Consider the following 144179-nt stretch of genomic DNA (forward strand, 5'->3'; position numbering starts at 1 on the left):
ATATGAAAATCAACCATGGCCAACCATTGTCCAATGTCGCATTGTGCCAAAGGTTGTCTCAATGTGAAAATCAATCATGGTCAACCATAGTCCAACATCGCATTGTGACAAAGATTGTATCAATATGAAAATCAATCATGGTCAACCATAGTCCAACGTTGTATTGTGACAAAGATTGTCTCAATATGAAAATAAATCATGGTCAATGATGGTCTAATGTCGCATTGTGACAGAGATTGTCTCAATATGAAAATCAATCATGATCAAGCATGGTCCAACATCGCATTGTGACAAATATTGTCTCAACATTACAATCAATCATGGTCAACCATGGTTGATAACCATGGTCACATTGTAACACAGATTGTCTCTTGGTCCAATGTCACATTATAACAACCATGGTCATCTATGGTCGACCATGGCCTAATGTTGCATTGTGACAAATATTCTCTCAATATGAAAATCGACCACGATCAACCATGCCGAACCATTGCACAATGTCGCATTGTGACAAAGATTGTTTCAATATCAAAATCATTTGTGGTCAACCATGGTCAACCATGTTTGTCTTAGGGTTTCTAATATTTATCTTAGGGTTTATATACCTTGGGTTTATAATATTTATCCCTTGGGTTTAATATTATTCCCTTGAGTTTTTAATATTAATCTCTCGTGTTTATTGTTCGCTTGGGTTTATAATATTTATCTTAGGGTTTATATACCTTGGGTTTATAATATTAATCCCTTGGGTTTAATATTATTCCCTTGGGTTTATAATACCTTAGTGTTTTAGAATTAATCTCTTGCATTTATATTATCAATCTCTTTGGTTTATCAATCGAAGCATTCATATCCCTTGGGTTTATCAATCCCTTGGTACAACATCACATTATGACAACTATGGCCATCCATGCTCAACCATGGTCTAATTTTGCATTGTGAGAAAGATTGTCTCAATATGAAATCAACCGTGGTAAACCATGTTTATTATAAAGTTTATAATATTCATTATTTATTATTAATATTTTTAGTAACAATATTATTGCTAGCATTATTATTTAACTAATAATAATAATTAAATAATAATGCTAACAATAATATTGCTTGTATTATTTAATTATTTAATATTTTAAATCATTTAATTTAATTGTTAATTAATTATTAATAATTATATATTAATAACTCATTATTATTAATAATTATTTAATTATTACTACTAATTAATTAATTATTTATTGTAAATGAGAGAGTCTTTGGGATTAATCACATTATTAGGATTTGGTCAAAGTTTAGAACCAAATAATGTGGTTCATCCTCAGGACAAAGGTGAAAAAATCCATAGATCGTAATGAATAAATAGCAAGGATGCATTAGAGTCCAGAATTAGCCATTAAAAAATAACCATTAGAAATTAGTTATTTAAGTAATAAATTCACACACACACATAAATGAATTAAAGACTAGTTGTTGTAAATTAGTTGACAATTGTTTAAATATATATATATATATATATATATATATATATAATAACTAAATAAGAAATTATTTATTAATAATAATAAATTATTATATATGATTTTTTTTTTCTAAGGTTAATCTATTAATATGATACAAAAAGGGTAGTTACAGTGAATCTTGGCCACAAAGGAACCCGGCCTCAATCAGCACACATCCATGATAGTTGTCTATGACTGCCCCAACAGAGGGGAAACCAGTCCAAAGATATGTCCAAAATATATCCAAAAATTAACCCACACAGGGGTGGCAAATTTAAACAGATCATTACCAAGACCAACAGTTTATCCTGACTAGACCAGTAGACCAACAGTTTATCCTGAGGACACATAGGACTGTAGAAAACTAAACCAAGAGCAAGACAGAAATCCACCTGGCAGGCATGACACATGGCGCTTAGTCTTCCAGAGCGGGCTCCTCCACAATTAGACACGCCCAGTCATCCGAGTTGTCCGACTCGCCACGTCCCAGTGCCTGATGGCCTTCCTCCATGTAGCAAGCCTCAACATGCGGGACTGACGTGTCACCCAAACGGCTGTTCGAGGCTTGAGTGTAACTATGAACGCCCATCTCAACATGCTGACTGCCAGCAATGGCTTTACCATGCCTTCTATTCCGACCTTCATTAGCTTCCTGCTCGTCATTGTTGCCCCTATTCCTGTTGCTCGGTACAGCTCTTTTCGCCACCTCCGTAGAATTATCCAGGGGAGCATGCTGCTCGGTCTATTCTGTAATGGTGATTGAGACTATAGCTACTATAACTAGGCAGTTCAAAGAGCTGCGAAACCAAAACTAGGTGGTGTGAGGAGAAGGGTGTGGAGGCAGGGGAAAGGTAGCAGAGCGAACAACAGCAGCTTCACAGCTTGAGCTAAGGAGGCCTGCTCTACCTCTGCCACTTCTTGTATCTAGGTACCAGCCTTCAAAACTGTGGTGGTGGGGATTTTTTCCAGAGGAGGCAAGCAAAGCAGAGTCAGAGCTAGGAAAAGCTGGGGAACGAGAACTTCCACTATGCGAGCCACCACATCAACTGTGCATATGATGGCAGACCATGCTGGCTATGGGAACAGGGAGAAAGTCCGCAGGAACATAAGAGGAATTGACGGGAGAGCTAAGCAACAAAATTACAGAGGGCTGGAGGTTGTGAGCTGAATTGCATAAGTTGGTATGGGAATGGTGGAAGCCATTACCTGAATCAATGCAGCGCACAAGCCAACATCTGCGGCTAGTGCTGGTGCGTTCCGTCGGCTCTCCCCGTTGCAGAGGGCATGCACAGTGAATCAGGGGTAGAATAATAGGAAATTTCTCTGGCTCCATGATTAAGTGGGTAATGGATCTGCTTCGACTAGTGCATGCATTAAATGGCTCCTGTGAGGTGCCATGAATGCCATTCATGGTGGCATTGGAAAGGTTGCAGAGGGCCAAGTGGCCGCCCCGCCCTCTGCCGCTCCGTCTAATCAACTTAACTTCCATAGTTAACACCTGCATCGAGGATATTATATATGAATTATTGATTTTAATAACTAGTTTCTTTTTATAAAATGACCAGAGTCAAATCAAAAACATATAATAATACAAACATATTAAGATCAAACAAACTAACCCTATTTATATTTCGTAATAAATAAATAAATCAATAAATAGAATAATAAAAATAGAATTATTTACTAATAATATTAAATTATTAAATGTGAATTATTGATTACAATAACCATTTTTATTTATAAAATGACCATAGTCAAATCAAAAACACATTAATAATAAAGCTAACCCTATTTCTATTTCATAAATAAATAAATAAATACTTAAATAGAATAAAAATATAATATTTACTAATAGATTATTATGAAATTATTGATTATCTAAAACAAAAGGGGGGAAATCAAGATGGAAGAGATGGAATCCAACTGTTACTCAATTTCCACCCATCATCTCTATTGAGATTGATAGCATGTTTCTCAATCTCAATAGACTCTCTTAACTTCCTATGGTGGAAATGATCAACCCTGGCAATGACCTTCACATCCTTAATGCAAGCATGGTGCTTATATTTCTCTACATGCTCTGCAAGAGCTGATGATTGAGATCGCTTGTGCCTAATGTATGCATCATGATCTTGGATTCTCTGTTTAATAGAGCGGACGGTCTCCCTAATGTAGGGAACCCCACAAGAACATGGGATCGAGTAGACTCCTTTCATGTCCTTGGGGTCAATACGGTCATTAATAGATCTAAGAGAATTTATAATGGTTTCAATTGGTTTGAAAGTAGGGGAGGCATTATTCTTCTTCATGATATGTGCAAACCTATCAGTGCTACCCTGGATAAATGGGAGTTGTACCTTGGAGATTGGGCCATCACTAGGAGGCTTAACCCTCGACTCTTTATGGGCTCTTTAGAAGGCATTGAGACCATGAGATCTATTGTAGCCATTCTTTTCAAAAACTTTAAGAAGATGAGATTTTTCCTCTTCTAGGTACATCTCATATGAAATTCTTAATGCAATGGTGGCTAGAGTACTAAGAACCCTAAACATTTGAGCCGAAAAATTATGAGAATTGGAATGAAGATATTATTTTGTGTGATTTTTCTTGCAAAAGACTTGGTGAAAAACAAAACCATCATTCATTCTATAGAGAAGGATGTGTAAGAAATGAGGACACCCATTCTTCTCAACCTCCATTATGAATATTATGGAGTCTGACTGAGAATTAAGATGGTTTAGAAAAAATCCAATTTTTCGTGACCATGATGCCAAATAACACAAGTATCATCAACAAAACTCTTCCATTTCCTAGGGAAAAATTGAGCCAAGGCTAAGGGCTTAGTCTCAAAATACTCCACAAATAAGTTAGCAACTATATGTGAAGAAGAGAACCCATCGCTACCCCACAGGTTTGTTCAAAGAACTCACCTTGGAAACTGCAAAAAGTTGAGGAGAGGCAGAGACCAACTAATTTGGTATTGTCATTATCAGTGAACCGATTAATGACATCAGTGGCCTCTTGAATAGGAATTTTGGTATAAAGGGAAACAACATCAAAAATCACTAAAAAATCCCCTGGATCCAATCTAATATCCCTCCATTATTTAACAAAGGAAGCACAGTCCTTAATAGGGGAATCAGTGTGACCAAAAATATGTTTGAGCCTTTGAGCTAAGAATTTAGTGAGAAGATACGAAAGCCCGCCTATTGTGTTAAAAATGGATCTGAGGAGGACCCCAAACTTATGAATCTTGGGAACGCCATAAATACTGGGGGTAAGTGGATTTCTTCCAGTAAGCTTTTTACAAAGAGGTTTAAGGGAATTAATCTAATTAATGGTGGTCATTATTTCTTTATTAACTTTTTTAATCAGATTCTTATGAAGCTTGATGTAACTACGACTATTATAAATATGGTCTAACATTTTGTTAACATAGTATAATTTATCAAGAATGATGATAGAACTGCCTTTGTCAGCCTTAAGGATGACAATGTCGGGGTCATCCTTTAATGCTTGAAGGGCAAGAAATTCATCTTTTCTAATGTTTCTTTTGGGAGGCTTAGCCTTCATGAGAACAATGGCACAGTCTTACCTAATAACTTCCTTAACAATATCAGGAAGGTCTCTAATACCAAATTCAATGTTATAGATGATGTCATTAATGAGAATCTTATTAGGGCAAGGGAAAAATTAAGCTCTCTATTCAAGATGTTAAAAACCGAAGGACTAAATCTTTTAATAGATATATTAATAACATTCCTAATAAGAGGAGAAATATTATTATTATTATTAAACATGTTATTATTAAAAAAATTAATATTATTATTTTTCTATTCAAATAATTGAGGGTCCTACCATCTAAATATTTAAAAACCAACTTATTATTAGTTAAAATTTTATGTGTATGATCTTGTACTCAGTTTTTAGAAGACTTAAGATTATTATTATTGAGCTTTAAGTTAATAAATGAAGGGTGGGTAGATGAAATCGAACATCAGGGATAGGGAAGGTCGTGAACAATGATCGATGAAGGTAAGCAGGAGGAAGGGTCATCGCAGAGAGAGGTATTTAAATGGACAATTGCCAAGAGAGTTTGAAACTGGACATCAGGGAGAAGGATTGTCAGGAAGGTTAAGAGAGCAAGGCGAACAAGAGGGAGGGTCATCGTAGGCAATGGAAGTCAAAGTGAAGTCGTCGCTGCAATGGGAACCAGATGACAAATAAAATGGACAACGACAAGTTTCATAAGGAGACAGGAGGAGAGGATACCGATTACGCAGAGAGAATTCTAGAACACAGGGATGAAGTTTCAATGGAACTACCCGGCTCAGTAATGAAAACACGTGCGGGATGGGAACAAAGATAAGGGTGGGCAACTGGCTGGGAGACATAATTAAATACTAATTATTATTTATTAGTTTTAAATTATTTATTATTTATTATTTAAATTATTCTTATTATTATTATTTAATTATTAATTATAATAATAAATTATTAATTATAATAAAAAGTATATTTTTATTGTAATATTGTTTTTTTATTATATATTTATCAATGGTTTGTGTGGTAGATACAAATGAAGCCTTTAACATATATTAACCACATTTAATTAACTAAATCTGGTTGTGCTAGTTTAGTAATGACATATGGTGATAAGAAAATCATATCATGGATGTTTGATGAATTTTTCTTTCATCATATTTTGATGAAAAATTTAATGTTTCAACCATATTGAGATATTTGATGATTAGAGAACCCTTCTATGCTATATTTTAAATTATGGTAGAAGGTGAAAAGGAGTTACAGTGTGGCCATCATTTTCTTGTCGAAAATGATGGTCCTTGGATATCAACTATGTATGTTATATATACCATTTGTAGCATCCAATCAATCACACGACCATTGATGATGAACCATTTATAGATTATCATTATTTAAATGGCAGATTTTTAAAATATGTTTAAATTTAAAGAATAGAAATGAGATTAAATCAACTTAGATCTCTCTCAAATTGGATCTATCATGAGTTGAGAGATATCAAATACCTCGAAGTGAACCTTCTAAACATAGATCCATCTTAAGCATGGATCTAACATAATGATCTAATATAATAATCGGGTGAATCAATCTCAATCTTAATAAACAATAATAAATTCACCATCCTTATACAAAAATACTTTATTTTATTTAATGAAAATCCAATTTGTATTGTATTATACAAAATGATATTATTTTAAGTTTTCAAAAGGCAACTAAAAAGACATAAATATATAAAACACTTAAAATAGTATATTCTTAGATGAACCATTAAAAAAAAGGCAAATGCATAAGACATTTACACTCGGATAGATATAAGAACCACATAATAATTAACACGAACCAATTCATTATCTCAATTAAAATAATATTTATTTCCTCATTTCACATTTTAAACAAAGCTAGATCTGTTGAGATATTAATCTAACTGTATACAAGGTGTCATAGTCAGTTTGTGAATCTCTTGAGTTTAGTTGAGTTTTAATTCAATCTCACTGAAGTCATTTATTATTGATGTCTCCAATGTAATTCTATTTAACTAGTTTTGAATATTGAGAAGAGTAGTTTGCTCCATTCTAGTTTCGATTTCATTCTCTGTTTATTTCCACTTCTACATTATTTTTCATGGTATGAGAGGATTATCCTTCATTGTTAGAGAGATGGAAACTGCCTCTTTTTTTATCTGATTGTTTCTTTGTGCATTCATGTCATAACGTCCAAATTTCTTGCAGTACTAAAATTGTACATTATATTTGCTCCATGTTTTGCTTCGTTGTGTTTGGTTTTGTCATGTTATTCAACTGCTCTGTTGCATAATTTTGTTTCGATCTTCCTCTGACTCGGCCTCTGCCTGGCTTGCTACTGCCTCTATATCCTCCTCCTCTGCCAAGAGAGAGTTGTTCTTTGAAAGCTTGTTTGATGAAATCTTCTATCAGGTTAAGTATTTTTTCATGAGCTAGAAGTGATCTAGCGAGTTGTTCTACTAAGAAAGTTGAAAAATATTTGGATTCTAGAATAGTTGTTACAACCATGCCATATTTCTTGGGTAGGCTTAGATGGAATTTTTCAACAATCTTCAGATCTATCATGGTTTCACCAATGAATTTGATCTAATTTACTATGCCCATGACTCTAGCCATAAATTGATCCACATTCTTTGTGTCAGTCATCTTCAAGGTTTTGAACTAAGCTCTCAATGTCTTCAATTTAACATCCTTGCCTATATCGTTACCTTGATACACAACTTTCATAATATCCCAAGTTTCTTTTGTTTTAAAACATCATAAGAAAGCCTCGTTTCTCTTTGAAAATTAGATTGACCTTTCCAACTTCAACAAAGAAATAATAAAGCATGAATAACGAAGTCCTTTCAACTTTGAATTTGACTTTTCAAAGGAAAGGAAATGGATCGTTTGTCTCGTACCTTTGTATTAATTGACTATAATGCACTATGTGTTGTTAGGAGGGTGCGTGAGATCAAAATTCATATAAGTGATGATGAGTAATGTGAGCTCTTAGAGTCCATTCAAGTCATAGTAGCACTTTTTGGACTAACGTGACTCTAACGACTTATATGTTGCATTGGTAACGTTGTATACCAAAGCTGATGAAGGTAAAATTCTCATTGTATGCCTTTATGTTGATGATCTTCTTTATACAGAAAATAATGATGTTAGAAGACTTCAAAACATCAACACAAACATAGTTTGATATGACTGATCTAGGGATCATGAAATACTTCTTAGGAATTGAAATTCAACAATTTGCTAATGGCATTTCTGCTGGTCAAAAAAAATATGTCATTGACATCTTCCAAAAGCTCAGAATGACCAATTGAAAACAAACCGATACACCAATTGCTCAAGGCACTAAGCTAAACATACAAGACGTAGCACCACCAGTTGATTCCCCATTGTATAAAAGTCTAGTGGGTAATCTATTATATCTCACTATACCTAGACCTAATATCGTGTTTGCAACTTGTTTTGTCTCCAAATTTATGAAATCACCCAATATTTCTCAGTGTAAGGTTGCAAAAATGATCTTAATATATATTGAATGTACCCTAGACTATGGTTTTCTCTAAACAAATTCTGAACATAACTCACTTTGAGGTTATACAGTCAACGGTTATGCAGGCAGTTTAGATGATCATAAAATCATCTCTGAGTATGTTTTTCATCTTGGAACCAATCTCATTTCATGGGAATCAAGGAAACAACCAATTGTTTCAATATCTTCAGCAGAGGAAAAATATGTAGCTTCCACTTCAGCAACTTGTCAATCAATGTAGCTCATAAGACTATTAGAAGATCTTTCAAATGTTCAGAAGGAGCCAACTCTGATTTACTGTGATAACAGTTCTCCAATTTCCTTATAAAAAAATTATGTCTTTCACAAAAAAGCAAACACATTAACACATGTTTTCATCTCATCTGTGAGCTTTGCAATGATGGAGACATATTATTTGCCTTTTGTGGTTCTAGAGATCAACTTGCATATATTTTCACAAAAGATTTGGGAAGAAACATATTTGAATTTCAAAGAGATAATTTGCATTGTAAGTGCCACTACTTGTAACATTTGAGATCATGAGGGGGTGTTGAGATATTAGTGTCACTATTTTCTAGGTGCCATGATATTTAATTCCATTGTCTATTAGGTGTCATAATCAGTTTTGATTATCTTGAGTTTATTTGAGTTCTAGTTCAATCTCACTGTATTCATTTAGTATTGACGTCTCCAATGTAATTCTGTTTAACTGATTTTAAATATTGAGAAGAGTTGCTCGCTCCATTCTAGTTTTCGAGTTCATTCTTTGCCTATTTCCACCTTTACAATCTTTTACAATATCTGTGCACGATCTAACATGAGCCGAGAGGGATCAAAGATCTTTATGTGCAAACGTTTTTTACAGTGCAAAAAAAAAAGTTTAATTTTTAGTTGTTTAAATTGTATTTTTGAATGATATTGAGATTACATAACTTAAGCTTGTATGTCCAAAAAATATTTGTTGGATTTTGACAAAAAAAAACATGTACCTAAAAAAGGATTATTATATACAACATCAAAATATTTTCTTTTAACATTTTTTTGCTCTATATAGATATATATGAAGTTTCAAATAACATGGGCAAGTACTATGGGTTGCCCAAACATCTAACTCAAAAACCGCCAATGACAAATGTATATATATATATATATGTATGTATGTATGTATGTATGTATGTATGTATATATATATATATCTATATATATATATATATATATATATATATATATATATATATATATGAATGTTGTATGTAATAAATATCCAATGTGAGTAATGTTTCTTATAGCCGACATTACTTTTTCATGTAGAGAATATTTTATTTTTATTTTAGGAGGGATGTGTGTCAACCCCAAATTGAGCACGGACATACTTACACATCGTGTTCACACTGGGTTGCAGAAAATTCCATCCTAACCATAGATCTACCAAGAGATAAGAATGATCAAATCTCTTTATATGCAAATCGATGTAGAAAGATCCATCTTAACCACAAATCTACTAAAAGCCGAGAATGATCAAATCTCATTATATGCAAATTGATGTAGAACGATCCATCGTGACCACGAACCTACGAAGAGTCAAGAAGGATCAAATCTCATTATATGCAAATCTATTTTTAGAATGCAAAACTTGAAAAATAATTACACCTGAGGAGATTTAATCCCTTTTAGTGCTTGATAAATCAATGATTAAGGTAGATCTATAGTAGTTCTTTTTGTCTATCTCTATAAACCATGTGAAATTTTTAATTGTTTAAATTGTACTTTTGAATAATTTATTATTATTTTATATTAAAAATTGAATGAGTTACACATTTTCCTCTTACTAAATTATTTTACCTTTAATTACTTTTTCTTGGGGCATTGAAATATTTTACTAAGCTAAACATTAACACACATATATACACATATCATATATCTATATATATATATATATATATATATATATATATTATTTGTTTAATGTTATAAAAAATTATATTATTCAACTTAAATATCCAAATATGAAGTAATGCCAATGTGATTAATGTCTTATTATGTTTTTAATTAAAGCCAACCAAATATGTATAATCATTTATCTTTTTATTATAAATAATAATGATTTTTCTTCTAAAGTAATTTTTAAAAGACATATGTCAAAATCAAATTGAGCAAACACAAAATTACATATCCCCTCAGCCTAAATTGTAAAATAAATCACTTGACTCAATAATTAAATTATTAACAATACAATATTCTTACACTATTTTTATTTTTATTATAATTTTAAAATTTAAAAAATAAAACTGAGATCAAATAATTCACTTCTTTTATTTATTAAATTTCACTCCAAATTATAAAATAATACTTCTAAAATCTAATAAAATACGTTGACTATATAATAATAATAATATCCATTTTTAAAGTCACAACCAAGCCAGACAATAAATTTTATTGGAATATCATATTTCCATTACAATTTTAAAAAAATATTTAAAATTTTAAAAAACACTTCTAAAATCTAATAGAATACATTAACTACATAAACATAAATTTCATTGTAATATAATATTTCCATTATAATTTTTAAAAATATTTTAAAATTTTTTAAAACATAAGCAAAATCCATGGTTTAATCTAACTCTAGACCATCCAATTTCAAAATATTCCGAAAATCAAATCTCACCCCTGTACACCAAATTTCAAAATATTTGAAAATAGATAAGGATGCCCACAGATTTCTAGACAAGGATACCCGCAGATTTCTGGTAATTCCAAAACTGCGGACGTCATCAAACACGTATGTAGGTTTTATATATTCAAATGATTATCTTAGAATCGTTTGTCCATCACTTCAGCAATAAAATATGATGTACCAGCTGTTTCACCAGGCTGGGAACCGAAAGCCATCTCTGCCGGAATCTCTTACGTACGGTAACAATGTTGGCTGTATTATTATTATACCTACAAAAAGGCAGATATATTGTAATAGAACATTTTGATTTTTAAACTATTAATTCTTTATTAAATTATATTTACAAAGTACGTCCAGAAAATCCTTTTTAATTATTCTTAAAAACATGATGTATTAATGTATTATATGCTGACTTTATATGTTATTCTTATCAGTGTAAAAATCAATCCCATCGATGGACGGTCAATTGATGACTTGAAGTTGATGTGTTAATCTATGATATGCTGACTTTATATGTTATTCTTATCCGTGTAAATATCAATTCCATAGAGACTTGAAGTTGAAGTTTATATGGATTGTGTGTTGGTTAATTTCATTATATTTGATTAGGTAGGATTATAATAATTGATCTGTTGGTTGATTATTATTGGTTTAATATTAAATCATTCAAATTATAATATCGAAATATTTATTTTTCAATATTATTAATTTATTTTTTAAATATTTAATAACATTATAATTTTGAAAATCTTATTATAGACTTTGTGCCATATAAATAACTAATCTCGATTTTTTTATTAATTCTAGCTACTAAGTGATATCGAGGGTTGTTATCATTCATTAAGTGTTTTTAGAATTAAATAATTGAGTTATCAATATCAAAGTTACATAAGAATTTTATAGTTTATATTTAGGATGTGTATCAATTATAGTGTTTAAGTGGTATTGAGTTTGGTTATGCTTAATTGATTTATGGTTTCTTTTTTTTAAATTGAATAATTGAGATATGAATATTAAAATTATATTTTGTAGTATTTTATATTATTGTTATTTTGTTGTATTTGTTATTGATAGAAAAAACTATGTAGTTTGCTAAAAAGGTTTTAAGTAGTTTCTATATGAAGATTTTAGGGTGAAATGGTTTATTATTTCTTTACTGGATCACACTAAATTTCATGTAGAAGGTAATTTATCATGCACCTCTAGTTCTTACATTCACTTTAATTTGAATTTTGATCCATGTAAATTATCTTTGTCTTTTGGGACTTTCCCATCCATGTCCTTTTTATTTCTTTATTTGTGTGAGTTTATTTGTTTACAATATTTGTTTGTCTATCTCACTAGGTTTAAACTAGCTATCACTCTTCTTTGGTTTGTTGGTAAGTCTATCTTCGCTTCTTTGGGTGGTCGACGAGTCTATCATCTATCTTTTGTTAGGAAATGAACCATTATAAATTCTATGCTTGTTCATTGTCCTTGTTGGGTTTTAGGCCATGTTCATTATACAATGAGGTTGAGTCATTTTGTTCAATGGGAATTTTACTAGTTTTGGTTCATTTTGGTGTTCAATGGATGGAGATGTTATTTGTGCTTCATACAAGTGGATTCCCACAACCAATCCAAATTCATGGTTTCAAATGATTATGAAAATGTCTCCCTATTGATGATCTCTTGAATATATGTATAAATCAATTCAAATAGGCTCAAATAGACACCATGTGCAAATGTTATGGCCTTTAAAAGTTGAAGGAAAAATAGGGAAAGGGATTGAAATATGAAACACCCAAAGGTTGACACATTGCACTCTCTAAGTTGACAAGTGGCATGGGAATAATATGGTACATGGCATGGAAATAGGCTATCACATGGCATAACAAGACATTGACATATAGATCAATAAAATTTTAACACATGGTACAATTGGACCAATTAAAGCTTGCCACATGACTTTTTAAAATAACTACATAACACTTATCTCTTGGATAGTAAAATTGATTAACAAATTTAATTATTTATGTTAACCTAATTACATAGCAATTAAATTATATAATCTCAAAACATTTGATATAAATCCCAACAATATTATAACAACAAGAACTGAACATATAGCCAAGTGATATATAACCAAAATACTTACCCCTACACCCAGATGTAAACATGTGAAACTTATTTTTGGAAAATAACCCAACAAAATCATGTAAGGGCAAGAGAAAAACATGTGAACATGTGATATATAACTAAAATACTTACCACTACACCGATATGTCAACATCTGAAACTTTAGTTTCGGAAAATAATCCGACAAAATCGTGTAAGGGCAAGAGTTAAACACACAATGTTTCCTACATAAACCATCCACTTTACCATTCCATAATTTGCATTGGTGATAAATGTTTCCTAGAATTATCTATAATCTTAATTTTGCAATAGTTTTTTCAAGAAAAGAAGGCCGTATAACTTAATTTTGCAATAGTTTTTTCAAAAAAAGAAAGCCGTATAACATTTTTATTTGTGGGAAGAAATTATAGGAAGTTTCCAAGATTGATTTTATCTTCTTGGAAGAATTATAAAGATGAAGTTTTGTAGGTTGAGGATCATTTGTGAAGTAAGAAGTAAAATTTGATGTATTCTTATTATTCTAATGGATTGGTTTCACATTTGAAGTGGACCTGGATATGTTGTTCATTAAGGTTGAACTCTATTTTCAAGTGGATGTTATTTTTCTTTTTATTAGGTATAGTATTACTATATTTTAATTTTTTATTAAATTATATTAATTTTACTCAGTTAAAAAATAAGGAAATTTATGTTTAGCATATAAAGATAATATTAATTTGAGATCAATTTTGGTATTAAAATACGTTTGATGGAATATTTGAATTTTTTTGAATGTTAATAAGGTTTAAGGTCGTGGAGAATGATCGCTTGAATTGTTTAATCTTGAAATTGATATAAGATTAGACTTTTCATAATGAGTAATTGAATTGGAAAGGGAAGCAAGTTTTACTGAGTGTAACCAGGCATTTTGGAAATATTTACCTAAAATAAAATCCATGATAGAAGAGTTGTACAAAGAGTAGAGAAAAAAAAGTAAAAGGCCTGTGACAAGTTAATGATGAATGAGTTCATGGTGACCCTCTTTCAATTTCTCTTCCTCCTCTTCCTTATTCTTCTCCACCTCCATTTGCATCTCAAAAAGGGAAATGAGGGAAGTATTATTCTAAATTACCTTTGTTAAAATTAGATGTGATATTTAATTTTCCCATTTATAACAGAAAATTGATATAAAGAAACTACTTAATGGGATCAAGCAAATTGAATTCTATTGTAGGGTTCAAAGAATTATGACGAAGTAGCTAAGGTTCAACTAACTATAATCCAACTTGGAGGCACATCATTGATATATTTGGATAGTAAGGTTCAAGAAGATCTTTGTATGAAAGGTAAAATGACATCTTGGTATGACTTCACAACTACAATAAAAAAAAATTCTATCCATAAGATATATGCAACAAGAATGAATGAAATTGTAAAATCTAAGGCAAGGTAGGGAACAAAATGTTCAGTACTAGAGGGTATCAACATTGAGCATTCCTATTTATATGCAAGAAACCCTTTTGAAGTATATTGGCAGGTTGCATAGTCAATTTAAACATACTATTCTTATGTTTAACCCATGGGGGCTTCATTCGGGGAGAAATACTATATGGTGTGCATTCATATTGAGGGATATATATTGAGGAAAAAATAGCATTATGTATAAATCATATAATAGGGGGTAAAATGTTTTTATATTTTGTGTATAAAAAATGGAGCTCAAAGTTAATTAAACAAAAATAAAGGGGCATAAGTTTTTTTTATTGAAAAATGGATACATACAATGTCTAGTGAAAGTAGGTATTTTTTAAATTGGGAAGGTGTATTGGGTTCATATTGGTAGGGGGTTAAATAACGTGATTTTGAGAAGTATTTTCCAATATGTAGTCAAATTAAGGGTATTGCTTAGTATTCCATGAACACATGTGCTATGTCATAGGCTCATTGAGTGAAACCCCTGTGGTTTTACCCAATTAATCTTGATGAAGTTTTTGTCCAATCTACTCACATTGAGTCAACGAGGAGGAGTGCCAATGAGAACTTCTTAAAAAAACTTGTTCAACTAGTTGAAAGCAAGAACAAAGGAAAGGCTAAGATGGAAAGAAAAGTTATAGTGAAGAAAGAAAATGGGAAGACTACATGTTCCAGGATGGGTATTTGAAAATCCTAAGTTATAGGTGTTTAAACAAAAAAATCATATTTTCAATTATGTCTAATTTCATTGATGGATTAGAGTTAAATTTCATATTGTTTGATATTTGTGGGATTGTTTTGAGAAGGCCTTATTTTTATGATAGGAAAACTATCTTCTACAAAGAGGAGAACAAGTATCATTTTATAAAATATGGAATTGCAATCATGATTTTAAAAGCTAAGGATGATGATAAATCTAGTGCTTTCAAAGGATGTGATATATTAAACAGTAATATGAATTAGCTAAGATTGTTTCTAACAATGACCAAGTATCAGGAACCTAAAGGATTGCCTCCCAATATATAGTCACAACATGAGATCCAATTGCAACAAGATGTTCATTTCCTAAAATTGGTGTATATGTGTCTCTAGCGATTGTGAATGAAGAAATAAAGAATTCAGTCCAATAGTTTCTTAAGAAAAGACTAATCTGACAAAGTACTTTTCCATGTGGATCTCCCATTATATCACTACCAGAGAAAGATGGTACATTCAGAATGTGTGTGTATTTTAAGCATTGAACAAGAGCACAGTGAAGAATCATTACCCTCCTCCTAATATTGATGGTTTTTTATATTATTTGAAGAGTACCATCTATTTCACCAACTTAGACTTAAGAAGTGGCTATCACCAAATTAGAATTTCTGAGGTTCTTATTTAGAATTTTTTTTTTAAAACAAAACACGGTCTATTTAAAAGGATAGTCATGCTCTTTTGGCTTTGTAATGCTCCTGATAATTTCATGTGAGTTATGAATGATGTATTTAGACCATTCATAGATGATTGTTTAATAGTATACTTAGATGATACACTTATTTTCTATCAAGACTAGAAATATCATGTAATGCATGTTATTAAAGTCTTATCTGTTTTGAAAAAGGATAAAATGTATCTAAAGATATAAAAAAGTGAGTTTTCGAAAATGTATTTTTTTATTTAGGATATGTCGTAGGGGACAATGAATAAAAAAATTAATCACTCTAAAGTTGAAGCCATCACAAAATGGCCTAAGCTGAATAATGTAATAGAAGTTAGGAGCTTCCAAGGAGCGATTTAGTATTCGAGGAAGTTTATTTCTAACTTTTAATTTATTGGATATCTATTGCATTCTTTGAGAAGTACTAAATAGTTTTCCAAGTGGGAGGAAAACAATATAAAACTACACAGACTTTAAAAGAGAAGATCAGTACAATCCTAGTTATACCATTGTCAGATTTACAAAAATCATTTGAGAATAAAACTTATGCAACTGATTATGCCATAGGAGTAGTGTTAATACAATAAAGGAAAACAATTTGTTACCATTATGATATCTTCACTTGTGCAACTAGGAACTTTCCCACCTATGACAAATAATTGTATAATTTAGTTCAGACTTTGAAGAAGTGTCAACACTATTTAATGGGAATAGAGATAATTGTTCATATGGATCATCAATCTTTGTAGTATCCTCAATCATATTCCAAGCTACAATAGTCGACATTTCTAGTGGATGTGTTTCCTATAACTATTCGATTTTGTGATTAGGTAAACGAAATGTATACAAAGAAAAGTTGTTGATATGTTTTCAAGAGCTTCTACTAGTGCATCCATTAGTTTACAACATAGTTGTTTAACTCATGAAATTTATATTAAACATTATGCTAGAGGTGATGATTTCAAATGTAACATCCCTTGATGCAGTGCCAACTCATTAAATCCTTATGCTGAGACCAAATTCCATGCCAATTACCCTTGGAAACTTGTCAACAAAAACATGCCCCCTTACTTTGGGAACGATGACATGTTGCCATACATGTATAAATTCGTGCTAGTACGTAATGCATATTCATAGGCATATTTTAACATGGATTTTCTTCTTAATTATAGTTCAAAATAAGATTCATAAGGAATTTCATCAGAAAGTAAACATAATAGGTAAATTCTTATCTTTTAATTATATTGTAATGGTCATAGACCTTCAACATTCCACTCAGCCATAGACCATGTTGTACAGGTTCATTCAATAGTGGTTAACACCCAAGATGGAGCTTGACTCAATGGGAATTATCTCACCCACATCCTTGTACATGACCAATAACAACAACCATCCAAGGTACCAAACTAAATACACACCAACCAACAAGCCCACATCCTCTGTCAGCACCTATATTAGCTGGCCAATAATGTGTTATATTCTTGTGACTTCCCGGTATTCCACTACCCTCATGGATATTTCAGGTACCCTTCCAAGTCCCTCACACAACCAAGGTGCTAAAATAGACAACCCACAAGTAGAGGCTCCCATTCCCCATCAGGTGCACCAAAGTGTTTCACATCGTCCTATACACATATAGTCCCTCGAGTTGTGCCACCACCTTCCAAAGAATCTTTCTCAGTTGCATAAGAGTGTCCTAGATCCATACATCTTCTAGGAGTTCCACTTCCCTCACGTGTCTTCTAGACACCCTTACAGGATTTCATTTCCACAATGATCTCCATGCTTTCATGACTATCTACTAGAATCTCTAAACAATAATCATCTTTACAATTCCAGAATCCCCCCTTTCATAGTGCCAAGATACCTATTTTATATGCATGTGTTTCTTATGCCACTTGGCACTTTCCCAAGCCACTTAGTGGAGCTTGGTTATTTCACATGTGCACTTATAATGATTATTTGAATAGTATGTGGCTCTTCTTACTCTTGCATGGAGTCTTATCCCCCCATATGCATTTCATCTTTTTGGTTATATTTTTATTAATATACATGTATTGTCATAAGTACATTACCAAGCTCTCTAGCCTTAAAATATAAAACATGTTCACATGGGCATACCAACCCCAAAATACAAAATACTCCTGCACACAGGAATAATGGCCTCCATAACATGTTTACAGACATGCACCTGAGCACAATGACCCTCTAAAAATGTGTGGATCTAGGTGGATATTGGCGGCCACCTTCCTATTCTACTTTTACCCCCACTACTATTTCTTTCAGTTTCCTTAATTATAGAACAATTTACTATTTTTGTCATTTTTTCTAGTCCTAAACTTCTAGAACCGTTATGAGGCCCTAAACGATGTTTCTTTTGGAAAATTGGCAAACATAAGGCGAAAAGTATGGGATTGCGGTATAAATTTGTTGTCCTCGAATAAATGTTTCTAATGAGGTATCTTATAGATCAAACAAAGATCATATGCAAAAGTTACGACCGTGGGAAGTTAATGTACCAACTACCCTGGAAAGTTAATGTACCAACTAACCCCAATGAGGCCCACAGACTTTTGGGCCTTCATCTACTATGGTTAAGTTTTTGGATGTGTAGGGTTTTCCATTAATTATCAATAATAAAAGGGCCTCCAAGACTCATTGTAACATAGTTCAGAAGGCATGTATCTGCAACATCTCTTCTCATATAAAGATACCATCGCCCAAGCTAGTTTATTTCCATTTTGTATGTAAATAGTTTTAGTATTTTTTATTAACGAATTAAAGTTAATTTTTCATTGTAGTTATGTATTCATGTTTAAATCCTTATTTCATTTCATTCCTACATAAATATGGATCAGTGCTATCAGAGCGGCCTTTGCTTTCTCTGTTTTACTATGCATGTCCCCAATAAGGTCAGGGTATGAGTTAGAACATCAACTTGTTGAACCCTTGCAAGATCGGCCTTACCGACCCCAACAACCTCGCATGGTAGAATTAAAGAAAGAAAAGGGAGTAGAAGATCCCTTCAGAATATTGTTCGAAGAAGCCCGCAAGCTAAAAAGGAATGAGATGATGGATAACTTTCTAGAGATCTTTCAACTGGTATCTATGGGAAAATCATCTTTAATTAGCAGCCACCTTGGAGGCATCGGTCCCTTTAAGGTACAAGTTAACTTTGGAATTCTTGTGTTTGAAGGTGAGATAGATGCAAATGTCATAGATAAATTGTTAAATCTGTTGGAAGGATATTTTTTAGTTCATGATTTTTAAAATAATAAAAATATCACTTTTTCTCTCCTTAAAGTTGCCCCCCATGTTAAGGGCTAGTTGGAAACCTATTGTGAGCAGTGGGATGAGAATGAACCCTTACTATTTTCAGCTGCACCCACTTGGAATTCTTTCTAAGATGCCATCAAGGAAAATATTACCCTATCAAAAGCTATAAATATAAGTACATAAAATTTACGACACTGTGATAGGGAAGGGACCAAGACATGTCAAAGTTCACAAATATTTTTCATACCCTTTGCATGAAATTGGGTATCAAGGATTATGACTGGGATTTGGTACTCAAGTACCACAAATATCTATACAAATACATCCAAGATGATATGGAGTTCTTTTAAATCTCCTTTCTCAGCGCCGGATACCAATAGGCTACCAAGATTGAGCAAAAATTTAAACTAAAGAAGTGAGACTTTGGATATGTGAATGGAAATAAAGGAAAAGGCACCAACAAACCATAGAAAAAGGACAAATCTAAGGTGGGGTGGCCTAGGACAACCCATCGAAGTTGCAAGAAAAGAATAACACCACGAAGATGAATAAGGACATAAGGGAGTGGTGTGAGTTCCACAGGAGCCCCACTCACAACATAAATGAGTTTTGCACCAAGAAGTAACTCATGGCTAAGATGAAGACTTCAAAGGAAGATGCTTGTTCTATTTAAGAGTCAGAAATTGAAAAAGGTAATGAAAAAGGGAAGTAGATTATTGGTGTTGAGCCCAGCGCCACCATTTCAACCTTTAAGGTTGAGAAGATTGTTCCAGAAGATCCACAGGATGGGGAGTGTCTCTTCCACTCATAGATGTGGGTGAAGGCATCTCCATTGTAGCTCATTGTCAATAGTGGGAGCAAAAATAACCTCATCTTAACATAGGTCATTATCAGCATAGATCGTTAAGTGTTTGGACATACCAACCACATCACACCTAGAGCCATACACCATAAGGTGGCTCCAACAAGGATCAAATCTTTACGTCAGCTAGTAGTGTCACCTTACCTACAACATCAAGAATTTCACGGATGAGGTATTGTGTGATTTTTCTCCTCTTGAATTTTGTGATGTGTTATTAGGCCAACCATACTTGTGGAAGCATTAGGTTTTGTATGAGTCCAAGCCTTGCACTGTCATTATTAATTTGGGAAATAATTTATACCGGATATCATAGGCAACCCTATCTTTCACCATCTCTTTGATCTCTGCTAAGAAATGCAGTAAGAGCATCTCCCAGACTACGAATTTTTTTTCTTTCTAATTCACTCTCAAAGTAAGGGGAAGATCATGGTCACATCCATGGCCCCCAAGAATGATTCCCCCACACAACATAAGCAAGTGCATAATGTTATGGAAGAATATAGGGACATCTTCTCCTCACACACAAGGGTACCTTTGGACTATCAGGTCAATTATTTAATCCATTTGAATCATAGAGAACCTCTACCTAATGGGTTGATATACCATCGCTCCATATTGGAAAATCAAGAAATCACTAGATCCAAGAGTTGCTGCAAAAAGGGAAAATGTGACCAAGTTCCTCACCTTGTGGGAGACCAATTGTACTTGTACAAAAGAAGGATGGGACCTAAAGGTTTTTCATTGATTATCAAGAACTAAAAAAAATCACTATCAAGAACACGTGTCCTATCTCATAGATTGATGACCTTCGTGAACAGATCAAGGGGTTCAAGTATTTCAGCAATATCAATTTTAACTTTAGCTAACACTACGTTCCAATAGAACACACAAATGTATGAAAGACTTCCTTCAAATCCAAGGAGGGCCTTTTTGAGTAGTTGGTCATGCCTTTCAGGTTGACGAATTCCCCTACAAGTTTTATACAGTTGATGGATGGCATCTTGCGGCCCTTCACAAAATCGTTCATGGTTTTATATTTGGATGACATCCTAATATTTAACAAGAGTTTGGAAGAGCACTTTCAACACATTCGGCTGGTCCTCCAAACCCTACAACAGCACAAAATATGTGCTAACTTGGAGAAATGCAGCTTTGGCATGTTCGAGGTTCAATATTTAAGTTGCATCATTGATGAACAAGGCATGCATATGGATCGATCTAATATCCAAGTAATTCGTGATTGGCCAGCCCTGACCACTCTAATAGAGCTTTGTAGCTTTTTGGGGCTTGCTAAGTTTTATTAGAGGTTTGTATTGGGATTATTTCATATGACTTGGCCTTTGAATTAGGTCACCATGGGTAGAGAGAAAGAAAATTTTTCTTGGTCTGTATCCCAACAAAAGGTGTTTATTGAGCTAAAGCACTGCCTCTACTTTACACATGTACTCACATTTCCAGACCTACAAAAACCATTTGAAATTGAGACAGATGCCTTCGACTATGTTACTGGTGTAGTCCTCACCTAGAAAGGGCATTCAATGTCCTATCATAAAGAGACACTTTCTGATACAATTTGGAAATACCCCACCTATGATAAAGAGTTGTATTTCATAATACAGATATGTCAGCAATGTAAACACTACAATTTGGGGAAGGAGACGTCATCCACATATATCGCTGAGCTCTTCAATGTATACAGGCACAAGGTAATTTGTTAAACGATTAACATCATAAGTGGTCTATATATCTACAAAAATTCCACTTGAACATTAAATACAACAAGGGAGGCACCAATCATGTTTCAGATTGCCTTAGTCGGTCCCTAGTTGCATCACTAAGTAGTTTTCTATTAGGGGATTTTTGAGGTATAAAATGGGCTTCCTAAGGATATTATAAAATAGTAGTGGAAATAATAAAATAATATTATATTACATCATCAAATTTTAGAGGGAAAAAAGAAAAAACTATTTTTTCAACTCGTATTTTCAACATATATCCCTACAGGTTTACTCAAGTTTCAAATGAAAACACTCATTGGATGAAACATTTTATTGCTCATCTAAGGAGTACCCATGTTGCATACTTTTGATGGACCCTCCTACATAAAAAAATGAAAAATACATGAAAAACGTGATTGTAATCACATTTTCTCATGTATTTCTCATTTTTTTGTGTAGTAGGGTCCGTCGAAAGTATGGAACATGGGTAATCTCTTGATGATGAATTAAATTTTACATCCAATTAGTACTCCTACTTGAAATTTTAGTAAAAACTTAGGGAGAGAAGTTGAAAATACGAGTTGAAAAAAGTATTTTTATTATTTATTATTTTTTAATCTTTTTACTTTTTTACTCAAAAATGGTGAATCATCACCCATGGTCGACATCATCATATTGAAACCAATGGTTGTACATTTTTCTTAGGAGGTCCATTTTAGATCTCAAAATTCTCCTAATGTCAACGCTTGTGGCCACAAGGCCTTTGGATGACCACAGATGTACAAAATGACCCATATTTTGCCACCACATACCAAATGCTAGTGGATGGAAAGAAAGTTCTAGGACACATTATTATGTTACCTAGGCCACCTTTGTGCTCATTCAAGTAAGCATGCCAAGATGATTGGGGAGGTGCACTATAGTCAAGTGGTAGGAAACTTTGGTGTGGAGAAAATTGTTGTTGTACTATAAAATTATTTCTATTGGCAAAAAATCCAACAGGATCTTGGAAAATATATCAGATCTTGCACTACCTATGCCACTTCCATGCCAACCTTTAAGAATCAAGGATTGTAGACCCCTCTTCCTACTCCCAACCAACCTTGGGAATCCATCTCCATCGACTATCTATCAGGCATCCCTTCTACCAAGCTTCATAATGACTGTGTATTTGTGGCCATGGATAGATCTTCTAGGATGGTTATATTGGTGGACTGCAAGAAGATTATCACAGCAAAGGACAATACCAAACTATTATTTGAAAGAGTATGGGCACATTTTAGGATCCTGCAAACCATTATATCATATCAAGATAGCAGGTTCCTGAGCACATTTTGGTCAAGCCTCTCGACATTATTGGACACCAAGCTCACTAAGTTGACCGCATCCCATCCCCATACTGATGGTTAGACATAAGTCATCAATAGGATGATAGTGTGCATACTACGCATGTACAACTCTAAGCATCCACAAACTTGGGACGAGAGCATTCCTTATCTACAACATAGTTATAACAGAGATCTACATAGCTTGACTGGATGTAGTCCATTTCAAGCGGGTCTAGGATTTCAACCATTGTGTCTAATGGATGTTTTCATGCCTCACATAACTACACAGACAGAATACACACATGCGTAATCTAAGCTTGATAAATCAACTAGGTTTATTGAATACATTCAGCACATTATCTGTTATGAAACCAGCTCACAAAAAGATAGAAATGATAGATCAACACCTTAGAAATAAGCCTCTTTGAGGGGGCAACCTCCTTTACATTACACAAATGAAAAATTCTTAGATGATACAAATGGCAAGACCTCCTTTCTATATAGACGAGTTTAAGGGATCATAATATAATCAGAGTCAACATAACAATAATAATGTAAGGGAATAATAATAACAATAGTGGGCTTCTATGGGGCACAATAATAACAATATGGGGACTACATGGGCACAACAATATAATGAGGGAGTTATACTAATAACAATAAGGGGTTACACTAATAGTATAGGACCTAACATGCCCCTCTCCTTCAAAAATTCTTGCCCCATGTCGAATCTGCAGTAGGTAAGTTCTTCCACTTGATGAGATACTCTAAAATTGATCAATTTCATAGTTGTCAGGTTCTTGTTTCTATGACTGCTCCAGGCTCTAATATTATTTTCCCTTCCTCATCAAGTTCTGGCAATATTGTTTGAACTCGGATCTTTTGCAACTTTTGAATGAGTGGTCACACTTCTTCATCCTTCTTCCATTCATCCCTTGCTTCGTTTATCCAATCTGGTTGGATAATAGAGATAGCACGAAAAAATTCTTCCACATCCTCATCCTTCCTTGAGAGTGCATATGCAACAACATTTTGCTTCCCTTTTTGTAGATGATTTCAAAGTCATAACCCAACATATTTTTTACCCATTTTTTATGTTCTTCTAAAGATAATATTTGTTCTAAAATGTATTTACGACTATCATGATCCATTTTTACCTTGAAGCGTCTTCCCGTTAGGTAAGGTCACCATTTCTTAAGTGCATGTAGTATTGCCAACATTTCCTTCTCATAAATAGCTTGCTTGAGATGTAGCCCTAAAATGCCCAATCAACTATGTCAAAACGTCTTTCACTACAATGTCAATTTTCCTGTTGTTTCATTCGATTCTGCACCAAAGTGGCCTTATCCTTTAAAAGTTGGAGAACTTGTTGTTGATGCTCGATGTGATCTTTTACCTTTTGAATCTTTTTCTTCTTTATATGTTCTTCTATATTGAGAGTTTGAGGAGTTGTGATTTCTTCCAATGCATTACAAGATATGATCAGATTCATTTCTTGATGCTCGATGTGATATTTCATTTCTTGAACATTTTTCTTCTTGATATGTCCTTCTATCTTGATAGTTTAAGAAGTGGTAATTCCGGCCAATGCATTACAAGATATGGTTGGATTCATTTCTTCTTTCTCGATGTGATCTTTCACTTCTTCAAACTTTTTCTTCTTGATATGTCCTTCTATCTTGAGAGTTTGAGGAGTGGTAATTCTTGCCAATGATTTACAAGATATGGTCGGATTCATTTCTTATTTCTCTGGGGTTTTTCCTGGTGTATATTCTCATATTTTGATGTTTCTTGATCCTTTTCTTCCTCCTCTTCACAATCAATGTAAAATAATTTCTTCTCAGCACACTTATGACCTTTAATTTATTTGTTATCACAATTGTAACAAAGCCCTTTTTCTCTTTTCTCTTCCAATTGTTGTGGTGTCAACCTTGTAGGTTGTGGAAGGCTAAGAGAAACAACACCTCCATATTTATAGTTGTGAGGGGTAGACTTCCTTGTTTCCATAATTTTTCTTTCCACATTTCTTTCCAACTTGAATTCCCTCTCCAATGAATCAAGTTCCCAAAGACGAACCTCATGTTGAATGTTATCCTTTAAAGTCCTTATGGAGACATCAACCCTCTACTTCTTTGGAATATCATTTTCACTTATATTCAAATTTTGAAAGCCCTCAATGTGCTCTGCCATTGAACAATTTTGTTTTAGATTTATCAATTGGCTAAATAAGGTGTTTCTCTTTGTATCCTCATAATGTGCTATCATTTCCTCCATGAAAATTGACCACGTAACAAGTGGTTTATGAGAACAAAGCCCTTTATACAATAAAAATTGATCTGGTTCAAAATGTTTAGATGCAATACATACCTTTTGTAATAGTGGTACACCATGTAGATCAAAATATTTCTCCATCTTTAGTATACAATTTATCGGATTCTTGTCATCAAACTTCCTCATCTCACTTTTTCTTCATTTTAGGAGCTCGATCTTGAAATGACTGTAACTCTGTAATTTCAGATCTTTAAGCTCTAAAATTATGACCTACAATAGCCCTCTTCATCCTCTTTCCAATGCCACCAGTCTGATCGAAATTTGATTCTCCAAGAAAGAGTTATGCACAATCTCCCAAGATGACCTGATTATATAACTTTTCAAAAGAGCAAAGTTGTATGAAATGTCACGTGTCATAGTTTTGACCTTTGGATCTGAAAAATATACACAGAAAACTACAGTGTGTCCTCTTTCTATAACTTTTTATGAAATTTCATTCTGATGCTCAGCGAAAAAGTTATGATGATTTTCCCAAGGTAACCTATTTAATATGTAATTCGGGAGTTTGCAAAAACCCTAACTTCCTCAGATTATATCTTCGAAAATATAGTGAGACAGGATCTAAAATTCAGAGCTACGGTTCAGACTGATTTCTTCTCAAATTATTATTTTTTTAGCTTCTGAAAATTTGTAGTGAATGAGTTATAGCGCAAATGCTACGATGACCTATTTTAGATGAAATTCTGGAGCTTGCAAAAGCCCTAACTTCCCGAGATCATATATCTGAAAATATACCAAGACAAGATATGAAATTCGGACCCGGCAAGGTTCAGTGAGATTTCTTTTCAAATGGGTTTTTTTTTTTTAGCTTCTGAAATGTCACAGAAAAAAGTTATAGTGAAAATGCCACGATGACCTATTTTGAGCAGCGAAACCCTAGAATCCAAAGCTCTGATACCAAATGTTATGAAACCAGCTCACAAAAAGATAGAAATGATAGATCAACACGTTAGAAATAAGTCTCTTCAAGGGTGCAACCTCCTTTCAATTACACAAATGAACAATTCTTAGATGATACAAATTACAAGAGCTCCTTTCTATATATAGGAGTCTAAGGGGTCAGAATATAATTAGAGCCGACATAAAAATAACAATGTAAGGGCACAATAATAACAATAGTGGGCTTCTATGGGGCACAATAATAACAATATGGGGACTACATGGGCACAACAATATAATAAGGGAGTTATACTAATAACAATAAGGGGTTACACTAATAGTATAGGGACCTAACATTATCTAGTAGGTACATGAAATCTTGGATAAGTCTAATTCTAAGTACAAGTAGCAACATGATCAACAATGATTGCCATATAGGTTTCAGGGGAGTGACAAAGTTCCGTTGCAATTTCAGAAAGAACGCCTTGTTGGAGCTCATTAGAAGCTCCAACCACTATAATACAGGCCTTACACCATCACCAAGGTTGTGGGAGACAATGATTTAAATCTTAGTATTCCCCCATTTCTTGGCTTGCACCTAGTTTTTCATGTGGACTACCTTCGTCCATACTTTCCACCATTGTTGGACAAATCAGACATAGCAGAACAACTAACACCAAAAAGTTTCAACCCATACTGGATGGAACATGCCACAACTGATTCCATAATTGGCACACATGTAGAGAACACTCATGAACATATGATCTAATTGTAACAGGTCATCAAAGTTGACCAACCCCTATACCAATGCAAGTGACTCATTTGGGACCAAGTTTAGCAGAAGTTTCCCCATCTCATGAAGGCACTCAACATAATAGGTACTATTGCTTCCTAATGGGGGAGGACTGATCCAGATGGATATTCGTGGCCACCCACCTATTCCACCTGGACCCACAACATAGTTTCTTTCAGTTTCCTTAATTGTAGTACAATTTACGGCTTTTATAGTTTTTTAGGTCCTAAACTTTTAGAGACATTTTGATGTCCTAAAAGACGTTTTTTTGGAAAACGACCAAACCCATAGCCATTAATAGGGATTTGCACTAAAAAATTGTTATCCTGAGATATATATTTATAACGTGGTATCATACAAATCAAATGAATATTATATGCCAAAGTTATGACCCTAGGATGTTGATGTACCAACTAACGCCAATGGGGCCCACACACGTTTGGTGCTTCATATCCTAGGGTTATGCTTTTTTTATTTTTATCGTTTTCCATTGTTTCTTGGTAATAGAAAGGCCTTAGAGCCTCATTGTAACATAGTTCGAAAGACATTTAGCTGCCACATCTCTTCTTAGAGATAACTACAATTTCTCGGCTAGCTTATTCCCATTCCACATGTAAACAATTTTTTGTATTTTCTATTAATGAATTGAAGTTCCATTTTTTTTGTAGTTGTTTCTTCCTGTTTAAATCTATATTTCATTTCATTCGTACATAAATATGGATCATGTGCTTGGCTCCAAAAGCTATTTAATGTGTCCTGTCTCACCATACTAGTTCTACACAGACATGGAATTTTCATTCCAGGGGTCAAACATGGGTGTTACACTCCCCTCCCTCATATTTAGGATTTTTCTTGGCTCTTATATATACGCACACATATAATAACTTATTGAGAAAGATGAGGGTATTTGTCCATCATCACATCCTTATGCTCCCATGTGGCGTTTTTACAAATGAAATGGATCCATTGTACCTCTACCAAGGTAATGAGTTGATTCCAAAGAACCTTGACATTCTCCCCCAAAACTTGTAGTGGTTGTGCCTAAAGGTCTCCCTTTAGATCTGCTTGAATCATGTTCCAATACCTCGCATGGTTAGCATTAGGAACATACCTTTTAAGAAATGAAACATGAAAAATGAATGTGCATGGATACATGGATGTTTGATTAAAACAAATTGATAAAAGCTATTTATAAAAGAAATTCCATCTATGGAATAAAGGAGTAAAGTCTATGATAATGAAGTTGTGTCACAATACATACTTGTGGGCTTCCTTGTGATAAGCCATGGACATTGTTTGCCTTCACAATGACATATGGTGAGTCAGAGAACATGAACCATTCATTGCTCCTTTGCAATCTTGGTCCATTCTATCCCTCCCACCACAACTCATTTTCAAGGAAAACAATGCCTATGGCTTATCCCAAGGAAGACCACAAGTAAGTATTTTCAAAACCCTTTTTTATCATAGAAAATCCTCCTTTATTCCATGGATGGAAATTATTTTAAAGATACCTTGGAGGAGTGATCACATTGAACCTATACACTTTGCTAATCATGTTTGATATGAATTAGGGGAATTTTGAGGTCTAAACTAGGCCTCCTAAGGAAATTATAAAATAATAGTGGAAATAATAAAATAAGATTAGATTACATCATCAAATTTTAGAGGGAAAAAAATAAAAAACTAAGTTTTTAACTCGTATTTTCAACTTATCTCCCTATGAGTTTACTAAAATTTCGAGCGAAAACACTCGTTGGATGCAAAATTTGATTCCTCATCCAAGGAGTACCCATGTTGCATACTTTCAATGGACCCTACTACATGAAAAATGGTAAACACATAAAAAATGTGATTGCAATCACGTTCTTTCATGTATTTCTCATTTTTCGTGTTGCAGGGTCCATATAAAGTTTGAAGCATGGGTACTCCTTGTATGAGGAATTAAATTTTGCATCCAATTAGTAATCCCGCTCGAAATTTGAGAAAAAACTTAGGGATATAAGTTGAAAATACGAGTTGAAAAAGTAGTTTTATTATTTTATTAATTTTAAATCTTTTTACTTTTTTACCCCAAAAATTGTGAATCATCCCCCATGATTGACATCATCATCTCAAATCTTATTGGTTCTTATAAAGTTTATTTTGGCTGTACATTTTTCTTAGGAGGCCCATTTTAGACCTCAAAACTCCCCTAATGGGTTCTTTCATTCTTATTCTAAAAAAGTGATCAACTTTGACCCTCTTTGTGCCTATCCATTCATGTTATTGATTATGTTCCCTTTTGTACTATAATTGGAGAATTATTGAACCTTTCAATTTTTCTTGTCAAGCCATCTAGAGAATTGATAACTTAAGAATGCTATCAACTAGTGTTTTGGAACATTGAAGGTACAAAACATGAACTTTTATGAAGCTTCCATGGACCAATTTATTCATTTTAAGTTTCAATATATTGTTCATCCCTAATGAACCCAAGGGGATGACATTTTTAGCTATAACACATGGGAAACCTTCAAATTATATTTATATCCTAGGGTTATGCTTTTTTATTTTTATCGTTTTCCATTGTTTCTTGATAATAGAAAGGCCTTCGAGCCTCATTGTAACATAGTTCGAAAGACATTTAGCTGCCACATCTCTTCTTAGAGATAACTACAATTTCTCAGCTAGCTATGGATTTTGACTCTGAACTTGGACTTGAGGTAATTGATTAGCTTGAGGAATTTTATTAGATTGGGGTAGGAATTGTGGTGGAAGATAGGATGGTGAATATTGTTGATATTGAGCATAAGCCCCATAAGGGCTTTGTGATCCTTGATTCCAAGATTGTGAATGTGGTTGAGCCCAAGGATGGTAAGATGGATTCCAATTATTTTGTGAAGACTGAGAAAATTGTTGTGGTCTAAAGCCTTGTGGTTGATTTGGTTGGGAGTTTTTCCATGGTATCTTGGCTATAAAGTAAAGAGGGTATACCTATTCTGGTATTCCTTCATAATTAAATATAGTCTTGAGACCTGATAAAGAAGGACACTCAGTATCATGGTTATCTGCACATATGGCACAAGTTTCTATAGCTTTTGAAACTATGGGACACTCTCTTAGGGAACTTCTTCTGACATGTAGGATAGAAAATGGATAATGCAGCCTTTTTAGATTTTTACTCAATGTGTATTTTAAGCGTGTCTATTTTCTCACTTAGACTCCCTAAAATATTTGTCTTGAAAGTTTCAAGCAAGCTTCCTAATTTTTCCCTATTGACTGTGCGAGCTATAGATTTATTAATTTTTGATAAAAGAGGGTCTCTAGGACTCTTTCCCACTCACGCTTTACCACTTGAGATAAGTACACATAGATCAAAAATATCTTCAAATGGTAACTGAGAAATATCTCCTTTCTTTGTTAAGTTAAGGAGATCAATCCATCCATATTTCATAGCTTTGAGTAGGAGGGATTTTAGAGTTTCCTCATCCAAATTATCCATTTTCTCTCTTTTAATATTATAGATAATTCTCTCTACTAAAACTTCAATATTTTCATCTTCATTTCATGTCATTTCGAAGACTTCATCTTTAATGCTACTAGGCAAACAATAATCTCTATATTTTCCTAAGAAAGCCTCTTTCATTTATGCCCATGTCCTTATAGAATTCATTCCTAAACTCATGAACCATTTTAATGCTAAATCCTTTAAGGTACGAGGGAACAATTTCATTTTTTGAGCATCATGAAGATAATCATATGATCTGCATAATACTTAAACTTCAAAGAGAAATGTCTCTGGGTCTTTATTTCCTTTTCCATGGAAATTAGGAAGAATAGAAGGTGAAATATTTTTCATTGTGAGGATTGTATCTTCATCAAAAATAGGGAATCCAAAAGGATCTTGATTTCCTATACCTCTACCCCCTCCTCTATTCCTATCTCCAACTCCTCTTCGGCCTCTACCTCCTCTGATCCTATTTTTCTCACCATTGACATTGTGTACCTCTCCTTCCCCTTCTTCATCCCTGAAAAATTCCTCGTAACTAATGTAAGGTTCTTCTGATTCTTTTGGTTCCTTTATTAATGGGTGGCCAAAATAAGTTTCTTGTTCCTCTTCTTCACTAGGAATTTCTAATTCTTCTCGTAGAATTTGTTCACCAATGGAGGATAGAAAAACTATTCCTGTAGTTGGGGATGCAGGATTTTCTTCATTTACAGCATCAGTAGATGAAGTAGGTGAAGTTCTGGATTGTATTTCTGATTTTGAGAGTTCAGGAAGTCTTTGTCAACATGTAAATGGAATTTGAGTTTGAGTAGGTCGTGTGGAATTTCGAAGTTGTGGTGAAGTGAGCGGATTTGTTGGAATTAAAATTCTTCCTCGTACTACAAATCTACCTCTAGAGTCTCTATCCCTTCGCATATCATATTTTTCTCTTTTTTTGTAAACTTCTATATTTACTTCCTCAGCAACGACACCAAAATGTTTAGTCAATTAATGTTCTTAAATTTTCAGCATAAATTATCAACCAAGGGAGGTATACTAATGAAGCACAAGTGCTCTATATGTGCTAGAAGTTATTTTATGTCATTAAGATATTTATGTTATCGTTAAGGTCTAAATTTAGAATTAATATGGAGATGGTGTTACTGTCTATATTAGGGTATTGTCCCTAAAATCTGCTAGCTAGTTATTCTAAAATTAATCTCATTTGAATCAAGTTTTCTGGATGGTTGGAGAGTGATCCTAAACTCTACTATGTTAGACTATTTTTTATTTCATCTTGAATTTTATGCTGCAGCCAAAGTAGACTAACTATGAAAGCATGTGCAAAAGAGATCTATTCTATATAATTAGAAATGAATGATGCTTGAATTTAGTTTCCAAGAAAAAGGTTGTCACTCTTTAACTATTGCAACTTCACTCAAACAGGAACTAAATTGATAAGATAGAAAAAATTTAAATTATGAAATGAGATAACTGAATTATACTAGTATAAAGAAAATGAGATGATCAAACTATACTAGGTAGAAATAAAATGAAATAACCTAATTATGTTAGGGAGGAAGAAAATGAAATTGCTGATGCAGATAATAGTTTAATTGCAAATTCCATTAGACTACATCTTAAGACATAAAATAGAACATCCATAATTTAACTCTAAGAAATCAAAGGAAATCTATTTGCAATGGATCAAAGACCTGAACTGGACATAGGGGCCCTCCACAAGACAGTCAAAAATCTTTAATCAATGCAGCATGGAAAGTATGAACCGAAGTCTATTAATCACAAACAATTTTGATATGATGTTCTTCAAAATTTACGTACAACAGTGCACACTAAAACACAGAGTGGCCATTGTTCTTATAACATTTCTTCAAATAATAGCATGAGAATTTTATGCCTACGTATCTTCATTACGATCCCTACTAAACCAAACTATATCACTTAGTCATTGATTTTCTATTTGGAAAAGAAAATCAATAATATTTCATGAAATTTGGACTCTATTCTGTCATATGATATTGCAATTTACTTTGAGGTTGACCGTAATATAGTGCAATTTTCTTGAAGTATTATCTTGAGAGAATAGGAAAGAATCCATGAGGGGATCATTTCCCATTTATCCACATCTTCTTTTGCTGAGCTGGTGTACTCGAACCCTGTCAACAATGGAGGTAGTTGTGGATCTGTGGATTAGCTGCAGAATTAGGTCAATTCCGTAACTGAATGAAAACTTTAATAAAGCAATAAGGTATATAGACAAAATATGAAAAAGAGGACATGTAAGTGCTTAACTTTATATAACCTTATGTTTATTGCATTTATTTAGGTGATAGGAATAAGAAAAAGGAAGATGTATAGGCAAAAAGGGTGTCAAGGTAAAGTGGTCCTTGGATTCTACAGTCATATTGTGAAAAATATTGTCTCTTGGTCCAACATCACATTGTGAAAACTATCGTCATCCATGGTCAACCATGTCCAATGTTTTATTGTGGCAAAGATTATCTCAATATGAAAAGAAACCATGGTCAACCATGGCCAACCATTATCTAATGTCACATTGTGCCAAAGGTTGTCTCAATATGAAAATCAATCATGGTCAACTGTAGTCCAACATTTCATTGTGACACAGATTGTGTCAATATGAAAATCATTCGCGTTCAAGCATGGTCAACCATGTTTATTTTCAGGTTTATAATATTTATCTTAGGGTTTATATACTTTCGATTCATAAGAGACTTTTCTCAATGGAAGTGTTAAATTCCCTTGGGTTTATAAATCCCTTGGTGCAATGTCACAGTATGACAACCATGGTCAACCATACCCCAACGTCGCATTATGAGAAAGATTGTCTCAGTACGAAAATTAACCATGGTCAAACATGTTTATTGTAGCGTTTATGGTCACATTTTAACAAAGATTGTCTCGTGGTCCAACCTCGCATTGTGACAACTGTGGACATCAATGGTCCAACATCATATTGTGAGAAATATTATCTCAATATGAAAATCAACCATGCTCAACCATGGCTAACCGTTGTAAAACATAATTTTGTGACAACCATGGTCATCCATGGCCAACAATGGTCGAATGTCATATTGTGATAAATATTATCTCAATATGAAAATAAACCATGGTAAACCATGGCCAACCATTTTCCAACGTTGCATTGTGCCAAAGGTTGTCTCAATATGAAAATCAATCATAGTCAACCATAGTCCAATGTTGCATTATGACAAAGTTTGTGTCAATATGAAATTGAATCATGATCAACCATAGTCCAAATTCATATTGTGACAAAGATTGCCTCAATATGAAAATCAACCATGATCAAACATGGTCCAACGTTGCATTGTGACAAAGATGGTCTCAAAATTACAATCAACCATGGTCACATTGTGGCAAAGATTGTCTCTTGGTCCAACATCAAATTGTGACAACCATGGTCAACCATGTTTATTTTAAGGTTTCTAATATTTATCTTAGGGTTTATACACCTTGGGTTTTTAATATTTATCCCTTGGGTTTATAATCCTTTGGGTTTTTAATATTAATTTCTAGGGTCTATAATATTTATCTTAGGGTTTATATACCTTGTGTTTATAATACTAATATCTTAGGTTTAATATTATTCCCTTGGGTTTATAATACCTTAAGGTTTTAGAATTAATCCCTTGGGTTTATATTATCAATCCCTTTAGTTTATTAATCGAAGTGTTCATATCCCTTGGGTTTATCAATCCCTTGGTCGAACGTCACATTCTGACAACTATGGTCATCCATGGTTAACCATGGTCCAACACCGCATTGTGAGCAATATTGCCTCAATATGAAAGCCAAGCATGGTCAACCATGTTTATTCTATGGTTTATGGTCACATTGTAACAAATATTGTCTCTTGGTCCAACTTTGCATTGTGAAAACCATAGTCATCCATGGTCAACTATGGTAAACCATGTTTATTTTGAGGTTTATAATATTTATCTTAGGGTTTATATACCTTAGGTTTATAATAGACGTTTCTTAATAAAAGTGTTCATATTCGTTGGGTTTATAAGTCCCTTGGTGCAATGTCACATTGTGACAACTATGGTCAGCCATGGTCAACCATGCTCCAACATCGCATTGCGAGAAAGATTGTCTCAATATGAAAATCAACCATGCTCAGCCATGTTTATTGTATGGTTTATGGTCACATTGTAACAAAGATTGTGTCTTCGTCCAAGGTCACATTATGACAACCATGGTCCAACATTGTATTGTGACAAAGATTCTCTAAATATGAAAATCAACCATGGCCAACCATTGTCCAATGTCACATTGTGCCAAAGGTTGTCTTAATGTGAAAATCAATCATGGTCAACCATAGTCCAACGTTGCATTGTGACAAAGATTGTGTCAATATGAAAATCAATCATGGTCAACCATAGTCCAACGTTGTATTGTGACAAAGATTGTCTCAGTATGAAAATAAATCATGGTCAATGATGTTGCAATGTCGCATTATGACAAAGATTGTCTCAATATGAAAATCAATCATGATCAACCATGGTACAACATCGCATTGTGACAAATATTGTCTCGACATTACAATCAATCATGGTCAACCATGGTTGATAACCATGGTCACATTGTAACACAAATTGTCTCTTGGTCCAATGTCACATTGTAACAACCATGGTCATCTGTGGTCAACCATGGCCTAATGTCACATTGTGACAAAGGTTGTCTCAATATGAAAATCAACCATAGTCAACCATGCTGAACCATAGTACAATGTCACATAGTGACAAAGATTGTGCCAGTATGAAAATGATTTGTGGTCAACCATGGCCAACCATGTTTGTTTTAGGTTTCTAATATTTATCTTAGGGTTTATATACCTTGGGTTTATAATATTTATCCATTGGGTTTATTATTATTCTGTTGAGTTTTTAATATTAATCTCTTGGGTTTATTATTCACTTGGGTTTATTATATTTATCTTAGAGTTTATATACCTTGGGTTTATAATATTAATCCCTTGGGTTTAATATTATTCCCTTGGGTTTATAATACCTTAGTGTTTTAAAATTAATCTCTTGCATTTATATTATCAATCTATTTGCTTTATCAATCGAACTGGTCATATCCCTTGGTTCAACATCACATTATGACCACTATGGTCATCCATGCTCAACCATGGTCTAATTTCGCATTGTGAGAAAGAATATCTCAATATGAAAATCAACCATGGTAAACCATGCTTATTATAAAGTTTATAATATTCATTATTTATTATTAATTCTTTTAGTAACAATATTATTGCTAGCATTATTATTTAATTAATAATAATAATGAAATAATAATGCTAACAATAATATTGCTAGTATTATTTAATTATTTAATATTTTAAATCATTTAATTTAATTGTTAATTAATTATTAATAAATCATTATTATTAATAATTATTTAATTATTATTACTAATTAATTAATTAATTAATTAATTATTGTAAATGAGAGAGTCTTTGGGATTAATGACATTATTAGGATTTGGTCGAAGTTTCAAACCAACTAATGTGGTTCATCCTCACGACAAAGGTGAAAATATCCATAGATAGAAATAAATAAATAGAAAGGATGCATTAGAGTCCAGAATTAGCCGTTAGAAACTAAACGTTAGGAATTAGTTATTTAATTAATAAATTCACACACACACAAACACACACAAATGAATTAAAGACTAGCTGTGGTAAATTAGTCATTAATTGTTTAATTATATATTACTAATATATATATATATATATATATATATATATATATATATATATATATATCTATATATATCTATATATATATATATATATATATATATATATATGAAATTATTTATTAATAACAGTAAATTATTATATATGAATTATTCATTATAATAACTAGTTTCTATTTATAAAATGACTAGAGTCAAATAAAAAACATATAATAATACAAACATATTAAGGTCAAACAAACTTCATAAATAAATAAATAAATACTTAAATAGAATAAAAGTATAATATTTACTAATAGATTATTATGAAATTTTTCATTATCTAAAACAAAAGGGGAGAAATCAAGATGAAAGAGATGGAATCCAAATCTTACTCAAGTTCCACCGACCATCTCTATTGAGATTGATAACATGTTTCTCAATCTCAATAGACTCTCTTAACTTCCTATGGTGGAAATGATCAACCTTGGCAATGACCTTCACATCCTTAATGCAAGCATGGTTCTTATATTTCTCTGCATGCTCTAAAAGAGTTGATGATTAAGATCGATTGTGCCTATTGTATGCAACATGCTCTTGGATTCTCTATTTAATAGAGCTGACGGCCCCCCTATTGTAGGGAACCCCACAAGAACATGGGATTGAGTAGACTCCTTTCATGTCCTTGGGGTCAATACAGTCGTTAACAGATCTAAGAGAATTTATAATGGTTTTAAGTGGTTTGAAAGTAGAGGAGACATTATTCTTCTTCATAATATGGGAAATCCTATCAGTGGTCCCCTCGATAAATGGGAGCTGTACCTTGGAGATTGGGCCATCACGAGGAGACTTAATCCTTGACTCTTTATGGGCTCTTTAGAAGGCCTTGAGACCTTGAAATATGTTGTAGCCATTCTTTTCAAAAGCTTTAAGAAGATGAGATTTTTCCTCTTCTAGGTACATCTCATCTGAAATTCTTAATGCAAAGGTGGCTAGAGTACTAAGAACCTTAAATATTTGAGCCAAAAAATGATGAGAACTGGAATGAAGATATTGTTCTATGTGAGTTTTCTTGCAAAAGACTTGGTGAAAAACAAACCATCATTCATTCTATAGAGAAGGATGTCTAATAAAGGGGGACACCCATTCTTCTCAACCTCCATTATGAATTTGATGGAGTCTGATTGAGAATTAAGATGGTTTAGAAACAAATCCAATTTTTGTGACCGACGCTAAATGACACAGGTATCATCAACAAACCTCTTACATTTCTTAGGGAAAAATTGAGCCAAGGCTAAGGGCTTAGTCTCAAAATAATCCATGAATAAGTTAGCAATTATAGGTGAAGAGAAGAACCCATCACTGCCCCACAGGTTTGTTCAAAGAAATCACCTTGGAAACTGCAGAAAGTGGAGGAGAGGTAGAGGCCAACTAATTCGGTAGTGTCATTGTCAGTGATCTGAATAATGACATCAATAGCCTCTTGAATAGGAATTTTGGTATAAAAGGAAACAATATCAAAACTCACTAAAACATCCCATGGATCCAATCTAATATCCCTCCATTCTTTAACAAAGGAAGCACAGTCCTTAACAAAGGAATCAGTGTGACCAAAAAGATGTTTGAGCCTTTGAGCTAAGAATTTAGTGAGAAGATACGAGTTCCCACCTATTGTGTTAACAATGGGTCTCTGGGGGACCCCAACCTTATGAATCTTGGGATGCCATAAATTCTAGGGGTAAGGGGATTTCTTCCAGTAAGTTTTTTACAGAGAGGTTTAAGGGAATTAATCTAATTAATGGTGGTCATTATTTCTTTATTAACTTTTTTAATCGGATTCTTATGAAGCTTGATGTAACTACGACTATTATAAATATGGTCTAACATTTTGTTAACATAGTCTAATTTATCAAGAGTGACGACAGAACCACCTTTTTCAGCCTTAAGGATGACAATGTTGGGGTCATCCTTTAATGCTTGAAGGGCAAGAAATCCATCTTTTCTAATGTTTCTTTTGGGAGGCTTAGCCTTCATGAGAACAATGGCACAATCTTGCCTAAGAACTTCCTTAACATTATCAAGAAGGTCACTAATACCAAATTCAATGTTACAAATGATGTCATTGATGGGAATCTTATTAAGGGAAAGGGAAAAATTAAGCCCTCTATTCAAGATGTTAGAAATAAAAGGACTAAAATTTTTATTGGATATATCAATAACATTCCTAAAAATAGTAGAATTATTATTATTATTATTATTATTATTATTATTATTATTATTATTATTATTAAACACTTTAATATTATTATTTTTCTATTGAAATAATTGAGGGTCCTATTATCTAAATCTTTGAAAACCAACTTATTATTAGTTAAAATTGTATGTGTATGATCCTTTAATGATTTTTTTAGAAAACCTAAGATTATGATTATTGAGTTTTAAGTTAATAAAGGAAGGAGGGGCAAATGAAATCGAACATCCGAGATAGGGAAGGTCATGAACAATGATCGATGAAGCTAAGCAGGAGGAAGGGTCATCACAGACATAGGTATTTAAATTGACAACATTGCCAAGAGAGTTTGAAACCAGACATCAGGGAGAAGGATTGTTAGGAAGGTTAAGAGAGTAAGGTGAACTAGAGGGAGGGTCATCACATGCAATGGAAGTCAAAGCAATGTTTTCACTGCAATGGGAACTAGATGACGAAGATAAGGGACAACGTCAGGGATCATAAGGAGACGAAGGGGCAGAGGATACCGATGACATAGAGAGAATTCTATAACACAGGGATGAAGTTCCAATGGAACTACCCGCCTCAGTAATGAAAACACATGCAGGATGGGAACAAAGATAAGGGTGGGAAACTGGCTGGGAGACATAATTAAATACTAATTATTATTATTCATTATTTTTAAATTATTTATTATTTAAATTCTTATTATAATTATTTAATTATTAATTATAATAATAAGTATATTTTTATTGTACTATTTTTTTACTATTATTTTAATATTATATATTTATCAATGGTTTGTGTGGTAGATACAAATGAAACCTTCAACACATATCAACTACATTTAATAAATTAAATGTGGTTGTGTTAGTTTAGTAATGACATCTAGTAATAAGAAAATCATATCATAGACCTCTGATGAATTTTTTTTTCATCATATTTTGATGAAAAATTTAATGTTTCAACCATATTGAGATCTTTGATGATTAGAGAACCCTGCTATGCTAAATTTTAAATTATGGTAGAAGGTGAAAAGGAGTTAAAGTATGCCTATCATTTTCTTGTCGAAAATGACAGTCCTTGGATATCAACTATGTATGTTATATATAACATTTGTAGTATCCAATCAATCACACAACCATTGATGATGAAACATTTATAGATTATCATTATTTAAATCAGAGATTTTTAAAATATGTTAAAATTTAAAGAATAGAAATGAGATTAAATCAACTTATATCTCTCTCAAACTAGATCTATCATGAGTCGAGAGAGATCAAATATCTCGAAGTGAACCTTTCTTCAAGTTCTAAATATAGATCCATCTTAAGCATGGATCTAACATAATTATCTAATATAATAATAGGGTGAATCAATATCAATCTTAATAAACAATAATAAATTCATCATCATTATATAAAAATACTTTATTTTATTTAAAGAAAATCCAACCTCTATTGTATTATACAAAATGATATTATTTTAAGTGTTCAAAGGGAAATTAAGAAAACATAAATATATAAAACACTTACAATAGTATATTCTTAGATGATCCATCCAAAAAAGAAGGCAAATGCATAAGACATTTACACTCAGATAGATATAAGAACCACACAATAATTAACAAGAACCAATTCATTATCTCAATTAAAATAATATTTATTTCTTCATTTCACATTTTAAACAAAGCATTGTTGAGATATTATTCTAACTGTCTACTAGGTGTCATAGCCGGTTTTTGATTCTATTGCGTTTAGTTGAGTTTTAATTCAGTCTCATTGACATAATTTAGTATTGATATCTCCAATGTAATTCTATTTAACCGGTTTTGAATATTGAGAAGAGTTGTTTGCTCCATTCTAGTTTTTTATTTCATTCTCTATTCATTTCCACTTCTACATTCTTTGTCATGGTATGAGAGGGTTATCCTTCATTGTTAGAGAGATGGAAACTACCTCTTTTTTGATTTGATTGTTTCTTTTTGCATTCATGTCATAACGTCCAAATTTCTTGCAGTAATAACATTGGACATTATATTTGCTCCATGTTTTGCTTCACTGTGTTTGGTTTTTTCATGGTCTTCAACTGCTCTGTTTCATAATGTTGTTTTGATCTTCCTCTGACTCTACCTCTTCCTCGCTTGCTACTGCCTCTATGTCCTCTTCCTCTGCCAAGAGAGAGTTGTTCTTTGAAATCTTGTTTGATGGGATCTTCTATCAAGTTAAGTCTTTTTTCATGAGCTAGAAGTGATCTAGCCAACTGTTCTACTAAGAAAGTTGTAAAATATTTGGATTCTAGAATATTTGTTACAACCATGCCATATTTCTTAGGTAGGATTCGATGGAATTGATCCACATTCTTTGTGTTAGTCATCTTCAAGGTTTCAAACTAACTCTCAATGTCTTGAATTTAACAGTCTTGACTATATCATTACCTTGATACACAACTTTCAAAATATCCCAAGCTTCTTTTGTTTTAAAACATCATAACAAAGTCTCCTTTCTCTTTGAGAATTAGATTGACCTTTGCAACTTTAACAAGTAAATAATAAAGCATGAATAATGAAGTCCTTTCAACTTTGAATTTGACTTTTCAAAGGAAAGGAAATGGATCGTTTATCTTGTACCTTTGTTTTAACTGACTATAACACACTATGTGTTGTTAGGAGGGTGTGTGAGATCAAAATTCATGTAAGTGATGATGAGTAATGTGAGCCCTTACAGTGCATTCAAGTGTTAGTAGCACTTTTTGGACTAACATGACTCTAATGACTTATATGCTGCATTCGTAACATTGTATACCAAAGATGATGAAGGAAAAATTCTCATTGTATGCCTTTATGTTGATGATATTGTTTATATAGACAATATGACGTTAGAAAAATTCAAAACATCAATGCAAATAGAGTTTGATATGACTGATATAGGGATCACGAAATACTTCTTAAGCATTAAAATTCAGCAATTTGCTAATGGCATTTTTGTTGGTCAACAAAAATATGTCATTGAAATCCTCCAAAAGTTCAGAATGACCAATCATGAACCAACCAATACACCAATTTCTCAAAGCACTAAGTTGAACATACAAGATGTAGCACCACTAGTTAACTCCCCATTGTATAGAAGTCTAGAGGGTAGTCTATTATATCTCACCGCAACTAGACCTAATATCATGTTTGCAACTAGTTTTGTCTCCAAATTTATGTAATCACCCAATATTTCCCAGTGGAAGCTTGCAAAAATGATCTTAATATATATTGAAGGTACCCTATACTATGGTTTTCTCTAAACAGATTCTGAACATAACTCACTTTCACGTTATACAGCCGGTGATTATGCAGGCAGTTTAGATGATCGTAAAATCACCTCAGGGTATGTTTTTCATCTTGGAACCAATCTGATTTCATGGGAATCAAGGAAACAACCAATTGTTTCAATATCTTCAGTAGAGGAAAAATATGTAGCTGCCACTTCAACAACTTGTCAATAAATGTATCTCATAAGACTATTAGAAGATCTTTCAAATGTTTAGAAGGAGCCAACTTTGATTTACTGTGATAATAGTTCTACAATTTCCTTATAAAAAATTATGTCTTTCACAAAAAAGCGAACACATTGACACACATTTTCATTTCATCCGTGAGCTTTTAAATGATGGATACATGTTACTTGCCTTTTGTGGTTCTAGAGATCAACTTGCATATATTTTCACAAAGTCTTTGGGGAAAAATGTATTTGAATTTCAAAGCAAGAATTTGCATTGTAAGTGCCACTACTTGTAACATTTGAGATTATGAGGGGGCGGTGAGATATTAATCCCACTATCTGCTAGGTGTCATGATATTTAATTCCATTGTCTACTAGGTGTCATAGTCAATTTTGATTATCTTGAGTTTAATTGAGTTCTAGTTCAATCTCATTGTAGTCATTTAGTGTTGATGTCTCCAATGTAATTCTATTTAACTGATTTTAAATATTGAGAAGAGTTGCCTGCTTCATTCTAGTTTTCGAGTTCATTCTCTACCTATTTCTGCCTCTACATTCTTTGCCAATATCTGTACATGGATCTAACATGAGCCGAGAGGGACCAAATGTATTTAGGTGCAAACGTTTTTTAGAGTTCAGAAAACAATGTTTAATTTAATTGTATCTTTTAATGATATTGAGATTACATAACTTAAACTTGTAAGTCCAAAAAATATTTGTTGTATTTTGACAAAAAAAACATATACCTAAAAAAGGATTAAGTTGTAAACTACTAAGGCCACTTCACATGTTTTAACCATAAAAAAATGTTTTAGCATTGAGCCATTTTATTAGCGCACACTAAAACAATTTTTCTTGTTATTAATACATTTCAAAGTATACTTCAATAATAATTTATATTAAAATATTTTATTCCTAACCCACATTCGATATTTTATTATATACAACATTAAAATATTTTCTTTTAACATTTTTTTGCTATATATAGATATATAAGAAGTTTCAAATACCATGGGCAAGTACTATGGGTTTTCCAAACATCGAACCCAAAAACCGCCAATGACAAAACTATATATATATATATATATATATATATATATATATATATATATATATATATATATTAAAAATATATCTTTTTTAATGTTGTATATAATAAACATCCAATGTGAGTTATGCATAAAATATTCTAATATGAATTAATATTGACATATACTTAAAAATATATATGTGTGTGTGTGTGTGAGAGTTACGTTTGTTATAGCCGAAATTACTTTTTTATGTAGAGAATATTTTATTTTTATTTTAGGAGGGACGCGTGTCGACGCCAAATTGAGCATAGACATACTTACACATCGTCTTCACACTGGGTTGTAGAAAAATCCATCTTAACCATAGATCTACCAAGAGTCAATAATGATCAAATATCTTTATATGCAAATCGATGTAGAAAGATCCATCTTAACCACAGATCTATGAGGAGCCGAGAATGATCAAATCTCATTATATGCAAATCGATCACACTGGGTTGTAGAAAATTCCATCTTAACCATAGATCTACCAAGAGCTGAGAATGATCAAATCTCTTTATATGCAAATCGATGTAGAAAGATCCATCTTAACCACGGATCTACGAAGAGCCCATAATGATCAAATCTCATTATATGCAAATCGATGTAGAATGATCCATCTTAACCATAGATCTACCAAGAGTTGAGAAAGATCAAATCTCATTATACGCAAATCTATTTTTAGAATGCAAAACTTGAAAAATAGTTACACCTCAAGAGATTTAATCCCTTTTAGTGCTTGATAAATCAATGATTAAGGTAGATCTATAGTTGTTGCTTTTGTCTATCTCTATAAAACATGTGTAATTTTTAATTGTTTAAATTGTATTTTTGAAAAATTTATTATTATTATTATTTTACATTAAAAATTGAATGAGTTACACATTTTCCTCTTACTAAATTATTTTACCCTTAACTACTTTTTCTTGAGGCATTGAAATATTTTACTAAGCTAAACATTAACACACATATATACACACATCATCTATATATATATATATAACACATTCTATCTGATTTGAGTTCATTATATATATATATATATATATATTACATTATTTGTTTAACATTATAAAAAATTATATTATTTAACTTAAATATCTAAATATGAAGTAATGCCAATGTGATTATTAATGCTTTATTATATTTTTAATTAAAGCTAACCAAATATGTATAATTATTTATCTTTTTATTATAACTGATCATGATTTTTCTTTTAAAGTATTTTTTTAAAAGACATATGTCAAAATCAAATTGAGCAAAGACAAAATTACACATCCCCTCATCCTAAATTGTAAAATAAACCACTTAACTCAATAATAAATTATTAACAATAAAATATTCTTACACTATTTTTATTTTTATTATAATTTTAAAAAATATTTTAAAATTTGAAAAATAAATAAATAATTCACTTCTCTTATTTATTAAATTTCACTCCAAATTATAAAATACTTCTTAAATTTAATAAAATACATTGACCATATAAATTTCATTGTAATATCATATTTCCATTATAATTTTAAAAATATTTTAAAATTTTAAAAAACACTTCTAAAATCTAATAAAATGCATTGACTATATAAATTTCATTGTAATATAGTATTTCCATTATAATTTTTAAAAATTTTAAAAAAGAATGAAGCAAAATCCATGGTTTAATCTAACTGTAAACCATCCAATTTCAAAATATTCCGAAAATCAAATCTCACCCCTTTACACAAAATTTCAAAATATTTGAAAATAGATAAGGATGCCCACATATTTCTGAAGATAAGATATCCACAAATTTCTCTGGATACCCGCAGATTTCTGGTAATTCCAAAACTGCGCACGTCATCAAACACGTATGTAGGTTTTATATATTCAAATGATTATCTTAGAATCGTTTGTGCATCACTTCACCAATAAATTATGATATACCAGCTGTTTATCAGCCGAAAGCCATCTCTGCCGGAATCTCTTACGTACCGTAATAATGTTGGCTATATTATTATTATACCTGCAAAAAGGCAGATATATTGTAATAGAACATTTTGATTTTTAAACTATTGATTTTTTATTAAATTAGTTTTACAAAGTACGTCCACAAAATCCTTTTTAATTATTCTTAAAAACATGATGTATTAATGTATTATATGCTGACTTTATATGTTATTCTTATCAGTGCAAAAATCAATCCCATCGATGGACTGTCAAGTTATGATTTGAAGTTGATGTATTAATGTATGATATGCTGACTTTATATGTTATTCTTATCAGTGTAAAAATCAATTCCATAGATGCACCGTCAAGTAATGAGTTGAAGTTGAAGTTTATATGGATTGTGTGTTGGTTAATTTCATTATATTTGATTATGTAAGATTATAATAATTGATTTGTTTGTTGATTGTTATTATTAGTTTAATTGATTTGTTTGTTGATTGTTATTATTAGTTTAATATTAAACTGTTTAAATTATAATGTTTAATTTTGAAAAAGAAATATTTATTTTTTAATATTATTGGAAAAAAGATTTTTTAAATATTTGATTGGACTATAATTTTGAAAATTTTATTATAGACTTGGTGCCATATAAATAACTAATTTCGACTTTTTTATTAATTCCAAGTTACTAAGTGATATTGAGGTAACTTCGATTTTTTTTTATTAATTCTAGTTACTAAGTGATATTGAGGGTTGTTATGGTTGATTAAGTGTTTTTAGAATTAAATATTTGAGTTATCAATATCAAAGTTATATAAGAATTTTATAGTTTATATTGGGATGTGTATCAATTATAGTGTTTAAGTGGTATTGAGTTTGGTTATGCTTAATTGACTCTATGATTTTTTTATAAATTGAATAATTGAGATATGAATATTAAAATTATATTTTGTGGTATTTTATGTAATTTATTTTTTATTATTGATATTTTGTTGTATTTGTTATTGATAGAAAAAACCATGTAGTTTGCTAAAAAAGTTTTAAGTAGTTTCTATATGAAGATTTTAGGGTGAAATGGTTTATTATTTTTTTAGTTGATCACACTAAATTTCTTTTAGAAGGTAATTTAGCAAGCACCTCTAGTTCTTGCATTCACTTTAATTTAAATTTTAATCCATGTAGATTATCTTTGTCTTTTCAGACTTTCCCATCCATGTTCTTTTTATCTCTTTATTTGTGGGGGTTTATTTGTTTACAGTATTTGTTTGTGTATCTCACTAGTTTTAAACTAGCTATCACTCTTCTTTGATTTGTTGGTAAGTCTATCTTCGTTTCTTTGGGTGGTTGGTGATTCTATCATCTGACTTTTGTTAGGAAATGAACCATTCTAAATTCTATGCTTGTTCATTGTCCTTTTTGGGTTTTAGGTCATGCTCATTATCCAATGAGGTTGAGTCATTTTGGTGCTCAATGGATGGAGATGTTATTTGTGCTTCATACAAGTGGATTCTGACAACCAGTCCAAATTGATGGTCTCAAATGCTTATGAAAATGTCTCCCTATTGATGATCTCATGAATATATTTAGAAATCAATTCAAATATGCTCAAATGGACACCATGTGCAAAATTTATGGCCCTTAAAAGTTGAATGGAAAAAAAGGAAAGGGATTGAAATGCGAAACACCCAAAGGTTGACACATTGCACTCTCTAAATTGACAAGAGACATGGGAATAGGATGATACATGGCATGGAAATATGCTATCACATGGCATAACAAGACATTGACATATAGGTCAACAAAATTTTGACACATGGTACAATTGAACCAATTAAAACTTGCCACATGACTTTTTAAAATAACTAGATAACACTTCTCCTACATGATAAAATTGATTATCAAATTTAATTATTTATCTTAACCTAATTACATAAACATTAAATTATATAATCTCAAAACATTTCATATAAAACCCAACAATATTATATCAAGAACTGAACATATAGCCATGTGATATATAACCAAAATACTTACCCCACCCAGATGTAGGGGTGTGAAACTTACTTTTGGAAAATAATCCAACAAAATCATGTAAAGGCAAGAGCCAAACATGTGAACATGTGATATATAACCAAAATACTTACCACTACATCGATATGTCGACATGTGAAACTTTAGTTTTGGAAAATAATCCGACAAAATCATGTAAGGGCAAGAGTTAAACCCACAATGTTTCCTACATAAACCATCCACTTTACCATGACATAATTTTCGTTGGTGATAAATGTTTCCTAGAATTATTTATAATCTTAATTTTGCAATAGGTTTTTCTAGAAAAGAAGGCCGTATAACTTAATTTTGCAATAGTTTTTTCAAGAAAAGAAGACCGTATAACATTTTTGTTTGTGGGAAGAAATTATAGGAAGTTTCCGAGATTGATTTTATCTTCTGGGAAGAATTCTAGAGATGAAATTTTGTAGGTTGAAGATCGTTTGTGAAGTAGGAAGTAAAATTTGATGTATTCTTATTATTATAATGGATTGGTTGCACATTTGAAGTCGACCTAGATATGTTGTTCATTGAGGTTGAACTCTATTTTCAAATGGATGTTATTTTTCTTTTTTACATTGAGGCTGAACTCTATTTTCACATGGATGTTATTTTTCTTTTTTATTAGGTATAGTATTAATTTTTTATTAAATTATATTAATTTTATTTAATTAATAAAATAAGGTTATGTTTAGAATACAAAGATAATTTGAATATTAATTTTACATCAAGTTTGGCACTAAAGTACGTTTAATGGAATATTTGATTTTTTTTAATGTTAACAAAGTTAAGGTCATGGAGAATGATCGTTTGAATTGTTTAATCTTGAGATTGATATAAGATTAGTCTTTTCATAGTGAGTAATTGAATTGGAAATCGAAGAAAGCCTTACTGAGTGTGATCAGGCATTTTGGAAATACTTACCTAAAATGAAATCTATGGTAGAAGAGTTGTACAAAGAGTAGAGAAAGAAGGGAAAAGTCCCAAGACAAGTTAATGATAAAGGAGTTCATGGTGACCCTCTTTAAATTTCTCTTCCTCCTCTTCCTCATTCTTCTCCACCTCCACCCGCGTCTCAAAAAGGAAAATGAGAGAAGGATTATTCTAAATTACCTTTGCTAAAATTGATATAAAGAAACTACATAATGGGATCAAGCAAATTGAATTCTATTGTAGAGTTCAAAGAATTATGATGAAGTAGCTAAGGTTCATCTAACTATAATCTAATTTGGAGGAACATCATTGATATGCTGGGATAGTACGGTTCAAGAAGATCTTTGTATGAAAGGTAAAATGACATCTTGGTATGACTTCACAACTACATTTAAAAAAAAAAATCTATCCATTAAGATATATGCAACAAGAATTAATGAGATGGTAAAATCTAAGGCAAGGTAGGGAACAAAATGTTCAATATTAGAGGGTATTAACATTGAGCATTCCTATTTATATGCAACAAACCCTTTTGAATTATATTGGCGGGTTGCATTGTCAATTTAAACATACTATTCTTATGTTTAACCCACGGGGGCTTCATTGGTGGAGAAATACCGTACAACGTGCATTCATATTGCGGGATATATATTGCAGAAAAAATGACATAATGTATAAAGGATATAATAGGGTGTAAAAGGTTTTTATATTGTGTATAAAAAATGGAGCTCAATGTTAATGAAACAAAAATAAAGCGGTATAAAAATTTTTAATAAAAAAATGATACTTACAATATCTAGTGAAAGTAGGCATTTTTTGAATTGGGAAGGTGTATTGGTTTCATATTGGTAGGGGGTTAAATAAAGTGATTTTGAGAAGCATTTTCCAATATGTAGTCAAATTAAGAGTATTGTTTAGTATGCCACGAACACACATGATATGTCATAGGTTCATTGAGTGAAACCCCCGTGGCTTTACCTAATTAATCTTGATGAAGTTTTTGTCCAATCTACACACATTGAGTCAATAGGGAGGAGTGACAATGAGAACTTCTTAAAGAAATTTGTTCAACTAGTTGAAAACAAGAACAAAGGAAAGACTAATATGGAAAGAAAAGTTGTAGTGAAGAAAGAAAATGTGAAGACTACTTGTTCGAGGATGGGTATGTGAAAATACTAAGTTATAGGTGTTTAAACAAAAGAAATAATATTTTCAATTATGTCTAATTTCATTGATGGATTAGAGATAAATTTCATATCGTTTGATATTTGTGGGATTGTTTTGAGAAGGCCTTATTTTTATGATAGGAAAACTATCTTCTACAAAGAGGAGAACAAGTATCATTTTATAAAATATGGAATTGCAATCATGATTTTAAAAGCTAAGGATGATGATAAATCCAGTGCTTTCGAAGGATGTTATATTAAACATGAATATGAATTAGCTAAGATTGTTTCTAACAATGACCAAGTATCAGGAACCTAAAGGATTGCCTCCCAATATATAGTCACAACATGAGATCCAATTGCAACAAGATGTCCATTTCCTAAAATTGGTGTGTATGTGTTTCTAGTGATTTTGAATGAAGAAATAAAGAAGCAAGTCCAATAGTTTCTTAAGAAAGGAGTAATCTAATGAAGTACTTTTCCATGTGGATCTCCCATTATGTCACTACCAAAGAAAGATGGTACATTCAGAATGTGTGTGTATTTTTAAGCATTGAACAAGAGCACAGTGAATAATAATTACCCTCCTCCTCATATTGATGGATTTTTAGATTATTTGAAGAGTACAATTTATTTCAGCAAGTTAGACATAAGAAGTGGCTATCACCAAATTAGAATCTGTTATGAAACCAGCTCACAAAAAGATAGAAAAGAGAGATCCACGCCTTAGAATTCAGCCTCTTCGAGGGGGCAACCTCCTTTACATTACATAAATGAACAATTCTTGGATGATACAAATGAAAATACCTCCTTTCTATATATAGGAGTCTAAGTGGTCCCAATACAATCAAAGCCTACATAACAATAATATTGTAGGGCACAACAGTAACAATGGTGGGCTTCTATGTGGCATAATAGTAACAATATGGGCACTACATGGGTACATCAATATAATAAATGGGTTATACTAATAACAATAAGGGGTTACACTAGTAGTATAGGGGCCTAACATGCCCCTCTCCTTCAAAAAGCATTGTCCTCAACGCTTGAGTAGTTCTTGATGCTTCTATATAAAATTCTTGTCCTCCCATGTGGAATATTCAGCGGGTAAGTTCTTCCACTTGATGAGATACTCTGAAATTGATCGATTTCATAGCTGTCAGGTTCTTGTTTCTGTGACTGCTCCAGGTTCCAATATGATTTTTCCTTCCTCTTCAATTTCTGGCAATATTGCTTGAATTGGGATCTTTTGCAACTTTTGAATAAGTGGCCATACTTCTTCGTTCTTCTTCCATTCATCCGTTGCTTCGTTTATCCAATTTGGTTGGATAATATAAATAGCACAAAACAATGCTTCCACATCCTCATCCTTGAAGCGTCTTCCCATTCGGTAAGGTCGCCATTTTTTAAGTGCATGTAGTATTGCCAACATTTCCTTCTCATAAATAGCTTGCTTGAGATGTAGCAGTAAAAATACCCAATCACTCACATCAAAACATTTTTCACTACGATGTTGATCTACCTGTTGTTTCATTTGATTTTGCATCGAAGTGGCGTTATCCTTTAAAAGTTGGAGAACTTGCTGTTGATACTCGATATGATCTTTCTCTACTTGAACCTTTTTCTTCTTAATATGTCCTTCTATCTTTTGAGGAGTGGTAATTTCTTCCAGTCCTTTACAAGATATGGTCGGATTCATTTCTTGATGCTCGATATGATCTTTCACTTCTTGAACATTTTTCTTCTTGATGTGTCCTTCTATATTGATAGTTTGAGGAGTGGTAATTTCATCCATTGAATTACAAGATATGGTTGGGTTCATTTCTTCTTTCTCGATGTGATCTTTCACTTCTTGCACCTTTTTCTTCTTGATATGTCCTTCTATCTTGAGAGTTTGAGGAGTGGTAATTCTTGCCAATTCTTTACAAGATATGGTCTGATTCATTTCTTCTTTCTCTGGGGTGGTGTCCTGACGTATATCCTCTTCTTTTGATGTTTCTTGATCCTTTTCTTCCTCCTCTTCATATTCTATGTAAAATAATTTCTTCTCAGCATACCTATGACCTTTAGTGCATTTGCTATCACAATTGTAACGAAGCCCTTTTTCTCTTTTTTCTTCCAATTGTTGTGGTGTAACCCTTGTAGGTTGTGGAAGGCTGGGAGAAACAACACTTCCATCTTTATAGTTGTGAGGGGTATGCTTCCTGGTTTCCATAATTTTGCTTTCCATTATGTCACAAAGCCCTTTTACTCTTTCCAATTGTTGTGGTGTTGCTCTAAAGAAGGTGTTGCTCTTTATATCCTCATAATGTGCTATCATTTCCTCCGTGAAAATTGACCACGTAACAAGCTTTTTACGAGAACAAATCCCTTTGTACCATAAAAATTGATCTGGTTCTAAATATGAAGATGCAATACATACCTTTTGTAACATTTGTACACCATGTATATCAAAATATTGCTCCATCTGAAGTATCCAATTTACCGGATCCTTGCCATCAAACTTCCTCATCTTTGCTTTTTCTTGATTTTAGGAGCTCTACCTTGAAACAACTGTAACTCTGTACTTTCGGATCTTTAAGTTCTGAAATTGTGACCTGTAGTAGCCCTCTGTGTCCTCTTTCCAATGCCACAAGTCTGACCCAAATTGGATTCTCCAAGGAAGAGTTATGCGAAATCTCCCATAGTGACTTGATTATAGACTAGTTCAGTAGAGCGAACTTGTACGGCGTGCCACAAGTCACTGTTTCGACCTTTGGATCTGAAAAACATCCACAAGAAACTACAGTCTGTCCTCTTTCTATACCTTCTTACGAAACTTCAATCCGATCCCCAGAGAGAAAGTTATGACGATTTTCCCCAGGTCACCTGTTTTGAATGTAATTCAGGAGTCTGCAAAAAGGCCAACTTCCTCAGATCATATCTCCGCAAATATCGCGCAAAAATCTCTGAAATTCAGACCCAAGGTTCAGCGTGATTTCTTCTCAAATGGGTTTTTTTTTGCGACTTCTGAAACGTCACAGAAAAAACGCTATAGCGAAAATGCCACGATGACTTGTTTGGAGCAGCGAAACCCTAGAATCCAAAGCTCTGATACCAAATGTTATGAAACCAGCTCACAAAAAGATAGAAAAGAGAGATCCACGCCTTAGAATTCAGCCTCTTCGAGGGGGCAACCTCCTTTACATTACATAAATGAACAATTCTTGGATGATACAAATGAAAATACCTCCTTTCTATATATAGGAGTCTAAGTGGTCCCAATACAATCAAAGCCTACATAACAATAATATTGTAGGGCACAATAGTAACAATGGTGGGCTTCTATGTGGCATAATAGTAACAATATGGGCACTACATGGGTACATCAATATAATAAATGGGTTATACTAATAACAATAAGGGGTTACACTAGTAGTATAGGGGCCTAACAGAATCTCTAATGTTGTATTTAGAAAATTGTTTTTAAAACAAAACACGGTCTATTTAAATGGTTAGTCATGCTCTTTTGGCTTTGTAATGCTCCTGATAATTTCATGTGAGTTATGAATGATGTATTTATACCATTCATAGATGATTGTTTAATACTATACTTAGATGATATACTTATTTTCTATCGAAACTAGAAATATCATGTAATGTATGTTATTAAAGTCTTATATATTTTGAGAAAGGATAAAATGTATCTAAAGATATAAAAAAGTGAGTTTTCTAAAATGTATTAAGTTTATTTAGGATATATCATAGGGGATGATGAATAAAAAAATTGATCATTCTAAAGTTGAAGCCATCAGAAAATGGCCTAAGCCTAATAATGTAATAGAAGTTAGGAGCTTCCTAGGACTGATTCAGTATTCGAGGAAGTTTATTGCTAACTTTCCATTTATTGGATATCTATTGCATTCTTTGAAATGTACTAAATAGTTTTCCAAGGGGGAGGAAAACAATATAAAACAACATAGACTATGAAAGAGAAGATCGATACAATCCTAGTTCTATCATTGTCAGATTTACAAAAATAATTTGAGAACAAAACTTATGCAGTTGATTATGCCATAGGAGTAGTGTTAATATAATAATGGAAAACAATTTGTTACCATTATGATATCTTCACTTGTGCAACTAGGAAGTCTCTCACCTATGACAAATAATTATATAATTTAGTTCAGACTTTGAAGAAGTGCCAACACTATTTCATGGGAATAGTAATAATTGTTCATATGGATCATCAATCTTTGTAGTATCCTCAATTGTAGTCCAAGCTACAATAGTCAACATTTCTAGTGGATGGGTTTCCTATAACTATTCCATTTTGTGATTAGGTAAACGAAATGTATACAAAGAAAATTTGTTGATATGTTTTCAAGAGCTTCTACTAGTGCATCCATTAGTTTACAACATAGTTGTTTAGCTCATTAAATTTATGTTAAACATTATGCTAGAGGTGATGATTTCAAATGTAACATCCCTTGGTATAGTGCCAACTCATTAAAACCTTATCATGAGACCAAATTCCATGCCAGTTACCCTTGGAAACTTGTGAACAGAAATATTCCCCCTTACTTTGGGAACTATGACATGTTTCCATACATGTAGAAATTCATGCTGGTATGTAATGCATATGCATAGGCATATTTTAACATGAATTTTCTTCTTAATTATAGTTCAAAATAAGATTCATAAGGAATTTCATCAGAAAGTAAACATAATATGTAAATACTTATCTTTTAATTTTATTGAAATGGTCACAGGCCTTCAAAATTCCACTTAGCCATAGACCATGTTGTACAGATTCATTAAATAATGGTTAACTCCCAAGATGGATCTTGACCCAATGGGCATTGTCTCACCCATATCCTGGTACATGACTAATAACAACAACCATCCAAGGTACCAAACTCAATACACTTCAACCAACAAGATCACATCCTCTGTTAGCACCTATCTTAGCTAGCCAAGAATGTGTTATATTCTTGTAGCTTCCCAATATTCCACTACCCTCACGGATCTTCTAGGTACCCTTCCAAGTTGCTCACACAACCAAGGTGCTAAACCAGACAACCCACAAGTAGAATCTCCCATTCCCCATCAGGTGCACCAAAGTGTTTCACACCCTCCTCTACACCTATAGTCCCTTGAGTTGTGGCACCACCTTCCAAATAATCTTACTCAGTTGCATAAGAATGTCCCAGATCCCTACATCTTCTAGGAGTTCCACTTCCCTCACGGGTCTTCTAGGCACCCTTACAGGATTTCATTCCCACAATGATATTCATGCTTTCATGATTGTCTACTAGAATCACTAAACAATAATCATCTTTACAATTCCAAAATCGCCTGTTTCATAGTGCCAGGATACCTATTTTACATGCATGTGTTTCTTATGCCACTTGGCACTTTCGCAAGCCACTTAGTGGACCTTGGTTATTTCACATGTGCACTTATAATGATTATTTGAATAGTATGTGTCTCTTCTTACTCTTGCATGGAGTCTTATTCCCCCATACTCATTTCATCTTTTTGGTATGCAACCATTATATTTTTATTAATATACATGTATTGTCATAACTACATTACCAAGACATCTAACCTTAAATATAAAACATGTTCACATGGGCATACCAACCCCAAAATACAAAATGCTCTTGCATAGAGGAACAATGGCCCCCATAACATGCTTACAGACATGCACCTGAGCACAATGACCCTCTAAAGATGTGTGGATCTAGGTGGATATTGGTGGCCACCTTCCTATTCTAGTTGGACCCCCACCACTATTTCTTTCATATTCCTTAATTATAGAACAATTTACTATTTTCGGCATTTTTCAAGTCCTAAACTTCCAGAACCATTTTGAGGCCCTAAACGATGTTTTTTTTGGAAAATTGATGAACATAAAGGTAAAAGTAGGGAATTGCGATACAAATTTGTTGTCCTCGAATAAATATTTCTAATGAGGTATCCTACAAATCAATCAAACATCATATGCAAAAGTTATGACCCTAGGAAGTTGATGTACCAACTAACCCCAATGAGGCCCACATACTTTTGGCGCTTCATCTACTATGGTTAGGCTTTTGGATGTGTAGGGCTTTCATTAATTATCAATAATAAAAGGGCCTCCAAGCCTCATTGTAACATAGTTCAGAAGGCATGTATCCACAACATCTCTTCTCATAGAAAGATACCATCGCCCAAGCTAGTTTATTTCCATTTTGTATGTAAATAGTTTTAATATTTGTTATTAATAAATTGAAGTTAAGTTTTCATTGTAGTTATGTATTCATATTTAAATCATTATTTCATTTCATTCCTAAATAAATATCGATCAGTGGTATCAGAGTGGTCTTCTCTTTCTCTGTTTTTCTATGCATGTCCCTAATAAGGTTAGGATATGAGTTAGAACTTGAACTTGTTGAATCCTTGCAATATCGACCTTACTGACCCCAACGGCCTCGCATGGTAGAATTAAAGAAAGACAAGGGAGTAGAAGATCCCTTTAGAATATTTCTCGAAGTAGCCCAAAAGCGAAAAAGGAATGAGATGATGGATAACTTTCTAGAGATACTTCAACTGGTATCATTGGGAAAATCATCTTTAATTAGCAGCCACCTTGGAGGTGTTGGTCCCTTTAAGGTACAAGTTAACTTTGGAATTCGTGTGTTTGAAGGTGAGATAGATGCAAATGTCATAGATAAATTGTTAAATCTGTTGGAAGGATATTTTTTAGTTCATGATTTTTAAAATAAGAAAAATATCACTTTTTCTCTCCTTAATGTTGCCCCCCATGTTAAGGGCTAGTGGGAAACCTATTGTGAGCAGAGGAACGAGAATGAACCCTTACTATTTTCAGCCGCACCCACGTAGAATTCTTTCTGAGATGCCATCAAGGAAAAATATTACCCTATCGGAAGCTATGAATATAAGTACATAAAACATACCACACTACGACAGGGAAGGGACGAAGATGTGTCAAAGTTCACAAATATTTTTCATACACTTCGCATGAAATTGGGTATCAAGGATTATGAGTGGCATCTTGTACTTAAGTACCACAAATATATATACAAATACATCTAGGATGAGATGGAGTATTGTGCATCTCCTTTCTTGGCATCGCATACTGATATGCTATCAAGATCGAGAAAAAATTTAAACTAAAGAAGTGAGACTTTGGATATATGTGAATTGAAAAAAAGGAAAAGGCACCCCCAAACCGTAGAAAAAAGGACAAAGCTAAGGTGGGGTGACCTAGGACATCCCATCGAAGTTGCAAGAAAATAATAACACCACAAAGATGAATAAGGACATAGGGGAGTGGTGTGATTTCGAAAAGAACCCCACTCACAACATAAGTGATTATTGCACCAAGAAGTAACTCGTGGCTAAGATGAAGACTTCAGAGGAAGATGAATGTTCTAATTTAGAGTCAGAAATTGAAAAGGGTAATGAAAAAGGGAAGTAGATTATTGATGTCAATCCTAGCGCCACCATTTCCACCTTCAAGGTTGAGAAGATTGTTCCAGAAGATCCATAGGATGGGGAGTGTCTCTTCCACTCACAGATGTGGGTGAAGGCATCTCCATTGTAGCTCATTGTTAATAGTGGGAGCCATAATAACCTCATCTCAATAGAGGTCATTATCAGCATAGGTCATTAAGCGTTTGGACTTACCGACCACATCACACCCAGAGCCATACACCATTAGGTGGCTCCACCAAGGACGAGATCTTTACATCAACTAGTAGTGTCACGTTACCTACAACATCAAGACTTTCATGGATGAGGTATTCTGTGATTTTTCTCCTCTTGAAGTTTGTGATGTGTTATTAGGCCAACCATACTTGTGGAAGAATCATGTTTTATATGAGTCCAAGCCTTGCACTGTCATTACTACTTTGGGAAATAATTTATACAAGATATCAGAGGCAACCACATCTTTTGCCATTTCTTTGATCTATGCTCAGAAATGCAGGAAGAGCATCTCCCATATTGGCAAATTTTTTTTCTTTCTAATGCACTCTCAAAGTAAGGGGAAGAGCATGGTCACATTAATGGGCCCCAGGAGTGATTCCCCCACACAACATAATCAAGTGCATAATGTTGTGGAAGAATATAGGGACATCTTCTCCTCACGCATAGGGGTACCTTTGCAATGTTAGGTCAATTATTCAATCCATATGACTCATAGAGCACCTCTACCCAATGGGTTGATATACCATCACTCCATACTAGAAAATGAAGAAATCAAGCACTAGATCTAGGAGTTGCTGCAAAAAGAGAAAATGTGACCAAGTTCCTCAACTTGTGGGAGCCCAATCGTACTTGTACAAAAGAAGGATGGGACCTTGTTAAGTTATGGTATGTTCTATGCTTATAATAGTTTACTTCTTTTTCTTATTATATTCCATAGATTAGCAATCACATATACATAAATTAATGTGTAGATAGAACATTAAACGATCAACAGAAAACAAGCCAAGACAAGAGACACAAGATGTGGCGGCTAGCCAGGGACAAACCCCACAATGTGTGGGGAAACCCTTTGATCAAATCTTTTTTTATCTTCAATAATTCAGCAAAGAGAAGTAGTACAATAAATCTAATTCATATCAGTAGTAGCAAACCCTAGATCAGTAGCATCAGCATTAGTAGCTTCATTATAAAACTAGGGCAGACGATATCTCACAAACCGACCATCCGATTGACTTCATTCCAACAACAAATGTTTCGGCTTCCAGTGGAGGTTCAGATGAACCTACAGCGCAATTCAGATGAGGAGATCTTCTAGGCCACGTAGATCAATCTTTACTTCTGCAGTTGCAGGTTCAGTTTCAGCAATTTCCGGCTTCAAACTAGGGCAGTCAATATCTTGCAAACCGTTTGTGGGATTGACTTCATTCGACCACCAAAAGTTGCAGCTTTCAGAGGAGGTTCAGATGAATCTACATCACAATTCCAAAGAGGAGATCTTCTAGGCCACTCAAGTCAATCTTTACTTCTGCATTTGCAGCTTCAAATTCAGCAGTTTCCGACTTCAAACTAGGGCAGTCAATATCTTGCAAACCGTTCGTCGGATTGACTTCATTCCACCACCAAAAGTTACAGCTTTCAGAGAAGGTTTAGATGAACCTACAACGCAGTTCCAAAGAGGATATCTTCTAGGCCACGCAAGTCAATCTTTACTTCTGCAGTTGCGGCTTCAAATTCAGTAGTTTCCAACTTCAAACTAGGGCAGTGAATATCTTGCAAATCGTTCGTCGGATTGACTTCATTCCACCACCAAAAGTTGTGGCTTTCAGAGGAGGTTCAGATGAACCTACAGTGCAGTTCCAAAGAGGATATCTTCTTGGCCACATAAGTCAATCTTTACTTCTGCAATTGCAGCTTCAAATTCAACAGCTTCCAGCTTCACATGTGTGAGAGAGAGACCCATTTCAGCGCAGTAGAGAAGAGACTCATTTCTGCGTAGTAGAGAGAGAGAGAGATGTGATGAGAAGAGTGAGTCCAAATGAGGAAAAGTCCTGTTATATTTATACACAATGTTGGTGGGTGAACAGATGCGACTGTTGGGCTTATGAGCCTACATGAGTTGTAGTTCGGCTTGATAATAATTCCATAATCAAAATAAATTCATATCTCCATGAATACTTATCGGAATCGGATGATCTTTATATCAATCCTACACCTCTCGATGAGAGGAATCTAATAAAAATATTACCAGCCATGAATAAGATGACCCACATGAATTTTTTTCCCTAGTTTCCAATTTTAACACTCCCTTTCAACCAGGGAGAACTTCATCTGCAATCTATGTATCGGTCGTTACTATTCATCCATCAAATGCACTACCATGTACAGCCTATCCCTTGCCCTACTCTACTCTATTCTGCCTATTCTGCTTTGTCTTGTTCTGCCCTGTACTGATCGATACTATTTTGCTGTGTTCTACTTTGCTCTTGCATTGTTCTATTATGCTCTGCTGTTGTCCGAATTATGAAGAAGAAGAAATGATCGAGGATGTATCATACTGACTCAAAGTCAGTCTCAGAGTATGTACCACTGGTCCCAAACCAGTCTCAACCAACCCGAAGTCAACGTCATAGTGAGTACAACACCACTGGTCCTAGACCAGTATCATCCTCCACTGACTCAAAGTCAGTCTCAGAGTGCATACCACTGGTCCCAGACCAGTCTCAGCCGACCCAAAGTCAGCTTCATAGTAAGTACCACTCCTACCACTGGTCCCAGACTAGTATCACAATCTCAGAGAGTGTACCACTACTCCCCGACCAGTCTCAACCGACCCGAAGTCAGCGTCACAGTATGTACCACTCTCACTGGTCCCAGACCAGTACTGCACTGATACGAGGTCAGTCTCTGAGTATGTACCGTTGGTCCCAGACCAGTCTCAACTGACCCAAAGTCAGTGTCATAGTATGGTACAACTCCTACCACTAGTCCCAGACCAGTATTGCAGTCTCAGAGAGTGTACCACTAGTCACAGACCAGTCTCAACCGTCCCGAAGTCAACATCATAGTATGTACCACTCTCACTGGTCCCAGACCACTACTGCACTGACACAAAGTCAGTCTCGGAGTATGTACCACTGGTCCCAGACCAGTCTCAACCGACCCAAAGTCAGCGTCATAGTATGGTACAACTCCTACCACTGGTCCCAAACTAGTATCATTGATCCTAGATAAATGGAGGTTATCCTAGTGTAGGGAGTGCGGTAGATACAACGATGCGTCCATCGGTACTACTGCGGTCCCTAACTTGATTTCCCTACTCATTGATCAGATTAGAGGTACTTCCCATGAGTCCCAGACTGCATGGGTAGGATGCCTCGACAGGAGAACTAATCAATCCTGTCCTCACAGGAGAACACATCAATCCTACTACAATCCCCGTGGAGAACACATCAATCCAGGCCTCACAGGAGAACTAATCATCCTGTTACACAGGAGAGCGAATCATCCTGTTCCACAAGAGAGCGAATCATCTTGTCCCACAAGAGAGCGAATCATCTTGTTCTAGTGCACACCACCAGGGGAGGGTGAGTCACCTTGTGGTCGTATGTTGCTCCAGTAATAACCACAAGCCCTCAGAGCTCCCAGAGCTCAATGTATGCAACATGCAAGACCCTTGTACAAGGGTTTCTTGCCGACTCTAAGTCGTTTGGGAAAATCACAGATTAGATCTTTCCTCGGGGCTTTGACAAGGTGTATCGACTTGTACATCATCTTAATGCGATGGAACCTCCTTGCTCATTGACTTACCATATCCCAGATGATGTTTATTTGCTGGAGCAATCGACGAATATGAGATTCTTCAATAATCGAATCCCACCTCTGGTTGTTATAGAGAATCACAGTGGTATCCAATGTAAATCCAAACAACGCACTAAAGAGCTTTTACAACCAGACTGCCTCACACAAGGTCATGCTAGCAACAATATATCCTGCTTTGGCAGTGCTCAAAGCCACTGACTTCTGCTTCCTACTCATCTAGGATATCGAAGCAGATCCCAAGGTGAAACAACACCTGGAAGTGCTCTTACGGTCCACCACACTGCCTGCCCAATCAACATCGGTATATCCAAGTAGTCTTACATCTTCGATAGTGTATCTTAATCCATGAGAGATTGTGTCCTGAAGACATCTCAGAAGATTCCTGGCATCAATGTAGTGAGGCTCAACCAAATATGAGCTCACAGTGCTAACTGCAAAGCATATGTTCGAACGGAGGTTCACCAAGAACATTAGTGCAAATCAGTTTTTGAAACTCAGAGGCATTTCCCAAGTCTGGTTCGACATCACTACCATATAACTTCTAAAAGTTAAGATCCTCGAGGTAGTCACAGGCTTGCAGTCTATCATACCAAATCTTTCCAATATCTTTACCACATATTTTCCTTGAGATAGGAAAATTTCCCTTCGCTTCTACCATACTTCAAGTCCTTGGTCCTTTATTTCAAATTCAAAAGCCAACTCCCTCTTACATTTGTGAATGAGAGGGTCTGCACCTGTTAGAAAGAGGTCATCCACATACAACACCAGTATGAGAGGCTTGTCATCTTCAACCTTAAAGTAAAGGATAGGATCGGCTTCACTCGTAGTGAATCCCAGCTTCATCAAGTAGCTATCGATCCTCTCATACCATGCTCGTGGTGCTTGCTTTAGCCCATAGAGAGCCTTCTTCAACCTGCATATATGATATTTTCAATCAAATCCTTCGAGTTGCTCCACGTAGACCTCTTCTTTGATCGAGCCGTGTAAGAACACAGTCTTGACATCCATCTGATGTAGGTTCTGTCCTTGTGAAGCCACAAGGGTTATGATCAAGTGGATGGTCGTATATTTGGAAACAAGTGTAAATATCATAGTCTATACCTTCCTTCTGGGATAAACCACAAGCAACAAAATGAACCTTATACTTTTCCATACTTCCATTTGCTGCATGCTTTATCTTGTAAAGCCATTTTGAAGTAACAATTGTCTTGTCCAGGGTCTGGGAACTACTTCCCAGACATCATTCTCCATAATAGACTCATATTCTATGGTCATAACACCCTTCCATAGTTAATGCTTGACGACATCTAAGAATGATGAAGGCTCATTTTCTATGATTGTGCTCATGATGGTCAGGTATCCCTGATACCTGTTAAGTTTCTTACTTTGACGGAAGGTTCCTCAGGGTGCAGCATGTCCTTCAGCATCATCAAGTATCCCTCTAAGCCATGAAGGCCTCTTCCTAGAAGAGGAAGGCTCATGTGGATGAGAATCAATCAGATCCATGGGTTCTTCTACATCAGGCATTGATTCATCATCCTTTTCTTTTGGTTCCTTGGTGTCGGCTTCTTGAGAGCTCCTCAAAGCCGGAAGATTGTTCACCTTGTGGTAAACTTTTCTTTAGGAGTCTTGGAACCCAATGCTTGATGAGGGCATCGATTTTGTACATATACGGTGGTGATTGTAGTTTCATCCCATAGAAACTCTGGAAGTCTTTGATCATGTAGCATGGCCCGGACAACTTCCATCATCGTGCAGTTCTTCCTTCCCACCACACCATTCTGATCAAGAGTATGTGGTGTAGTAGTCTCCCTCTTAATGCCAACATCAGGTATGCCTGAGTGAACCAACTGTAATATATTGGAGGTCTTGCTTTGGCTTGAGGGGAATGGTCCCCTTTTGAGCTTTCCTTCGGCACATCCTAGACATACACCTTCTTTCTCTACTCAAAATTCAGGCATCCCTATCACCATTTGTCTTACACTGAGTATAGACTTATAATGAAGGGGGGAAAACCTCCAATTCCAAAGTTTGGACTGAAGAGATGTGTCATAAGACATGACACCTAGCGGCCTTCCATCAACTTGATATAATGATTCAACACTAAAGCCAAGAGTAAAGGCATCTTTAACATTATTTTTCCATATACGTACCTTGCCATCACTGAAGGTTACCTTGTAGGCTTTGTCTTCCATTGCTGAGCTGGACACTAGGTTCCTTTTGAGGTCAGGTGCATTTAATAAATCCTAGACTTTCTAGCCTTCTTGAATGGTTGTCCTCTTCCTTGATTCCTAGCTCTCCTATTACGTTCGCTATTGAATATTCCATCCCTTCGATTACCATGAGAGGGATTTTGATCATCATCCCGGTGTGAGTCCTTCCTATTAGGGCACTCCCTTGCATAGTGGCCTACTTTATCGCATATGTAACATCGTCATTTTCTTCCAGCCTTAGGTCCAGCCTTTCCTTTTGATTTAGTCCCAGAATTATTTCTTTTCTTAGCATGAGAAGAGAAGGCAGTAGGAGGACCTTTATGCATGTGCATTTCTTGCTCTTCTTCCCTTGTTTCTTCTTGCATGCATCTAGCCATTAATTCCTCGAAACTAGGGATTACATTATAGTTCAGAAGAGTAGTTTTGAACACCTACCATTCGTATGGTAATCCAATCTATCGTAGATTTCCTTAGAGCTGTACAATTCAAAGATGTAGGCCACTAAGTGCTTTTCGATAGAGTCCCAGATGGTCTTATATTGTTTTGACTTCTCCATTTTTCCATTTGTTCCAGGCAGCAGCAGATGCATTTGATGGAGGCTCAACAATATTGGTTCTCACATGATCCAACACTCCTTGATTCTCAAGGGTTAGATCGATAGACATCTTCCATATGTGATAATCAGCTTTCTCACGGAGCTTGTCTTCGGCAAGAAAGAGTGTTGAGGACCCCATAGTTCTTTTAGGATAGCCTTGCCAATCTTCTCTTCGATGATTGCTCTTGCTCTTGCTCGGGCTTTGCCTTCACCTCAGCTCTGATACCATGTTAAGTTATGGTATGTTCTATGCTTATAACAATTTACTTCTTTTTCTTATTATATTCCACAGATTAACAATTGCATATACATAAACTAAAGTGCAGATAGAACATTAAACGATCGACAGAAAACAAGCCAAGACAAGAGACACAAGATGTGGCGGCTAGCCAGGGACAAACCCCACAATGTGTGGGGAAACACTTTGATCAAATCTTCTTTTATCTTCAATAATTCAGCAGAGAGAAATAGTACAATAAATCTAATTCATATCAGCAGTAGCAAACCCTAGATCAGTAGCGTCAGCATTAGCGGCTTCATTATCAAACTAGGGTAGACGGTATCTCACAAACCGACTGTCGGATTGACTTCATTCCACCACCAAAAGTTTCAGCTTCCAGAGGAGTTTTAGATGAACCTATAGCGTAGTTTAGATGAGGGGATCTTCTAGGCCACGCAGGTCAATTTTTACTTCTGCAGTTGCAGCTTCAGTTTCAGCAGTTTCCAGCTTCAAACTAGGGAAGTCAATATCTTGCAAACCATTTGTCGGATTGACTTCATTCCACCACCAAAAGTTGCAGCTTTCAAAGGAGGTTTAGATGAAACTACAGCGCATTTCCAAAGATTATATCTTCTAGGCCACGCAAGTCAATCTTTACTTCTGCAATTGCAGCTTCAAATTCAGCAATTTCTGACTTCGAACTAGGGCAGTCGATATCTTGCAAACCATTCGTCAGATTGACTTCATTCCACAACCAAAAGTTGTGGCTTTCAGAGGAGGTTCAGATGAACCTATAGCATAGTTCCAAAGAGGAGATATTCTAGGCCATGCAAGTAAATATTTACTTCTGCAGTTGCAACTTCAAATTCAGCAGTTTCTGACTTCAAACTAGGGCAGTCGATATCTTGCAAACCATTTGTCGGATTGAATTCATTCCACCACCAAAAGTTGCAGCTTTCAAAGGAGGTTTAGATGAACCTAAAACACAGTTCCAAAGGGGATATATTCTAAGCCATGCAATTCAATCTTTACTTCTGCAGTTACAGCTTCAAATTCAACAGCTTCCGACTCCACTTGTGAGAGAGAGACCGATTTCAGCGCAGTAGAGAAGAGACTCATTTCTGCGCAGTAGAGAGAGAGAGAGAGAGAGAGAGAGAGAGAGAGAGAGAGAGATGTGATGATAAGAGTGAGTCCAAATGAGGAAAAGTCCTCTTATATTTATACACAACGTTGCTGGGTGAATAGATGCGACTGTTGGGCTTCTGAGCCTACATGAGTTGTAGGTTGGCTTGATAATAATTCCATAATCAAAATAAATTCATATCTCCATGAATACTTATCGGAATCGGATGATATTTATATCAATCCTACACCTCTCGACAAGAGGAATCTAATAAAAATATTGTCAACCATGAATTAGATGACCCACATGAAGTTTTTCCCTGGTTGCCAATTTTAACAGACCTAAAGTTTTTGCATTGATTATCGAGCACTAAACAAAATCACTGACAGGAATAGGTGTCCTATCACACAGATTTATGACCTTCTTGAACAAATCAAGGGTTCGAAGTATTTCAACCATATCGATTTGAACTCTAGCTAACACTATGTTCTAATAGAACATACAGATGTATGAAAGACTTCCGTGAAATCTAAGGAGGACCTTTTTGAGTAGTTGGTCATGCCTTTCAGGTTGACGAATTCCCTTGCAAATCCTATAAATTTGATGGATGGCATCTTGTGGCCCTTCACAAACTCGTTCATGGTTTTATACTTGGACGACATCCTAATATTTAACAAGAGTTGGGAAGAGAACTTTCAACACATTCGGTAGGTCCTCCAATCCCTGCAGCAGCACAAAATATGTGCTAACTTGGAGAATTTCACCTTTGGCATGTTCGAGGTCCAATATCTGTTGAAAATAGCAACAAGAAATGATAAAAATAGAATCCAAAATATTCCATTTTTAATTTTTCCTTGAATCAAAATTGTCAATTAAAATTGAATTTAGTCTCACTAGCTGCTTGCAAATAATTAATTAATTAATTAATTGGAGAAATTCAAGTTAGAAGTGTTTTTCAAGTCATGCAACATTTATCCCTTAAAATAAAGAGATTATCCCTTAATTAAGGAGATAAGATTGAGTTATATTTGAGTTATCAGTCAATTGATGCATGCATGAACTCAATTAGTGTACTCCAGATAACTGAAGATTCCCTCATCATAAACTCATGCATGTCTATTTTGAGAGAGACCTAGTTGAGATTAGTGTCAAGGACAGTTTACTATCAGTTGCATGTGGTTTCCTATAAAGGAAACTCATGCATGTATTCAAGGTAAGGTTCCTTGATGATTGCGCAATTCTGACAAGGTGTGAAATCAGTGTGAGAGATCAGTTTTCCACTTGGTAATAGAAGGATCACCTAGGAGAAACAACACAAGGAAATAGGAGCTTGGAGGGCAGAGAGGAAGGCTTGTGAGAAGTCAAGTTTTCCCGTGAGAATCCAGGAGGATTGTATTGAGAGTTAGCTAGCTGTGAGAGCTAAGGCTTTATATAATTCTAATGTATTTCCACCTTGTATGATAATACATATAGTGGGGCCTTTAGCTGAGGCTTTCCCCTGAGTATTTTTTGTGTTTCATGTGCATTGATTCTTCTTCTTCTCGTTATATGTGTTCAACTCGATCTTTCTCAATCTTCAAGCTTCCACAAATTGATAGTAGAAGTAGTTGATAGTATTTTGCTTTGGTATATTGCATTATCGGGTTAATCTACATTCTAATTTTCTACATAGTCTTAGAGAAAGATTTGTAGAGAATTTGTAGAATTTCTACATGGTATCAAAGCTAGTTGATCTATAGAGAAATTTCTACAATATCTAAGTTACATCATTGATGAACAAGGCGTGCATATGGATCGATCTAATATCCAAGTCATTCATGATTGGCCAGCCCCGACCACTCTAATAGAGCTTTGTAGCTTTTTGGGCCTTGCTAAGTTTTATGAGAGGTTTGTATTGGGATTATTTCATATGACTTGGTCTTTGAGTTAGGTCACCATGGGTAGAGAGAAATACATTTTTTCTTGCTGTGAATCCCAACATAAGGTGTTCATTGAGCTGAAGCACTACCTCTACTTTACACATATACTCACATCTCTAGACCTACAAAAACCATTTGAAATTGAGACAAATATTTCCGACTATGTTATTGGTGTAGTCCTCACTTGGAAAGGGCATCTAGTGTCCTATCATAAAGAGACACTTTTTGATACAATTTTGAAATACCCCAGTTACGATAAAGATATTTATTTTATAATACAGATGTGTCGGCAATGGAAACATTACATTTTAGGGAAGGAGACTGGAGGGGCCCAGTATTGTAGCAATAATGCTACAACTCCTGGAACTCCCTTCTTTAATTTTATCAACCCGGTCGTTCGTAACAAACTTGGAAGCGACGGTGCTGTATGCACAAGTACTAGCTCTTGCCACAACTGTCACTTGGTCAGTTGGCACAAGTCCAGTAGGAGCTTAAGCCAACTTCTATGAGCTCTTAGAAGAAGCTTTTTAATTGATGGATGAAAGCTAACTCGAAAAAAGCTAATCTAATTGCAAAAAGAAACTGAAAGCCAAAAAGAAACGCAAACCCTAGCAAACCCTAATTCTACCAGCTAGTCCTACTAACGCAAAGAAGAGCATGCAAACTACTGAAAGAGATGCCATTACTTCTATGAAGGTAAAATACATGTGTCTAGACTACCTCTATCTGAAGAAAACATCTTTTTGTATTTTTGTTTAAGTTGTTGGAATTATCATGCATGTGCTTCTAATTATTTTTGACTGTGCAGAGGTGGATCAGGGAGGAGAAATGCTTGGGAAAGGTTGGGAAGGTTCAGAGAGGGTCTAAGGGGTCCCTAACACCCTTCCAGAGAGTCTCACAAAGTTTGGCTGCCAAGAAACCGTGTTTATGAGCTTCTACAGGAAGTCTGGAGGGGTTCTACAGGATGTTCAGGATTTCTACAGGATGTTCTGTAATTCTTCTACAGGATGTTTCGAAATGGGATTTTGGAGCATGGATGGAGGGAAAAAGATGGAGGAATGAGTATGGAGGTGAAATAGGGGCGTGAAGAGGTCTAGGACTTGGTGGATGAGGCTAAGGAGCGATTGGATTTGTTCAAGGATGGAGGACGCGATGATGCACAAGAATGTAGGAATTAGGGCAAGGTGGGGAAAGTATGGCAAATGAAGGGTACGAATCATGGAATAAGGGGTGGAGCAGATTATCTGATGGATTATGGGTAGATAGAGAAGGATAATAGGTGCTCTGCAAGTTATTTTTCGAATTTAACAAATGAAGACTTGGAAAATCAAGAACCTAATTACCTTGACCTAATCTGACCTAGATAATAGCAAAAGAAATGGAACAAAAGTTTATTTGCACAAAATCAGATGAACTAACTATGTAACTAAGCAATCATAACCCTAATCATGCAGTCAAAACTGATATCAAGTTTGACAACTAAGAATCCAACACTAATACTTGCATGGTGAAGCAAAACAGCGTTTTTGTGGGCAACAAGGTCACCTTTGTCCCAACTCACGATCCCGCTGAGGGAGAGGTAAGATCAGAGGTGCTTGAGCCCCTTTTTCCAAGGATCCTTTATGTTATTAATCTATCCAAATCAATCTGAACATGAAAATCTACTTTAATCATCAAAAGCAACCTAAATAACACAACAAGTTTTAAATCTAAATAGCAGATTTTACTCTGAGAATGCAGTAAAGCCATATAAAGGTAAACAAAGGAGGTACTGGGCGCTTGAAATGGGCCCAACCCCAAGAGCTACAGCCTCCTAAGAGAGATTTAGAGCTGGTGCAAAGCTGGATTCATCTTTATTGATCAAGAAATGAAGAGATACATCAAAACTGTCCACAAGGAGAACTTGAAAATGAGCTGACAACAAAACTAATCTATTGCCTAAAAATCGAACTACAAAATGACTACAACAAGACTATGAAATGACTAACTACCAGCTAACCAAAATGAGGCCCTAAGCCTTCTTATTTATACAAATTGAGGACCTCAACAGTCCTCCTAAACTTTAGGGACTCGGCTGCCCAAGACTTGTAGTTAACAGCAGTCCTACTTGACTTGCTTGGCTGCCCTTGTGCTAATTGGTTTGGTGTCCTTTGAACTCCGAGCTGATGGTGGATAATTCGAGGTAAGGGCCCATAAATGAAGGGGACACCTTCCTACAACTCCTCTCCCTTGTTCTCCCACGAATTTGGCTGCCAAGTGCTCATTAAGACCTTCAATTTTGTCTCCAAATTGAGCAAAAAGGCTACACAAAGCACACATTAGACTTGTTGGCATAATGACTAACCCAATTCACTCTATTAGCATAAATATAATTAAAAACATGCAATAAACTAATGAGAATGGTGGATTAAGTCGAATTAGGAGGTTGAATGAGCCCAAATAATTATCCATTTTTGGGGCTCATCATCACCCCCCTACTGAAAGTGTTGCTCATCCTCTGAGCAACCAATCTATCTCCTCATCTTTGATGGCCTTGGTGGCCTCCCTGTCATGCCAAGATTCTGAAGTGATGTCCTCTTCTCTGTCATGAAACCATGCTTCTTTGTTCTTCCCACTGCCTGTGCTCCTTTTCCTAGAGAAGTTTCAGCTTTGGTATGATTGTGCAAGTATATTCAATCTGATGGTGGCAATGGTGGTGAAAGGAGATGAAACCCATGGAGGATGGAAGAGAAGAGTGGTTGCATGCCTCCTCAACAGACTTCAAGCTTCAAATCCCTCTCCATACTTGATTCTGGCTTGCCCAAAGGCTTCTACAGGATGTTTCTGGTAAAAATACAATACTTCCTGTAGAAAGTCCTGTAGCTTCCTGTAGAAGGTTGAACCATGACTAAATTGTGTCCGAACCCTGAAAAAAATGAGTGTTCATGGAGGGGATGGATGCGCTTAGGGTGGCCAACACAGGTGCTGCCTCCTTAGCTAAAATCTCGGCCAATTTCTCCTTCTGCTGCCCTTTCTCTAAACTTCCTGTAGAAAGTCCCAAACAACGCAAAGCCTTTGAACTCATTTGATGAAACTTCCTCAAGAGTAATTCCCTTGATGCATCATCTAATTCAACAACTGATCCATCTGCAAGTTGTTGAAAAGCACTCCTTTCAAGCAAATTTTCCATGGCGCCCTTCACTAGCAGACGATTTTGTCCCATTGGTTCCATGACAATAACACCCATGGATTTTCGATCACAATCAAACTCCAATAAAGCCCGCCTCTTTGATCTCTGTATCCACCAATCACAATTGCCCAATTTCATTATGCCACTGTTGAGAATGGCACTTGTATCACCTGCCATTGGGTCTGGAACTCCCATTTTTCAACCAATACCTTCAAGGCTGCCTCAGTGGGAATACCAGTAGCACGGAACTGGTGACCTTGACAAGATATCCCTGCATCATTGCAAACTGCAGCAACTTCTGCCAGAGTTTCTAAATTTTCCCCCATATTATGTGCAAGCCAATCCAATATTTTTCCATCCTCAGGATTATATGTTGTTCCTTCAACAGTAAACTCTCTAAGTGAACCAGCACTGTGCCCTATGGCTATAAACTCACTGACAGACAACTGATTGGTTGTAAGAGTACCTGTCTTATCAAAGCAAATCACTGTGGTGCAACCCAAAGTCTCCACGCTCGGTAACTTATGCACAATAGCATTCTTTTGTGCCATCTTACAAGTGCCAAGAGCCAAACATGTAGTAATTACAGCAGGCAATCCCTTTGGTATAGCAGCAACTGCCAAAGCAACAACAATCTTAAAGTAGTACGTACATTTCTCAAAGGAAAACCTGATATTTTTTTATTTTTTATTTTGGCCACCCATCTATGACTTCCCATGAAAGAAAATATTTGTAGTTCATGATCCAAACAAGAATACAAATGGCACCAATCACTGTTGTCAATCTTTCACCAAATTCATCTAACTTTCTTTTCAAAGGGGTATCATGACATTCCATTGAAGCTTCCTGAATTTGTGCCTGAATTTTACCTATTTCTGTAAACATGCCAGTGCTCACAACAATGCATGTGCAGCAGCCATTGGTAACTGTAGTTCCTGCAAACACCATGCATTCTTTTGACTGCAACTCACAGTCACACAAGGTGGCTGGATATGTTCTTTTGACTACAGGCATGCTCTCTCTGGTCAGGGAGCTCTGCTCCATCCTAAAGGTGGATGTCTTGAGGGACACAATTCTCATGTCTGCAGGAACCTTGTCTCCCACCTTCAGTTCCACTATATCTCCTGGAACAAGTTCTCTGGAGGGAAGATCTACAACATAATGTCCATCTCTCAAGACCTTTGCATGATCAGATTGCATTTCTTTGAGAGCTTCCAAAGCCTTCTCAAAATTATTCTCCTGCCATACTCCAACAATGGCATTGAGGATGAGAATCAGGAGAATGGCCAGGGGCTCTACATAGGCTGTTATGCCCTCCTTAGAAGACACATTATCACGAAAGTAGGCGAGAAGAAATGAAATGCTAGCTGCCAGCAGAAGTATTTTAACAACTGTATCATCAAATTGCTCCACTACCAACTTCCACAAAGGTGTACCATTTTTCTTCTGGAGCTCATTCCATCCATATGTTTGACGGCGTTTTTCCACTTCATGAGAATTTAAACCATTCTCTAAGCTCACATCATATTCTTCTAAGCATTCTTCAACAGTTTTAGACCAAGTAGGGAATATCTTGTCCTCCATGGACTATGAAATAGATGATCAGATTTTGAATTCAAATAGATTGCTCCACCATTAACAGATCTATAATGTGTTTGAAAAACTCCAAAATCAATACTTTCAAGAACCCTCGTAACCTTGGACACGGGCTTTAACTACTTTTCTCATTTCAATCTTGAATTTTGACAAAAATCTCGGGTTTTCCTTCTGCAGAGCTGTTTTCTGCGTTTCCTATAGACGACTTCCTGTAGAAACGCCTGTAAAGTGCCCCTGCACCTCTAAGTGAGCCTGATACGTGGGATAATTTCGAAAACGGGTAGAAAACCCGATGGAGGACGACTGGTTAACAGATTGTGGGAGTAGAGGACGCGTACTTCGGCTAAGGACGTTACAGGTGCAAATGAATCAGCGGGTGGTGAGAGTCAGCCGAGCATTTTTCAATTACGGCATGATTTGTGGTGAGGGAGTGAAGTGGCTAGGGGTACGTGGCCACATGCAAACTACAGTGCTATCATGAACTGCATGTTCTCTTCTAGATCAGTTGCACTGGAGTTCAAACGGCCAACACTCCCTGTTTTTTAATTTTCACGTGAGTCGACTATCCACGTATACTGCATGATTTCTGGCTGAGCGCTAGAGAAGGCACTGTTGGGTTAACTTTGCTAGATTCCTGGCTTAATCTCACCATTTCATTCATTTATGCACTTTCAAATCATATTGATGCAAATAGAGGAACCGATTTAGACACATACCTGTAAGTCGGCGTGCTGCTGTGTCCTTTTTGTTGCTGCATGCATTTGTTTCTTTGGTTGCATGAGGGCTTGGCTGATGATTTTTGGTTTTTTTTCTTGTGTAGCTGTCCTCTGCCCAGATACATGCTTCAGGAGTTCATTTCCACGCTCAGATCTGCACCTTCAGGCTGGTGCTGCTACATTTTCACAGGACCAGAACTTGTCTTCACCATTGCTCCCAAAAGGTAAACTGGATCGATCTGAAACTTATTGAGCATGTTCCTATCATCATTATGCATCTCCCATAGTAAAATTGCGATCAATGGATGCACAGATTTCGAGAAAAATGGAAAATGGTTGAAGATTTCAGAGATCAATTTCTTGGAAACCGTGCATCGGAATTGGCTGAAACTGCTTGGGTAGGCTACTATCACCCAAGTGCATCTCCCCATGAAATAGGTTTTGAAACGGATGCACGGATATGGAGAAAATGCGAAAATGGCTGATGGTGATGGAGGCTAATTTCTTGGAAACCGTGCACCAGAATGGCCTGAAACTGCTCGAGCATGTTTCCATCATCCCTATACAATTCTCTGTAAAACGGTTTTTTAAATGGATGCATGGTTTTCAAGTTATGGCAAAAACAAATTTTGTTCTATGTATTTTCTCTTCAAAGCATTTTGCAAGTTTTTGCATGGTAAGAAAACTGAGCTTAGGTTGTGATGTAGGCATGGAGATGATGGAGGAGGAGGTTGAAAAGTGCAGGAGGACTTCTGAACCCTTGAGGAAGCTACCATGTTCGCCAAACCACCTTTTTGAAATCCATTTCTAGCTTCTTACAACTTCTACAGGAACTTCCTGTAGAAGCACAATGAGAAGCACAATGAGGTGGAAAAGATGATGGAAAAGGGTGAGAAATGGTAACATGGATTCTTGCAGGCATAACCAATGGATTCCAAGCTTTAGACCCCCTTCCAAAATCGAATCTGACTCGCTTGAAGGTTCTACAGGATGTTGCCTGTAGAAATATAGAACTTCCTCTAGAAGGCACAAAAACTCCTTTGTCTTTGTTTTGAGTGATCCTCCTGACCTGCAATGTCATTGCTGCAACCTGAAATTATTCAATGGAAATTAGATTTATTTTTCTTTTTCTTTTTCTCTTTTTTTTTGAAAAACAACTGGGGCGCCTCATGGAGGTTTTCACCCTAATTGCCTGCCCTGGGTGCCTCCAAGGGAGGTTTTCACCTAGAGATCTTATTCTCGTTTCTCTTTTTTTTTTTCCAACCCATTGACTGCCTCATGGAGGTTTTCAATCAATGAGCCAATCTAAGGCGCCTCCGAGGAGGTTTTCACCTTAGATTTCTATTTTCCTCCTTTTTCATTTTTTCCTTTTTCTTTTTTCTCTTTTTTCTTTTTTTTCTTTTTTTTTTTTCTACCCTATCCTACTTGAAAAACAAAATCGTTCTCAAGTATAAGAATACTTCCAATGGAGCCATTTGCACATCGAGATTAGAGGTAAACTGATGTGGAGGATTGAAATGCATGCTTTGACAGCTATCCAGATCTCAGAGACCAAATGATTTGACTTTGAAGGGATAAAACATAGCTGAAGAAGAGAGTACTTCTACAACTTAGTGACCTTCTGAAACCATATCTCAATATAGCTCTGATATCCTTGGTTCTTTTGCTAATCTGGATCATGTTTCATGTCACCTTCTAACATGACTTCCTCATCTTCGTCTTTTTGCTGATATTTCTCTTGAATACATGGAAGATTTGATGGTAACCATGAAGGATCTTTCTTTATCTCTGCTTCTGATGTCTTCTCTTCATCAAGTAAAGCCCATGGTTCTTTGATTTCCTCTTCTGAATCTTCTTTTGCATGATGTGGTCCTTCAATGCTTTCAAGATAATCTCTGCTTTGCAACACTCTTCCTGAGCTATAGTGAAGATCATCGAGCTCAAGAGGAGTCATTTGGACATGTTGTGTCTCAGCATTGCAATTTTGTTGAGCTACTCCAATGGACAAGTTTGGAAATGGCGGTATGGGTAGCTCAGTGGGGGTGTATATTCGAGATGGATGCAGATGGGGTTGTGGCTGGGTAGGCATTTGGGGTTGCCTTGGTGGAGGAGGAGGTGATGGTTGTGGATGAGCAGATGGTGGAGGAAAAGAAGTGGGAGGAGTGTTGTACTGGGGCCTCCACCCCTGATGAGGTGCATTCCACTGAGGTTGTGGCTGAGCATAAGAGTGAAATGAATGAGCAGCTATTTGGGCATAATATGGATCCATGAAGGAACACGGAGGAGGTGTGAACCAGGAAGGATGAGCAAGGGGACCCCAAGAAGGCATGAAAGTGGCTTGATAGGGGTCATAATAGGTCTCGGGTGTCCCTTGCAGCTCCTGCTGGTAAGATCTAGGTCCATGCGGCCTCCTTTGGTTCATATAATAGAGTGATTCAGTGGCTCCTTTGGCTCTCTGATATGCAGCTTTGATTCTGGGTAAGGAAGGGCACTGATCTATAGGATGGTATTCTTCACAGACAAAACACACTTCTATGGAGTACAATGGACATTCGTTCCTAGGATGCTTTCTAGTGCACCTAGGACAAAAAATGGCCAAAGCCCTCTTGGCTTCTTCTTGCTTCTTTTGGACCCACAAGGTATCCAGTTGCATGGCAAGAAACTGCCTCATATCACTCTTGAAATCTTCGATCTAATTTGCAAATTCATTTTTGGATAAGGTACTGCTCCCAACATTTCTGCTTGTAGCCATTCGCTCCAGAGGAATGTTTTCTTCTTCTTCTCCCCTAGAGGTTCTTTAAAGATGCCTTGATGTCCACCTAGGGCTTCTTCTTAATCACAGCCATCGAAGAAGAGAGAAGGTTGGCTGTGTAAGCGGTGGGGGGGTGTTGTGCAAATATTTTTCTAAATTACCTCTACTCCTACAAGGCATGAAATGAAATCTTTTTGGTTGATTTTTGCTTTTTTCTACTTCTACCTGCAAAACTGAAATAGATTGAACTGCAACTAACTATCTTGCTAAAATGAAAATGCGAAATTGAAATGAAAGTAGGAAAGGACTAATCTATTTTGCCCAAATGAAATTGCAAGAATGAAATGCTAGTCTACGCTTGCAGAATTGAAATGCTAATCTACTCTTGCAGAAATGAAATTGCGGAATTGAAATGCTAGTCTATGAAAGCGGGAAATTCTAATCTATGTTTGCACAAACGAAATTGCATAATGGAAATGAAATAAACTACTTAGCAGAAGATTGTAGTGGAAAATAGAAGAAAAGTAGCAATCACCAATACTCTGACGCTTCCCCAGCAACGGCGCCAAAAAGATGGTGGGCCCTAGTATTGTAGCAATAATGCTACAACTCCTGGAATTCCCTTCTTTAATTTTATCAACCCGGTAGTTCGTAACAAACTTGGAAGCGACGGTGCCGTATGCACAAGTACTAGCTCTTGCCGCAGCTGTCACTTGGTCAGCTGGCACAAGTCCAGTAGGAGCTTAAGCCAACTTCTATGAGCTCTTAGAAGAAGCCTTTTAATTGATGGATGAAATCTAACTCGAAGGAAGCTAATCTAATTGCAAAAAGAAACTGAAAGCCAAAAAGAAATGCAAACCCTAACAAACCCTAATTCTACCAGCTAGTCCTACTGACGCAAAGAAGAGCATGCAAACTACTGAAAGAGATGCCATTACTTCTATGAAGGTAAAATACATGTGTCTAGACTACCTCTATCTGAAGAAAACATCTTTTTGTATTTTTGTTTAAGTTGTTGGAATTATCATGCATGTGCTTCTAACTATTTTTGACTGTGCAGAGGTGGATCAGGGAGGAGAAATGTTTGGGAAAGGTTGGGAAGGTTCAAAGAGGGTCTAAGGGGTACCTAACACCCTTCCAGAGAGTCTCACAAAGTTTGGCTGCCAAGAAACTGTGTTTATGAGCTTCTACAGGAAGTCTGCAGGGGTTCTACAGGATGTTCAGGATTTCTACAGGATGTTCTGTAATTCTTCTATAGGATGTTTCAGAATGGGATTTTGGAGCATGGATGGAGGCAAAAAGATGGAGGAATGAGTATGGAGGTGAAATAGGGGTGTGAAGAGGTCTAGGACTTGGTGGATGAGGCTAAGGAGTGATTGGATTTGTTCAAGGATGGAGGACGCGATGATGCACAAGAATGTAGGAATTAGGGCAAGGTGGGGAAAGTATGGCAAATGAAGGGTACGAATCATGGACTAAGGGGTGGAGCAGATTATCTGATGGATTATGGGTAGATAGAGAAGGATAACAAGTGCTCTGCAAGTTATTTTTCGAATTTAACAAATGAAGACTTGGAAAATCAAGAACCTAATTACCTTGACCTAATCTGACCTAGATAATAGCCAAAGAAATGGAACAAAAGTTTATTTGCACAAAATTAGATGAACTAACTATGCAACTAAGCAATCATAACCCTCAGCATGCAGTCAAAACTGATATCAAGTTTGACAACTAAGAATCCAACACTAATACTTGCATGGTGAAGCAAAACAACGTTTTTGTGGGCAGCAAGGTCACCTTTGTCCCAACTCACGATCCCACTGAGGGAGAGGTAAGATCAGAGGTGCCTGAGCCCCTTTTTCCAAGGATCCTTTATGTTATTAATCTATCCAAATCAATCTGAACATGACAATCTACTTTAATCATCAAAAGCAACCTAAATAACACAACAAGTTTTAAATCTAAATAGCAGATTTTACTCTAAGAATGCAGCAAAGGCATATAAAGGTAAACAAAGGAGGTATTGGGCGCTTGATATGGGCCCAAACCCAAGAGCTACAGCCTCCTAGGAGAGATTTAGAGCTGGTGAAAAGCTGGATTCATCTTTATTGATCAAGAAATGAAGAGTTACATCAAAATTGTCCACAAGGAGAACTTGAAAATGAGCTGACAACAAAACTAATCTATTGCCTAAAAATCAAACTACAAAGTGACTACAACAAGACTATGAAATGAATAACTACCAGCTAACCAAAATGAGGCCCTAAGCCTTCTTATTTATACAAATTGAGGACCCCAACAGTCCTCCTAAACTTTAGGGACTCGGCTGCCCAAGACTTGTAGTTAACAGCAGTCCTACTTGACTTGCTTGGCTGCCCTTGTGCTAATTGGTTTGGTGGCCTTTGAACTCCGAGCTGATGGTGGAGAATTTGAGGTAAGGGCCCATAAATGAAGGGGACACCTTCCTACAAATCCTCTCCCTTGTTCTCCCACGAATTTGGCTGCCAAGTGCTCATTAAGACCTTCAATTTTGTCTCCAAATTGACCAAAAAGGCTACACAAAGCACACATTAGACTTGTTGGCATAATGACTAACCCAATTCACTCTATTAGCATAAATATAATTAAAAACATGCAATAAACTAATGAGAATGGTGGATTAAGTCGAATTAGGAGGTTGAATGAGCCCAAATAATTATCCATTTTTGGGGCTCATCAGAGACGCTCATCCACATATATCGTTGACCTCTTCAATTTATATAGACACAAGGGAATTTGTTGAACGATCGACATCAGAAGTGGTCTACATATCTGCAACAATTCCACTTGAACATTAAATACAAGAAGGGAGGCACCAATCATGTTTCAGATTGCCTCAATCGGTCCCCAGTTGCATCACTAAGTAGTTTTGTATTAGGGGATTTTTGAGGTATAAAATGGGCCTCCTAAGGATTTTATAAAATAATTGTGGAAATAATAAAATAATATTATTTTACATCATCAAATTTCAGAGGGAAAAAAGAAAAAACTATTTTTTCAACTCATATTTTCAACTTATCTCCCTATAGGTTTACTCAAATTTTGAGCGAAAACACTTGTTGGATGAAAAATTTTATTCGTCATCCAAGGAGTACCCATCTTGCATACTTTTGATGGACCATCCTACATAAAAATTGATAAATACATGAAAAACGTGATTGTAATCACATTTTCTCATGTGTTTCTCATTTTTTTTTTGTAGTAGGGTCCATTGAAAGTATGGAACACGAGTAATCTTTGGATGAGGAACTAAATTTTTCATCCAATGAGTACTCCCACTTGAAATTTTAGTAAGAAATTAGGGAGATAAGTTGAAAAAAGTATTTTTATTATTTTTTATTTTTTTATCTTTTTCTATTTTTACTCAAAAAATGGTGAATCATCCCCCATGGTCGACATCATCATATTGAATCCTATTGGTTTTTATAAACTTTATTTTGGTTTTAAATTTTTCTTATGAGGTCCATTTAGATCTCAAAATTCCCCTAATGTCAACTCTTGTAGCGACGAGGCCTTTGGATGACCATAAATGTACAAAATGATCCATATTTCACCACCACATACCAGATCCTAGTGGATGGAAAGAAAGTTCTAGGTCACATTATTATGTTACCTAGGCCACCTTTGTGCTCATTCAAGTAAGCATGCCAAGATGATTGGGGAGGCACACTACGGTCAGGTGGTAGGAAACTTTAGTGTGGAGAAAATTGTGGTTGTACTATAAAATTATTTTTATTGACCAAAACTCCGATAGGATGTTGGAAAATATATCAGATCCTACACTATCTATGCCACCGCCATGCCAACCATTAAGAATCACGGCCTGTAGACCCCTCTTCCTACTCCCAACCAACCTTGGGAATCCATCTCCACCGACTATCTATGAGGCATCCCTTCTACCAAACATCATAATGACTGTGTATTTGTGGTCATGGACAGATCTTCTAGAATGGCTATATTGGTGGACTACAAGAAGATTATCACAACAAAGGACAATACAAAAATATTATTTGAATGAGTATGGGTACATTTTAGGATCTTGCAAAAAATTATATCATATCAAGATAGCAGGTTCTGGAGCACATTTTGGTCAATCCTTGAAACATTATTGGACACCAAGCTCACCAAGCCAACCGCATTCCATCCCCAAACTGATGGTTAGAAATATGTCATCAATAGGATGATAATGTGCATACTATGCATGTACAACTCCAAGTATCCACGAACTTGGGATGAGAGCCTTCCTTATCTACATCATAGTTATAACAGAGCTCTCCATAGCTCAACTGGACACAGTGCATTTCAAGTGGGTCTAGGATTTCAACCATTGTGTCTGATTGATGTTTTCATGCCTCACATAACTACACAGACAGAATATGCACATGTATAATCTAAGGTTCATAAATCAACTAGGTTTATTGAATACATCCAACACATTATCCAGTAGGTACATGACATCTTAGGTAAGTCCAATTCTAAGTACAAGTAGCAACATGATCAACAAAGAGTGTCATATAGGTTTCAGGGGGGTGACAAGGTTTCGTTTCAATTTAAGAAAGAACACCTTCTCGGAGCTCATTAGAGGCTCCAACCACTCTAATACAAGCCTTGAACCATCACCAAGGTTGTGGGAGGCAATGCTTTAAAGCTTAGTATTCCGCCATTCCTTGGATTGCACCTAGTTTTTAATGTTGACTACCTTCGTCCATACTTTCCACCATTGTTGGACACATCAGACATAGTAGAACAACTAACACCAAAAAAGTTCAACCCATACTAGATGGAACATGAAACAACTGAATGGATAACTGACACGCATATCAAGAACATTCATGAACATATGATCTAACTGTATCAGGTCATCAAAGCTGACCAAACCCTATACCAAGGCACGTGACTCATTAGGGACAAAGTTCAGTAGAAGTTTCCCCATCTCATGAAGGCACTCAACACAATGGGTACTATTACTTCCTAATGGGGGAGGACAGATCCAGATGGATATTGGTGGCCACCCACCTATTCCACTTGGACCCGCAACATTGTTTCTTTTAGTTTCCTTAATTCTAGTATAATTTACAATTTTTTTAGTTTTTCAGGTCTTAAACTTCTCGAGACATTTTGATGCCCTAGAAGATGTTTTTTTGGAAAACGACCAAACCCATAACCATTAATAGGGATATGTAATCAAAAGTTGTTATCCTCATATATATATTTCTAATGTGGTATCATACACATCAAATGAATATTACATGCCAAAGTTACGACCCCGTAATGTTGATGTACCAACTAACCGCAATGGGCCCCACAAACATTTTGTGCTTTAGATCCTAGGGTTATGCTTTTGGATGTTTAGATTTTTCCATTATTTCTTGATAATAGAAAGGCCTTCGAGCCTCATTGTAACATAGTTCAAAGGCATTTGGCTGCCACATCTCTTCTCAGAGATAACTAGTATTTCTCAGCTAGTTTATTTCCATTCCACATGTAAACAATTTTTTGTATTTGTTATTAATGAATTAAAGTTCAATTTTTTTTTGTAGTTGTTTGTTCCTATTTAAATCTATATTTCATTTCGTTCCTACATAAATATGGATCATGTGCTTGGCTCAAAAACTTATTTAATGTGTCCCATCTCACCATCCTAGTTCTACATATACATGGCATTTGCATTCCAGGGGTCAAACATGGGTGTTACACTCCCCTCCCTTGTATTTATGCATTTTTCTTGGCTCTTATACACACACACACACATATAATAACTTATTGAGAAATATGAGGGTATTCGTCCATAATTACATCCTTATGCTCCCAAGTGGCATTTTTACGAATGAAATGGATCCATTGTACCTTTACCAAGGTAATGAGTTGATTCTAGAGAACCTTGACATTCTCCCCCAAAAATTTTAGTGGTTGTGCCTAAAAGTCTCCGTTTGGATCCGTCTGAATTATGTTCCAATACCTCACATGGTTAGCATTAGGAACATACCTTTTAAGAAATAAAACCTGAAAAATGAATGTGCATGGATGCATGGATGTTTGACTAAAAGAAATTGATAAAAGCTATTTATAAAAGAAATTCCATCCATGGAATAAAGGGGTAAATTCTATGATAATGAAGTTGTGTCACAATACATACTTGTGGGCTTCCTTGTGATAAGACATGTACATTGTTTGCCTTCATAATGAGATATGGTGAGTCAGAGAATATGAACCATTCATCACTCCTTTGCAATCTTGGTCCATGCTCCCCCTCTCACCATAACTCATTTTCAAGGAAAACAATGCCTATGGCTTATCCCAAGGAAGACCACAAGTACATATTTTTGAAACCCTTTTTTATCATAGAAACTCATCCTTTATTCCATGGATGGAAAGTATTTTAAAGATACCCTGGAGGAGTGATCAAATTAAACCTATACACTTTGTTACCATGTTTGATATGCATTAGGGGAATTTTGAGGTCTAAAATGGGCCTCCTAAGGAAATTATAAAATAATACTGGAAATAATAAAATAAGATTAGATTACATCATCAAATTTTAGAGGGAAAAAATAAAAAACTAATTTTTTTAACTCGTATTTTCAACTTATCTCCCAATGGGTTTACTTAAATTTCAAGCGGAAACACTCATTGGATGAAAAATTTGATTCCTCATCCATGGAGTACCCATGTTGCATACTTTCAATGGACCCTACTACACGAAAAATGATAAATACATAAAAAAATGTGACTGCAATCACATTTTTTCATGTATTTCTCATTTTTTGTGTCGCAGGGTCCATATAAAGTCTAAAAAATGGGTACTCCTTGTATGAGGAATTAAATTTTGCATCCATTGAGTAATCCTGCTTGAAATTTTGAGGAAAAACTTAGGGAGATAAGCTGAAAATATGAGTTGAAAAAGTAGTTTTATTATTTTATTAATTTTTAATATTTTTACTTTTTTACCCCAACAATTGTGAATCATCCCCCATGATTGACATCATCATCTCGAATCTTATTGGTTCTTACAAAATTTATTTTGGTTGTGCATTTTTCTTAGGAGGCCCATTTTAGACCTCAAAATTCCCCTAATGGGTTCTTTCATTCTTATCCTAAAAAAGTGATCAACATTGACCCTCTTTGCACATGTCCATTCAAGTTGTTGATTATGTTCCCTTTTGTAGTGTAATTGGAGAATTATTGAACCTTTCAATTTTTCTTGTCAGGTCATCTAGAGAATTTTTAACTTAAGAATTCTATCAACTAGTGTTTTGGAACATTGAGGGTACAAAACATGAACTTTTATGAAGCTTCCATGGACCAATTTCTTCATTTTAAGTTTCAATATATTGTTTGTCCCTAATGAACCCAAGGGGGTGACATTTTTAGCTATAACACATGGGAAGCCTTCAAATTCTATTTAATTTTAGCTACTTTCTTTTCCATTTCACTAAGCAAATATGAACCAACAATGGTCTCGTCAATCATACTGTTCCAAATCACTAGTGTGTTGCATTTCCTTCCATATAAGGTCTTGATTGGGTTCATCTTCAATATTATTGGTACCCATTATTATAATAAAATTGATCCACCAAGTGCAACTATTCTTCCCATTTCAAGTATTTCCCCATCACATACATCCTCAACATGCCTTCAATAACCCAATTAACTCTTTCCATTTGAGAAAATTTTGATTATGGATGGTAGGTTGTATTGAAATCTAAATCAATCCCAAATCACTTAAATAATCCTATTCTGAATTTGGACACAAACTTGGAATCTCTATCTAAAATCATTTCCTTGGGTTGACCATGCATCCAGACAATTTCTCTCATCTAAATCTCAACAAAATATGTTTCTTTATGTGTTGACTTCATTTGGATGAAGTGGGAAACCTTCGTGATTTTATCCACCACAACCATGATGGAATAATGATGCTTCGTTATCCTAGGAAAATTTGTAATGATATTCATGGAAACAATTTCCCATTTCCACCAAAGAATGGGTATAGGATGTATAAAACCAATCAATTCTTATGTTCAACTTAATATTTGACATTCAAAGAATTTTTCTATGTAATCAACCACCTATTCATTCATACTAAGCTAGAAATATCATTTTGTAACTACTGATATTGTGTTTTGGTTCTTCATGTGCCAAACATAAGGCACTCTATGCATCTAACTCAACACTAAATTATTGAGCCCATGGGAATTTGGCACGTAGACCTTGCCTTCATACAAAACAAATCCATATTCTTCCTTTTCATAATTCTTGTATTTGAGTTGCACTTCACGTTGTTGTAGGATGCTCTTTATTTCCATGTATTGTTGATTTGAATTCATGGCCTCTAAAATTTTTATTTTAAAATCATATTTACATGTTCTTATGGTTATAGGATGCATTAAAAGAACCCTTCATTTGAGTGCATCAACCACTCTATTTTCCTTCTCGTTTATATGCTTAATTTCAAAGTAATAATCAACTAAAAATTTTAGCCATCTTATTTTTCATCCATTTAAATGTGTCTTTCCAAAAAAAATCTTTAACCCACTATGGTTAGTTCTTAAAAATTCAAACCTCTTTCCCATGAGCTAATGCCTTCACATATTCAAGGAATGTATAATGGTTTCTAGCTCCAAATCATGAGCGGCATAATTCTTTTCATGATTCTCGAGCTTATTGGATTCATAACATATCACATGTATGTTCTGCATGAGAATTCCTTCTTTACATGCATCTATGCATCAAGAAAGCCTTCATTTGGATTAGGTATATTCAATATAGGTTCACTTGTTAAAAACCTCTTTAAATGCTAAAATTCCTCTTCACATTTATGAGAACAGTCAACCTTTTTACCCTTCGTTGGCAAGGAGATAATAGGGTGGGCTATCCTCAAGAACCCTCAAGTAAATATTCTATAATAACATGTTAAACCCATGAAAAACATTAACTGTGTCACATTTTTTGGTATTGTGCACTCCTTAATTGCTTTAATATTTGATGGGTCTTTTGCTATTCCTTCTTTTGAAATAATATGAACTAGATAATGAGTTTTTCTATAATAAAATGAGAGTTTACTTAGTTTAGAATATCACTGATTTTATAGAAGTACCTATAGCACCATCCTTAAATGTTTTTCATGTTGTCCGTCGGATTTGGAATATATGACGATATCATCCAAAAACATAATAACAAACTTATACTAATAATTCAGGAAAATACCATTCATGAGGCACATAAAAACAACTACTCCATTAGATAACTTGAATGAAACCACTATGAACTCATAATTCCCATATTGAGTTTGAAATAGTATCTTAGTATTGGAAATGTGCTCACTATTGAGAGGGGGTGGGGGGTGAATCAGTAGTGACAAGGTCTATATGTATTCTTTTCTGATTCCATTTTGATTTAATGATTCATAATCACACATTATCCCATTACTAGGTTAGCTCATATAATGCATAAATCAGAAAAGTAAATGCAATCAAATAATCACATGCACAAGGAACATAAGGATATCTGGTGGAAAACCCTTAGCCAGGAAAAAACTACCCTTCTTCTATTGCTACTACTCTATTTCAATTTCATTAATGAAAGAAATCATTTACATAACAATAGCTAGCTATTTCTATTAAGGAAATTTCTCACTTTGAATCAACCAAGTGAACACCCATCCACTACAGACTCGTATCCCCTAAAAGGCTCACCCAACACCCATTGGACTAGGATAATATTACTTCCTCTACTGAAGCTAATGACACCTATGATAAATGAACACCCATCCATTCTTCACCAAGCTATTTTGATTTGATGATCACTAGGGCCACATTTCAAAATGTTTCAAAGTGGACCCCTGCACCCAAAAACAACAACTTCCTCTCTAATGAAGTCAAAAATACGAAAACACCAATCAATAAAACAACCTCAACTCTACAAATACAATGGTTGCAAATCAACCCAATTCACTACAAAACCCACTCACAAGCTCATCGCATGATCAATCCAGCTACTCATAGATATATCTCACATACATACACCAAAATCAAACACATATGGCCAAAATACATTAGTTGCAAATAATTTAAGGTAAGCAATATAAACATGAACCATTGCTACAACTATGTAGATCAACTTTGAGCCCCCACAAACACAAATAAATAAGTCATGATCAAGAAGAAATTCTTGTTAGGTAAACTTGACTTAGGATAGAGTCAAAGTTGACCAGGTTAAACAATGATGGTTTTGGGGCACATGGTATTGTGCACCCATATTATTATGCCCGTGGTATAATATGAAATGGAGCTTATACAAGGTTGGAAGGACTTCATTATAATGTAAGACCTGGAGGTGAGTGGTGAAGGCTCACTTGGTCGGTCCTCTCAGTAATTATTTATGTTATGCAGTAAATTTCTTAACAACTGGTATCAGAGCCAGATATTGGCTTCAAAGGGAGTCTTTGATGCCAGGGGTTTTATAGTGTCTGATGAGATCATTGCAGCCTTTGTTTTACAGATCTGGGTCTGAAAATAATGGTGGAACAATCTTACGCAGAAGAACCTCAAGGAGAATGTGCGGAAGATAGTGCTGGCCAAGGATCACCAGTGCTGGAATCTATGAGGTCTCATGGTTGGAGCGGTTTGATAGAAGTTTTTGAGCACATCAAATTGGGAGAGGATGGATCATAATCACATCAGTAATAAACAAAAAAAAAAGGTTAATGAAGTCAAAATTATTGCATGTAAATGGGCATACTACTGTAAGACCTGGTAAGGCATGTGTACTCCTCAGTGATCACCGGTAAAGTCTGGGCTAGACCTAGGTGATAGGGGGGATGTCAGATTAACAATACCCTGGGTAAAAAATCTGAGGGGGTAAGAGCTAGAGTGAGCGGGATTGTCTCATTTAGCAAGCTTTTTGGAATTAGTCAAGGAACTCAAGTCAAGTTTAAGGGGGGAATTGTTAGGTAAACTTGACTCAGGATAGAGTCAAAGTTGACCAGGTTTAACAGTGATGGTTTTGGGGCACATGGTATTGTGCACCCATAGTATTCTGCCCGTGGTATTATATGAAATGGAGCTTATACAAGGTTGGAAGGACTTCATTGTAATGTAAGACCTGGAGGTGAGTGGTGAAGGCTCACTTGGTCAGATTGGTCAGGGTTTTGGCCAATGCTAATGAGATCTTATTAGGTTGGGTTTTACCCCTGATTTGGGGTTTTCCCAGATAAACATTTGTGTTTATGTGTTTATGGTTGTTGCTGGTTATTTTTATATTTATTCCTCCCGGTAATTATTTATGTTATGCAGTAAGTTTCTTAACAATTCTCTCTTCATCTCCTCTGCCATCAAGCTCCCAAAAATTTCAATTGAAAGATGCTTCACACTTGATCCTTAGCCTTTGAAATTATTCTACAATAGGAATTCAACCTATAGGTTCTACACATGCTTGAGCTCTCCAATATGTCCACTGTGTAACCACCCAAATGGAGAAGGTTCTCATCTATTTAAAAAATTCCTCCACCTTCTCCACTACTCACTTTTTTAATGTGTTCACACCTAAAACACTTGATTTTCCAGTTGATTTAGTCAATATAATCTTTTCCATAAAATTACAATTAATTTCCTTAAAATAAAATCGCAAAATGGTTGAGGCGTGTGAGGAATCCAGAGGTAATTTTCACTTATAGGCCCAATTGCATGGATAAAATTGCAAAATTTTGACTGGAGATCTTTAGTTGCTCGCACAGGCCTATAAGGGAGCCAATGGGACCTTCTCTTTGCTTGCATGAGCCTAGAAGGGAGTGACTGGGGCAGATGATGGTTAAAGTCAACTTTCTTCAGCTCAGGACCTACCCAAACTTGTTCCACTACCTGATAACCTTCTATAAGACCTCAAGAAACCACTGTAGCCACTATAACATTCCAATAAACCACTAATCCACCTCCATCATCAACACAATTCAAACGAGGTTGGCTTAAATTTCGTCAATCAGCTACACTAGCACATAAGCCATCAAACTACTCCTCAACTTCTCCAACACTTGCATAACTATCAAACCATCAATGATAGGAATGAACATGCTGGCCAAGAACCATCTACACACACACCAAGTAGCATAAACATGAATTTAGAGTCTCCATAACTTTCAACTATGTGAAGCAACTCCTCATCCTTCCAAAGCATCCCCACAAAAGCTAAATACCTTCACTAACATCATCTGCAGCCAATGCACAATTCAAGTCTACAACCAATGCACAAACTAGGTGCCTTTACCTCTCATGATATCAACAACTCATGCTACTAGGTTGACATCAATGCCAACCAACAGCCACTACAACTAAGCAACACATGATTAATACCAACAATATCCCCCTTTGGAATTCATGGAAACCCTAGCTGAACCATCCAACCAATACCATCCTTTGAAACCGATCTCTTGACACAATACCCCTTTGACATCAATGGAAAGGAAAAAGATAAATCCATCAATACTCATTGAAAATACAAGGATAACATAGTTGATCCAAGAAGCAATCACTCTAACTCCTCTATGAGCAACTACAATAATAAGATCTCCATTTAATGGAAGTAGAATCAAGGCAAATGTGTACTAGTAGCAAATTGAAGTAATCAATGCCATTTTCAACCAACTCCAATAGTAGTAACAATCCATGTCCATCAATTATAACATAGGGTGGATAGCAGAAAAACATCTTTCTAGGTAGCAGCATAACCATCAACAACAAGAATAATAACAATAACAAGAGTCTCAACAACAGTGACACATCATATGCACCAGTAATAACAACAAAAATAAACTCAACAACAACATACACATCAACAACAATATACCATGAGCAACATTACTCTCTACATAACCATCACAAAAAAACATACCCATCAATAATGACATGTCGTGAGCAGCAACAACAAAAACAACTTCATTCACATCAATCATCACTCTCAATGAAAGAAACAATAAATATGGCTCTAAGCAGTAGAAATATACATCGATCTCATTAAAATATAGCAGAACCAACCATGCTCCCTCAAGGGACAACATAATATCCACCTGATCAATAAACACATACAAAACATGCTCCCCTGAGCATTATAACATCAAACAACAATAGCACAATAAAGGCATAGTGTGGGAAACAACATATCATGAACAAAATTATGTGGCCATTGCCACTCTCTCGCCATCCTTGATATGTTAATAACCAGGTCCTCTCTTTGCTAAATATGCTCCTCTTGAAGATAAACAAGAGGCTACAACTGTCTCAACAAGATGTTGGACACAATACTTCTACAAAAATCATTTCCTTCATGCCACACGCAAGAGGCTAGAGAACCAAGGACTATGGCCCAAAAATATTTGCAATGGAAATACAAGGCTTCATAGGCCTATTACATGGGTACAAGAATGATAGAATGTGACTATACAATTCCTCCTTAATACTGAAATATGACTCCACCAAAGACTCAAGAATGATACATGACATTACATGGCTACAAGATATAACATATATCAACTGAAACAAAGTTGAAATGACTCTTAAATTTCTCTCTGTCAAGACACTCTTCACTCATGACCACACATACAATATCACCCATAATTCATAATATTAATTTAAAAAGTTATAACTGTTGTGACAATGTAAACAACAACCCATTATCATGATGAATAACTCCATGCCAATAGGAAATAAACACATCTCTCTCCAAAACGTTTGCTAGCACATGTCATGAACTAGCAACTTGCAACAATAATAGGTAGCAACCCCAACATCACAAGTCTTCATGAATAAATAATAGAAATAACTATCCATCAACATGTAGCAATAGGTAGTAATCAACATGAATTAATCATCATAACCTCCAACTGAAGAGTAAGTAACACCAATCATATAATCATCTGGAAGACATCAAAATCACATGCATTACGAGAAACAACATAATCAATGGCTCAACTTTAATAATTTGATCTAAGAACAATAAACGCAGGAGTCGTATATGAAAACAATCCTTAAATGCTACCATATTCCTATAGCACATCTTCTAGGCATAAGATGACCATCAACAAGGTGAGAAGTCTAAAATATCAATTTGATCCACACTCTCTTGATATTATATGTGCACCAATCAAGCATAATCATCAACAAGTACATGTTATAGTATTCAAATTAAAATATTCATGCAAAAGATTCAACATTTGACACTTGAGTACTTGTATCTTGACTAAATTTACATGACATGAAGGAGTAAAATAACTCATGAAGGAACACATGCAATATATAACACTTCAGCCATGAACACGACTATAATGTGCAAAAACTATGCAACAATACTCGTAAAAAACATTCACAAAACCAACCAACAACTCTTTAGGCACATGCATGCATCACTAATTATTCCTCATGTGAAAGATGACAATCTAATGAAGTACTATAAATGAGGGTTTAAATGAGAGTAATCTTATTCTCTCAAACTATCACCAATTTCTCCATGAAATCCATAGTATCATGAATGATATAAATGTTATATATGAAAAATATAAATCCATATCAAACTCCCCCTAAGTGTGTGCCATTTCTCCATCAACTATTGCTTGCTGCATAAGACATTCATTAGTGTGCATAAATTATCTTAACACAATATGTCTACAACCACTGACAATCATGAGACAAAAGATAAAATGACATGCAATATATCAATATTTGTGGACTCCCTCTAAACTTATGTGCTCTCCTTCTATGCCTCAGCCTAAAATGAATGGATGCATGAAGATGAAATTTACTTATTTTAATCACATACACCTATCAATATTGGATTCAATTGAAGCCATCTCCTATTAGGCATAAGACAAGGATTTACTCCCCCTGAGTAGATTATCTCTTTGCAAAAAAAAAAATCCTTCCTTGAAATCCTTTAAAAAGCTAGTTCTTTGCAACTCATATTTTCTCATCAATACTTTCTTTGTCTTTAATGGTGGGATTGATCCTTTTATTTGTTTAATTTTGTCATATTCACAAGTTAGAGCCTTGTTTCCATATTTTCTACACTTGTAACAATGGTTATCCAAATATCTTTGTTTTCTTGCATAATTTTTACAATCTCTAGCATGATGAAAAAATTGATTACACTAAAAACAACAACCATAACATAAGCTTGGATACCTTGTATTTTGATTTTATAGATGATTTACACTTGGATTCTTCCTTATTCTTTATAATTTTTGCATGTTGTAGTTGTGATCTTCTTTCCCTTTCTTCTGTTGATAAACTATTTTTTTCTTTGGCTTCCTTTGATGATGTTGCTTCCTAGGCCGTTCATTGACTTGGGATGGAGAGCATGTTATGTTGTTCTTATGATTTTTTGATACATGGATGTCCTTCAATTTCTCCTTTCCGTTTACAAGGATTGATCCTTCTTCGAATCCCAATCTAGTTTTGATAAGAGGAGATCTCTTATTGATAAGGATCTCATCTTAAATTTTGCTGCTTTTCTCCAAGTTTCGATATTCAGATAGCTGATTATTTGCATTTTCAATCTCACATATGAAAGAGTCTAATTCCTCTTCTAGTCTTTCACAATACACTTCCCATTCTTGCATTTAATTCTTCAACATCTCATTCTCCTTGATGACATCTTCATGCAGTATCTCTTGATCAATGGATTTCATGTCAATTCTCTCATGGCTGCTCTCACTATCTCCTTGAGAGGAGATCAGATTTGCTTCTGCTAGGAACATAGAATCTTTTGTAATATGTTCCTTTCCTTAAAGAATGGAGTGAGGTTATTCAATAACTATGTAAATATGAGATCCATCTCTTCTATACATACTATGCAACTTATCCATAATCTCTTTTGTAGTTTTTCAATGTCTTACATTAACAACATCATGATCTAATAGGGTCCTTAAGATTATATTTTTGTCTTTCTCATTTGATTCATCATACACATTGTATTCTAATGAAAAAAAAAATCCTCATCAAGATCAATAAACTATGCTTCCAATCTTTCCTTCCATAGTGCATAATTCGATCCATGAAGAGTGAAAAATTCATCTTCTCCATATCCTCCTTGGTAGCCCATGATCAACCTTCTAGTAGTGAAGTTGCACTAGAAGGAACTTGGCTCTTGTACCGATTATTGGAAATGTGCTCACTACTTAGAAGGGGAGGGTGTTTTGGGGGGGGGGGGGGGGGGGGTGGGTGGTGTGGGTGAATCAGTAGTCACAAGGTCTATATGTATTTTTTTTTATACCCTTTTGATTTATTGATTATAAATCACACATTATTCCATTATTAAGTACCATGATCATCACATGAAAACCATAATACAATTAACAATCACATATACAATTATCCTTGTAGGGAAAACCCTTCAGTGGGAAAAAAATCACCCTTCTGCTATTGTTGATGCTTTGCTATATTTTCATTAATCAAACAAATCATTTACATAATCATAGCTAGCTATGTCCAGCAAGGAAGTTTCTCACTCTAAATCATCTAAGTGAACACCCATCCATTGGAGACTACTATCCCCTAAAATCCTCACCCAACAACGTTTGGACTATGAGAATATTAATTCCTCTATTGAAGCTAAGAAATTTTGACTAGAGATATTCAATCACTTGGACAAGCTTGCAAGGGAGTGACTAGGTCCTTTTGGTCACTCGCATGAGCCTATAAGGGAGCGACTAGGGAAAGGGATGGTCAAAGTCAACTTTCTTCATCTCAGAACCTACCCAAACTTGTTCCACCACTTGACAACCTTTTATAAGACCTTAGGAAACCATTCTAGACACTATAACATTCCAACAAACCAATGATCCAAATCCACCATCAACACAATTCAAACTAGTTTGACTTGAATGTGATCAATCAGTTGCACTATCACATAAGCCATCAAACTGCTCCACAACTTCTCTAATGCATGCATAACTATCAAAACATCAAATACTAGGACTAAACATGATGGTTAAAAACCATCTATATCAAGTAGCATAAACATGACTTTACAGTATCCATCACTATCAACTAGGTGAAGAAACGCCTCATCCTTCCAAAGCATTGAAACACAAGCTAAATACCTACACTAGCATCATCTGCAACTAACGTACAAGTCAAGTCTAGAACCAATTCACAAACTAGGTGCCTCTACCTTAGATGATATCAACAACTCATGCTACTAGGTTGACATCAATTATAACCAACAACCACTTCAACTAAGAAACACATCATCAATGCCAACCCTTACTGATGTCCTCTTCCTTAATCGTTACCTAATGATACCCTAACCTTATATCAATTTTAAAAAATATCTTAGCTCCCCTGAGCTAGTCAAACAAATAAGCTATCATGGGAAACGGGTACATATTCTTCATTGTGACCTTGTTTAGCTGATGAAAGTCAATTCACAGTATTAGTGTATTATCCTCCTTTAAAAAAAATAAGACCATGGCACACCATAGTGATACACCTCAATGTAGGTACCCTTTCCTTAATATATCTTCTAGTTTCATTTGTAATTATTTTAGTTCTAGTGTACTTGTATGGTTTTTCAGACATTGATGCATCTCTAGGTACTAAGTCTATACATAATTCAATGTCTATTTTAGGCAATAACCATGGTGAAAAGCACATGTTCAAATTCCTTAATTATTAGGTGGTTCCCCAAGACTGGATTCTTGATCCTCAACCATCTCCTCCATGTGGGATGCATAAATTTGACACCCTTTTCTGAAACATTTCTTCAGTTGCATAACTAATATTTATTTAATAGAAATTTGGCTTGGTATTCTTTGCACTTGCCTTTTCTTCCCTTGTTCATCCAGGTAAGTGAATGTTATTCCGTAATAGTCTAACAATGCATGATGCTTTCCTAGCATATCCATGACAATTAGTTGAACATATGATCTTAGTGGTATTAAGTATAAATTTGAATTTCTATATATACCATATAAATTGATGGGACATTCTTTTGCCAGTTCAATTATTCTTCTTTTCGCTCCTATAACTAATTGAACTAACTGAACTTGCCATGCTTGGTTTTCCTCACGTTAAAATTTTTATCCAACTTGAGATAAATATAACTATGACCAACTCCAAAATCAATTAAAATAGCAATGGCTTGATTATTTAACTTACCTTCAACTTCGACCATGTGTGCAGGATGTTTGACTTTTCGGTTGTCCAATGATGCATAGATCCTAGGCATGCTTCTCCACATTTCATCTAATGTATCAACTCTTTGGATGTGATATACAATCTTCATTTTTCCTTCTTTATATGGGAAATACCTATATTAATGCTCTCCCCCACAACCCCAAAAGCTAATGGGTTGATATTTTGTTCCCTTTGGTTCCTTATTGTTTGGTTGAGTTTATTGATTTTCCTTATAATTGTTCTTGATGATTGAAGGTTTTTAGCCCTTCTCTCTTTGCTGTACCTTTCTTATTTTCTTGTCATCCCAAGCCCTTTGGAAAGTTGAATTATTTCTTCACTACTGATAGATGCGCTCTTTCTTCTTCATAGCTTCATCCAAGGTATTTGGTTCAAAAAAATTAATCATGTCATGCTAGAATGGTGGTAATCAACTCAAATATCTCTACACAATCAAATTTTCATCTTTAATAGAGTCCACATACATCAATAATTGAATGAAATTCCAACCACATTCCTCCATTGTCATGCTCCCTAATTTGAGTTTGAAAAAATGTGGAATTTTTCTCTCATAGTAGTGTTCAAACACCTACTTCCTTTAGAAGTAATTTTTAAATATTTTCCATGAAATATTCTATTCATTTTTTTTTACCTTCTTGGGTTACTCCCACGATGAATTTTCTTTCCCCTTCAAGTGATAGATGGAAATTCATTCCACTATATTGGAAGAGTAATAATGTAGTTGAAGCTAATTTCTCATTTCCAATAGCCACACCACATCCTCTTCTCGCTTCTTATTCTCATCATTAGACGTAAGTGGCTTAATTTTTCTATGTTCCCCTGACACATTATCCAAGACTAGTTTCCTTCTTAGCTTCCTTAATGGTTACATGCTTGAACTAATTTTTGACCCTCAACGAAAAAGGGTTGTCTTAGTGGGTTTTCTGGCTAGATAATGATGATTCCCAACAACACTCCTAGAGTTCCTTGAATCCTCATCATATTTCCCCCTTAATTCATCAGTGGTGTTCCTCATCCTATGGAGAAGTATACCCGTAGTCGATTATCACTTAGAGTTTGTTGAGGATCTATACAATTTGGGTATTAATTTGTCCTTTTTCTCTTATTAGATTCTTAATATCAGCTTTGTATTTTAGCATCTACATTTTGAGGCTAATTATAGTTCCAACTAGGTCTCTATCCTCTAGCCTATCCATTTCATTCCCATTTGACTAATTTCCATTATTACTTAGGCTCAATTCCATGCCTATTGCCTCTTCTTGCTTATTTTAGGACCCCTAAGTATTCCCCATACTCTTCGTCCTCATGTTAGTCCTACTATAAAGGCCACCTATTAATTTCTTTTGAAATTATTCAAAGACTTCCTACCTCACTCCAAAATTCTAGTTTTGTAGGTGTACTCTCATCCTTGACAGTTTTATGTTAATTATTTTAGTGCTCCAATATGAGTTTTGGTTGCTAAGGTACGTTATATTGAAGAGACTATATGTTATATCCTTTAGCAACATTGTTCAAGTCAGTCATAATTCCTTTACATCAACCCCCTAGTGTAATTCAATTTTCCTGTAACTATTTCATACATATGCACAGATTTGTGCACCTTCTATTTCCCTAGGAAAAATAACTAGCTACTATACTTTATTTTCTTTCCCTGGTTCTCTTTAGGCTAAAACTCACCTCTCTCATCTCCCTTGACACTTGTAATTCATGTTGTCTTCCCCTTCACATTCTTCAAGGTACTTTGTTACTTTTGGGTGTAATTTTCAGAATCCCCTTCGAGTATTTTCATTGATGATGTCACTCTTCAGGATCCAGGCATCAATTTCCCTCAACTTTCCTTGTACTCAGTTGAAAACATTGAGATCCAAAGGTCCGAGATCCAGTGGGGTCCTCTCCTATGCCACATCATCTCGATGCCTAGCCATTGGGGTTTCCTTTCTTCACTTCATTACAACCTAAATTAAAAGTGTTGAGTTCCAATGTCTAATACTCAATGGAATTAATCCATTATACTATGTTCCCAAGGTGGATCCCACTAATGCATGTCATCTCGACATTTCAACATTGGGTTTCCTCACCTTTGTTCCATTCCAACACAATTTTCAAATGTTGAGGTTTGAGATCTAAGACCTACAATTTCCCTTTCACCATACTCTATGCTTGAGGTATACCTCACCGATCCATGTCAGATTAGAGTCTCAACATCAGGATTTATTGCTTCTTCCATTCCCACTTTAGTTAGGAGTGTCAAAATCATAAGTTTGAGACTCAAAAAATTTCATATTATGATGATGTCAAAATAACATCACACTGACATGAAATTCCACATCAGTTGTCCATGCAAGCTACCATGTCATCATCTCCTATTCCTCTATGCCTACATGGCTCTATTACAACCGCCAACCCATGTCATCTTCACATGTAACCCTTAGCGGCTCCTTGCTTCCACCATTCCAAATTTGGTTATGAGTGTCAAGGTTCAAGGTCCAATACTTTTAATACATCATATTATGAAGACATTATAATTATTTCATGTCTTCATGGAGTACCACTTCACTTATCCACTCAAGCTACCACATTAAACTCTCTTGTTACCTTATTCCTACATTCCTCATCTTGGTTTATTACTTATCTAGCTTAGTCATCTTATATTCATGTGCCTGCTATAATCACCCTTACGAAAATCATAGGTAATGTAGACCCCCCCAATGTAGGTTTGAAGTTTGGGGAAGGGGGTGCCAAAATTAATCTCCATTGTTGATCAATGTTGGGTAGTTTTGTGTTTATACAAACCATATCCACCTCTCTCATTAAAAATTGATGGGGGGGTGGGGTTTGGGCGGTGTCCCATAATCAATCTCTATCTTCAATCTCAGACATGCACATTTTTCTCAGCTAACTTGCACATAGTTTAATGCCAACTTCATGGGTGAAAAGGTGGAACCACTATCCATGTGTGTAGGTGAATCAACATGATTTTGACCCATTTGAAAGTAGATAAAGCCCACTTTAAGTGTGGGGAGAAACCACCGAGATAATTTTTCATGTAATATTTCCATTTTTTACCAGTTTAGATCAAATTTTCAAGGAAATATCTGAAAATTTGGTGAGTTTTCCAAATTTCCTCAAATCCTCTATGGCCAACACTATATTTGGCCGCTACCATTAGCCTATAATGTCCCCTGCCTCATTTCTTCAAATTTAATGTCAACCCTTAATTCCTCAAATCTGTTAGAAATTTCTAAATTCTATTTGGGGCATTTCGACAAACACTTGGTAGGAGTCCACCTACCTATATTTGTTCAATCATTATGCCTATAACTTGCATATATTTGATATTGTACCTAGACTTTCTGAGCCTAGTGTTTCAACTTGGGCTATGATACCACTTGTAACATCCCCCGACCCAATTCCACCCCATTCCACTCTCTTGCTAAGTCCCAATTGCATGTTAGTTACCCATGACAAATTGTGACCTAAAAAATGCCCCCTTACTCAAGAAACTATGGCATGTTAACATACATGTCTAAATGCATGCTAATATGTAATGCATATTCATAGGAATATTTTAACATTAATTTTCTTCTTAATTACAATTCGAAAGGAAATTCATAAGGCATTGCAACAGAAAGTAAACATAATAGGTAAACATATATCTTTTAATTATATGCATTTTGTTATAGGCCTTCAACATTCCACCCTTCCATAGATCACAATGTTCATGTTATTTTAATAGTGAATGACCCTTGATTTGGGGCTTGACTTCATGGGCATTAGCTCACCCACATCTTGGTAATATCCCAATACCAACAACCGGCCAAGGTACCAATCCTACTAGACTCTCAACAATAGGCTAACATCAACCATCAACCCTATCTCAACCAACCGGGGATGTTCCAAGGCTTGTGGCTTCCAAGAGTTGCACTACCCCCATAGGTATTCTAGGTACCCTTCCAATCCCCTCACATAACCATGGTACCAAACTTGGAAGCCTCCAACTATAGGCTCACATTCCGCAACAACCTGCACCCAAGTGGTGCACACCCTTCTTTGAACCTATGTTCCCTAAGGTTGTACCACCACCTTTTAGGGAATCTTACTTAGCTAGAGAGGAATTCTCCATACGCTTATGGCTTCCAAGAGTTATTCTTCCCTAATGTGTCTTCCAAGTACCCTTAAATGCTTTGATTTCCACAACAATCTCCATTCTTCCATGGTCATCTATTATAATCCATGAACAAGAATCATTTTCACAGTTCCAGAATCCCCCCCTTCATAGTGCTAGCATGCCTCTTTTATATAAATTCCTTTCTTATGTCACTTGGAATTTTCCCAAGCTACTAAGTAGACCTTGGTTCCTTTTCATGTGTAATTTTAATTATTATTTAAATCATATGTGCTTCTTCTCACTCTTCCATCGAACCTTCGCCACCCCATACTCATTTCATCTTTTCAGTTTGTAGCCATTATATTTTTTATTAATATGAATGTGTTGTCATAATTACATTATTAGGCCTTCCAGCCTCAAAATATGAAAAATGTGCACATGGGCATACCAGCCCCAAAACAAATAACACTCATGCACATGGGGAAAGGAACATTTATAACACATTTATAAACATGCACCTGGGAACAACAACCCTCCAAATATGTCCTGAACTAACTAGTTTGTTTAATGTGTCCTAGATCACTAGCCTAGTTCCACATAGACATATCATTTAAATTCTAGGGTTCAAACAAGGACGTTATATCAAGGATGTATATGAACTAGAAACCATGGAACTCAAGTAGAATAATTATATTATCATGTTCATGACAAATAAGTACATCATCTTGGTAAATTGTGTATTCCAGAGGATGAAAGAGTACTTGTAATCAGACAAGCACATACTTGTAACATTTCTAGTCATTTAGGTGTATGAAAACCAATATATTAGTTGCAAAACTATTTTTATTGGCCTCAAATGAATGAAACTATCTCCAAATATGTAAATGGATGTGTCATGTGTGCTGCTATAAAATAAAGTAATATAAATTAGGTTTGTACATGGAACTTCTTGTGCTCTTTTGTGAATGGAGAAGTGTGTCTATGGATTTTGTAAGGCATCTATCTATGTCTAGAAGAGGGAATGATTACATGCATGTCATAGTGTATATATTTAGAAAGATATCTATCTTGATGTCTTGTAAGAAGTTGGAAACAAGTGAGTAGACTACATGCCTTCTTCTAGAAAGCTTAGGTTCATTTTTTTTTTCCTATATACATCATATCCAATTAAAATATTAGCTTTGTTAGGGAATATTTGTCATGTATAGACACAAATGATCAATAGGAAAATGATACATCTATTTTAAGGATGTTATAACAAGCATCCTAAGATTTTGGATCATTAGTTGCACTATGTGCAACATGCATGTAATAGTATCATATAATAATATGCACATAAGTCTCCTTACGAGACATTTTTTTAATATTTTCCTAAGTCCCCTTTAGACATAAATTTTGGGAAAGATTGATGGATGGACATAGAAATGTAGAGAAATCCATGAATTTCATCCATAAGATGAAATATGTTCATCAAGTTGTGCAGGAACAATTAGAAAAGAGCAAGCCAAATATAAGGTTAGATATGAAAAACATCGAGTCAATCATTTCCATGTTGGTGATCAAGATTGGTTATAGATAAACGAATAATGTCTTAAAGGTGAAGGTAAAAGGATAAAATCAATACGTTATGGTGCATTTACAATTATTTAAAAGATTGGTAACAATGCAATCTGGTTATATTTACCTCCCTATATGCATATGTATTCAGTATAAAACCTTATTTTTTGAAAATAATCCCACAAAATCATGTAACAACAAGAGTTGAACCCACAACCTTGCCTACATATACCGAGCACCATACCACTACTCCATAGGTTGCATTTGTGATATATATATCCCATATTTCTTTTAAGGCTAGTTTTGCAATAGCTTTGGAGAAGCAAGGCCATATATCCTTCTAACTTGTGGAAAGAAATCAAAGGAAGTTTCCAATGGTGTTCCTATCTTCCTTGAATAATTTTAAAGATGAATTTCCATAATTTGAAGATTTGTGGTGTATGAAGTAAATTTTTATGTATTTCTCATCATTCCAATGGATTAGTTGACATAGCCCATAAGGGTGGACTTTGTTATCAACTTTCTATTGTTTATATTATTTCTTACTATATGTTATTGTCTTTTTATTTTCTTATTAAACTTTATTAAGTCCATTTAATTAATAAAGTTAAGGAAAGTTGCAATTAACATACAAATGAAATTTAAGCATGAATTTCAAATGTTTGAGTGCATTGTCTAACTGAATTTAACTCTCACCCAAAACACTCTAGCATTAATGTTATCTTAATATACATATTAAATGGCTAAATAACAATGTGTTGTTTTGAAATTAATTCACTTACTTCTACATATTGTTGACTCATGAATGATTTTTTAATTTTCAAATCAATTCTAGAATAAATGTGTGTCTATAAAAGTAATTATTCATTTGTTGGATTTTCTTTAGTTTGAAATTGTTCATACATTGAGCAGCATTTTGATGTTATTTTTCCTCACAAAAGGGCTTCACCTTGTTCACTAATACATTATCATTTTCATCCATTTAAAGGGTTTTGAAATTGTGAAAATGAATTCAATATATTAAAAGTATTGGGGGTATGTACCCGTTAAGGAGTTTACAAATATTGGGGGATATAAAATGAGATATTTAGTAAAAAAATATAGGTATTCTTTATTGAAAACATGTAATGGGAGGGGAGTTCAACAACAGGAATGCGAGAAACATTCATCAATATCTAGTGAAATTAGTGATATGCTTTAATATAATATGCACATGCTATGTTACAGGTTTATTGAGTGAATACCTTGTTGGTTTCCTACATATTTTTCATACCATTGTATTTGTTTGTAACTCAAGGATAATTTTTTCTATATCTATAAATATTTAGCTAGATTGTTCATTATGTATTGAATTTCATATTTTGTTTAGAATCAATGACTAATTAATAAAGGGATTTTATAAAAGTAGTTTTTATTATGTAGGGATTGTTTGGGCTTTAGAGTTTTTGCAAGCTTTGGAGGAGTGAATGTATGTGATTTTGATGTAGGATTTTCACGGTAGGTTCAACTACATTAGCAATTCAACTTTTCCATTATATATCATAGATTTTAAAACATGTAGTCTTTTATCTACTATAGATCATATCTAATGCAAATACATGTGGATTAAAAAATAAAAGAATATCACATAAAATATCTAATCTAAACTACAATTTTCAAGTCAATGATCAAAGCTTTGTTGGATTTTCATATCAAAGTTTCTTCCTCCTTTGTTGGAGGATATTTGGATGCTCAAATCCAAAATGATGATGCAAGAGGAAATAAAATAAAATGAAGTTAAATTAACAGTGTAATTGTTGTTCGTACTTTGATTTATCAATCTAGAGTTCATACAAACTTAATATGTTTCAATGCTTTATGCACAGTAAGAGAGATTCTACTTAATCTAGTCTAAAGCAATGAATTGAGTCTAGATGTACAAAGACAACTTTGGAAAATCCAATGAAAGGCAAACTATCTAGCTTATGTTTGCAATAAAAGAGATGATTGAAGCATAACTTGTTATAATGCATGAAAGAAACCCTAACCTATTTATATGAAATAAATGTCAAAAAAGAGATCCTAATCTATCTTGCAAAAAGTAAAAGGAAGAAAATTAATCCTAATCTATTTGCATGAAAGTAAATACCAAAAATTATCTTTGATCGATCTTTGCAGGAAACAAATATATGCTATTACAAACAAGGTAAATTCTATTCTACTTGCGAAAAAAGTTAAATTCTCAAGCATGCTAAAGGTAAACTACTTTCATTCTATTTAACACATAACTAAAACAATATACCCTAGTTGTAGGATTGAAGCTACAACAATGAAATTAAAGTATCTAAAGGGTCTCTGGTCTTCTCAAGTTTGTCTTCAAGGCTTAGAGGACATTGTGGAGTGATGAGAAATGAAATGAGAATTTTTGAGAAAATTATGGACATGATATACAGGAATTTATCTACTGCTACACAATTGTTATAGGATGCCCTGTTTTGCTACAAAAAATCATCCCAGAGAAATATTATGGTACCAAGAGTAGTTTGACGGTGGAGGAAATTGGCGAGAAGCAATGGATCAGTGAAAAACACCTTACCAAGCCCAGATCCACTTAGTAGACTCACTTTTACAAGGGAGGATCCAAAATATCATATGTCTTAGTGAGGAAATTTCCAGCACACAGATAGTTTGCAAAAATGAATAATAATTGATGGAGGGGTGTTGAAGGAAGATTTTATCATGCATATAAAATGATGTGATCATATTCTATGAACCAATATACTCCATTCGCACAAAAAGTACATGTTTAGCTAATGAAACAAAGGTGATTAAATGACTTTCAAACCATTAATTGTAGAAAACATGATTACAATGAAGGGATGAGTTGAATTTGGAACATAATCTACTTATTGCACAAAATAAAAAGTATTTTTGGTGCTTGTCCACATAGGGTCCAAAACCAATCTTATAGAGAGAGCTCACTTATCAACTTGCATATACAATGCTTTTCTTATAGACCAGATTTGCAGGAAATCACAACTATACTAAGTGCATGCAAAATAAATGCATAAAGAAATTTACAAAGGATAGGTGGTTTGATAACTTTCATTGGGCCCTAACCCAAGGAGACTCAGGTCCCTTGAAACAAGATAAGGCTAGAAAAAACTGATACTTTTCATTAACCTCATAAACTATTCAAACATGTAACATAATAGTGGAATTAACAAGAATATGTCTCCTCTAATAGTCACTAGCCTCTATAATTTGAATCACTATTAAGTTGTTAGGATGTCTTATTTATACAAAAAGTGAGTGAGGGGATCTCCTTGAAGGGAAGGTTGCTTCCCTCAAAAACTCCAAAAATGGTGGATCTTGCCTCTTGGTGAACTCACAACCATTGAGGGGTTGTAACTTCTCATGAGGCATTCAAGTTGTTGATGGGAGGAAACAAGAAACAAGCCACCTAAATCTTCTCTTGCTGCAATCATGTTGGTGTCCAATGTATTTTGTAAAATAAATCCTCAATTTCCTCCAAATTTAATGCATCAGGCCCTGGGATGTAGAAAATACCTCCTAACCTTCCTAAGAACACATTATATCTTGAAAAATATATTATCAAATGAAAAAGGAGAGGTAAAATATGCCAAATGATGGCTAGATTGGCCTTGAATTGTACATATTTAGGAAGCCCATCATACCCCACTAGTGAAAGTGTTTCTCATCCTTTTAGAAACTTATTAACCTATATGTACTTCATTCCTAGCATTGTTGGCCTCTCTAACATCCCAAGTTATCTTGGAAGGGATGCCTTCTTACGGATGGGAGCCTTCATTCTTTTCAATCTTAGCCCATTCTTTATGTTCTTTTTCCTGGTCCCTATCCTCTTGCAAGCCTAATAGTAAAGGAGGACTCAACTCCATTCCAATCCAATTAATTCCAAATATTTAAAATAAACTTTTGTACATAGGTTTTCTATCAAAATCATTCCTAAACCTCTATAGTGAGTGATATTACTTCATCCTCAAGTTGTGTGGCAAGTTATAACACCTCCTTTAACAAGCTTGCAGGCTCTCATTTCCTAATAATATGAAGGTATCTTCAGAATGTAGGATTTTATGTTCTTCTTTATCTGTATAGGTTGTTTCCATCCTAGGATCTTAAGTTATGAGCCTATGTTTACTAGCGATGAGATGAGGGCCTATTAATTTTTCCCTGATCAACTGGGGCTCATCTACCACTGTTACCATGACTCTTTTTATCTCTTCATCCCTGGCCTCTTCAGGGGTTAGCCAAGGCCATCAATTTCACATATCCTAGTGTTATAGACATTTTTGTGCCTCGCATCATGGAGCATGGAATGTCAATAATTACAGGGAATCTTCAGTCCCTAAACATGTTGTTCTTACCCCTAAAAGAACAAGGTCATCAAACAACAGCACTTCCAATCAGTTCTCCACCTGAAAGCACTTCAAAACAGGCTTATTTTGGATCATGTCAGCTGCTTAACTGAGCTTCTGCGCTGTAATGCAACTGTCCCACTCTGTACCTGCGCTGGAAGTCAAAAGTAATGAAGGCTACCTGCGCTGGGCGAGATTGGCCAAGTGGCACAGTCATCCTGCAAGGTGTCAACTGCCCAGGAAGCTTCCAAACTGACACTTGGTTCATGAGATTCGCCCTGTGATGAGTAAGAGGTACTTGATCACCATGTGTAAGCAAGGATCTCCAAGTGGACTCAAGAACTGAAGATTAACTGAAGAGGGAGAGGACACTAGTCAGCTCTATGCCAGCCTCAAGCTGACTCATCCTCTCTTCTTCTCTCCTATATATAGAGCTCTTCTATGAGGTCTAAGGAGGCTGGAATTTTGTGTAAAGCAAGGAGGTGCTGTTGGATTACAGTTAGAGCTATTGGGTGATTGTTTTACTAGAGGTGAAGAGGAGAGTTCTTGCTGCTGGGGAGGTGCTGCTGGATTGGAGCCATCATTGGTTGTAACCTTCTCAGAACCCTGTTACTTCTATCAATAAAGTTTTGCAAGTTCTCCTATATACTTGTATTGCATTGATGTATTGTATTTACATGTATATTTGATTCATCCTAATCCATGCTTCAGTTATGAGTACATGTATCTTGTAGTTTCCTCTCTCGTTTTGTGCAGGGCTGGTGTATAGCTGGACCGGCGAAGAGAGCAAGGAGCTGGGAACAAGAGACAAAGAGAGAGGATCGAAATCGACTAAGCGAAGGATACCAGGTTGGTTGATCATTTCTTCCCCCTCTCTGTACTTTCATAAAGGAAAACATCAAAGCTTTACTTTCAGTTGTTGCTAAAGACTGTCACCTTTAGAGTAGGGATAGGGTCATCCGCATCGGATACTTTTCCCCACAACAAACTGGTGACTCCGCTGGGGAGCCTAGTATCTTGTTGGTGTTTGTAGTATTTTGCTATTCATTTCTTGAAGAAAAGAGTACCAAATCGAAAAGCTTTTGACTATATCAAAAGCGAAGTAGAGGGACTGCTACTCTTGCTCATTTGCTGAGCAAATTCAAGATTTGAAGAGCCTATCTACAAAAGACTCTTTACTCTTTGTGATAGATCTTCATCCTCTTGATCATCCCTTAGCCTGTACTTGACCTATAGCTTTTTATTTCATCAAAAACAGTGCATTTTTGAGCTTTTTATGACCCGGAATTCTTTGTAGACGAAACTCTCGTGAGTCAGTGCAGGCTGTACACAGGCAGTCTGCATTACAGCGCAGGTACTCCCTTCGGGAACTGCGCTGAGAGTGAAATTGGCAGACTAGAACCTGCGCTGGTCCAGTTAGCCATTGTCTTGCTTAGCTTTCCCTTTGTGTCTTGGCCCTGTTTGCACTTGTTTTTGGCTGATTGCTTGCTGGTTATTATACTTGCTGTAAGCCACTTCTCCTTGACATTATTCCGCCTCAGTTGTGTGATGAAACTGTGAATGTTCTTTCAGTATTTCTTGTTGCAGTTACAGTTTCCCATTGTGAAAAGCGAACCAGTATAGCTGTGACCTCTTAGATCATGAACTGTAAAAGTGTCTTTGTGATCTTAAGAGCTAGTTTCATTACTGTTCATGGCTGTTTGAGTTTGTTTGCTTTTCATTTCATGGTTTGAATCTATACATTTCCTGTGTTTTTTAAACAAGTCTATCATAAGGTGTTTTTTTTATTGTGGACAAGCTTGTTTATTTCTACTTGAAATTAGATTCAAAATTATACAACAGTTTCCTTTTTGTCTAGCATCAACATTAAGGATAACGAAAAGAAATACATGCATTGTGCATTTTGCATTTGACTGTATGCTTGACGATTTAGGAAGATGTGCATTTTAGTGTGTGTTCTTTGATCTGTGGAAAAAGTTGTGTCCTTCTTTTCCCTCAAGTAGATTAAGGTTTTCAAAGTTGAAAGATTGAAAAGATTTGCTTCTCATTCTTAGATTGCATATAGGAAGTTGTATATATACATCTCGTGGCGAACCTGAAAGGCAAACTGTTAAGAAAGATCAACATTAAAATAAACTCAATTTACATAACAACGCTTTGGAATTTAACGCAAACATCTAGAGGTCTAGGTAGAGACGTGTTCCGGCGTCGTTAAACATAGTGACTGTCGATCTCTACGAAGATGGGTGATTCCTCCTGAGAGTCGGTGGCACTAACACGGACTTGAGCTCCCGCGTACCGTCGCGTATATTGGGAGACCCCTATAGGCTTTTATCCTTTATCCTTTAGGAAACTGTGTCGGCCGCCCTACTAATCGCGATGCAGTGAACACAGCATTCACGAAGATCGACCACCCGTACCGTAAAACGTATTCTGTGGTTTCGCGAAAGGTTTGGCACACCCTCTGCCTAGATCTCCAGAGCAGTTTCTTTTGGCCTTTTTCAAACTCTATAACTGAAAAAGTCCAACCGAGCATTTGTCACTTCGGGCTCGTTAATACATCGAAGGCGACTAGAGTCATCTTTAGCTTTTTCTCGACTCTTAAAACATGGAAAAGCAAGTTTGTGTCTAAAAGCGTCGTTAATAAAATTTATTTTAAAGCGGAACATAATCACCTGTTATTCCCACGTTGATCTTTCAGTTGAAAAGTATGGAGCCCACCAACCAAGGAAGTAACCTTGGCGGAAGTCCAAATCCCTTCTCCTCTTGGGGAGATGTTGGTGCGCCTCATATGGCTACATTGTCTCTTCCAGGATTGACAATTGGTCTCCCTGTATGGCTCTTTTCAACTAATGTAGTCCAGATCGCCACTAATCCTGAGCAGTCGAATCAACAGTCAGAACAATCTAGAACTACCCACCAGCCTTCCACTTCTTATGATACTTCCTCTGATCCTTCATCTTCGCAAGGTAGAGCCGGCAAAAGTCAGCCTCCCAAGGAGAAGAAGGAAAAGAAGAAGAAAGAAAAGAAGCAGAAGGAGCCTCTGGCGAAGGCGACTGGGGGCAAGAAGAAGAAAGCTGACAAAAACCCACACACAGCACCGACCGGGCCTAAATCGCCATGTGTCATTTGCAAAGGGATCCATTTCCATCGTGATTGTCCTTGTATTCCCGGATACTAAGGGACTGGTCCCCAAGGTTGCACAATCCGGTAGCATCAACCTCTGGTTGTCAAGTTGATTGCATTCCGTCAACTAGCGAGAGTGAAGGACGAAGAAGGGGACCAAGATCACCCTGTCTATTGTGTGAAGGTCATCATGCCATTCACAAATGTCCATTCTTAGATGAGGCCAAGAGAGTTTTGGAAGATCGCCCGGTGTCACCGGTGCGACTTCCACCTGGATATCAAAAACTCGCGCCTAATCCCTCGATAGTTGAAAATCCGGTTGAACCACTCAAGTGGTCAGCTGAAGTGTCGGTCATTGAGAATGAACCTACTGAATCTAGACTAGACGAAAGTCTAAAGGTCGATACGGCAGTTGGCCCGGTTCTTCCTTCAGAGGTTCCATCGTCCAATGACCCCGTCATTGAAGACCCGTCTTCAAATGACACCGTCGCCGAAGAGTCATCTTCATGCGACACCCTCACTGATGAGAACAAGGATGACACCATCCAGGTTCTTTTCATCAGCACCGACTCCGATGAGCATCAGGGCAATGCGCCCATTCCTTTATCGCAGGAAGGAACGTCATCAGAGTCGTATCCGGCCGTATATTCGGTCCCACCGCCAAGCAACCTGGTTGTATCCTTTGATTGGAATCAACTAGGCAGACCCCGGTTACCAGCCAGTGTACCATTCAGAATCATTGTCTAGATCTATAGAATGATTATGGCTGGTACTATCATTGATGAAGGGGCGTCTGTGAGTATCCTTTCCTCTGTTGCTTGGAAAGCACTGGGTTCCCCGGCGCTTTTACCTGAGTTGAGAAATCTCTCAGGTTTTGATAAAGGAACCAGTCGACCATTAGGGATCCTCCCCGATGTACCTGTTACATTGAAGGGGAAGACCGTCAGGATGAACGTGTTGGTAGTTCAAGGACCCTTGGATTATAACCTACTCCTTGGACGCGACTATATTTATTGCATGGGAGCGATAGTCTCCTCACTCTTTAGAGTAATGTGTTTTCCACAGGAAGGAAGGGTGGTCAAGCTCGTAGACCAACTTTCATTTCTGGGATCTCGCATCGCAAATAGTCAAATACCGATCCTAAATGGTCTGTTCACTCAAGATTCGCCTCCGCCCCCGGTCCTCCTTCCCGATGAGCGCGAGTGATTCGGAAAGAAAGACTAGGACCCAGGGGGCATGCACCCTGGTCTGCTTCGGGCAGAAGAAACTCCGGGTATAAGACAGAATTTCCGCAGAAGAACATGACTAGTCCGTACCCCGTCCGTAGGAAGTGGGGTTGTTCTAGAATAATGATCTTTTGTTAAAGTTATGTGTTTGGGAATCATTCACCTTTGTCTAAAAAAGTGGGCAATGCCCAAGTAGGAATTCCCTTATTACAACAAGTAGTCACCATCTTTAAATTCAAGCCTCGCCCATCGAAACATATGTTTTGAAGGATAAGCAGGGGCAGTCTACTAAGAAGGAGACCGTATTGTTGTGACAGAGGGTAACCATCTTAGGACAACCCAATGATAGGCACTGCCGAAGAAAGAGATTGATCTGCGGCAGCAAATCGAACCGTCTTTGGAATAATAAGAAAGAGGCAAGCCTCCCTCAATAATACCAATGTTTTAGCTTTGAGTAGTGTTCTTCTATTGTCATAAATAGCTGTTTGTTAAAAGTGGGCCGATGGGAAGCCTGAGTACTGCGTAAGACCCCTTAAAATAACGAGAAGACAAGTATCGTTAGCATTAGATTAGCAAGATGACAAATAAATGTGAACACCCAAAGAAAAGCAGAAGTAGGGGAGAGGAGGGGCAGCCTCGAAATTCTATCCTATACCTGGGGGCATGCAAACTTTCTGGAGTGCAAGCTAGGGGCGGTTATTTATCTGGTTTTAAGATTAGCCGTGTCCAAACTTGCATGAAAGAAAGCCTGTGGGGCAAAAGTAAAATTTGCTAAAAGTGAGCACAGCTGTGGTAAGGCATAAGCTCTATAAAAATTGGTCCTTACGAGAGGCATTCTTCATATGACTGGTATATCGAGCAGTTTTAGCATATAGTTCATGCTCGTTAAAAAATAAACGCAAATCCGAGCAGTTTTAGGACTGAATTTATGCTCGTTAAAAAATAGAAAAGTGTGAGCAAAAGTTTCCCTCAGAGTTCAAGCTCATGGAAAAAATGAACCGGTAAATAACCTTTTGAGATCGTAAATTCATCAGCCATAAGAACCTTGATCGTGTTTTCATCCATCACCTCCACTGTTCATTTGGCCGATCATTCGCTTCCATTTGTGTGTTTACCTCTTTTGAGAAACAGCTGCGAAGAGTGATTTCACCTAGCCATCCTTGCGACACTGCCGTGATTGGAAAATTCCAACCTGTACCTGGAATCTGTAGCTATCCCTGTTTATCACTCGTTCCTCAAAAGACGAGTCTTCTTTCAGCTCTTTTCACTGACTCGTAAAATATGAAAAGTTTGCCGAGTTTTGGCCTTCCAGCTCGTTAAATGATCGGAATGCTATCCCTCCTCTAAATTTTAATCTTTTTGGACCTGAGGGATTATTGCACAAAAGGATCGAGCGCTTGTCTTGTTCGGCTCGTTAAAAGTACCGAACAACCATCCCTTCTGTATTGTTTTATACTTTTTCGGACTTAAGGGATTTGCTGACGAAAAAGGAATCATAGAGTTGACTTTCTGTACTTTTCAGACTCTCTAAAAATGAAAAGGGCTGAGTTTTCCTTGTCGTTAGACTCGTTAAAATGATTAAATAGCGACAAACTTGTCTTTAGACGAGAACGAGTTTCCCTATCGCTAGGCTCGTTAAATCATAGCGATGGGCTTGCCCGAAGGGCAGGTTATAGAACAAGCATATGTTATCCTCCTCAAGCTTGACAAAAATAAAGAGGTACTGGTCAGAAATGACTGGGGAAAAATTGGGAGAACATTCAAAGTTTAATGGTAGCAAGTCACTCTTGAACATGACACTTTTCCTCCGTATCACATCGGGTTGGGTTGTTTCATTCACCGGTCCTATCACCATGGTCCTCACCACACCATCCATGTTTGGGGTAATGCTACCGATCCATCGCATCAGTGTCGTTATATGATCAAGAGGGGTCATTCTGAAAGTGTCAACCGTGTCCCATCCACTGCCATACATTATCCTTCATCCATTCATGATCGCCACCCTGAATCATATGTCACAATTTGTTTTCACCTCCACTAAAGTCATTAGCTCCGTTCCGTGTCATTGATGTGGGATTCATTAAGGCCCTCCTTTGACGGATCGCTTCTTGTCGACTTCAGCTCATTATCCAAGAAGTTGATCTAGGAACACCCCCATCAGTACTTTGAAGCTTGCATGCCTCAATGGCAAGTTTCTCACTTCCGGCGACAGGTATACATCAATGACCTTCGACCAGAAGATTTTGCGTGGCGTTCGACGCCAAGTCCTTTATTCACGCCACGTGAATTGTACTGCAGTACCTTGAGGGTCATCGTCATTATTGGTGATTCCTCTCGCGCTTGTTAACGGTTTACATTATTGACCGGTAATCAAGCGATGTCTTTCCATGTTCGACTTCAGCGCAATTCTCACATGGATCGACTTGTACTTAGAGTGAAGATCAAATGAGTTTGAAGACCCCGGATCTAGTTTCATCCATCCGGGCTGCGATATATATTCAGGAAATATAAAAGCATTTGCCATGTACATCATTGCAGCAGATGATCATCCTACTCAAAGGATGATAATTTCAGCAGAAAATTATCAGTCTATCTTCAGACGATTGTCTGTCATATGTACCAAAATGTATTTATAAAAAGCTGAGCATGGGAATGCCCGCCTCAGCTAGATCATGAGAATAATGATGAATGAAAAATAATGTATTGTATTGTATTGTATTACAGGGCACTCTCCTCAGCACTGGAACGAACTTCGGATCCTCTAGATAAAGCTTTTCACCCGATAAACAGCCTCATACTTTAGGGGGCAACTGTTATAGACATTTTTGTGCCTCGCATCATGGAGCATGGAATGTCAATAATTACAGGGATCCTCAGTCCCTAAACATGTTGTTCTTACCCTTAAAAGAACAAGGTCATCAAACAACAGCACTTCCAATCAGTTCTCCACCTGAAAGCACTTCAAAACAGGCTTATTTTGGATCATGTCAGCTGCTTAACTGAGCTTCTGCACTGTAATACAACTGTCCCACTCTGTACCTGCACTGGAAGTCAAAAGTAATGAAGGCTACCTGCGCTGGGCGAGATTGGCCAAGTGGCACAGTCATCCTGCAAGGTGTCAACTGCCCAGGAAGCTTCCAAACTGACACTTGGTTCATGAGATTCGCCCTGTGATGAGTAAGAGGTACTTGATCACCATGTGTAAGCAAGGATCTCCAAGTGGACTCAAGAACTGAAGATTAACTGAAGAGGGAGAGGACACTAGTCAGCTCTATGCCAGCCTCAAGCTGACTCATCCTCTCTTCTTCTCTCCTATATATAGAGCTCTTCTATGAGGTCTAAGGAGGCTGGAATTTTGTGTAAAGCAAGGAGGTGCTGTTGGATTACAGTTAGAGCTATTGGGTGATTGTTTTACTAGAGGTGAAGAGGAGAGTTCTTGCTGCTGGGGAGGTGCTGCTGGATTGGAGCCATCATTGGTTGTAACCTTCTTAGAACCCTGTTACTTCTATCAATAAAGTTTTTCATGTTCTCCTATATACTTGTATTGCATTGATGTATTGTATTTACATGTATATTTGATTCATCCTAATCCATGCTTCAGTTATGAGTACATGTATCTTGTAGTTTCCTCTCTCGTTTTGTGCAGGGCTGGTGTATAGCTGGACCGGCGAAGAGAGCAAGGAGCTGGGAACAAGAGACAAAGAGAGAGGATCGAAATCGACTAAGCGAAGGATACCAGGTTGGTTGATCATTTCTTCCCCCTCTCTGTACTTTCATAAAGGAAAACATCAAAGCTTTACTTTCAGTTGTTGCTAAAGACTGTCACCTTTAGAGTAGGGATAGGGTCATCCGCATCGGATACTTTTCCCCACAACACCTAGTTGTGAGTTAGGTTCCCATATATTCATGTCAATCAATATTATATTGTGCATGTAAAACTCAAATGTTTTAGCCATATATTCATTTTTTCTCTTATGATAGAAATTGGTGAATTTTCTATAGTCCTAGGTGAATGTCCGAATCTATAATTGGCATCAATGATCTTTGAGGAACATTAAGTAGGTTTTTGATGGATGCCTACAGTGTATGAATTCTTGGAAAAACTATCCATGGTGGCAAGCGGTTCCTCCTTCTTCTATAGTTGGGTCTTTAGTCTTATATTTTCTTTTTGCAGTTGGTCCCTTATATTGGCTTCTAGGAATCTAAGGTCAAGCATTTCTTCCCCCATATTTTTCATTTTATCCTCTGTAATACCCACATACTCAACTCCTTTTCATATTGCAATTTCCATACAATTGTGGGTCCTTCCCTCTCCTTCTTTGCCTTAAAGAAAATTTGAACTACAAAATGGGTAGGGATTATGTTCCCTGCCTCAATCCAAGTATAGTAAGATTTGAGGTTTGGTTGGGGATTTGGTTCCTACAAGTCAATTTTTTTGTTCATGTAGCTCCATAGTCCCTTCTTGTAGTCTTTTTTTCTTTTCCTATGCCTACATAGTACCTTTATGTAGCCCTTTTGTTTCTTCTTGTGGTTCTTTCATTCCTTCTTGGAGCTTCGTAGATCCTTCATGTAGCTTTGCAAGTCCTACCTGTAGCCTTACAAGCCTCTCTTGTAGCATTACATGCCCTTCCTATAGCTTTGCATATATTTCCTATAGCTTGATAACCTATCTAGGAATCTCAATCCCTTTGGAACTGGGCCTTTTTTACAGGATTTGCAGTTGTTTTCCCTTCATTTTCATTGAGGCTATTTTCTCCAATTCCTTATTTTCTTTTCTTCAATTCCTCCTCCTGATGGATGTCTGATTATTTGATAGTTCTTTGAGTTGGAGAAGGTGGCTCAGGTTTCCCCTTCCTTATCTTATTGCTTTCTCTCTTCTTTAGGTACATGTGGGCTTTCCTTTGCCTCCTTTCCTTTGGTTTTGTTGGGGTACTTAATCCTACCAAGGTGGAAACAAGTCCCCCCTCTGTTTCCCTCCAAAGATATTTCCTTTTTCTTCCTTATCCTTCTCTTTTTTGGCCTCAATGATCTTCCAATGGCCTCTTGGGTGTTTTCTTCTTTTATTTTTGTTACAATGGCTTGGATGGGTCTTCTTTAGGAACTTTTTTTCTTCTTTCAGCCTTATTTTGTGCCTCTGCCATTTCTTCTTCCTCCTCAACTTCTTCTTCCATTTTTCCTTTAGACTCTTCTTCTTCACCTTTAGCTTCCTCTTCCTTAGATTCTCCCTCTATTTTTTCTCCTTCAAGTTCTAGTTGAGCTTGTGCTTCAATTTCTAGGAAGGCCTCTCTCTCTATATCCACAAAATAATCCCAAGTTATAGGGTTTTGGAGACCTTCCAAAGAATTCGTGACTACTAATTTTATCAGTGCACAGTGTTCCATGTAGCGATGCTTCCCTATTTTCACCTTCTAGCTCATTTCCTTGATTTACCAAAATAGGAAATGAGATATTCTCAAACTTCCTTGGATAGGAAAATTCACTTGAAATATGAGTTAATAGAGCATCCTGAACTAGTATGCATAAAAAATACTAAGTCTCCCTTTGCATGAGTTATAATTTAATTCATGGTATGCTACCTCATCCCAAGTATAGGTTAAACTCTCCCTTCTGACTCCATTTTTTTCCCCAATGGGTTGTTTATCCTAAAGGAACAAGTTTTTTCTTACTCTAGTGGCCTCAATCCTTTCTTCTTTGCTCCACCTCACCCCTAGAGATAGTTTTTTTATTTTTTTGATGCATTCCTAATTTAATTGAATAATGAGGCCTCTTATTATGGTGATGGAATCATGTACTCCTTGTCACTAGACGGTCAAAGAAAATTCTTGGGTGATCTCATCATCAAAACCCCTGAATCTTTCAAAAAACCCTAACAATTGGTTATTGGAAAAAATGTTTCTCACATCAAGCTATTGATAAATTCTAGAGGGATCTGTGGGTTCCCTAGAGTTGAATACTCCCCCATAGTCTCAATACTGATTTTTCTAGAGTAGTACAAGAAATTTCGCTTCTCTGTTGTAGGGTTCTAGAAATTTCTGTGTTTAGGGTTATTTAGGAAAAAATAAAGAGAATAGTTTTTTACGATGGTTAGGAGAGGGAAGAATTCATAATGCATCTCAAGAAAATTTCATTCCCTCCTATTATCATCCTAATTTCAGAAACACCCACACTTCACTTTCCTTCCTACATGAATTTACAGTAGAGACAACTACAAGGTATGCCTCTAAAATTTGAAGGGTTTTGCAAGCCTTTATATCAAAAGGGGACAAAAATATTTCTTCCTTACCCCTTCTCTGATGCTTCTCTTTTAATATTATGGTTTGGATGGAAATAATACTCTGAATCAAGCTTCCTGTAGCTCCCTATAAATTTCCTGTAGCATCTTGTAAATCTCCTGTAACAGCAGTCTACAGATCTTGTAGCTTTCATGTAGTAGTGTGCAAAAGAGATAATTAGGGTATATTATCCTTCAATGGATGTGGTGGGCCTATTTCACTTTAAAATAGATTTTATTTATGGAAAATGAAGCTTGGGGGTCTAACTTATGTGGTTGGTGGTTTAGTGGATGGGCTCAGCACGTTGTGTGAGTTGGCTCCCACCTACCACCTTAGCACCAAACATTGTAATGAGTAGGCACATTGGCCTACTTCTTGGAGTCAACACCTATCTCATTCCTTTTTCTGAGCACATGTTTGATGTAGGATATGACTGAAGTTTACTATCAAAGGTGATTGAGACTACTAAACCAAACATTTCCCATAAAACCTCTTATTCTATTTAATGGTAACACATTTTTAAGCTAATATGGAGTTGTGAGAAACTAGGGTAGCATAAGAGCTCAAGTTTAAAAGGAAAGAAGAAGAAAGGATATGAATGGAAGAAGAATAGAGAATAAACGATTGGGAAGAAAGGTAAAAGTAGGAAGAAAATGTAAGAAACAGTAGTAAAAAGTGGAAGTTAAACCTAAAAAAGGGCACTCAAAGTCCAATAGGAAAGAAAAGAATGGGATGCCCACTACGGCACAAATTTAATGGGAATTGACCTAGTTCATATAGCATTTCCCATCATCACTGGAGGCCACTTACGAGTGAATGATATGGGCATCACACAACCTAATATGAGAAAAGTCGTTAGCTTTGGCAAATTCTAGTATGATCCTACTTAAAACATGATAGTGGAATGAAAGGAGAAGAAATTATCCATTCCTTATGATCCTCCAATATTTTTCACCATGGAAGTGCCCATCATATCAAACACCCAAAAAGGCTCACTAGTCATGGACTTAATCGGAAAAGCCATCACTCAAGCCATGGAGATAAATCTAAAAGATATCTTAGAACAACTAAAGTTGAAGGATGACCAAAAAGTAGAATTGGAAAAATATTCTAGTAAGAAAAAATAATTTTTTCAGAATATCTTACAAGTAATGGAAACTATGTTTTTTAATGATATATTACAAAGCATGAGTTAGGAGAACAACATTAAAAAGGAGTAGTCTAGACTTGTGAAGTTTTGAGTGGAAGCTGCCCAATTTCAGTATGATGTGACTCCCTTATCTACATTCATCCACCCTCCAAATTCTACCCACATTTGATGTAGTCCTTTACCATAGTTTGTGTCTACTCCTACCATTTTTGTCCATCCTATTATCTATCCTATCCCATCAATGTCGAATGTCTCCTTGCTCGACTGCCCAACATGCATTAATCACAACCACCATCCTTCAAATGAACCACTACATTAAGTCAAAAATTCAAATGCCCCCTTCTCAATTCCAAATAGAGCCAAATTTCTATAAACAACATCTGTGACCAATCCTCATGGAAAAAACTTGGAGAAAATGTCACTTAACAACACCCTGCATCCTTCCATCACCATTTCATGAATAGTACTCTGATACAAAGGTTCACGAGGTACATGAAAATCGAAGTTTGAATTGATATCATTTATGTATTATGGACGATATCTTCGAATTAACAACTAAGTGTTCCTAGTAACCAACACCATCTGGGAAAGATACACTGCTGCGATGAAACAAAACTTCCAACACCTATAGGCACTAGTTATGTTCATGCATCTTGTCTTCCAAAAGCTTTTTTGAGTTTTATTTCTTGTCTATCCTCTACCTCAATAGTCTATGCTCTAGAATTTGTACCCAAGTTTGGCATGGAAGATATTCTATCATTGTTAATTAGTTCAAATTTCATTATATATACTAATGTTAATAGTGATTTTTTTTGTGCGTATCCATCCTATCTATTGATAATAGTGTTACAAAATACAAAAAACACATTGAAGCCTATATTCTAACAACAAGAGAGTCTGTTAAGCATTCATGAATCATAAGAATATTCAGTGGTATTTAACAACAACATGTTTCTCCCATGTGAGACATAATGGTATATTCAGTGGCTTGAACTTGCACTTAATTTTGGATAGGTATAATTGAAATGAAGTTATAATAGCAAAGCATGCTTCCAAAACATTCTTCATACAAGAGCGCATGTATTAATGGTAGTCTACTAATCCTATAAACAAAGAATATCACTACAAAACTCATTAAGCTTGTCTTCTTTATCATCACTGGTGAGATGTAGAGAATATTGAAGTTATTGGAATCATATGACCCTAGGGTGCTATTTCCACTATCACAACTGCTACTGCAGCTAAAGGTAGCATCCAACACTCCATCTAGGTTGCTAAGAACAAGGATATTGACAGTCCTGCTCTTTCTTTTCAAACTCAAAGTGAAACTTCCCAAGTGTTAAGGACCTATGTTATAGGAATCTTGGTCCTGTTAGTCTTTCTAGTTGTTTGAGGTCAGCTTGTAAATGTTAGTAATGATTACCTAAATATCATGGTTTAAAAAGGTATAGATTTAGATTAAGTTTCATGTAAAGTTTGTCTATTTTGCTAAGAGTCCAAATGTCTAAAGTCATGAGGTTTCATTGTTAAATGGGTAATCATAGGAAGTTTTTAGTCACCATGGAAGAGTACAAAAGGATCATGTCATAAAAATCCTTGGTCATCATAAGTTAGTTACCTAAGTCTAGAGGTCAAGTTTACATCAAAGGCAATCATGAGAAGGATTAGGTGCAAATTTGGAGGTTTGTCAAGTCAATCTCGATGTCATTTCATGAGTGGTCATGACCTCAACATGAGTAAAATGGTCAAAAGGTTAGTTCATTTCCTTTCCTCAAGAGTTTCACTTTCTAGGAGCTATTGTGCATTCATCATTTCCATTTTCAAATTGTAATCATTGCTACCAATTCCACTTCGGGCCATTTTGGGAGATTATTTGAACTTCTGCCTTCATCTAATATCACTCATTCTCAACTTATTCACATTGGAAACCTATTGTGTAGTCATTCTAAGGTGTTGAGAAAAGGAGGTAAGCACACTGCATTTCCACACAATGTTATGTTTCTCATCAATTCGAAGATGAAAATCCTTTTACGAGTGAAAAATCGAGCTAATATTTGTTCCATTGGCTATGAATAAATTTTAATTTTCATGCTTGAGCCTCTAAAAACGTTCAAAACATGAAAAGAGAGCAAATTCATCTTCGTTAACTTTTTCATAATTCGCTATGATTTCTAAAATTGTCGTGTTTTCTCCTAATTGTCACAATACTATATAGTCATATTTTGCATTTCTTCATTGCCAAGACTACATCCTCCTTTGCAGAGCTTCCATGTGTAAATTGTCCTATTTTTTGAAATTGCATTGAAGCCCCTCACCCTAACTGTTGTGCTTATTTGGAACCCAATTTCCTTGAGCGTTGTGTTTTTCACAAGGCATTGCACTTGTCCCTTTTAGTTCTCTGTCACCAGTTGAAAATTTTCAAGTTTTTTTGTGAAAAAATATGTACTCTTTTGCATTTGGTGTGGAGTTTGTTTCTTCTTAACCATCATCACATTTTTAAACTTGAAGAGTCCTTCTTATCATGACTCCTACATTTTTGCACAAAACAAGTTACTTTAAAACCCTAGACTATTCACTGCTAAAAAACAAAATCATGTCAACTCCAGAGGAAACGAAGCACAAGGGAGGTGACATTGTCCGGTTTGAGCCACAAGATGTCACAATTATTAATGCATACCAATCCATCAGAGTGGATTTCGTGCAGGTGGGGTGTTTGAGGTTTTGTGCAGGTTGGGGTACAATATACAATTGACTAAGGAATTTTCCAAGGGTTTTGATGGATTGCAAGGTGAAGTTTGGAACACTTATTTCTCAAGTCACATCTCAATCAATAGTTGATGTCATTGAGATCCCTTTACACGATGAGGAATGGTTTAAGGGTATGGACCTAAATTTGCCTCATTTCAAAGAGTTTCTTAAACCACAATACCAGGAGGGGTATGGGTTTGTTGTTCCAAGGAGTTATATACAGGACCACCATAGTAAACTATTGGAGGTGATTCAAAGGTATTTCACATGTGAAGGGAGTTTCAGTAAAGTTTATAAGAATCATATAAGACTCCTAATGAATTTTACAAGCAGAAAACATTTTAATCTTCCTTACTATTTATTTAGGAGTCTTAGCAAAATGGCTAATACAGTTCAAGCAGAGGGGAGTCAAATTGAACCAATTTTGTTTCATTTTTCATTGATTAAACTACTGGTGATAAAGAAGCTTGACAAGAAGGATCAATCATGGAAGGAAATTTTGATCTCATCAGGGTGGATGACACAAGCTTTTGATAGCCAAAGGACTAAGAGAGATGCCCCATCAGTTGCAATAAAAGAGGCCTCACCTACAGCAGCTAGGTCAGTCAAAAAGCCTTTGATTAAGAACAAATAAGTTTACAAAAGAAGTTCCAAGAACTCCAATTCTCACCTGAGGTAGAACAAGTGGCTAGGGGACTAATAAAAAGAGCTTTAGCTAAAAGATTTTTTATAGACCCTACAACTATTCACGTTATTGAATCAGAAAGTGCACATGAAGAAGTGGAAGCTGATGAAAGGGATAAAAAAATTAAGGACTTGCAAGATCAGTTGGACAAGGCTCATCTAATGGTAGCATATTTGTAGCAAGAAAATAAAGAACTCAAGCATAAAGTATCACAATAAGTTTACCACCACATTAAAGGAGAACTGTCAACGAGAGCATTGACACATGTTGTTAAAGATAAAAGAAAAGATATCATAGATATTGAAGATGTGTAGGTGACACTTGAGTAGTCAAAGAGATATAGAACTAGGTCTGCTTCCAAGATGGAAATGCAAATGGAGGAGACAATTCAACCAGAACAGAACGTGGTTTTTTATCAGTGAAAATAGTTTGATACACTATTCGAACAAATTGAAGGATTTCATCAGCAGGTATATCGGATTGCAAGAAAAGATCAAAGGGATAAACTGGATTTTTTTAAGTAATTACAAGTTGTTGAACCTATCCTTGGCAAGGCTAAGCATAAGTTAAAGTGGACCTTGCATCTTCATATGAAAGTGAGAAATTTGTATACCGAGAATTTGGTTTTGAAGAGTAGACTCAGATTATTGAAACAACGACTTACTAAGGCCAAGAAATATGGAAGAAAGTGTCAGAGGGTCAAGTTGGGTATACTAGCAGAAGGAAACACAAAGTTAAATATTCATTAGGAGGATACCACTAAGCTCTAAATTTTGTCCTTTGCTCAACAAGTCAAAAATATGTTAGTTTTGGTGGAGTTTTCAAAAAGGCAGCAAGGACATGCTACACATTTTATATGGTCCTTTATGCTGATGAGATAGTGCAATTTTGAATTTTTTTATTGTCTTATGGGGTGTTATAAAGATGTCAAAACACTTACATGTTTCCTCCAGTACTTTATATCAGAAGAATCCGTCATATCCTTAGAATTTTGAAGGTGTTGCACATGTTGATAGTTTGATGCAAAAGTCTCAGACATTGCCAGTCAAGAGGATCAGGTGATCATGAGAGTTGCAACCTTTTCAAAGCATGTTTTTAGGAGTTCATTACCATCACAATTATATTTTGAGACTAACTAGTTGCTCCATTTTTTTAGAGGAAGGCAACAAATATACAAAATGTGAGGCATTGCGAAAGTTGTTGCGAAACTAGGAGTTTTGCAATAGATGCTTTGTTTTCACACAGTCTTGATTTTTCCTTATCAATTCGATTCTTTTGGCTCCCAAAGGTTGTTTAATCATGTTTATAGGTGGAATAAATAATTAGGATGGTGTGGTTAGTGGTTTGTTTTGAGTGATTATAATTTTAATGATGTATTAAGTTGAAAACTACATTAAGTAATTAGTTCCCATTTTTATGCAATGTAGGTGAACAATTCAATGTATCTAGCTAATTGACTAGTTTCCTTTGGAAAAATTTGACCTTTGTGGCTCAGAATGGAATATGTTTTTTGATATATAATATGTAAAAAGATAAGAAGAGGGTTTTGTTTACCAGATTGGAGAGAAATAGAATTTGTGTGCACTATATTTCAGAATATTTTTTCTAGTGAATGAAAGAACAGACGTCAGGGGAATTTTGAGGTGTAAAATGGGCCTCCTAAGGAAATTATAAGTAATAGTGGAAATAGTAAAATAAGATTATATTACATCATCAAATTTTAGAGGGAAAAAATAAAAAAGTGTTTTTTCAACTCGTATTTTCAACTTACCTCCCTATGGTTTTACTCAAATTTTGAGTGGAAACACTCATTGGATGAAAATTTTGATTCCTAATCTAAGGAGTACCCATTTTGAATACTTTTGATGGACACTACTACACAAAAAATGAAAAATACATGAAACATGTGATTACAATCACATGTTTTCATGTATTTCTCATTTTTTGTGTAGCGAGGTTCATCGAAAGTATGAAACATGGGTACTCCTTGTATGATGAATTAAATTTTTCATCCAATGAGTACTACCACTCGAAATTTGAGTAAATCCTTACTAAGATAAGTTGAAAATATGAGTCGAAAAAGTAGTTTTATTATTTTATTATTTTTTAATCTTTTACTTTTTTACTCCAAAAATGGTGAATCACCCCCATGATTGACATCATCATCTTGAATCCTATTGCTTCTTATAAAATCTATTTTGGTTGTACTTTTTTCTTAGGAGGCCCCTTTTAGACCTCAAAATCCCTCTAATGAGGTGATTTATAGGGATTCATGTGTCAGATCCTAATGGTGTTGTGCTTATTTCATGTTGTAAGTTTGTCTTATGTTCTTACATCTCTTGAATGTATGTCTTCATGCTTGGAAAAACCATATTTTTAACTCATAATTTATCTAAAGGATGCTATGATTTAGTTTTACCAAGTAACCTATGTTTTCCTCTTAAAGAAACATTTAGAATTCATCTACAGTTTGATGCTCTGTGTGTTGTTTCCACCTTTCTTACACTCACCCTCCTATAGAGATTTAACTTGATTTCATCACCAAGATTTCCCAGATTACCCCTATAAAAAAAATCCTTTCTCTCTTCATCATATCACTCGACAAATAATAAATTTGACATGAATCCATGCCCAATGGATCTATCTCCTTTCTTACCAGCAATCCTTTGAAAAAAAGACCTTATTGAGCACTATACCTAGCCTAATATTAGATTAGTTGAATAAACGAAGTGAGGGAGCCCCCTCCAAGGCTAAAATGGCTAGATTCTAGCCTAAAAGTGGTATGTGGTTACTTGTGGAATTTCTCTTCTCATCCTAGGGAAATTCAAGGAGTGTTAACCCAAAGGATGATGATTCACGAGAAATGAGTATTTATATTCATATTTCACACATGTATTACCGTTGTAAAGAAAAAATACATATAATTAAACCATCATGCAAGATTGAATTCATCAAGGCTAAGGTCATAATTTCAAACACCTAATAATACAATATAATGCCAATTACCTTGTCCACTTTCATGGCATTGAGCAAGCGATTCTTGTACTGACATTGATTAACAAGCTTTGTTTCCTTGATCACATGCAACATTATTGGAACAGCTACAACAGAGGGAAAACAACCCAAAAACATTGCATCTAACCACAATATAAAAGCATCTTATTAAAATCCAATTAAACCTACCTTTAAAGCTAATCTGATTTGTCCAAATATGTAATATGCCCCTTGGACCATGATAAAGGAGAAGAAAATAAAACTATCAAAGATCAAATGGATGGGTTAGTGCAACTATAGTAAATAATACATTTAAATCATCCATTAAATTGTAAGAAATGAAATTCTTACCTATGAATGTATTCCACAGTATCTCCTTACAATGTATTGTGAAAATCCTGAAATGGTGATTCTCCAACCCAATCATATGACTAGTATGATAAATGTAAGACAGAGGAGTCACAATTCTCATTCACCATTCTAGAGTGTTGAGCGGAAATAGTTCCATTCTTGAATGGTGTGAGATTCGAATATATACTTAGCCTCCTCAACCTATGATAGGTGCAATGAGATTTTATAATTGTGTAACTTATTCCAAAATAACTCAAGGTAGGTGATAAGAAAAATCCAACATTATCACACATGCCACTTCAACAATTTACCTAAAAGTCCAAGAGAATAGGAACCTCTGTCTCATCCATCTTGGCAGCTAGGTGGAGGCAAGCAACCACTTCTAGTTAATTCATCCATGGATTATCTTTCTACATTGTATTAGCATAAACAAAACAAGCACGGTTAGTAGAAAAATCAGTCATTGAAACCAAAATGCCCACAACCCTATGGCAAGAGAATTACTTGTAATTGATTTGTAGAAAAAAACCGATCAAGGTAGTTTATTGAGAGCACCGCAATCACAGGACCAAGGACATAATGTGTATGAACCTACTCATAACATGTTGCTAGTGTTAGCACTCAATAAGCTCCTACAATACTAAAACTCCATATCACCAAAGCAAAACAAGTGACATAAAGTTCTTATAAATTTAGGAATGTGAGGCATCTGGTTCAATGCTATGTGATAGTAAGTGATATGTGCATTGATCCACCAAAAGAACCATTTTTCATGCCGGAGATGTCTAGTAGTTTAGTTCTCCTATGATCCAATGTTAAGGCCACTCCATTTTCTTCACTTTCATGATTCATTTATGCAATTGAGATCCAAACCAAGTTTCGCATTGGCCATGAATTTTATTAGATCCAAACCAAGTTTCGCATTGGCCATGAATTTTATTCAAAAAGTTTCAGAGGAATTGCTCTCTTCTTGTATCAAATCCTCATTGGAAAGATTTAGATTTAAAATTTCGATGAGATCTTGGCACCTATCTAGATTCCTATCAGCTTCCATCCTTTTCAATTATAGTTTGGAACCGGTCTGGATTCTGAATATAAGGTCTTGTTTGCAAGTGAGATACACTAATTTTTTTTATCAATTACTTTTTTTTCATAAGTACCAACCATTATCAATTACTTGGTGATTATAATTATCCCTACTCATTCTCCAAATTAGATCATTTTTAAACATGTAAAAGATAAGTGTTTGGTTTGAATATGCAAAGAGACTTACCAAATAAATGTGCCATAAAATATAGCCTAATGATCTTAATCCGATGACAAAGATGATTAAATGCTAAGTTGTAGTATTTGCATATAAGAGTTCTGTAACCCACCCGAATAGCATAAATTTGCACAGTGCAACAAGTTTAAGAAGCATTCATGTGAGTCCTTAAGCCAATAATTATGTGAGCCATGTAATAACCTGATCATTATTTTCAGACATGTTCCTTCCTAGGATTACCATAAATCATTATGGATTGACTGATGTGGTTGAGTTAAATCATGCTTATGCCAAGTGTGGATTAAGCTTTCAAAATAAAATAAAATCAAAAATATTTTAACCCGCTTGAAATTAGTGACGAAATATTGCAGATACACAGGTTCACTATAGATGAAATTAGTGACCAACAGGTTTTACAAATTATTCCCACAGTGCACTTAAAATAACATCATTGCACTCTTCTAATATACTCAACCTTTGATTTATGTGTCACTCAAAATAGAAAGCTTATTAATAACAAGTGTAGAGTTGATATCTTCCTAGAGTTTAAAACAAAGTGACATTTGTGAAATTGGTTTTAGTTAGGTGGTATCGATTTAAACTTTCAAAGGCACAACAACGTGAAACATCCATCAATTTCCATGAGAAATGAACTTAGCAATTAGAATTAGTGCACATATTATCATAATTCATAACGATGTTGACTGTATCCATAAAATATGACAAGAATAGAATATTATAGTAATCCTCATCACAAAATGACAGCGAATTTGTAATTCGGTTTTTAAACAATTAAAGACTCTTTGAATAGATACATGAATTGGTTATTTGAAATGTGATTCCACCAGGATGAATTGGTTATTTGAAATGTGATTCCACCAGGATTTAGATTGTCTTGTTATCCATATGGTTTCACCATTCAATAATATAATCCTCCATAAAGAGGCCAAATAGGGACACTTCAATTCAGGAAAAGAAAACGTTGAAATACTTGGAACACTCACATGGCCAATGCATGAATTAGATTCCTTGAACATATTAAAGCATAAAATAATCAAATTCCCTAGAAATTTTTGTCAAAAATGAGTATTCAGCCACTATAAATTTTAAAATTAAACCATTAATCTTAATGCACCCAAAGAGCCTTAAATCTATTAGTTCCTTTGGGAGGATGATTGGTTTCTTTATCTGTTAGATCTATGCAAGATATTAAACCAAAATGTAGCTCTAATATCCAAACTGTAGATGCAAATTGATTAAAAAATATAGGCAATAGAAAGTGCAACCTGTAATTAGTTTATAAAAACATATTGATTAGGAATAGAGCTAGGTTATGATGGCGACATATGATAATTCTTCATCTAATTAGTAACCTTTTCCTCCAGTCTTTGCAAACTGATTTTGGGATTATACTTGTTGGCTTATTATTATTCTTTATGTCTAGAGATCCATTTTCATGGTGTGCTTTAAACTTTTAAATAACTTTGTTCTATTAATACATTAATTCCTAATTTGAAGCACCTATGGAATTTACCTTTCAAGAATATGAACAATGTGTAAAGTTATATATGTTCACAATGCTCAGAAATATTCCTGAATCTGAAGCACCTATGAAATTTACCTTTCAAGCATATGAGCAATGTGTAAAGTTATATATGTTCACAATACTCAGAAATATGTGGTTATAGGGTAGGTATTTGAGATATTTTCGGTCAATGAAGGACATTCTAGAGTTAATTCAAGGCCCTTTATTCAAATATACATGAGATTTATTTATGAATACATTGCCAAACACATTTAGAGCTTAGAGTAGTTTCTTTGTCCATTATGCAGATTTATCATATTCCATACATTTCAGCAATATAGAAGAGTCATATCCCCTTTTTGTTATTTCTTTGCAAGCCAGAGTGTAATATTTTTAACATGATGTGAGGGAGTTGGGTTCCTTCAATTTTTGACTTGTAAACATTCATTAGGACAATAGGTTTCTTAATATGTTTCCACATTATTTGCAGACTGTGAGATAGAATGGAAAATAAATGGAAGACTATAATGAACCTTCAGGTGCAAGATGCTAAAGAGAAAATCATATTTTTTGGTAAAGATTTAGTATCATCTGAAGTATCTAAGACCAACATGAGTATTTATCAAGTTGCAAAAATTCCTTCACATAGAGTCCTTGACTTCATTAAAGGAGAGGAAATGATCCAAAAGCTCCATGTACCTTCGCTCAATGAAAAACCAAAGTTCCAAACTTAACCAAAGGTCCGAGCTCAAGGGCTAGTGCTTCCCTGCAATCAAAACTATAAGTATTTTAGAAATGACTTGTTTAGATGTTGGTATTAATAATTCTTTATTATTTTTCATATGTTTGACATCTAATTTTTTTATGTAGTTATGTTTGCTCATATGGTCCAAAAGTGAAATAGATAAAAATGTACAACCAAATGAAATCAATCATTTGTGAAAAGAGGGGTTGTCAGTGCCATTTTATTTTAAAGGTTATGTTTCAAAGCCTTGACAAAACAATATTAACATAGAACATGTATGATCATGAAAATGGGGAAGGGGAGACCTATCAAGGAAAACATGACATTTCAGGTGATGCTAGGTCTTTGCATATGACAAGGATTTCAAAGGGACATGGTTCCTTATCTAGAAAGTCGTGTTTTTCTACAGGTGCCAATTGTCTGAGCTTGTAAAATGCATATTAAAAAATATGTTGATATAGATGTCACTAATCGGGATAAGGATTTTTTCTTATGTAGAAAATATGTTGTAAACATCTATAATCTTCTGATGAAAGGAAATTAGCAACTGCATAAAAAGAAAATTAAATGAGTGTGAATCTATGGTATGAAAAACACCAAAGTGATTTCTTCTTTTACCAAAAGTCCAATAGTGGAGATTTCCCTTTTATTGTTGGAATACAAACAAAATGGATGTTGGAAACTATGGTTGAACTATCCCATAATAGCTTAATATCCATGGATTCAACATTCAACACAAATAAATATGGGGTTAGTATTCTTCGAATGATTCATTTAGTAAAGTCATTCTGATTGTAATAATTCAATGTGATTAACGGACTAAAATTAAGTTCATTTTTTTAATATGACAATATCAGTTGTACACACTCGTAGTGATTGACGAGCAATAAAGTGGGGTTCCAGTCGCATGGGTGGTAATGTCACGTAGTACATTAAAATATATATCACTATGGTTTGAGTAGCTAATCCATAGGTGTTATCAGGTTCATCCTGATTAGAAGGTCAATGTCTTTATGGTTGATGATGCATTGGCTGAAATTATTACTTTGAGGTAACTTCAATCTTCCTATTTGACATTGCAACTTGTATTCATTATAAATATTTCTCACTTAAAATGAATTAAATACGGCAAGAGAATCACTAGGTGTGAAGTGATCTTGTGTGTTTGGCATGTAAGGAGAGCATGGCTCAAAAATATTAACCGGTTGGCTAGTAGTCCAAGAAAAGAAAACATGTTGTTTAATGAACTAGGCCATATCATGAAAAAATGCCCAAACAATGAAGTGACTAATGCAACAAATGGATTTTTCACCAAATTTGAAACTAACGAGAAGTTCTTAGACTATTTCCATAAGAATTGGGTCGTTAGTGATAATTTTAGTAATTTCACATACTCTTTCTTCTGTTTATACCTTTTTTTTCATAAATAAAAAACTTATTTACTAATTGATTTTTTACGTTTAGGGATGTGAATAAAAGGTTTTCAAGATTTTCCTCATGCAAATCAGGAGTCAAATAATGCTGTGGAATCATACCAATGTTATCTGAAGACTACCTTCCTATCTGGTTGAATAAAGATATGTTATCGTAGGATGGATTGACTATTTTGTACTCTCCTGACAAATGTTGGACCATGTTACTGATTCAAGGAAATTTTGGAAAAATAAGGATATTTGAACAACGACATGAAAGAGAAGCAACTTGAGTCATCAATGGAAAAATCTAGAATATTTCCATATAGTGATTGTTTTCCTCATAAGAACATATTTCATGCTTATTAGGTGAGGAGTCAAAGTACACCTGATAAGCAATATCTTATCACCTACATCATACAAATATTTTCACTTGTGATTTCCCATGGTCTATTCATGGAAAAATTTGCAAGAATGCCATAAATGTAGATTGGTTGTACTCCCCTTCAATCAATTCAGAGGTTTTATTGATCATGCTATCACATCCAATACATTCAATACCACTCCTGTGATAACTATAGAGGAGACAAAACTCGATGTAGATGTCGGAAAAACTATTATGATTGATGATAATGTCAATCTAAATGTTGAAGAACTTTAGTTGGCTACAGAGGATTTTTTTGGCTACCTAGACATGTTGAGGAATAATCCTCTTGCTACCTTGCGCAACACAAAACCGTTGGCTGGTTTGGTTAGAGAAATGATGGATGATTCAAAAGATCTTCATATTATGGACTATGACTTCACCCTTGGGTTGGGTGTTAATGAGTCATATTTGAAGCGAAAATAGAGTTTTTTTATCCCTACAAAGAAAAACAAAAGAGGCAAACAAAGTGGCATCTTTGAAATTGATTTGAATGTCCCCACATTTGAATATGTACTATTTCAATTTCAACATCTCAACAAGAAAGGTTGTCCTCATTCCAACAATGCATCCTCTATTTTCCAAAGTAAGTTCCATAAAATTATGAGTTCAACATGTTTAGATTAGATTATATAGACATAACCATTTCTTAATGAAGTAGTGTGAAAATTTTTGTAGTGGTGCAACATCCTACCAGTGTATTTGCAAAGGGAAGAGCTTCTTCTATGGATATTACTCCATTCGAGCATGCTTCATTGGTTAAGAACTATTGAATTAGTGATTTATTAGGTTTGTTGCTATATATTTTCCCTTAATTTCCTCTTAAATGTGTGTACTGGATGTTATTGATGGTGTTAATGTATTTTATATATTTTTTTAGAGGTGCAACATCCCACTAGTGTTCCTTCAATTCAAACACATAGATATATGCACCATTGATTTAGTTATCATATCATTCAAGGTGCATTTGATGGGATTCCTAATTCATGTAGTCCATATTATGATGTGTGTATTACTTCATATGTCATTATTTTCTCTGATGAAAATTGCATTGTTATCTTACATATGCAAGAGCTTCCCTTATGGATCATCCTCCACTGAAACATGCTTCGTCAGTTGACAACTGTCCAATTAGTGATTTTTCAGGTTTGTTGATATATCTTTGCTCTTAATTTTCTCTTAAATATGTGTACTACATATTATTGTTGTTGTTAATGTAGCGTCTGAATGTTCGTAGAGGTGCAACATCCCACTAGTGTGCCTTCAATTCAAGCACATATATGGATTCACCATTGATCTAGTTATCATATCATTCAAGGCACATTTGATGGGATTCCTAATTCATGTAGTCCATATTTTTGTGTGTGTATTACTTTACATGTCATTATTATCTTTGAAGAAAATTACATTGTTATCTTACAAATGCAAGAGATTCTTCAATCGATCGTCCTCCATTGGAACATGCTTGACTATTTGACAACTCTCAAATTGGTGATTTTACAAGTTTGTTGCTATATATTTTCTCTTAATTTTCTCTTAAATTTGTGCACTAGATGTTATTGATGTTGTTAATGTACTATATGAATGTTTGTAGAGCTGCAACATCCCACTAGTATGCCTTCAACACAAGCACATATATGGATTCACCATAGATTTAATTATCATATCATTCAAGGTGAATTTGATGGGATTCCTAATTCATGCAATCCATATTTTGATGTGTGTATTAATTCACAATTCATTATTTTCTCTTATGAAAATTGCATTGTTATCTTACAGATGTAAGATATTCTTCAATGGATCATCCTCCACTTGAACATTCTTGGCTATTTTACAACTCTCAAATTGGTGATTTTCCAGGTTTGTTTCTATATCCTTCCTCTTAATTTTGTCTTAATCTCACTAGCAATCAATGGTGGAGATTTTTCTAAATCACCAGTGTAATTAATTACAATGTAGTAGACTTCTCGTGGCTTAAAACTAAAAGACTCTTCACTTTAGTAAAAATGAATTACAAAATAGAAATGACTCCAATGACTTCTGACACATTTGACACAAAAACTGTGCAGAAGTTCGTATCCAAGATACAAACATCAACATATATCCATCACTCAATCCCTAAATTTACTTTCTTATTACTTGTCTCAAGGGATGAATTAATCATTTCTATCATCACCTGTATCATTGTTCTAATCTATTATATTTCATGCATTTTTTGCAACAATCATTACTATTTTCTTGATTTGTAGTGTTTGGGATTATCTTGCATTGAATATTGACTTGATAACTATTTTAAACAACCCTATATTCACATCTAGTCAAATCTAGAAATTGTTTGATAACCACCTCATCCTCACCTTATTTATTATACTCCATCCATGGTGAATTAAGTAACAATATAGGTTTCCTTATACTTGATCGTATCTTCATTTAGGAATTCTAGAGGTTACTAGTGAAGTCTCCCTAGTGTTGGACCCATCTATCACTAACACAAGAGAAGTTGTTGCCTAGATGATAATGGTAACACTCACAATGTTCCACTAGTCTTCTCACCTTGTGAAGGTTTTGCATTAAGGTGTTATATTTGTGATAGGAGTAATGATTAAATATCACTCAAGAAACTGATTACAACATAATGAATCACAAATGACAGAAAACCAATTATTCTTTGCTTGAATTGCAAGTAGTGATATCATGAGGTTTGAAGAGTGAAATAATGAACAACTTTTTGTTGCTACTATGTTATCTAGAGAAAAAGAAATATCCATATTCTGAAATTCTTCTCAAACTATTTAGTAAGAACCTCAACCATTCATGAACAATTTTCCCATGTTGTTAGAATGGAGGAAAGAAAAGCCCCTAATTGTGCTTTAATTCACATAAATTCCAAGTGTATTGGGTTTTTTTTCCAAGGTTCATTTAACAAGCTTCTTTCCCTTTCCCTCTTGAATTTCAAATTGTCATTTAGTTGGATTCTCTATTGGGGGTTATGTTGTTTCCAAGGCAAGTCTATTGTTAAAACCATCATCCTAGAATTGTATGTTGTTGTTGTAGAATATTATTGTTATATCAACAAGTCTACAAAAGTCAATAAAGGTACCCAGCAAGGGATTCAAACTAGCTACCTATTTTACAGATTTTATTGGCTTGAAAACTTAGTTTTTTTCCCTGCATGTAAAATAAATATCTAAAGAAAAGTTTAGTATTTTAGGTTTTTCACCAACCACTCCTTAGGTGTTAAACTATACTATTTTCACTCTAACAAATTCAATGTGAGGTTTTTGCTTAACTCAACCTTCTTCCTAGCTACCTCCTTCACCATGTCCTGATTTGAGGGTTGAAGAGTGATATAATAAAGAGCTCTTTTTTTCTACTATGTTGTCTAAAGAAAAAATATCTAGCTTCTCAAATTCTTCTCAAACTACTTATAAAGTACCTCAACCAATCATGAACAATTCGTTCAAGTAGTTAGAAGGGAGGAAAGAAAATATGCCAATTGTGCTTGAATTCACACAGATACAAAGTGTATTGGGTTGTTGTTCCAAGGTTCATTTAACTATATTATTTCCCTTTATATTTTTACTAAGATATTGAGAATAAGTTGGTTGCTCTATTGGAGGTTAAGTTGTTTCAAGGTAAGTATATTATTAAGGCCATCATCCATGAACTATGAGTTTTGTTCCTTTTAATATGGTTCATCAACCCTTCTAGAGAAATAGTGTTTTAAACACCAAATTTTAGACATTTAGTACAAGACAGAGCTTCTGGAAAATGTTATCAAGCCAAATTTGTATTGGGAAAATCCTCCATCAAGGCTTTCTTCACTTCAACCTTGGATGATACAATTCAAGATCTCTTTAGGGCTCCATTCCTCTCTTTTCTAGGACACCTACCTTTATATCTTTTCATTTCTTTGAGGAGAGATTTTAGAGTCTAGGTATTCGGCCTATTTATGGTCACGTGTTGGATATTAGTAAACTTATCCTATCTTATCTTATTGAAACAAGCTCCATCCTATGAGAATAAACCGCCACCCCATAAACATTGACTCATAGAATGAAAAAAAAATAGTTATGGGCTTAAGTTATCAATGCTAAGGGCCCAAAAATTACACATTGTTGGCCCTTAAAAAAAGTATTTACCATTCTAATCCTTTAACGTGGTTTTCAGATTCCAACCCAAATTGATCCCAAATTCAATACTCCCTCTCCTAAAGCATTAATGAAGTGCTATAGTAAGTATGCAGGTCCATTTTAGATCATACAAACACATATATGTATAGTCATCTTTATATAGATGGCATGGCCTTCTTGCATCTTAGGTAAATTAGATTTTAGGCATAGGTGCCTCTAGTTTAAGCCAGGTAGTTGTTTGGGTTAGACTAGTTTAGTGCAAATATGACAATTCTCTAATTATTTACAAGTCATGTTAACTAGGTTTAAATAATCACAAGATCTAATGAAAATTGTACAATGTTACTTGTATGCTAGTTAGATGCTTTATTATACAACTCCAACGCCAGATCATACCTTATGACATTATTCCAAACATTCTAGATCTTAAAAGGATCAAGTAGAAAGAGTTAAATAAAATGAATCAATTTTAACCCCTATGCATTTTGGGGTTGAATGCTAGTCAAAGATTAACCTATATGCTTTGAATTGATGTTCTTTCCTTCGCAGAATCATGCAATGTTGTAATTGACCCAACACTCAGTTTTGACTTTAACATTCAGTGGGTAGTTGTTCTTTTTTATTTCATATCAATTTTCCTAATTCTCTCAAACAGTACACATTCAAAGGAGCATTGGTATTAATAGGATCTTAACAAGCAACAAAAGAGAGAAAATGGAGAGAGGAATTTCACAACTATGAAATAGTTAATCAGATAGCCAACAACAGTAAGCACAAAACAACTATAAAATACATTGTGTTCAATGAATTGTGTATGAGTAGAGAACAAGGGGTGTCAACAAGTTATACTGGTTGATTCCCAAAATTATAGTCAACACAACATAATGGATTTCACTTGTTTATTTTGTTCATTATTTTTGGGTCATTGAAGCTCTAATATAGCTATCAAGCCTGCAATAGTTTTATGTTTCATGTGATTCCAAATTATCATCTTGGGAACATTGTTCCTAGTATAATATTCACATGCATATCAAGATTTGGTTATGTTGTGTAGATCATTTACATGAGGCCATCAATGTCATAAATCAAATTATTGATGATAAAGTTGCCAAATTAGTTGGTCTTTGCCTGACATCGACCTTTTTCAGTTTCCAAGGTGAATTCTATGAACAGACATGTGGAGTAGCCATGGGTTCTCCACTCTCCCCTATCATTGCTAACTTATTCATGGGAAATTTTGTGACCAAAGCTTTGGCCTGCTCAATTTCGGCCCAAACTCTGGAAAAGGTTTGTGGATGATACCTATGTTATCTAGCCTCATGCTTCTGAGAATTTATATTTGTTCCTTAATCATCTTAATTCTTAATTGGAATCCATAAAATTCACCATGGAGGTTGAGGTTGATGGTAGTGTTCCTTTCCTTGATATTATCCTTTCTATAATGGAAGATGGTTCCTTATCTTACCATGCATTTCACAAAAAAACTCACACGGAACAATATCTTCATGCCAATTCTCACCATTTTCTAGTGCAGAAATTTAGAGTTCTAAGCACTCTTGATACCCATGCTCTAAGGATCTATGATAATAATCACCATATCCTTAAATATGAGAAATCCCACCTTTTGAGAGTTTTTGAAAATAATGGCTATAGCAAACATCAAGGTCTTGTAGCTTTTCAAAAATCTAGTAAAGGTCCAAAGATTAGAAAAGATTGGGAGGAACAAATTTCCAATTTCCAACTTCCATTCATCCATGCGACCACTCATAAGATTGTTCATATTATTATAAATAATAATGTGTCTCTTACCTTCAAATCCTTATTACATTTAGAAGCTCCCTACGATATGTTAAGGACCCTGTTAACCCTAAGGACATGAAAGGGTTTTACTCAACCCCTTTCTCCTATGGGATTCCTCACATTGGGGAAATGGGTCGCTCAATTAATATGATGATTCAAGGGCATGCAGCATTTATTAATCACAATCATTCCTGATTCTCAGCTATTGTTGAACATGCGGAGAAAATGAAGCACCATGTCTGCATTGAGGATTCTAGGGTCATCGTGAGGGTTGATAATTTCCACCATAAGAGGTTGAGAGAGGCTATTGAAATTGAGAAACAAGCAAAAAATCTCAATGTGGACGATGGTTGGAAATTGAGTAAAAGTTGGATTCCTACTGTCTCCTCTTAATTGCTTAGGTTTTTCCTTCCTTCCTTATATATATATATATATATATATATATATATATATATATATATATATATATATATATATACCTTACATTTATTCATTTGGGACCATTCCCTTATTAATCTTATTTTCTTGGATCATTCTTATAATATCCTATTATAATTTAAATGATTATTGTGCCTTAATGATTGTTTTTTTTTAACATAAATTATTTTAGTTTACTTTTAATTATTCTTTTGACCTATTTTTAATTTTATTTATCTATGAATTAACCTTGCATTTTTTTTGACCTTCGGTCAAATTATTAATCTTTCCTTTAAAATCTAATAACTGTTATAATAATATTATATAATTATTTATGTTAAGGTAACTATAAAATTATAATTTCTGGTTCCTTAATTTAATATATAATATAGTAATTTATTGTTAATTTACTCAATAGTATTTTCCTTTCGTACTTTGTGTATTAATTCTCTCTTTTTTTCTATTTCTAACAATTATTTTCTTTAATTTTTCTCTTATATTTATTAGATTATTTATTAAATATTGACCCATAAGTGCATGCATCATCAGAGAAACAATCATCAGAGATGGGCCTTGGTTCTGGGGAACATCGGGGCTGTTCATGATCCCATGGTTCCCAGATTTTGATCCAAACAACATGACTGTATCCGAAGTGCCGGTTTGCATCCGTCTATACAACCTTCCCCTTCACTTTTGGAGTGAACGAGTCTTGGAAGGAATTGGGAACAGCATAGGGAAATATATCAAAACAGATCTGGAGAGGATTGATGAAAGGGTATTCACTTTTGCACGCATATGTGTAGAAGTAGATCTAAGCAAAGGGCTGCCAGATAACATAAGGCTGATCTACAAACAACAAAATTGGTTGCAAGCACTAGACTATGAAAATACTGCTTTCAGATGCAGACTCTGCAGACAGACAGGACACCTGCAAAGCACATGCCCAGAAGCAAAAAAAGAAAACAGTAAAAAGAAGCAGAAAGGGAAGCAGAGGAAAGGATGGCAATTCCCCCCCTCCCTGACTCAGATGAAGAAGAATCAGAAGCAGAAGAGGATGTCACTCCCGCAGAGAATGCAGAGGTATCCCAAGAAATGGAGACGCAGAAGGAAACAACGTCAGAAAACAAGATCACAAAGCTCCACCAAAATCAGGCAGAGAAGACAAGCGTGGATCAAAGCATGGGAGGGATCAAACGGCATCACCACTCAAATACTTCAGATTCAGACAAGGACACAGCCACTCAGATAGCAGAAACACAGTTAGTCATAGCTTCGATTGAGCCCACTCAAGGAGATTGGCGCAAGGTCGAAAAGAAAAAGGGGAGAAAAACTTGAAGTGTGAGTTTTTACTCACTGCCAGAATTCAGTTTTTGCCTCCTTTTTTTCTCTTCTCCCTTCTATATTCTTATTCTTCTTTATGCACATTAGTCTCCTAACGTTGTGTGGGCTGCAAATGCACTCGAGCCCATTTGGGCAGTTTATGGAAATGCTTCAATGCATCTGCTAGTGTAACTTTTCATTTTTTAAATAAAAGGTTACCGTTTTTTCCACTGGAAAAAAGTGCATGCATCATTCAACATCCCCACAACAAATTTCAAATTTGAATATAGACAGAGGCTGCAACCTCAAAATCTAAATCAAGCTGTATTTCTTTTTCATTGTTCAATGTAGCAGCAACCCTTAGTCCTTTCTTGATAGATTCTGTTGATCCAGTGAAAGCACAAAGTTTCTTCAACTGCCCAGTTTATTACTATATCCACCAATTTTGGGACAAGTCAGGTTTTACTTCAATCAACACCATTAGAATAAAATATGAAAAGCATCCATCTAATTTACCTGACTATGCTTAATGAAAAGTCTTATAACAATGGTTTAGTCCCTTTTACTCTACTTCTTCATTTCTTGAAAATGCAAGGTCAAACCCTTCTTCCATCATACAATTTTTTTTTTGATTTATAATTCAATCAAATGCTTCAGCCATGGTTGTTATATGATTCATTCTCCATATAATAATTCCCTTGCTTTCTTCTATCTCACTCGGGTTATGGTGCTCTTCTTTTACTATGACTGTTTCGCCATGAAAACTGTTTTGATGGAATGTGATATAGTATATGTATAAACATTTTTGCTAAGGTCGAATGCTTGAGATTGATTTTAGCAATAATTTAAATCCAAAGCAATTTGAATTTAATTATTACATGATTAAGTATGGTCGTCACACACACACACACACACACACACACACACACACACACACACACACACACACACACACACACACACACACACACACATATATATATATATATATATATTAAACATTGATAGATTTGGGTTTACAAATTTCATTCTGGAAATAATTCAAATCCACTCTAAAGGCAGTAATATCAGTCTGAGAAAAAGAAAGATGATATTCTTTCATTGTGGCCTAGAGGTTTGGTTATTTATAGATCTGAATTCGATAGTCAAATGTTAAGCCATCACTATGTTCGATTCACCTTTAACCAATTATGTAGTTGCTGTATTCTTGGTATGAATAATGCAACTACCTGAAATTCTTATCCTTGGAAATAATGCTTGAAACAACTACCTGACATCGGATCTGACAGTGCTACAAAATAAACATGTTTTTCTTAATCTAAAATCTCCTAAGATCAGTGGATTGGAGGGTTCCAAATATGGTTTTAAGTCCACTCTCCAAAATAACAACTAGAAACCCTCCAGAAAGGCTTTGATAGGAAAAGAATGACCACCTTCAGATTTCAATATAGACGAGGGAGGGTTTCATTACCTCATGCTATCATGGTCCTATTATTCCTTGGATTCGAATACATTTGATTAAATATTAGGGTGAATGGAATCTTGTAAATATGATTAACAACATATTAGTATGCTATAAGACCATATGAATAGCTTAAGTTCATGTCCTGGAAAACCTTTGTTGGTTTTTCCTATATTTGCAAAAAAAAATGGAAAAAGGTTTTTTTTAATCACACACAACCTAGGGTTTAATAAAGGTACGTGTTGTTCCTTTTGTTTTTACTACATCATTCTAATTCCATTATGATATTCTCATTAGAAATTGATAAAATTGAAGGACACATAGGCCAAAAACATTATACATGATTAGACGCAATATAAAATACTACTAATCTATCTCTCATTTTTGTTTTTGTTGCAAGAACATGCTTGATTCTCTCATTAGCATGCAATGTAAATATGTGCTACAGCCACACCAATAATTTTTTATATGTGTTTAATGATAAGGGTGATTCCCATTACTAGCTTAATTATAAAAACTCATTGCCTCCCTATCATCTCAACCTAGGGTAAATAGATTGGTACCAAATGGGCTTAGTACTCTGAAAAAAGCTCTTGCTTACTTAAGCTATGCCAATTGCATTCATTATGTGAAATCAATGCTTTATGTTATCAAGCTTAAATGGTGAAAATGATGCATTCACTATGAGTCTACACTTTCATTATAGCTTCTAGTACTACTTTTTTCATCACCTTATACTACTCTCCATAATTTCATTACAGTTGATATAATACTTATTTATAACTTCCAAATAATAGAGTCTTTGTAATCTATTTTATATAACCTTATACTACTCTCCGTAATTTCATTACAGTGGATATAATACTTATTTATAACTTCCGAATAATAGAGTCTTTGTAATCTATTTTATATAAGTAACACTAATATAACTCCACCCATATTCTATAAAGACATTCACCATCTTTTATAAATATTTTCAAATTTCCATGGAATTAATTTTTCATTCTCTTGTTTTTGTTTCAAAAGGATTTTCAGAATTGATTTCTCTAGAAAAAATTTGTTAACATTTTTAGGCCCCTTGAGTAATTTAAAATTTAAATCTAGACATGATTACATCAATGCATTAGAAAAATCAAATCATTGACATGGTAAAATAACACAAAAGAAAATATTTATAACCTCAACAACATTCAATTATTTATTCGCAAACCATGCAAATATTACATTTGTCGAATATATACATGGAATATATCACAATTGTCGATATACTTGTCACCCATAGAAGAGACCCCAATCATTGCAAGTTGGGAAAAAATAGTACATTATGTGCTCTTCCTTAGTGAAAGAATCATGCCATGAGAGCCCCAACAAAAATAATAACAAAAACACATTCACATAATGGGGACCTATCTTGCTATTGATCAATGACTTCTATTGTAACAGATGATGATGCTATGTCATCACTAACAACTTGAGACACTAGATGAGTGGACATTCTTTGAATTTCTGCATGGTAATCTATGTTAAAATATTGAAATTGATAACTCCATATTTTTTCTTCTTTGTAAAGGGATTTGAGATTGTCCTTTCAAACTTGATATATGTCTTTCATTGGTTGAAAATTAAATATGAATTTTTGAATATGGTAATATCATTGACACCAATATTTCTTTTCCTTTTTCAACCCTTCAACAAGGGCAATGTAGTACACCTCATTATTTGTATTCCTTCCGTGCACTTATTTCTATCTATGGAACAGGTGATTTTTTCCCTATTATGAAGCATAATTTGAACAATTGTTTATCCCATATTAGGATAACAAGACACTTCAATGCACAAAGTCCACTTTTCCACCATGCTTTATGTTTACAAGAGCTAGAAAATAAGGTACCAATAAAATCATATTAAAAATTAGTCATTTAAATCTTAACATTAAAAAACCTATAATGCTAATAAGAAATGAGTATATAGTGTGTTTAAGCACATGCCCAAGAAAAAACCAAGCAATGCTCTATATTTCATAGTTTGGTTGTCAATTTTTAGAATTTTGTTTCTATAGGAATATATGTTTATTGTGAGATTTAACTAAGAAACTTACCCCACAAACAAATCTTGCAGGAAATTTATAAACTCTTAAAAATAAGAACATGACTCCAAGACCAAAACAAATGCACTAAAAAACAGAAATTGGTGGAGATTAGAAAACCAAAAACTGAATCTTGCTAAAAATTTCATGGGAAGATTACAAAAGCATAACTCCCTAAACGATTCACAGAGGCTAGCTCTCCAAATATTCATAAGAAAAAATCCAAAATGGTCTCAAACCAATTCATAAACCTTTGGAATTTTTCATTAGATGATATTATGTGTAACTAATTTGTCAATTACATCCCAATTAGAGAGGAATCCAAAAATTGGTTATCCTAAAATTGAACGACTAATAAATGGCAAGACAAAAGTCATTAATGATGGTCTAAAACAACAACCAAGAGAGACGGGTCTATCTATTATTAATAATTTAGATTAAAATGGTTGGTTTCATATATCAACTAGGAATACAAGGCTAAAATGAAATATCTTTTTTTGTTGAAGCAAGAGTTGTACCTTCTATTTCATTATAACTATAAACAACTTACATAATATACAACATTCCCATAGGAATTTTGGGCAAAGAAAAACCAACTGCTTACAGCCAAGGCTTAAACATTGAGCCTTGGTCCCAAAAGAAAACTACCATTACCTCAAAATACAAACAAAGCCGAAACCATTCGAGCCGGAGACAACAAACCAATTAAAATTTAGAAACAGACCCAATGAGGAATTAGGGACTCCACTAAAATGATTTCGGGTCTGGAACCTGCCCAGAACAACGCCATTATCCATGACCATCGATCCTCCATGCCAGATCCTAGACCCACCAAGTAGCCCAGCGATTAACGACACGATAGCCATCCTGGACCCACCAGTAAGCTCGATTGTTCCTAACTGTTGATCCATCTTGCATGATCCAATGGCTGAGGTGCATATCGCATGGGCCTAACATACCGAAGATTAGCGCGCAATGAGGGTGGTATTCCTTCCCCGTACTATGCCACACGTTTCTTGGTGAGTCAAATCGCTCCCACCTCCACAAAACCACTTCCCAAGTGAAAGGCCTGCGAGGGATGATAAACCACCTCCTAAGTGGTATAGCATTGACAAAAAAGAAGACAGGGGTTTTTAGGCTACCGGAAAATTTGGAATTCCAGCCCCACTTACCATCTCTTCTCTTCCACTTACCATCTCTTCTCTGCGGTCGCATGTATTCATGCTAAATGAAAATCCATCTTTTCAGTCGATTATCCGCAGAACTGTATCTGCTCAGCAACTCCAATCTGAAACTTCTGTGTTCATACTGTCGAGGGTTGGGGAGGCCGACAGTGCCCCGAATCCCCAAAATATTCTTACTTCTGAAAAAACGATGCATAAAGAATCCAACTCAAATCGACCCCACATCTGTGTCTTTGTTTTGAAACACCATTATATCCTCATTCACTTGGTCATGACATTGTGCCTTTAATCTATTCAGAGGCATCTTAGACCAATTCATCGCAACCCTGCTATTGTTATAGAGTACACACTGATTGGCCAAGATGTCCGCCAATTTTTTTGTGGTCCTTCGTACATGATTAAAACTCACAGTGCGTAAACCTCAGAGATGAAGTTGAATCCTTTGAAGGACCTGGAGACTTTTTTCGGCTCTATGCCATAGCTGATTCTTTTGACCGAGTTTATGATTAACTCTGAATCAGCTTCTACAATAACATTCTGGAGATTATCCTGCTTCAGGAATTCCAAACATTGCTCCAAAGCCATTAACTCCGCCATATTTTTAGTGACTCTTCCCAAATGGCAATGAAAAAAGGAAAGGAGATTGCCATTTTCATCTCTTAACACCCCTCCACAACTAGCAATACTCGAGTTATCATCTTTGGATGCCCCATCAATGTTGTATTTCAAACAACCCTGAGGGGTAGGCTGCCAATAATCCTGCTTAGTATCTATTTTCAAAACCTTCCTGTCCAGGCCCTATGGAATAAGCCCCTGCATACCTAACTTACAAAGAATCTGTGTTTCAGCTTCTAAAGGTGGATTTTTAGGGAAAGTTTGCACTATGGTACTTATCGTCTCCTTAAGTTGTCTTAAGATTTTCTCAAAAAGGCGTTGGGAGGAACATTTTTCATTCTTAAAGATTTTGTTGTTCCTTTCTTTCCAGACAGTCCAAATTATGAAGCTTGGAGTTAAAGCCCAGGCTGAGCCTAGAAGTTCAAAATCAGAGAAGTTGCATCTCTAATTGATTAGGTTATTGATAATACTTCCTTTGTCCCTATCTGTCTGCTGGAAGATAGTGGCAAATGTATCCCACAACCAAGAGGTGAAAATGCAATTATTGAGAAGGTGCTCCATTGTTTCCTCTTGGGCTTCACAGAGCTGGCATCTGGAAGGGCCCAAAACACCCCTCCTCCGAATGTTATCCCAAGTCAAAATTTTCCTATGATGAACCAACCACATGAAGAGTTTAATCTTCATCCATCCTTGATGATTCCATATGTTCTGCCAAACCCTGTCCGAATCATTGGGATCCAGCTCAAGGAGAATGCATTTTGCCTCCTTAAGATTGAAGGTGCCTACATTATTGTTGCCCCATCTAAGTTGGTCATGCCCCCCTATCACTAAAATTTTCCTTTGTTCCAATATTATCAGAAGTGCCTCTGCTTTGGCTTTCAGTGGGTTGTCTTCCCTGTGATCCAAATTCTTCTAGGTTCTCCATTTTCCTTCATTGTTGGTTTGATCCCAAAAATCTTTTACCTTAAATAACCTTTTGGTATCTGTTTCTTTCTTGAGGTCCAGAAGGTTCTCTCTTAACAGTGTAGGTTCTTGTTTCCATTTGTCCTCCCAAAACAAAGCAAGATCACCCTCTTTGATTTCCCAGAAGTTGTTTTTTGTACTAATCCTCTATTCCCCCAGGCCTTATTCTAGATGTGTGAGCCCTTTATGATGCCAGACATCCTTATTAGATCATTATCTTGCCAATTGCTGGCATATTTTTCTTTCCAGATTCTAGCCCACTACGCCTTTGGGTCTTTCACCGAGTGCCACCATAATTTCGCCCCTAAAACTTTACTTAGTACTTCTGGATCATCTATTCCAAGACCCCCATAATTTTTAGGTTTGTAGATATTCTCCCAAGCTACCAAGGCCCATTTCTTTCTTTCCTCCCCCTTACCCCAAAGAAAGTCTCTTTGAATGGTTCCAAAAAGTTGCAAAACTCCTTTTGGAGCTGGAAGGGCTGATAACATGAAGACAGGGATTGATTGAAGAACAACTTTTGTAAGCACTAACCGACCAGCCAGGTTTAAAGATCTAAAGGTCCATTTCCTGATTTTATCCTACATCTTATTAATCACCAGCTCCCAAATGCCCTTGTGCAAAGGCTTAACAGTAAGAGCAACTCCCAAATATTTGGAGGGAAGGACATCCCTTTGAAAGCCTAGAATCCTGGAGATATTTTTCTGAATAGCTATATTGGTGTTAAAGAAAAGAATCTTAGATTTGGAGAGATTAAATTCCATACCTGTAGCCATGGAAAGTCAAAGAGGATATGTTTGTACACTAGAGCTTCTTTGACTATGGGGATTCCCTGCAACATAGTATAATCAACAAATTGTTGATGGGTCAAAGCCTAACCAGTCTCTGAAAGGTGGCGGCCTTTGATATTACCATTTTTTTCATGCTTGATAGACTGACCGAGCCCTTCCATCATGAGGATGAAGAGAAAGGGAGAGAACGGATCACCCTACCCGAGGCCTCTAGAAGGAGTAAAATTCTTGGAAGGAGAACCATTAACCAGAATTGAAAAGATGGAAGAAATTACCAGGGCCATGACCCATCTTACCCAGTTATGATCAAACCCAAAAGCAATAAGGACCCTCCTTATATAGGACCAATTCAGCTTATCATAAGCTTTGGCTAGGTCCAATTGCATAATCATACCAGCCTTCCTATTGCTTTTCAATGAGTGAACCACCTCATGCACTTGAATGATGTTATTGAGAATTTGTCTACCTTCCACATAACCAGATTGCTCTATAGAAACTAGAGTAGGAAGAAGTGGTTTGAGTCTGTTAGCAACAACCTTGGATATTATCTTGTAAACCACATTGCACAAGGCTATGGGTCTAAACCTATCTAGAGTCTGAGCATTGTCCTGTTTGGGGATGAGGGAGATTAAGGAAGTATTGAGCACCTTCAAATTAGTTCTATTCAACCTGGAATCTTCCATTACGTTTAGAATATCCTGTTTAACTATATTCCAACAAGCTTTAAATAAATCCACATTGAAACCATCAGGGCTTGGCGCTTTACCATTTTGAATTTCTTTGATAACCTCGCTAACCTCCTCTTCTATCACTGGCCTATTGAGATTGAAATTATCCTCTCCATTAACTAGTCTAGGAATATGCCCAGTTAAATCCCTGATAAAATGCTCTCTATCTGAAATGGTTTCCTGAGCTATTCCATGAAAGTGCTAAACTAACACATCTTTTATATCTCATGGGAGTTAAGAGGATGACCACTCTCATCCTTGATCAAAGAGATCCTATTATGAGATTTGTTCACTATGGTTGATCTGTGGAAAAATCCAGTGTTACGCTCCCCTTCTTTCAGCCATTGAACTCTAGATTTTTTTCTGCAAAATATTTCCTCTTGTTTACATAAATTCTCCCAGTCTTGATGGTGTTTGTTGACTTGTTCATTTCTATCTTTATCGAAGCCCTCTCAGATAAGCATTTGATTGAGTTCCCGCATTTTATCTTCAACAACTTTTTTAACTGCAAAAATATTGACACATTCATTCTTGTTCCAATCTTTAAGTCTTAGCTTGATGTGATTTAGTCTTCTGTGTAGTTGGAACATACTTGTACCCTGAATAAGAAGATTTTTTGTCCACCAATTTGTAATGTTGCTGATGAAGTCAGGCTGTGTGAGCCAGATATTCTCAAATTTGAAAGGTCTGTTCTTGGGGGTTCCAATGCCCTCAACCTCAAGTTTAACAGGCCAATGGTCTTAGCCTCCAAAGGGGAGAATTCTCGCTATCATTTCCTTGTTGTTGAGCATAAGGTCCTCTGAGATTATGAATCTATCTAACTTTGAGGCTACTTGAGACTCTCCTCCTCTTTTATTGTTCCAAGTGAAGAGACCATTACTCATGTCAGTATCAACAAGCTTCATATTATCTATAAAAGTTTGAAAAGTTATGGAGTCTTTGCTTAATGTTTTGGCTCCTCCTTTTTTCTCTGAAAGTGATTTGATCATGTTGAAGTCCCCACATAAGATCCATGGTACCTTTGCATGCCTGTCTCTAAGCTCCATAAGAGAATCTAGAAACCTGAGTTTATCATCCATTCTTTGAGGGCCATATACATTTGTGACCAGATAGGTCTCCCTATCTCCCATCAGCCGTATAACCACTGACAAATAATTTCTAGATGCCTCAGCATCTATTATGTCAATCTTTTGGGGGTTCCAAAGAGTAAGTATTCCCCCTGTTGTGTTATCTGCTTTGACTTCTAGAAACTCAAATCTATTGAGCCATTTGTTGTGAATTTATTTTATTTTTTGAATGGAACATTTAGTTTCCTGGATAAAGATCATATCCGGGGCTTCTTGTTTCATTCTATTACTAAGAATTCTTTGTTTCTTTTTACTA

At 35.3% G+C, this 144179-nt stretch overlaps 2 pseudogenes; both read right to left on the bottom strand.

Annotated features, from left to right (window-relative positions):
- Positions 1-11402: 11402 nt before the first annotated feature.
- On the bottom strand, positions 11403-71636 carry LOC149241262 (calcium-transporting ATPase, endoplasmic reticulum-type pseudogene; annotated as a pseudogene).
- Positions 71637-116252: 44616 nt separating this feature from the next.
- LOC149241263 (cyclin-D3-3-like) lies at positions 116253-139426 on the bottom strand (annotated as a pseudogene).
- Between the last annotated feature and the right edge of the window lie 4753 nt (positions 139427-144179).

Source organism: Pinus tabuliformis, chromosome 8, assembly GCF_031772625.1.
Source record: "Pinus tabuliformis cultivar Carrire ecotype Pingquan chromosome 8, CPIR1, whole genome shotgun sequence".
In the NCBI taxonomy this organism is placed as follows: Eukaryota; Viridiplantae; Streptophyta; class Pinopsida; order Pinales; family Pinaceae; genus Pinus; species Pinus tabuliformis.